This window comes from Myxocyprinus asiaticus, chromosome 20, assembly GCF_019703515.2.
Source record: "Myxocyprinus asiaticus isolate MX2 ecotype Aquarium Trade chromosome 20, UBuf_Myxa_2, whole genome shotgun sequence".
Classification (NCBI taxonomy): domain Eukaryota; kingdom Metazoa; phylum Chordata; class Actinopteri; order Cypriniformes; family Catostomidae; genus Myxocyprinus; species Myxocyprinus asiaticus.
The window spans coordinates 34,161,024-34,284,679 of NC_059363.1; the positions used below are offsets into that span (position 1 = coordinate 34,161,024).

General features: G+C 38.4%; 7 protein-coding genes, 1 long non-coding RNA gene and 1 pseudogene across 15 annotated transcripts; 6 read left to right on the forward strand and 3 right to left on the reverse strand.

Moving 5' to 3' along the window:
* The first annotated feature begins 2,379 nt into the window (after window positions 1-2,379).
* On the forward strand, window positions 2,380-23,916 carry LOC127411246 (calpain-3-like). 2 transcript variants are annotated; one of them, XM_051646664.1, is made up of 21 exons: window positions 2,380-2,814; window positions 3,265-3,334; window positions 3,754-3,872; window positions 3,970-4,103; window positions 4,599-4,767; window positions 8,112-8,195; window positions 8,285-8,379; window positions 8,494-8,571; window positions 9,828-9,988; window positions 10,119-10,288; window positions 10,746-10,757; window positions 10,995-11,203; window positions 13,093-13,129; window positions 14,800-14,913; window positions 15,049-15,106; window positions 15,187-15,251; window positions 15,801-15,869; window positions 15,952-16,030; window positions 16,149-16,265; window positions 20,138-20,196; window positions 22,587-23,916. In XM_051646664.1, exons 1-21 carry the CDS (start codon window positions 2,563-2,565, stop codon window positions 22,611-22,613), a joined length of 2,178 nt encoding a protein of 725 aa, XP_051502624.1. In that variant the 5' UTR covers window positions 2,380-2,562; the 3' UTR covers window positions 22,614-23,916. The 2 variants fall into 2 exon arrangements, with proteins under 2 accessions (XP_051502624.1, XP_051502625.1); XM_051646665.1 differs by having other exon boundaries at window positions 14,800-14,877.
* Window positions 23,917-24,576: 660 nt separating this feature from the next.
* On the reverse strand, window positions 24,577-59,999 carry LOC127411212 (zinc finger protein 106-like). 6 transcript variants are annotated; one of them, XM_051646608.1, is made up of 24 exons: window positions 53,023-53,126; window positions 52,733-52,840; window positions 52,518-52,631; window positions 50,603-50,703; window positions 50,353-50,414; window positions 48,621-48,815; window positions 45,900-47,732; window positions 45,358-45,760; window positions 44,375-44,444; window positions 44,134-44,288; window positions 43,972-44,032; window positions 36,991-37,260; window positions 36,185-36,899; window positions 34,523-34,566; window positions 33,441-33,583; window positions 33,143-33,277; window positions 32,661-32,777; window positions 32,299-32,490; window positions 32,110-32,172; window positions 30,023-30,142; window positions 29,825-29,896; window positions 29,601-29,672; window positions 29,364-29,504; window positions 24,577-26,549 (listed from the first exon to the last, which is right to left on the reverse strand). In XM_051646608.1, exons 4-24 carry the CDS (start codon window positions 50,654-50,656, stop codon window positions 26,493-26,495), a joined length of 4,974 nt encoding a protein of 1,657 aa, XP_051502568.1. In that variant the 5' UTR covers window positions 50,657-50,703; window positions 52,518-52,631; window positions 52,733-52,840; window positions 53,023-53,126; the 3' UTR covers window positions 24,577-26,492. The 6 variants fall into 6 exon arrangements, with proteins under 6 accessions (XP_051502568.1, XP_051502566.1, XP_051502569.1 ...); XM_051646606.1 differs by lacking the exon at window positions 53,023-53,126 and having other exon boundaries at window positions 52,733-52,878; XM_051646609.1 differs by lacking the exons at window positions 52,518-52,631; window positions 52,733-52,840; window positions 53,023-53,126 and adding an exon at window positions 59,433-59,999.
* Window positions 60,000-61,652: 1,653 nt separating this feature from the next.
* LOC127411108 (proton-activated chloride channel-like) lies at window positions 61,653-68,962 on the reverse strand (annotated as a pseudogene).
* A 5,232-nt stretch (window positions 68,963-74,194) lies between these two features.
* LOC127411247 (uncharacterized) lies at window positions 74,195-75,416 on the reverse strand. Its single transcript, XR_007892239.1, has 2 exons — window positions 75,241-75,416; window positions 74,195-74,409 (listed from the first exon to the last, which is right to left on the reverse strand). It is a non-coding gene; the product is annotated as an uncharacterized LOC127411247 (long non-coding RNA).
* A 522-nt stretch (window positions 75,417-75,938) lies between these two features.
* On the forward strand, window positions 75,939-79,186 carry LOC127411244 (neudesin-like). Its single transcript, XM_051646662.1, has 4 exons — window positions 75,939-76,223; window positions 76,354-76,414; window positions 78,351-78,454; window positions 78,726-79,186. Exons 1-4 carry the CDS (start codon window positions 76,083-76,085, stop codon window positions 78,900-78,902), a joined length of 483 nt encoding a protein of 160 aa, XP_051502622.1. The 5' UTR covers window positions 75,939-76,082; the 3' UTR covers window positions 78,903-79,186.
* Window positions 79,187-80,396: 1,210 nt separating this feature from the next.
* On the forward strand, window positions 80,397-86,238 carry LOC127411221 (T-cell activation Rho GTPase-activating protein-like). Its single transcript, XM_051646628.1, has 10 exons — window positions 80,397-81,805; window positions 82,171-82,249; window positions 82,395-82,448; window positions 82,838-82,907; window positions 83,096-83,259; window positions 83,392-83,553; window positions 83,676-83,785; window positions 83,901-84,069; window positions 84,306-84,414; window positions 84,733-86,238. The coding sequence occupies exons 2-10, from the start codon at window positions 82,223-82,225 to the stop codon at window positions 85,794-85,796; spliced, it is 1,929 nt and encodes a 642-aa protein (XP_051502588.1). The 5' UTR covers window positions 80,397-81,805; window positions 82,171-82,222; the 3' UTR covers window positions 85,797-86,238.
* A 2,494-nt stretch (window positions 86,239-88,732) lies between these two features.
* On the forward strand, window positions 88,733-114,557 carry LOC127411222 (ezrin-like). 2 transcript variants are annotated; one of them, XM_051646630.1, is made up of 13 exons: window positions 88,733-89,056; window positions 95,303-95,386; window positions 97,542-97,637; window positions 98,820-99,094; window positions 100,027-100,110; window positions 100,341-100,487; window positions 100,820-100,916; window positions 105,159-105,322; window positions 107,229-107,359; window positions 109,747-109,907; window positions 110,057-110,149; window positions 111,791-112,129; window positions 113,222-114,557. In XM_051646630.1, the coding sequence occupies exons 1-13, from the start codon at window positions 89,045-89,047 to the stop codon at window positions 113,384-113,386; spliced, it is 1,848 nt and encodes a 615-aa protein (XP_051502590.1). In that variant the 5' UTR covers window positions 88,733-89,044; the 3' UTR covers window positions 113,387-114,557. The 2 variants fall into 2 exon arrangements, with proteins under 2 accessions (XP_051502590.1, XP_051502591.1); XM_051646631.1 differs by lacking the exons at window positions 88,733-89,056; window positions 97,542-97,637; window positions 98,820-99,094 and having other exon boundaries at window positions 95,328-95,386.
* LOC127411228 (proteoglycan 4-like) lies at window positions 101,144-105,134 on the forward strand. The gene is made up of 2 exons (XM_051646643.1): window positions 101,144-103,291; window positions 103,331-105,134. The coding sequence occupies exons 1-2, from the start codon at window positions 102,569-102,571 to the stop codon at window positions 104,117-104,119; spliced, it is 1,512 nt and encodes a 503-aa protein (XP_051502603.1). The 5' UTR covers window positions 101,144-102,568; the 3' UTR covers window positions 104,120-105,134.
* Window positions 114,558-117,900: 3,343 nt separating the features above from the next.
* On the forward strand, window positions 117,901-121,351 carry kcnk3b (potassium channel, subfamily K, member 3b). The gene is made up of 2 exons (XM_051646646.1): window positions 117,901-118,318; window positions 119,978-121,351. Exons 1-2 carry the CDS (start codon window positions 118,036-118,038, stop codon window positions 120,844-120,846), a joined length of 1,152 nt encoding a protein of 383 aa, XP_051502606.1. The 5' UTR covers window positions 117,901-118,035; the 3' UTR covers window positions 120,847-121,351.
* Window positions 121,352-123,656: the final 2,305 nt, after the last annotated feature.

Sequence of the window (123,656 nt, forward strand, 5' to 3'; positions counted from 1 at the left end):
GCGTTGGAGTGCTGGTGGTGTGAGACCATCAGTGCTCATGGAATGTCTCTTCTCCAATCAGATTCGAGGACCGGAACTAACTGTTGTGTATATATATATATATATATTACTATGGGATGTTTTGGATATTTTTTTCATGGCTCAAAGCCAAATCTGTGAGAATTCCAACATTTAACAAACATTTTTTCAACATACACACACATGTACTGTATATAAAGACTATAAACTTATTAATTTGTATTACAGGGCAATGCTGATGGACTTCTCTATCTAGATGATGGCAGCTCTTTCAGTTATAGAGACAGAATGCAGTTCTGCCTGCACCGTTGTAGCATGCGGGCAGGCAAGCTTGTCAGCAGGTAACTTTTGAACAACATCACTTTTTCATTTTCCTTATATCCTCAGATATATTGTATGTAAATCTATAAAGAGCATGTTTTAGTGTTTGATCATTTGTTGTGATCTTATCGCAAAAAAGAAATATGTTTTTTAGTATGTAATAATACAAGGTAGAACAGGTTGTTTATCATTGTATGTATTTATAGAGTTCAATACACCATTCTTCTTGGCTCTTGTGTTTTCAGCGGTGCTTATGACAAAGGCTTGTTTGCAGTCATCATTCTTGGTCAGAATAGTCTGAAAAGAAAACCTAAGCTCAAATCAGGTGAGAAAAGGTAAAAAAAAAATACTTATGCAGTTCCCTTTGCAATGCTTTTTTTAGAGAATACCTGAAAGATTATGTCAGATATGAGCAACGTAGTCTCATAGAATGAACGTTACTGTAACTACATTTTTCCAAACTTACTTTTACGTGCAGAATTCTATGTTTTATCACAGTTTCCTGGTGAAATGAACACTAGAGGCGCTACAACAACTGTGCGTTTTATTCACTTCCACCCAAATCACATCTATATTGGCTGATTATGACTTTTTAATCACTTATTTTACACACTATTTCTCACATACTGCTATGTTATGATATCAAAACACTTTTTCTATAATGTAACATTTGAAAAGCGATACATTTTAATGCTTAAATTAAAGACTCACCTACATTTACACACTTATTTCAATGGGGTTAGCTTCCGTGGTAGCTCAGCTGATAAAGTGTTGGACTCTGGACTCGGATGATCGTGGTTCGAGTCCAGCGGAGCACTCAAGCTGACACGAGACGACAATGTCATAGAAGCCCCACAAAATGACGTGGTTGCTTCAGAAAATGTGCTTTTTATTTCACAGTTTGTTTTTGGACACTATTGGTTAGGTTTAGGTGTTGGTTTAGGGTAAGGATGTCTGTTTTGTTCACCTCACATTTGCTTTAAGAACATTATTGGTTAGAGTTAGGTTAAAGTTTTAGATTGGGAAGGTATGTTTTATTTAATATTATCTAATATTCACCTTAAAAACCTTGTCTGATTACAACACCATTTCACTCGCTTTTGGCGCCCCCACTGGACATTTCACTGGGAAACTGCAGCGAAATATTTAATAAGGCACGTGATTTCATTTTGCAAACTTTTTGCCACGGTCACGTAATGTTGATGAAACCAAGCTGGATATAAACCAGAGAGTTTAGTCACTGAATCTCCTGTTACTCTCTTAAAGGTGCAGGGAAGACTTCAGTCATGTTTAAGTTTGAGCCAAAACATCATGTACAGACTTTCACTGGCCTGGGCCTGGGAATACAGCAAGACTGGGAAATACTAATATAGCGGATTTATTTTATTTTTTAAATTGATTATTTTGTTGTTATTTTTAGATGTTTTGTTCATGCCGAGGTCACAGCTCCCACATTAAAAGCAGTTTTTAATGAATAATGGAATATAAGCTATTATCCTTTGCCACACTTAAATGAAAGTGTAAACTAATGCATTATGGCTTGAGATTTTGTTTTCAAACTAGAAAAGTTTAGATTTTTAAATAAAGAGTTCTTATTGAGAAATAATTGATGATTTTCTCATGACCTGTGTATGATAAAACAAATGAATATTCAACAGTATTCTCAATTTAGGGTCATTACTTTTGATTAAAATGATAAAATGACAGAATATAGTCAGTTTTGTTAAGTAAGTGTAAGCCTGCTATGGTTATGCTGAGAGTGCTTAATGCTGAACTCCATTGAGAACTGATTTAAAGGCTGTGAATGCCTTCTGCTGAGGCAGGCCATCTCACTGGCCTCTTTTTGCAGGGCCGCTCTCCTTTGTGTCACCCTACAATGACGGCACGAGAGCACAACTATCGCCAAATACTCATTGTTTATCAGCCAATGGGAGCAGTCCAAAGGCTGTGAAGGTTTGTGTATGTATGTGTATGTATGTATTTAGGTGTGTTTGTGTGTGTGTTTACGCATGTATTGGTAAAAAGGAGTGTGTTCACACATAGACTTTTTCCTCTTACCCTATTATCCACTCCATGACCACATGAAAGGCGTGCCATTTAGCTGGACAGCCAATCAGAGCTCAGCTGTTTGAATTTATGCCAGGGATTTTTGGCTTGCAAGACTTAAGTTGTGGTGACAAAAGCCAGTTTTTTCAATCCTTAAAAAAACACTAGCGAGACAAGATGCCCTATACGCCCTCTGGTTTCTTTTGCGACCGGTTAATCCGGGAGAGAGAGAGAAGGGATGGAGAAGGATCACTGAGCAAACCCATCCGCTTCAGCGGTCAGGACTACAACACCCTCAGGCAGGAGTATGTCCAGAAGAAGACCCTTTTTGAGGATGATACCTTCCCTGCCACTGTGGACTCCCTTGGCTACAAAGAGCTGGGCCACAAATCCAACAAAGTTAAGAACATCATCTGGAAGCGGCCCAAGGTAGGAGCGAGAGGGCCTATGGGGGTTCAACTGGGACTCAATTTATGGGCAGGATGTGGAAATGGAATGGATTTATTATGAGATTATGGATGAAACAGAACAACTAATGGAAGTTCCTTTAAAACCCTACAAATGAAGACCCTTAATTGGTCATTAAGTACATATACACATACTGATGTATTTAGAATCTATGTTAATGGCCAGACGATCATCAAGAATTGTATGAGATCTTCAGATATTAAAAAGATAAGACTGAGTGAAAATATACAGTATTGTGTAATGGATAGGAACTGACATGCCAAGAGAGGGATATTCACTCTATGTTTATCTATCTATCTATCTATCTATCTATTGCAATGGAGAAGCATCTGTCTGTACATTGATAGATATTTTTATTGCTCTTGTATCAACAATGAAACATTGAAGTCTTTGATGAAATGTGTCTTGCAGGAGATATGTGAAAACCCACAGTTCATTGTCGGAGGTGCTAGCAGGACAGATATCTGCCAGGGAGACCTGGGTAAGATTAACACTTTACAGTAAATTGCATACTTTGGTATTTACCTTTGCCTTTTGGGTCAAGACATTAGAGCGTGTTTAGTGACAGTGCAACTTTGTGGCAACCCTATATTGGCCCCTGGAATACAAGTCCAGCAGGGACCCCTCTACAGTATATTGTGTTTATTCTGTTGGAAGGGAGTCCAACTAACCATGCTTTCTTTTGTTGTGTCCAACACATGGGCGATAAAAGAGACCAAAGAAACAAAGGTTAAAATGCATAGAGTAGATTACCAACCTGGAATGTTCCCCTGGACAATCTAAAAACACTGAGGTCAGCAGTGTGGGCCCCTTTTTAGTACAAATGCCATGAATATATATTAATTTTCTGTATCTAAAGCACTCTCTGATGACATGTGCAATTTATTACTGTTCTTTTAGGTGACTGCTGGTTGCTTGCAGCTATTGCGTGCCTGACTCTAAATGAGAAGCTGCTATATCGTGTTGTTCCTCAAGAACAGAGCTTCTCTGATGGCTATGCTGGAATTTTCCATTTCCAAGTCGGTGTGATTCAGCAATGCAGCTTTTGATTTCATATGTTTATAAATCCTCAATCTTAATGACTTTCTCTAACCATTCCTCCATGTTCTGATTAAGTTCTGGCGTTATGGAGATTGGGTGGATGTTGTCGTTGATGACCGTATTCCCACATTTAACAACCAGCTGGTGTTCACCAAGTCTGCTGAGAGGAATGAATTCTGGAGCGCTCTCCTGGAAAAAGCTTATGCCAAGTATGTACAAATTCACCCAAAGACATTCATTTAAATGCTGATCTGTTATGGAATTGGTGAAGATTGTCAAAACAAAAACCAAACCAGTGTCAGCAGAATCATTTTTTTTTTCTTCTTTTTTTTCCTCAATCATCTGCAGAGATGCAGCAGTTCATATGTCTAACCCAAGACCTAGCACATCTTAAAATATTTCCCAATAACATTTTGTTGATTTAAAATATAATTACAAAAGGTCATGTATCTCAAATAATTGATATTTAGCACAAGAAAAAAAAAAAATCTTGGTTCTATTAGAGACAATGCTTTATTTCCAAGGTGACTGCACAATAACTAAAGTACAAAAAGTATTAATTAACATTATAAATAATGTTCCCATTTTTTTAATTTTTTTTTTTTTATCAAAGAGTAAGGTATACACATTCATTGCTGAGAGCCACAGAGAGTCTTTGATTTAGCCGATTATGTGTCTCAAAAAATTTGTGTATTATTGTCCAGGCTTCATGGTTCCTACGAGGCTCTTAAGGGTGGGAACACTGCTGAGGGAATGGAGGACTTTACTGGAGGGGTCACTGAATTCTATGAGATGAAGGAAGCTCCCAAAGAGCTGTATAAGATCATGATGAAAGCTCTGGAGAGAGGATCCCTCATGGGCTGCTCCATTGATGTGAGTCATGTAGAAAATGACATCACTGACTGCTTTCACACTTGTGTTTAACCCCATATAAATTTGATTCGCATGTATTATTTTAATTTTTTAAATAATAAATGTTATTATTATTATTATTATTATTATTATTATTATTTATTAACAATATTTATTGATTCCCTTCAACAAATTAAATAAACATAACAGAAAATATGGAATCAAATTATATAAAATTAGACTAAACCCTTCCCCCAGAACAGACACACAAACATGCACCCCAGTGGTCATAATTATTTAGAAACATAAAAAAACAAAAAAAAACATAAAAAGTATAATTTCAAAAAACAGTAAGAATGCACACACACACATTTAAAACTACAAATCCATCTCCACTGCCCCTCCCCAAGAACCCTCCTAAAAGGCTAAAAATCTACCCCACTTCCTATTAAACAAATCTAAGTTTCCCAGCCTTCTACATGTCACCTCCTCGAATGCCGCCACCCCACCCATCTCTGTGCACCACTCCTGAAATGAGGGCGCTCCAGCCAACTTCCATCCCTTTAGAATAATCCGTCTGCCGATCATAACTCCGGCTAGAACCCAACTTTTTATGTATCTATCCCCTATATTAATGACTGCCCCATCGCCTAAAATACGGAGTCTGGGGCAAAATGAAATGTGAGTGTCCAATACATCAAACATAAAACCCTGAACCCTCAACCAAAATTCTTGGAACTTAACACACCACCAAAAAGCATGGGTTGTATCCCCATCTTCTGATTGGCATCGCCAGCAGGTGGGTGTGTCTTTAAGATCCAGTAGAATCTATGTAAAACCTTAAATTGCATAAGGCACACCCTTGCATCTCTAGAGGTAGACTTGATGTTTTTTTAGAATCCTAGCCCACATTTCCTCCAATAATAAGTTTAAATCTTTCTCCCATAATCTCTTGAGAGAAGTTGAAGCTCCATCCCACAGACTCTGAATTAACAGGTTTTATACACTGATGCCTCATGACCTTTTCCAAAAGCAGTAATCATCCACTTCCAGAGTATTTGCCACTTTAGGGGGGTGTATGCTACTCCCAAAAATAGTACAGAACAGGTGGCACAGCTGTAAATACCTAAAGAATTGAGACCTGGGAATCCCAAAATGTTGAACCATATTTTCAAAGGATCTCAACACTCCACTCTCATATAGGTCACCGAGCGTATTAACCATCCTCACAATCCACTCTGACCAGCAGAAAGGGTACTTATTAATACATAATTTTGGGTTCAGCCATATGCTCGAGGCCACATTTAAATAAATGTCTGCATTAAACACTCTGGACACTTTTGTCTACACCGAGTGCAAATGCAAGATAGCAGGGTGTAACTTAACTTCTCTGGTTAGTTTGATAGAAAGGCTTTGCAATGGCGAAATAGGGGCAATCACTTCCTGTTCAATACAAAACCAGGGAGGGGCTCTCTCAGGTGGACGCGACCAATGAGCCAAATGTGTGAGACCGAATGCATAATAATAAAACAAAATCTTGAGTAGGCCTAGCCCACCTTTGTCAATCGGCCTATGTAACTTACTGAAATGTAATCTGGGACGTTTACCATTCCAAATGATGGACTTCACTATGCAGTGGTGGCTCAGCGGTTAAGGCTCTGGGTTACTGATCAGAAGGTCAGGGGTTCAAGCCCCAGCACCACCAAAAATGCCACTGTTGGGCCCTTGAGCAAGGCCCTTGACCCTAACTGCTCCAGGGGTGCCGTATCATGGCTGACCCTGCACTCTGACCCCAGCTTAGCTGGGATATGTGAAAAATTTCACTGTATATGTGCAAATGTGTGATAAATAAATATGATTATAAATTATTATTATGCTATCAAATTGCATTAAATATGAGAGGGGGACATCTATACGGAGAGACTGTAGCAGGTAGTTGAATTTTGGAATACAATTCATTTTAATAACATTAACCTTCCCAGTCATAGATAAATGTAATGAAGCCCATCTACCCACATTGCTCGAAAACCTTTTTATTAATGGTTCAAAATTAACTCTAACTAAATCACACAAATTTGCTGGGAATAAAATACCCAAATACTTAATGCCCTGTTTGGGCCACTGGAAGGCGCCCAGCTGAAAAGCTGTTACTGGGCAGTAGGCTGTCAGAGCCAAAGCTTCGGATTTAGACCAATTGACTCTGTATGCTGAGAACCTAGAAAAGGAATTAATAATTCTGTGGAGGCAAGGCATAGATCTAGTAGGGTCGGAGACAAATAATAAAATATCATCTGCGTAAAGCAAAAGCTTAAGCGCCATGCCTCCCACCACCACCCCTGGAAAATCATCCTCCTTTCTTATTGCGGCTGCTAATGGTTCCAGGGCAACCCTGCCGGGTGCCCCTATCCAGAGTAAAATAATCTGAAATTAATCCATTCATTTGAACCGCCACTACCGGGTGTCTATAAAGTAACTTAATCCATCCAATAAAAGTATTCCCGAACCCATACATTTTCAAAATCTCAAAAAGATAATCCCATTCTACCATATCAAATGCCTTTTCGCCGTCAAGTGAGATGGCAGCAACCGGAATCTGATTTTCATCACTGCCCATGTGACATTAATGAAAAGCCTTATGTTATCAGAAGAGTTACGGCCCTGAATAAGGTTATCTCAGAATCAAGAGAATTCCTTTACTCATTCGCCAGTTTTGGAAGTTCTAATGGTTTCACAAAGTTTCTAATATCCTCATCAGTAGACGAAGACGTGGAACTATAAAGATCAAGATAGAATTCTTTAAAAGCATTATTGATATCAATGGCTGGGGTAAATATTTCATCACCAGCAGATTTCACTGAGGGAATGGTAGAAAAAGACTCTCTCTCTTTTATATAACTAGCCAGAAGCTTCCCTGCTTTGTCCCCCGACTCAAAATATGACTGTCTTGCCCTGAATAGCCAAAACTCCACCTTCCATGACAAAATGGAATTATATCTGTATTTCAATCGGGTCAATTCCCTGAGGCCATTAGATGACATTCTGCAATTCAGCTTTGCCTCGGCTCTTTTAACATTCCCTTCCAATTCCATGAGTTCTTGTGCTTTTGGTGAATGATGCATACTGTATGATCCAACCCCTAAGAATCGCCTTAAGTACCTCCCAAGCCACACCCATAGAGGATACTGAGGACAAGTTGGTCTCCATATAGACACTGACTTCAGTCTATTTAACAAAAACCCTATACAAAAAACAAATAGGAAAATTCAGGAATTTGTCAGGGTACTGAAAAATTGGTAGCAATTGTGTTGTGTAGAAAGTCCACATCCTAGAAAGAGATTTTAAAAGCAATTTATTTGTTTTCTCAGTCCCTGGTTCCAGCCCGTTTTGAAACCCGTACTGCAACAGGTCTTGTGAAAGGACATGCCTACTCTGTGACAGCTGTAGAGGAGGTAAAGATGTTGTTTTGTTGCGTCTTTTATAGGTATTTCTTTATAGGTATAGGTTTTCCTGTTTTGAGCAACATTATTTGTGCCGACAGTGTAAACAGTCCCAGCAGAAGGAGTCTAAAGTACGTCTGGTGCGTCTGCGGAACCCCTGGGGTCAAGTGGAATGGAACGGATCTTGGAGTGATAAGTGAGTCTCTGCTTATGTCTGAATTTAGAAATAAAAAAATAAAAATTCTATAACATAACAGTAAGTTTGACTGAACTCATTCAAATTTCTTTTTTCTTTTTTTTTTTACCTCAGTTCAAAAGAATGGGAAACCATCTCTAAAGTTGAAAAAGAGAAACTCCAGCTACAGAATGCAGAAGATGGAGAATTCTGGTGAGTTATAGCAAATGTTCCTCCCATTGATGGATTCTGAGAGCAATAGACTTGAACAAGAGTTCCAATTGTTCCCCTATATTCAAACATACCGATAATTTTTTAAAATTGTTTATGCAGTGTTTAGTAGGGATGGGACGATATATTGAATTTCAACATATCACGAACCAAAAAATTATGAACCATATCGAGACTCGATATTTTGAAATTTGAAACATTGTTTACTGTCCATGTGATCATAAATGTAATGACATGTCAAACATCATAATCTCTCTATCGCTTGATTTTACCCCTACTACACTTTATTTCAACACTGTTTGCAGTTCACACAAGGTCCTTGAAGTGCTTAAAGTGCCTGAATTTAGCTCTTAGAAATTTAAATACTGGAATATCTGGAAAATCGCCTTGATTTGTTGAAAAGTGCTTGAGATTAAAACGGACCATTTCTTCTGTGTAATGTGTGTCCATCAAAGATGAGATCCCACACTCCACTCTCATTGAATACTGTGTCTTTTAATTTCCTTTCTGTTCTTTACATTCAGATAAAAAAATAAAAATAAATATTATTTTTGATCACAAATAGCATGGATGTGCTAAAAAACTAGACTTCTCTCTCGTTAATAAATGTGCCGCAAGTCTGTGAGATGCGCATTAAACTCTTAAAGTGACAGTACCATTATAGTGCTTGTCATATAAATGAACGTAAACTTAATGTTATTGCTTGTAAATTGTACACTTTATTTCAAACATTGACAGCTCATATCCTTATACAGTATATATATAATTTCAAGAAAGTATTTTAATTGATAGAAAGTAGAATTTTTATATTTTTAAAAAGTTAAAATTTGATTATAATAATCAAGACAAACAAATTATTAATATATATATATATATATATACACTTTCATATACTTTTTCAGGACAGGCTCTGTTCAGTTCTATTGCTTGTTCTGCACCTGATCAGCCTGGATGTAGTCCACTATTTTTGAAGGCTCATTTGTTTGTGATCGTTTCTTTTAGTGAAAGGTATATGAGAAACTCTATTATTTAAACTTTTAAGATTTATATTGTGTATTAAAGAACTTTATTTTGATGAGAAATTATAATGTGCATTTTGCGCAAAAAATTTTCAAAAAATAAACACAATTTTCTGACATACTTTGTCATTTAAGTGTAATCATATCGAATCGTAAACCTCATATCGTATATCAAACCGAATCATGAGATAACCATATCGTCCCATCCCTAATGTTTAGGATGTCATTTGAGGACTTCAAGAAAAATTACACCAAGATTGAGATTTGCAATCTGACCCCTGATGCTCTGGAAGATGATAAGTTACACAAGTGGACGGTGTCTGTTAATGAGGGACGCTGGGTAAGAGGCTGCTCTGCTGGAGGTTGCAGGAATTATCCAGGTGGGTACATTGTTAAAAAACAAAATTTAATTCCCACTAGTCATTAATTTCTTGTCATTTCTTTTTTTTACACTATGATGTACAAGCATTGAAAGCATATTTTCAACATCATGTGAATGGTCTACTATAGACACATTCTGGACAAACCCACAATACCGCCTGCGTCTCCTGGAGGAAGATGACGACCCAGAGGATGATGAAGTGGCCTGCACTTTTGTTGTTGCTCTGATGCAGAAAAACAGACGTAGAGAACGCAAGTTGGGTGCAAATCTCTTCACTATTGGATTTTCTATCTATGAGGTACTGAAATTTGCACATGCCACCATGTTTACTCTTTAAAGGAATAGTGCTACTACAAATTGATGCCATTGTTTACTCATCCTCATGTTATTCCAAACTTATATGACTTTTTTCATTTGAGATGAAAGCAGAACATCCTAGCTACTCCATATAACAAAATATATAGAGACCAGGGGCTATCAAGCTCTAAATAGCACAAAAAAAGCACAGTGAAAGTAGTCCATATGATTTGTATGCTAGATTCCAAGTTTACTGAGGCCATACTATAGCTTTGTGTGACAAAGAGATGGAAATGTAATTCGTTGTTTGTTGAATAAATGAATGAGGGGGAGTAAACTATGACAAGTGAACAATTTGAGGGAAATCACTCAAAAAAAAAAAAAAAACTATAAATTGTTTTCATTACCTGGTCGGTAATGGACCCAACACTCTTGTAACTCTCTCCATGTCTCTATAGGTGCCAAAGGAGGTATGAAACTGGAAAGAAGACAAATTTTTGGACCCTTACAGAGTTCTGTCTGCCCGGGGCTTATGTATATTGTCCTGTTCATGCAGTGCAGTCCCTATTGCCTTTGGTCATAGTTGTTTTATATATGTATATATATATATATATATATATATATATATATATATATATATATATACTGAATTCATACAGACTTATCAGATATCCTCTATTGTTGTTCTGTTTCTCTTTGGCTGTCAGATGCATGGAAACAAGCAGCACATGCAGAAGGAGTTCTTTATGTCTAACTCCTCTAAGGCTCGTTCCAGGGCCTATATTAACCTGCGAGAGGTGACCCAGCGTTTCCGTCTGAGTCCTGGCGAGTATGTCATCATTCCCTCCACCTACGAACCCCACCAGGAGGGCGAGTTCATCCTCCGAATCTTCTCTGAAAAGAGGAACACCTCTGAGTGAGTGGGGAAACAGGGGATGGGAGGGATGGTGTTATTTTTCTAAATATGCAGTGATGCCAGATGGTGTTACAGACTTAAAGGAATAGTTCAACCAAACATGAAAATTCTCTCATCATTTACTCACACTTACGTGTATGTGTATGACATTCTTTCATCTGCTGAACTCAAATGAAGATTTTTAGAAGAATTTCTCAGCTGTTTTGGTCCATACAATGCAAGTGAATGGGTGCAAAAATTTGTGAGCTCCAAATTTCACATAAGTCATAAGACTCCAGTGGTTACATCAATGTCTTCAGAAGCGACATGATAGGTGTGGGTGAGAAACAGATCAATATTTAAGTCCTTTTTTACTATAAATTCTCCTCCCTGCTCAGTCAATCTCCACTTTAACTTTCACATTCTTCTTCTTGTGTTTTTGGTGATTCACATTCTTCATGCATATAGCCCCCTACTGGGCAGGGAAAAAAATGTTTAGCTAAAAAGGACTTTTTCTCTTTTTCTCACCCACACCTATCATATCACCTCTGAAGATATGGATTAAAACACTGGAGTCATATGGATTGCTTTTATGATGCCTTTATGTGCTTTTTGGAGCATAACACCATTCACTTGCATTGTATGGACCTACAGAGCACAAATATTCTTCTAAAAAACATAATTTGTGTTCTGCAGAAGAAAGAAAGTCATACACATCTGGGATGGCATGAGGGTAAGTAAATGATGAGAGAATTTTCATTTTTGGGTGAACTATCCCTTTAAACATTCCTCACCACACATTCCTAATTTTAATAATGTTATGGTGTTTGCCTTATGTTATAGTTGTTTGTTAGAACTGTCACTTTAAATCATGCGTCATAGGTCAAAAACTTCTGCAACATCTGACTTGCAATCAGCTGTTACATTAGTTGATCCTCATGTCAACTTTCTATACATCCTATTTATTCTTGTACTGAAAAAAGATCTTTCAGAACAAGCTTGGGCAATTGTCAGTGGGTTATGAATGGCTCAAAAATGCCGCTTTAGATTCTTTATGGTGATATAGTAACATGGGCAAGGTTATATTACCACAGGAATAACAAGGTATTTCAGTAGTTACCTAATAGTTGTCTTTAGTGAAGGGGGTGAAACCTACAAAGGACATGTATTTTAATGACAATTTGATTTGTAGACCTGGAAGAAATCGGCCCCAGTTCGAGGCTGTAATGGAATCTTTTTTAGGACAAGCAACAGCACATATTGGGACCCTCCGGTAAACATTTCCTTTCAGTTCTGACCCAATCTGATGCAGAGTTAAACATCATCTACAAGGAAGACATGGACACACAAAGGACTGCTGATGATGCTGCCTGTTCAAGCTGGAGCTTAAAGCATGATCAACGATCGAAGAGTATTTCAATAAGGATGATGTCGTAGTATAGCTAATTTGGATGATTTCCAGTTTACTTTTCAGTTTCCATTTGGCCTAAATGTAAATTAATCACTGACCCTGTGGTAATCATTACAACCATTAATGAAACTTCACTTTTTCCGCACATTAGCGTGTATTGTACTAACAGTGTCATGATTTATTAATTAAACTGAGAATATTTTAACTTTTACCATATTTTAAGATAATCAAACTTTATGATCAATCAAAGTTACATTGTACATAAAGTAATTCACTAATTGTTTGGCATAGAAAACAGGCACATATTTCATCAGGTTATATGGCTGATATTGGTCATTTGGCCATTACTCAAAAGTGCCTGAAAAGAAAAGACAAATTAAAGATAAACTCAAATATGAAGAAAAAAACCTACTTGCAAAATGGGTGTGTGCAGAAAAGGCTCCCGCTCTTTTATTACCCATACTGTTTACAATGGTGACCAGTGTTGTTTTTTTCTCAGGGAGATAGAGAACAGGATTGAGGCTGATCATCCAGTGGTAAGTACTTGATCATAAAATTAATCTAAAATCAAGTCAAAGTCAAGTCAAATTTATTTGTATAGCACTTTTCACAACAGACGTTGTTTCAAAGCAGCTGTACAGGAAATAAAACTATAATATATGTTTAGAAATATTAATGGTTAAAATTAGTAAACTAAGTTAGTGTTGAGGGTCAATGGTTAAACAAAATTATTTTGTATGAACTTTAAGTTTTAGTGTTAAAATCCTTGAAGTCATCACAAATTAACTGGGGAAATACATGTAGATGAATTGTCCTTTGATTTTGGCCGATGAAGGCAGAAGTTGAATCTTTTGAAAGGGGGTTAGCACCGCTTTTAATCTTGGGTTTTGAAGCCCTGCTCCAGAGAGACTGATCACACTGTGAATTCATGAAATTGGTCTGTGCTTACCAAAATTTTAACCACTGCCCCCAGTGGTCAAAACTGGAAGTGTTTTTGAGGTGAAATGTCCATAGGGTGGCGCCAAAAGCAAGTTGTATTTTTAGTTGCAAATGATGTGGTGCAGTCAATAGGAGTGCATATTTTATTAACCCTACCCCCTAACCCAACCCTAAACCTAACCATCAGTGGAGTAAAAATTGTATTTTAGAGTGAAAATGCAACCACTGAATTGCGCTGATCATTGTTTATGTGAACGGGATGGTTTCCACAGGACCAGAACCTGTGGAGTTTGAAGATGAACATGGTCAACATGTTTGAACTGATGTAAAAGTCAGTAATTCAGGAGATGGGGGATGCCACTTGTCAGTAATTCAGGAGATGGGGGATGATGCTTGTCAAGAGTTCAGCAGAATGGGGTCGATTTTAGGGTACATGAACATTCGGAAGCAGTATGTCGATTTCCTCTGTGATCATATTGCTTCAGAGTAGGGTTGGTGCTAACCCTGAATTGTGGAGTCAAAGGTATACACTGTGAATTGTTAACTATGGGTAAAGTTTGAACAGTTTGATGGTAACATTTGGTAATTTTTAAATGAAAAAAAAAAAGTTAACCTTGGTTCAGAATTATTCTGGGATAACAGTTTCAAGTTTGAAAAGCCCACGTGTTTGATGTCTGAGGTCACACCAGACATGTGCTCTTATTCCAAATATTACAAGCAAATGTGAGAAATATCTGACCAATTTCAGGTATGCTCCAGCATCTACCTGACATAATCTTTTGAAATATTGTTAATAAAAAATAATGGAGCAACAATGGAGCAAAATAAAAGCATTTCTTTTAGCATATGCTGGTCCTCTCATTGGCAGTGTTTGCGAAGGCAATACACAAAAAAACATTTAGCAGTGCACTAAAAACTTTCAGAACAACGTAGTACACTCATAGGCAACTTGCCCTGGCAACTACCCAAAACACCTTATCATTATGACAAGTTTTGCATGGGCAAACACTAAATATATTATAAAGTTTAATCTTTTCAAGGTTTCAGTGTATTCCATTATTTCTCAATATTCTACTTGACCATTTTACTGTATTTTGAAGGAAAAAGCTGCCCAAAGTATGTATGAACTGTTGTGAATAAGGGCATAGAATTCACAGAGTACGTTCTTTTTTTAATTCAGAAGTTTTTAAATCCAGTAGCTTCTCATACAATAAAAACAATTAAAATAATTAATCATATGTAATTTGTAACTGCTGTGTTTGATCAGCCGGCTCCAGCTTCCACTGGCGAAGAGAGCGAGGAGGACCAGCAGTTCCTGTCCATTTTCCAGCAGATCGCGGGGGACGTGAGTACTGGGGAGCCAGTGAGCGCTGGGGGGAGTGTGAGTATGGTGGTGGGGTGGGACCGGAAAATTGACCATGCCAGTGGTAACAATGGTAACAGCAATATTATTACAGTTTGACTTATGCATCATAAACATAATAAACACCACACTTTTTATATATACATTTTACAGCAAATGGAGATCTCGGCCAGTGAGCTCAGAGATGTCTTGAACAAGGTGGTGTCTAAATGTAAGGATCTCTGCTTGATTATTTATTGGTTATGTGTTATTCTGTAAACTATGTTCAAGGAACTATTGGCTTATTCACAGACAAGGACATTCCCACTGAGGGCTTCAGTCGAGAGAACTGTAGAAGTATGATTGCCCTAATGGACGTATCCTTTGTATAAAGATTGCTTGCATTTCTAATCTTTTTTTAAGGTGATATCGACATATTTTTATATTAGCATGATGTCTGTACCCAATATGCATGATCATAAACCTAGCCCATGTGAAGGATTTATCCAAAAACATGTGGGCCATGCTCAGGAAACTGTGTGATTTGTGCCTGAAAAGTTTAGGGAAATCTGTTTTATTTATTTTACCATTTCATTTGAAACTGCTGAACTGTCAAGAAATCACACTTTCTTACACCAGGCCGAAGATACTAGGGCTGTAAACACCATAGACATTGGGTGTCTAAACCCCAACCCCCCCCCCCCCCCCCACCAATCCTAAATATGTGGTTACTGTCTTGCCATGTACCAACATGTATTTATTGTTACTTACCCTAAAGAGCTACATTAATTCAACCCATCACAGAATGATCCATTAGAATTTAGATTCCCCAAAGTTTTGAAATAACCAGGGAAGCAGTTTTAGAACTTTAATGTATAGACTGGTATATTTATCCAAACAAAGTTTTCTTAACCCTAATCAAACAGATGGATGGAACAGGCAGACTTAACCTTCAAGAGTTCAGACACTTGTGGAACAAAATCAAACAGTGGCAGGTTTGAAGTGTACTCATTCTTTCCTATATAAAAATAAAGCACCAAAGCCTGTTACACACATTTATTTAAATCTTCTCTGCAGGAAATCTTTAAGCGCTATGACTTTGATCATACTAGCACAATCAGTAGCTATGAGATGAGGAATGCCATCAACGATGCAGGTAAATTTAAATGGTCTGCAAGCATTTCTGAGTAGATCGTGTTCATCTGTACTGATGTTGAAGAATTACTGTAACTCTATTGGACTCACTGTACAGTCACGTCTTTTTTGCCGTTCAGGGTTCCGTCTGAATAACCAGCTGTATGACATCATCACCTTGCGCTATGCCAATGAAAATATGAACGTCGACTTCGACAGTTTCATCAGCTGTCTTGTGCGACTGGAGGGGATGTTCAGTAAGTTGTTGAACTACATGCAAGCAGACCTTTTTGCACTGGAAAAATAGTAGCTGATCTGGAACTACAGTAGTGACACTGCGCAAGCACAAGAACGAACTTATTTACGATTGTAGTATCTGCATTATGACGTCAAAGGAACAACATTGCCGCAGGGTGGCACTTGTTCCGAATTCAGCACATTGGGCCCAAATATGGGTGGCAAAATATTCTAAACTAACTTGCCAATTTCCGGAAAGATCATGTTGTTTGACGTGTATCTTATTTTTTCAATGGCAGATTCTTAAAGTTCTACCCCAATTCAAAATATGTGGTTACTTGCAAAGTACCACTAATTATTTATTGTTACTAACCCTACAGCTAACTGAGATAACTGAGTAACTTCTACAACCCCAATTCCAAAAAAGTTGGGACAGTATGAAAAATGCTAATAAAAACAAAAAGGAGTGATTTGTAAATTATATTCACCCTTTGCTATCTACACTACAACTTCACATTATATGATGTTTTACCTTGTGAATTTCATTGTTGTTTTGAAAGTGTACAGTAATTTCAAATCAGATGATTGCAACACACTCCAAAATAGTTGGGACAGTCGAGTGTTTTCCACTGTGAAACATCACCATTTCTTCTAATAACACTTATTAAGCATTTACGCACTGAAGACACAAGTTTAAGTTTAAAAAGTGGAATTTTCAGCTCCACAGTTGCATGGGGTTTTTGTTGCCGTATTGCGCACTGTCATAATGCACCACACATTCTCAATTGGAGATGGTCAGGACTGCAGACAGGCCAATCTAGCACCTGCACTCTCTGCTTATTAAGCAAGTGTGGTTTGAAGTTGTCCTGCTGAAAATTCTGGGATGTCCCTGGAAAAGATGGTGCTGGATGGCAGTATATGTTGCTCCAAATCTTGTACATATCTGTCTGCATTAATGATGCCCTCATAGATATGCGAGTTACCCATGCCATGGGCACTGACACACCCCTGGCCAATACAGACACTGGCTTTTGAACCTGACACTGATAACAGAATGGATGGTCCTTTTCCTCTTTGGCCCAGAGAACACAACGGCCATGTTTCTCAAAAAATATTTGAAATGTGGACTTGTCGGACCAAAAAACACAATTCCACTGTTCTACTTTCCAACTAAAATGAGACCAAGCCCAGAGAAGTCTGCAGCAGTTCTGGACAGTGTTGATGGAGGGCTTCTGCTTTGCATAGTAAAGTCTTATCCTGCAACTGTGGATGCAGCAGCAAGTGGTGTTGACTAACAAAGGTTTATTAAAGTTATCCCAAGCCCATGTTCATGATATCCATTACAGATGAATTATGTTTTTTAAGACGGTGACGTCTGAGGGATCAGTGCATTCAGGAGTGGTTTTCGTCTTGCCCTTTACACACCGAGATTTGACCAGATTCTTTTAATCTTTTAACTATATTGTGCACTGTAGAGGGTGAAATGCCTAAAAGCCATCCAATTTGGCTATGAGGAACATTGTTCCCAAAGTGATGGATTATTTGCTGAAGCATCTGTTGGCAAATTGACAAGTCTCAAATGATCCTTGCTCTTGAAGGACTAGGCTGTTTTTGGAGGCTCCTTATATACTATGACACGCTTGCCTCACCTGTTTAACATCTCCTGTTTTACATCACCTTGTTATTTCAACTCGTAAAATTTTTATTAGTCTTAAATTGCCTGTCTCAACTTTTTTGGAGCATGTTGCAATCATCTGATTTGAAATTACTGTACATTAAAAAAATAAAAAAGAACAACAATGAAATTCACAAGGTAAAACATCATATAATACGAAGTTGTAGTGCTTTCAATATAGCAAAGGGTGAATATAATTTACAAATCACTCCTTTTTGTTTTATTAGCATTTTTCTTACTGTCCCAACTTTTTTTGGAATTGGGGTTGTAGTAATATCAGTTAATTTTGTTCTCTCTTGTAATAAATCACACATTATAATTTAATATGATATATATATATATATATATATATATATATAGGTGCATCTCAATAAATTAGAATGTCGTGGAAAAGTTCAATTATTTCAGTAATTCAACTCAAATTGTGAAACTCGTGTATTAAATAAATTCAATGCACACAGACTGAAGTAGTTTAAGTCTTTGGTTCTTTTAATTGTGATGATTTTGGCTCACATTTAACAAAAACCCACCAATTCACTATCTCAACAAATTAGAATATGGTGACATGCCAATCAGCTAATCAACTCAAAACACCTGCAAAGGTTTCCTGAGCCTTCAAAATGGTCTCTCAGTTTGGTTCACGAGGCTACACAATCATGGGAAGACTGCTGATCTGACAGTTGTCCAGAAGACAATCATTGACACCCTTCACAAGGAGGGTAAGCCACAAACATTCGTTGCCAAAGAAGCTGGCTGTTCACAGAGTGCTGTATCCAAGCATGTTAACAGAAAGTTGAGTGGAAGGAAAAAGTGTGGAAGAAAAAGATGCACAACCAACCGAGAGAACCGCAGCCTTATGAGGATTGTCAAGCAAAATCGATTCAAGAATTTGGGTGAACTTCACAAGGAATGGACTGAGGCTGGGGTCAAGGCATCAAGAGCCACCACACACAGACATGTCAAGGAATTTGGCTACAGTTGTCGTATTCCTCTTGTTAAGCCACTCCTGAACCACAGACAACGTCAGAGGCGTCTTACATGGGCTAAGGAGAAGAAGAACTGGACTGTTGCCCAGTGGTCCAAAGTCCTCTTTTCAGATGAAAGCAAGTTTTGTATTTCATTTAGAAACCAAGGTCCTAGAGTCTGAAGGAAGGGTGGAGAAGCTCATAGCCCAAATTGCTTGAAGTCCAGTGTTAAGTTTCCACAGTCTGTGATGATTTGGGGTGCAATGTCATCTGCTGGTGTTGGTCCATTGTGTTTTTTGAAAACCAAAGTCACTGCACCCGTTTACCAAGAAATTTTGGAGCACTTCATGCTTCCTTCTGCTGACCAGCTTTTTAAAGATGCTGATTTCATTTTCCAGCAGGATTTGGCACCTGCCCACACTGCCAAAAGCACCAAAAGTTGGTTAAATGACCAAAAAAAAGTTGGTGTGCTTGACTGGCCAGCAAACTCACCAGACCTGAACCCCATAGAGAATCTATGGGGTATTGTCAAGAGGAAAATGAGACCAAAAAATGCAGATGAGCTGAAGGCCACTGTCAAAGAAACCTGGGCTTCCATACCACCTCAGCAGTGCCACAAACTGATCACCTCCATGCCACGCCGAATTGAGGCAGTAATTAAAGCAAAAGGAGCCCCTACCAAGTATTGAGTACATATACAGTAAATGAACATACTTTCCAGAAGGCCAACAATTCACTAAAAATGTTTTTTTTATTGGTCCTATGATGTATTCTAATTTGTTGAGATAGTGAATTGGTGGGTTTTTGTTAAATGTGAGCCAAAATCATCACAATTAAAAGAACCAAAGACTTAAACTACTTCAGTCTCTGTGCACTGAATTTATTTAATACACGAGTTTCACAATTTGAGTTGAATTACTGAAATAAATGAACTTCTGCCACGACATTCTAATTTATTGAGATGCACCTATATATATCCCATGACAATTCTTTTTCAAAACATTTTTTTTTTTTTTGCCAACCCAGTTACATTCAAAATATTTGGGGATTGAATGTTACGGGGTTGAAGAACAACTTCATGTACTGTATGTGTTCAAAACAATACATAGAGTACATTCTAAAAGGTTTAGTGGGTTCTGGTTGAAGTATTTACTATAGTAAATTTTACCAACAATTGATTTGTGGTTTCTACATTGTAATAATCATGCAACATAAGCATGCACTGTCTGAAGCTAACCTGTTCTCTTTGCAGGAGCATTCCAGGCCTTTGATCAAGTTGGAGATGGAACCATCAGACTTAATGTACTGGAGGTAAGTGGATGCCATTTCATGTACAGTGCATCCGGAAAGCATTCACAGCGCTTCACTTTTTCCACATTTTGTTATGTTACAGCCTTATTCCAAAATGGATTAAATTCATTATTTTCCTCAAAATTCTACAAACAATACCCCATGATGACAACATGAAAGAAGTTTGTTTGAAATCTTTGCAAATTTATTAAACATAAACGCAAAAAAAATCACATGTACATAAGTATTCACAGCCTTTGCCATGACACTCAAAATTGAGCTCAGGTGCATCCTGTTTCCACTGATCATCCTTGAGATGTTTCTACAACTTGATAGGAGTCCACCTGTGGTAAATTCAGTTGATTGGACATGATTTGGAAAGGCACACACCTGTCTATATAAGGTCCCACAGTTAACAGTGCATGTCAGAGCAGAAACCAAGCCATGAAGTCCAAGGAATGTCTGTAGACCTCCGAGACAGGAATGTGTTGAGGCACAGATCTGGGGAAGGGTACATAAAAATTTCTGCAGCACTGAAGGTCCCAATGAGCACAGTGGCCTTCATCATCCGTAAATGGAAGTAGTTTGGAAGCACCAGGACTCTTCCTAGAGCTGGCCGACTGGCCAAACTGAGCGATCGGGGGAGAAGGGCCTTAGTTAGGGAGGTGACGAAGAACCCGATGGTCACTCTGACAGAGCTCCAGCATTTCTTTGTGGAGAGAGGAGAACCTTCCAGAAGAACAACCATCTCTGCAGCACTCCACCACTCAGGCCTGTATGGTAGAGTGGCCAGACGGAAGCCACTCCTCAGTAAAAGGCACATGACAGCCCGCCTGGAGTTTGCCATAAGGCACCTGAAGGACTCTCAGACCATGAGAAACAAAGATTGAACTCTTTGGCCTGAATGACAAGTGTCACGTCTGGAGGAAACCAGGCACCGCTTATCACCTGGCCAATACCATCCCTACAGTGAAGCATGGTGGTGGCAGCATCATGCTGTGGGGATGTTTTTCAGCGGCAGGAACTGGGAGACTAGTCAGGATAGAGGGAAAGATGAATGCAGCAATTTACAGAAACATCCTTGATGAAAACCTGCTCCAGAGCGCTCTGGACCTCAGACTGGGGCGAAGGTTCATCTTCCAACAGGACAATGACCCTAAGCACACAGCCAAGATAACAAAGGAGTGGCTCTGGGACAACTCTGTGAATGTCCTTGAGTGGCCCAGCCAGAGCCCAGACTTGAACCCGACTGAACATCTCTGGAGAGATCTGAAAATGGCTGTGCACCGACGCTCCCCATCCAACCTGATGGAGCTTGAGAGGTCCTGCAAAGAAGAATGGGAGAAACTGCCCAAAAATAGGTGTGCCAAGCTTGTAGCATCATACTCAAAAAGACTTGAGGCTGTAATTGGTGCCAAAGGTGCTTCAACAAAGTATTGAGCAAAGGCTGTGAATACATGTACATGTTAATTTTTTTTTTTTTTTTTTTTTTTTATAAATTGCAAAGATTTCAAACAAACTTTTTTCACGTTGTCATTATGGGGTATTGTTTGTAGAATTTTGAGGAAAATAATGAATTTAATCCATTTTGGAATAAGGCTGTAATGTAACAAAATGTGTAAAAAGTGAAGCGCTGTGAATACTTTCCGGATGCACTGTACACTGAGTTCTAGGATGTGCTATTTTTAACTTGGCAATATACAGTATTTGTGCCTTGTAGTGTCATATACTAATCCTTAGCTTCCAATATCACACATTTTAATGAGGTAAATCTTGATCACCAAACATGATACTTCTGTTGGTTAAATAGATAGCTTTGCTATGGAGAAATATTGAAGACAACCTAAAGTAACAACTACTGCCCCAAGGCTGATTGAGAGGTGTCCATGGTTGGCAAACGCAATTGCTAAATGGATTGCGATTCAATTTGAATTTTGGCAGGGTTGGAATGTGATGCTAGTGAAACAAAATCACAAATGGAGACATTGCCATTCATTTTTCCAATATGACAGTGTTGTCACTTGTAAAACACTGGAAATTTAATTGCAAATAAATTTTGCGCTTGAATTTTGGGAGACATTGTGCATTCACAATAAGAAAATGCTAACACGAATACACGATTTGCTATATATTTATCATAAGTACTATTAATTTCTTTAGGTGTAAAACTTTTTTGAGTGGAAAAAATACATAGTGCACTTTTAATTAAGTCTTCATACTCTTTGTAATCTAGGTAATGACAGTGTCTTCATTTCATGTGCTTGTGAACTTATTACTTTCCTGGCCACCATGTAGTCACTGCACCTCTCTCGTATTGTTCACTTTCTGATACATCTTTATCACAAGGTAGTTGGATTACAAAGTTGTATTCAGAATGTTAAACAGCTAATTCAATTTCTCCAAATGAATAGTGGCTCCAGCTAACCATGTATGCATAGACCAGCTTCGGATCCAGGAGAAACTGACCTCTGCAAGGACCAGAACTACCAGCTCTTACCTCAACACTCAATGTGCCAGACTACTGTTATCTCTTTCTCTGTACCTCAGCCCACATTCACCACTAGCTCTACACAACACAACTATCTCAAACCTTAAACATGATTACTCCATTTAAAATTTGTTGGGGGTTGCAAGATGGGTGAAACCAACGCGGTTGATTGCAAGACCAACATCACTTTTTAAAGTCAGGTTGTGGAGGAAAAATATTCAGGGGTGTTGTACACAAGGGAACATGATTTTCAGCATGCTTTCCAGTATCCTGTCTTAATTTGTTCCTCATATTCTACCATTCCTTTTAAAATGGACATTCAATCCCAAAGTTTTTGTGAACCTAATACTCCTGTATATTAGGAATATATGTCTTGGGTAGCACTGATCCATTCATTTACCTTTATCTACTATCCAGTTCTCAGTTTTGCCTAAGATTAGGTTGGTAATCCTGACGGTCCACCTAGCATTGGCTTAGTTTAGCATTTCCTCTTCATCTTTCCTTCTTGCTCGGTGGCATCTGTTCAGGCATAAAACACATGGAATCTCTTTTTGCAGAAAAAAATACAGTGCGTCAGAGACAACTTTTCTGAATCACTTTCCTTGAAAAATATTTTCTTTGCATCTTTTCTCAGACAAGATCTATTTGCATCCCAACTTCCCATTTTGATTTAGTAATAACCAAATCCATAAAAACCCAAGAACACAAGTGGACCCTGTAGATGGTTCTGTCACATTAGCAAATTGTTTTCAAGCTGTTCAGCTGTCTCAGTATAAACTCCTCATTCTTGTTTCAAATCCTGGATGTTTCTATAGACATGTTACAATTTTGTTTTGAAGTTAACATGATAGGAAATGCGAAACAAGAAGAGCCAAGTGAGGAAGGAGAATCATCATTTACCACTGGAGGAGAATGATCAGGAAATCAGCACAGAACTAATGACTGCCAGATGGATTACAGTGTTCAGGGTCTTCATATACTGTGGGGCTTAGACATGGGTTGAACTTGGCCCTTTGTTGTGCTTGCCCCATTTAATCTTTTGTTTAAATGAGTGTACTGACTTCCGTTTAACCAAATAAATAATTATGTAGTTATTGGTTGAAGTGCTTTCCATTAAAAAAAAAAAAAGTTTGAGGTTTTTTGTTTTGTTTTTGGCAAAGGGTCAGTGAAAAGAGGTGCTTAAGCCTCAGAAAATGCTGTCTGTCTACTTTAGGATGTCAAATGAAATATGAGCAATTTCCTATTAATTTAATATGGGGTTTGCAATTTTTGCAATATTGTTACCTAAATCTGAGTCTTAATACATTTTAATATTATGTTGTTTTCTATATATATATATATATATATATATATATATATATATATATATATATATATATATAAAGAGAATAACAAAGGAAATTACAGAATGGATAACAAAGTTGCCGATTTACCCTAAATTAAGCTGTCCTTCAAGTAGAGGCTTGCTAGCTTGGGACTATTTATTGGTTTGTACTATAGTTATTGATAAAAAAAAAAAAAAAAAATGTTTGACAATTATTCTTGCAATAATTTTTGTAAGGTTGAGATTGAAATTGTGTTAGAATTTGTCTCCATTTTATTAAACTGTGTAGACAGGGTCCAATTGATTTTAATTGGTGGGAGGACATTTGATATGTTTTAAAATAGAATTTTTTTTGCAATGTTAAAATAAGATTATCTAACACAACTAATAGTTGAAAAGTTCTCTCTAAAGAAGATAGAATTTGTGCCTTGATGCAAAGTAATGGGACTCTAATAGTACCCTAACTGTGGAAAGTGCCAAATGCTTTACTGAAATATAACCTCTGTTATGGGAGTCTGACCTCTCAAAGTTTAAAAGCAGAAAATGTTTTAAACAGATGTCCTCATTGGATAAAAGATGCTGAAAAATATTAGACAATTTTTGCCTTTTATTGCATTTTTTTTTTTTTCAAAAAGCATTTGCGTACAAAAAGTCGATAACAATTTAACAGCATTTGAAATGAACAAATGTGAGAAACTTGGGAATACCAGGTAAGAGATTGACTGCATTCTTTCCTCAGCAACACACAATTATAGCTAAAGAGCTGAGTTGCATTTTCAAAGGTTATGAATGGGTGGAATAACAAGCTATGTATCTATCACAATTTGACCAAAAAACAAACCTCAAGTGACCACTTATAGTTTAAAATAAAACACATAAAGGGAGAAAAAATGTTCTACCTTCAATGTCCAGAGATATTGTTACTTTCTATAAAACCTACTATTAGAAAGCTGTGAAATCACATCTTTATGAAATTAAGATGTAACCAAATGTTAGCAGTTTATATTATACTAACGTAGGCATTTTTGTATTTGTGTGCTGGTAATAGATTGAGGATTATGGCATGGTAGGTAAAACGCTCCCAACGGCATAAAAACACCTCCCATGTTGACCTCCCATGCAACTTCCATACTCAAACAGCAAAATAAAAGTCTTCTCCTGCAGAGTGGAGTGCACTTGGCTATGTGCCACCCTGCCCACCTGTACTTTCATAAAACTACACACCCCAATGGCACAAAAGCCCATACAGAATACTCTCAACTGTGAAAACAAACAAACCCAATCCTTCACAACAGGAAAACAATAAGTAAAAAAAAAAAAAAAAAAAATCTTGTACTAACCCATAAAACACATTAATCTATGTTCTCAAAGGCTTACACACACCAACTGTCACTGTGTCAACAGCACAGCAAACACATTTCAACCACAGTCTTAATTATGGCACGCCTGAATCCTTCAACTTTGCTTCACCTTTGGTGAGCAACCACATAGAGTCCAAAAAAAAAAAAAAAAATAGCCTAATAAAATAGTGAGGAAACCATGAAACCACTCAAACAATTACATATAAATGAACACTAACAGAAAGAAAAAGAAAAAACAAATAAAACCACCAGACACAACTTGACTAAAGCAGCTTTTGTATTTGGAAACCAGACTGAAATGTTGGGTGTAGCTATAATACCATGAAACTGTTAGGGGAAAAAACTGATGCAACATGAGGAAGAGATGGCCTTTATTAAAAAAAGACTGCAATGTCCAAAAATACAATCTAGTTGCTCAACGAGACACAAATATCATGCTTTCTTAAAACACTCTAGATCAGAAGCATCTTTAAAGCCATACAGACACAATTCTGAGCTATATGCGTTGCGCTGAGGGAGCTGCAGCAACTCTTCTGCTATAATGGTACCCAAATGTTTCTCACAGTTTGTTTCTTTCAGTCATCTTTATTTGGTCAGTAAATCTCAGAGCTGACAATACAGTGTATGATCAGACGAAAGACAAAATATAGGAGGACTCTAATAGCGCAGAAATTCATCCCTTGCAGGACAGTATCAGAGCAATGGCATGTCAGTATAAAAGAATCGAGCACACTCTACACTTCTGATAGAGTGAAGTGAAAAAGAGGAGACAAAGGTAAATTACTTCCTCTAATAATCAGAATACCAATAACTCCACTTAGCGAGAAGGACATTTTCATATATATATATATATATATATATATATATATATATATATATATATATATATATATATATATATATATAAATCTCCGATGCAACAATTATCTACAAACCTCTCTAGATTGTTTTTTTAAGGACACTGTTTTGCTTTACATAAAACTAATTTCTCAGTAGGATTAAACCATTACTGCCATCTTTTCTTTCATCTAAGTGGGAGTTATTGGTAGCTGATGGCTCATATAAAAACATGCCCATGAACAGGGCTCCTCTGGTGAGGGCTTAATGAGACATTCCCAATATGGGAAAAGAGTCCCTTGGCCCCTTATGTCTCCATGTTACTGTCTTCCTCGACGTGTTTCTGCATGTGAGAATGAACCACCTACAAAAGACAAGATTCATGTCAATGCTTAAAATACAAATCAGAGAGAAAATAAATATATATATATATATATATATATATTACACACCACTATTTGGCAAAAAACAAAAAGACATTTCATAAAATTACATAAAATCACAAAATTTAAAAAGATTTAGAACAATGTAAACAGTCGCTTTCACACAGACAGTCTTTGAGATTAATAACTTTTTGTTGAGAAATGCTGGCAAATCAAAGTAGGATGCTCAAACATTTTTCTGCTATCAAAGGAGCAGATGCAATTCTGTTTATTGGGCAATTATGACTTATTTGTTCACCTACGTAATGCGGAAGTCAAAAATCAATTGTCTTGTGTTGGTTTTCGAGCAACTGCATAAATGTAAACATTAACTTGAAACTTAATTTTGCATTGTGTTTGCACTGGACTGTGCATTCAGCTCCAAATAAATGGTGTCCTGCCATTTTCAAGCTAGTAGTAGTCTACTTAACTTCCAGAGCAACAGTTTAAGGAGTAGTCTTTATTTATTATACAGTATGTCATTCCACGCATGTATGTATGTCTTTCTTCTGTGAAACATAAAAGGAGAAATTTTAATGAATATCCCAATCTTTTCAATACAATTGCAGTGCAAAAAACAATCGGTCGATTATAGGTTGATTAATCGATTATCAGCCTTTTCCACCAACTTAGTTTTCGTATCTGCAAAATCCACTCTTGGTCGACCTCTAATGGACAGTTATTCCCCTTTAAACTTACAAATAGATGTAACATTTACACAGCTATGAGTCATATACACAATTACAGCTCTGTGGAAATTATCTCCATGCCACCGTTAGAGTAAAAGTTTCGTATAAACGCATAGACATTCATGGGGCAAAGTACTCGTGTCACAATAAACATGTCTAAAATGAGAGCATTGATGAGATTTGTGTGTCATTTGCTGCAAGACAGACTACAGATGTGCTGCTCACTGTAAAACAAAAAATGTAAGCTCTGTCAGCAGGTGTTTCATGAGGCAGCTGCTAAAGAGACCGATGAAACATTATTAATAATTCTGATGCCATTTCAGATGGACTCTGTAGTAGCAGCAATGTATTTTTGTTTTTCACTTTCCTGAGAATGTTTACTTATTCCAGCTAACTATTTGCCTTTAGCTATTAAACAACACCTAAACCTTTAAACCGTAGTTTAAAAATGGAAGATTACATTCATGTAATGACTCAACATTTATTTCTGTTCTCCGTTTGAAATCAGATGTTGTCAATTTATTTTGCCTATTATTATTTTTGTTGTTGTAATTATTATATAAAAGCATGGTATGTTATTATTGTAATATAACATATTTGCACCGTTTCTCTGTAAAATAAAGATATAATAAAAAAATCAGTTCTGCATCTCGGTTAACGGATATGTAAACATACAAATAATCAGTATCATATCAGTAAAAATATAAAAAAATAAATAAAAAAATAATATCAGACGATCTCTAATTACGCAGTGTGCGTAGGGCACCAACTCCCTAGGGGTGCACAATCACACCCAAGGGGGCACCAGAAACTCCACCAGCTGCCCTTACATGTTATATGTTATTCAGTGACCTGGTAGCAGTCGCAGAACACAGTCGATAGCCTCGCGCTCGCACTTTCTCAAAGGCGCCTTCGCACCGTACACCAATACAAGTTAAGCAAAATCAAAAGCATCTGTGGCAAAATATTGATTATCGCAAAAATTTATTTTGACTTGCCCCTCCTTGTTTTCTTAAACAAAACAAAAAAACATGGGGGCCAATTTTTTAACATTAAAATACTAACTTTTTCAAAAGTATAGCCACAAGACATAGACAGTATGCGTGTAAACATGATTTAAGTGTGATAAAATCACATACTAACCTTTTCTGTTTAAAGTTATAGCCAATTTTACAACTTTGTTGCCATGACGATGTAATGTCAACAAACCCTAAAACGACTGTAAAAATTACAATTTAAACAACTTTACAGCTCAAATAATACATGAGTTTTAACAGAATATTTTTTTATAAAATTACAAGCTTCAAATTTTCGCCTTTGGTCCTCCAAAAACTGGCCACATTCACTTCCATTTTAAGTGATTCACTGTAACTTAAAGGTGCTATATGTAAGATTGACAACAAGCACTTGAAATGGGTACTGCATTCCAAATTCAAAATATTGGAGAGTTGTCTGCCCCGCCCCAGACTCGAAGCTCATGTGGGTTGCCAGAATGTTGACATGCAAATTAGTCAACTCAGCATCTGTTTTAAAGGATTTCTGGGCTTTAAGCGGTCTCCATCTTCCAAAGGCATCTCCAATATTTATCCTTGTTTTACTATGCCTCTGGTCATGGTGGTTTTTAGACGGATGGCGAGGCTTTTTAGGTCGGAAAATGTTATCTCTGATCCAGTTTGTATGCTGGCTTCCATGGCTGCAGCATGCAGTGTTGTTTGTCTGCAAACGTGTGGGCGGGATCACACAGGCCAAAACATAATCACAAATTCCGGCCCGAAATGGAAACTTCAAAGTAGAATATACTGGCTGTAGCATTGTTATCAAAGAAGCCAGTATTTCAACTTAGCATGTTTCCTAATTCTCTAATGACATATTATGGTCATTTTATGATTTAGTACAGTAAACATATTACATATAGCACCCTTATATTTTTGCTTTTTTTAAAGAAAAGGAGGGACGAGACAAAACAAATAAATGCTGTTGATTGAGCTTAACTTGTATTGAACCTGGAATATTCCTTTAAAATCTGCATTAGGAGTGTGAAAAAACATTGAACGTTTGTTGTTGTACCTGTTTGGAGCCATTGCGGGTGGTGAAGAAGGAGTCGCAGTTTCTCCAGCGGCATTTAAACGTCTGCTGTTTGGTGTGGTCGTCCAGCAGGTGCTGCTGCAAGTGCTCCATCACGCCAAAGATTAATGTACAGCCGTACCACTGAAAGAGTCAGGCAACAGATTTATTATTACAAACTACATTATTTATTACCAACTTATTACTAACCAAGAAGGTATGTTTAAGCCTGTGTCTAACCCAGCAGCGGTAGTTATGGATCAGGTTCAATCTGACAGCTCGCACACTGCCATTATAGCAGCCTGTGTAGATCTGCAACAGACAAACCAGCACTGCCTTATTTTGATGATCAATTGAATACATAGCAAATAATCAATACTTGTAAAGCAATTTAAAGAGATTTATGGAATCTGTTATTGGATCTCAATAAGATCTCAAGGGAGATGTTTCATAGATATACTCACCATGCTCTTGTGGATGACCATACACATCACCATATCTGAATGTCCTCCATACACCTGGAGTCTGTCATGAGACTGGAAACACCAGTAATTTGGTTAATGTCATAAAAATAGTTAATAACAAGCAAAACAATGCATTGTATCATCGCAACACTGTCAAGCTAGTGCTGAAATAGTTTTCGACAAATATATAATTTGTACCTGGAGCTCGTACACACGGACCAGTTTGTCCAGGCATGCAGTGACCATCACCTTTCCCAATATGGCCACCACAGTGACGGCATGACTGTGACCCTTATAGATCCTCACCAGTTCTCCTGTCTGTTCAGCCAGATATATAGAATTGAGTTAGATACAAACAAGGCACTTACACATTATATATTAAAATATGAAACTTCAACCTTCATTAAACATGAAAATGCAACTAGACAGTGAAAACACTAGGTGGCCCAGAGAAAGTTAATGCTGATATTCATATTTAAATGATCAGTTAACACATAAAGCCCTAAAATACTAAAACTAAAAAACTAAGGGCCCTATTTTAAGAGCTCTAAGGTTAAGCACACTGCTATGACATAAGTCAAAAGCGCAAAGTCAATGGGCATGGCCATGAAGTTTTGGCATGTTCGTGCAAGCATACACAAAGTCTAGGTGCAAGTGGCGCAACTCGCAAATACACTGGATCAAGTGCAATTTAATTCTGACGTTTTCTCCGCTTATTCCACTGTCTGCATCCTATTATATAATTAATTCCCTCAAGCACCAGCGTTATAAACAACGACAGCACATACATAAGAAATTGGTAGAGTAAATGGACTGTATGCAAAGAATTAGAAGAACTGAAAATTATGTTCTTTTATGCATTTAGCCTACTGCATCCTTGATTGTCAGGCATATTTCTATGATAGTGACACGTTCCTTTTATACGCATAAATAATTTGATTCTTGTCAGAATTTGGATGTACACTCTGTTAAATGACAGAGAATGTATGTATTATTATTTCTCCCCAGTTTGGAATGCCCAATTCCCAGTGTGCTCTTAAGTTCTCGTGGTGGTGTAGTGACTCGCCTCAATCCGGGTGGTGGAGGATAAATCTCAATTACCTCCGCATCTGAGACCGTCAATCCGTGCATCTTATCACGTGGCTTGTTGAGCACGTTACCGCGGAGACTTAGCACGTGTAGAGGCTTCATGCTATTCTCCGCAGCACACATGCGCAACTCACCACGCACCCCACTGAGAGCGAGAACCACATTATGGCGACCACGAGGAGGTTAACCCAACGTGACTCTACCCACCCTAGCAACCGGGCCAATTGGTTGCTTAGGAAGCCTGACTGGAGTCACTCAGCACGTCCTGGATTCGAACTTGCAACTCCAGGTGTGGTAGTCAGCGTCTTTACTTGCTGAGCAACCCAGGCCCCCGAGAATGTAAGTATTATTAATTATTTTCATCTACTAACATACAAATCATGGCTTGTATTAATGGTGAATGTATCGGCACGCACTGCACTGGTCTATTTTGAAAAATTAAATTCATTTATTAAAACACGAAAAAATTAAACCAAAAAATATTTCTAAATTGAAACTAAACTTCAAACTAAAAAACATATTAAAAATAATAAGGTCAAAAAAAATCATACCAATTAAAAAACATTTTACTCTCTCCAACTTCCACCGGCCCATTTTGCAATGACTTAATCACTCTACGACACCAGGTGGAAAAATTCTATTGCAAATTAGATCACAAATACAATTGTAAATTTAAACATAATAATAATAATTGAAAAATAAACCATGACCTATAGACAGTTTAACACAAATCTCATAAATCTTTGTTTCCTATAAGACAGCTACAACTCTGATCTTCAGGGACATATTTTCATGTTCCACTATACTGTTATAGTTTGGACATTAACTTTATTACAGCCTGCTGGTGGAATCTCCAAACTGCAAATGCAGGAACTGAGTTTAAACTTTGCGCTGAGATAAGACCTGGTTTTCAAACATCTTCCCACAATTACCTATTTCTCAGGAAAACACTCACACCCACGGCCACTTGCGCTTTGCACTGACACGAAAATTGCGATTAGAATTAGCATGCTCACGGAAATTGGATAAGACGTTGGGTACGGTCGTTGTGCGTAGCGCTGCGCTTTGCGCGCTCATGAAAATAGAGCCCTAAATATACAGAAAAACGACAACTAATCAAAATAGAAAACACTAAAATAAAAGTAAAAAATAAATCAAAAATAAAAACTACAATAACCCTGGAATGAGAAACTTACATGTATATTATGTGCATGTACAGACTGGTCACTTGAGCCACTGAACACCAAATCATTCACCACCTGCGGTGAAACAACAGATAAAATGTAAGCTTAGAGGTAGATGTTACATGCTTCATGCAAAGGAAATTCTTTACAATGGTTTGGAAACATGTAAATGTGGTGCTGCTTCTTTGACCATAATCAGACCTTCATACAGAGCACAGTTTTAGTGTGGCCCTCTAGAGTACGCAACAGTAGGCCATTTTTAGCATCTCTAACGCTGATCGTGGTGTCGTAGGAGCCGACCAACAGCACACGCCGAGCCCCTTCCTGAGCTGTCGCCAGGCAACTCACGGCCCGTGGGCCATGGCACTCAAAAACATCCAACAGCTTATTGTTCTGCAGGAGACAAGAAAAGTGTAAATTACACCAAGATCTCAGTTCTCAGCTGATCAATAATCCACCTCCACAGATAACAGATCAGACTAATAGCAAGCTTGTCCAAATTTATCCCACTTTATGAGGCTCGTTTGCCACCTGAATCGTGCTGATCATTAAACACTTCATACCCTGAGACTGAAGGTGATGACAGAGCCGTTGGCCAGACCGGCATAGAGAATTTTCCAACGGTTATGAAGACAGAGCACTCGGTCTGGGAGAGACAGCTGTTCCAGACACTCTGTTGTCTGAAGATGACAATTAGAAATAGTTGTACATTTTGTGACATTACAGCAAGACATCTGAAAACAATTATATTGTAACGACTGAGTAAAGTCTTAAATTGCGGTCTGTTCCTCACACAATGCCATCTAATGGTTTCAGCAGACTTATTCATTATATGATTTATATTCTGCATGCAGAATATAATGCACGGCTTTGTATGGATACTTTGATAGCACTTTTTTGGAGCTTCACAGTGTAAATGACAGTCCACTTTTATTGTATGGAAATGAGCAGAGTTGACATCTAATTTTATGTTCCACAAAAAAATCATTTTTGGGTGAACTACCCCTTTAATACATCACAAGTAATATAGATTGGGCACAAGTACCTTGAGGCTGTAACAGCGGATGGTCTGGTCACTTGATCCTGAGTACAGACACTGTTGCAGTTCTGCTCCAGACGACACCAACAGGCAGTTTATTTTGTTGCTGTGACCCTCAAACACAGCCACACACTTACGACTCTACACAAAGAATAATGAAAGATCAATGAGACCTCTGCCAGATACCTACTTTGGAGTTACATTAAAAGATCACTTTGTTTTTATATCCTGTGGTGTATTTTAAAAAGCATGGCATCTGCTAACATAACCCCCACTTAATAGAACAGATGCATAAGAGTCTTACAGTCAGGCTAAAAGCACGTATTGTGCGGTCCCCGGAGCAGGTGTACAGCAGTCCATTATGGATCTGTATTCCATTCACTGCCTCCTTATGGCCTTCAAACTCGCCTTCTGTAGGCAACACCTCCTCTCCTCGATCTGACATATCTGATAACACACCAACATGTGGATATCGGTTATTTGAGTGAAACATTAACACTATGAAAGGTATAAGTGTGTAGATGTGTATTTTCTACACATTAATTACATTTAACAAATATTAGTTTTACTTTGCTGTGAAGTACACAGTACAAAAAATACATGTTTTAAAATACTTTTTTACTGATCTTTCAATAAGTTGAGTGATTGACTAAAACTGCTTGGAAATGGTTCTACACACTTCCTCGACTACATGGAATTCAAGCAATTATAAATTCAGACTTATTTCTGCACAAGGAACTTCTTTTTTTATTTAAAAAATAAATAAAACAATATTTTTAGTGTTATGCTTTAAAAAAAAAAAAAATGAGATCACCTTTTACTATCGGTGAGGTTGAAATGATATCTTTTTTTTTAGTAGAAACACGCACAAAGCCTTTTTACACTGCATTTCACATCTGAGAAGGTTTGATCGTTTGGACATGCAATGATGCCTAAAAATGCTGTCTAGGAAAGCAGCTATATAGGTTTTAAGTTCCCAAGAAAAGCAGCAGCAGCATGCTCATTTTCTATATTAGCCTAATTGGCACATTCTTTAGGGCTCTTATTCCAGCAGCCACTCTCAGGAGCACAGGTTAGAAACTAGCAGGCACTAAGAATACCTTACCTTTAAAAAGTAATTTGGGGACTTTGGGGATTTTTGTATGCTGATCATGTCAGTATTCTAATTTAATCATTCAGCTAAGACTGTCATTGAGCAGGGAAAGAACTAGACTCATTTCAATGCATGTACTGCTATCACACTATTCACAACGGTCAAAATGGCGATATATTTAGTGCGAGAATGGCATTTGACTAATATATTAGGTTTAAAAAAAATTTTGTTTTAGTTAGTTAGCAACAAAATTAGTTTTTAGGCCTTATTTGTTTTTTGAGCAAGTCACATACCTGAAGGCACCTTGGACTCCATCACTGCGGTGGACTTTATTTCACTGGAAAAATAAAAACATGAGGGATTTCAATACTGAGAAACACCAATCACAGTAGACAATGAAATAAAGTCAGGTGCGAAAGGTCACATTCCCACATATAAATATGTCTTGTGGAGACCAGCTGTGTGTTTTGTCTGTGAGCTCTTGCCCATCAGAAACTGTTGAGTCTTCTACGGTCTCCACAAAGCCTAACACAAGAATGCTTGTTTAACAATCTCTTTGAACTTTCAGGATTTGTTTTCTTTTTACCAAATAAACCAATACACATTAAATATTTGAACGCTGAGGGATCTTATTCATGAGAAATCTTGAAAACTAAAAAAAAACTCTTTCAGGTAACCACACCTGATGACAAAAAAGACATCTGTTAAAAGTTTACATTGCTATGAGAAATTAGGATTGTTTTTAGCACCTTCATGCATCAAAATTCTCCTTCACACTATTCACACCCATCTTGGTCCAAAATCTGAGTTTGGTTCAACCTCATCCCCTCAGTTCTCTTTACACACTGTAGTATTTTACATCATCAACGACTTGCATCTCCTTGTAACCCCGGGAGTACTAGCGGCAGCTGATTACCATTGTGACCAGGTCGCAACTCATGAGAAGTCACCAGATTCACTTTGGATGCATTTATAACCAAAACTTAATATACACAGAATGGCACTTGCTGTCTTGCAAACTGTCTGCCATATTTCATGGCATGAGATGCAATAAAAAAAAAAAAAGCTGCTTGATGAATGAGAAATTATTTTAATTTTAGGCCTAAAAGCAATCATCAATAGCGGATAATGTCCACAACTTAATGCAGATTGCTTTCAAACCAATTGCAAATCCACATGAACTGTACCCCAGACCACACGTCAAACAAATACCCTTAAGCCCCATTCACACCGCCAGTGGCATCATGTGACAAAGCGACACGATTCCATTCATTTTCAATGAGAGCAGTACGACTTCAGGCAACACGAGCTACGTGACCACTGGCGACATAGACAAAGAAAAAGTTGAGAAAAATTAAACTTTATGCAAATGACAAGCGACATTCGCGAGTGACTACCAATGCAAGTGAAGACAGAGGAGCTCACATCATCCATCTCCAGGCAGTGAGTGAGATACTGGAGTCGAGTGCAGGCAAGTGCAGGCCAAATGGAGAAGTTAAAAGTTTCTGTGAGCAATTTCACTGTTCTATATCATTATCTGTAAACGCATACATGGATATGGGCTAATAAAATGATGCGTGGAACACTGTGTCGGCAAGAGTGAGTTTGATTCATATATTGATATATCGTTCATCGTGTTTAATGATATGATGCATTGAGCACTGCTGCAGGTTATATAAAAACACTTTCTCCTGCAAAATAATTTTTTTTAGAAGCAATAGAACCGATTCCTTGTCAAATTAAATGACATCTTAGTTTTGCAGGCAGTATAAACTGTAATCAGAATTTCTAAAGCTACTGAGGCCAGATGTGCAGTCCACCAATAACATTAATGCAAGAGCAGTCGGAACGCCCATCAGGGACACAGATCGCAGAGTCTAGGCGACACCAAGTGACAATGTCATTTGCGGTGTGAACGGGGCTTTAAATGTGACAGCACAAACCATGATGCTTACCTTTCACAGGCCTTGACTGAACTGCAGGTGTTGATTTCACTGGTTGAAGTGACCTCATTGCAGGCAAGATTTTGGGGGTCTGTGATTGCATGATCTTTGGCCGCAGTGGCTGACTTCTTTAACTTCTCTTCAGGCCTCAACTCATCTGGTTCTGAAGAATCTAAATTGACAAAATCAGTGGGCAAGGGCGGGGGAAGCTCCACCATCTCCAGTTCAGAGGAATCTGAGTCGGGAGCTTCATTTGTTGGTGATGGCGCTAACTTTGTTTCCTGTGGTCCATTCTTTGAAGCTTCAGTGATCAACAAATCCTCTTTTTCTTCCTTCTCTTCTGGCGTTGAGGGTGAGGTGTTGGTGCCACTGGATCTCTGATGAGATCGGTACTTGCGGGAAGGTCGAGAGACGGGCTGCTCTCCATCAAGCTCAGAATCACTGATTTCAGGTTGTTCGTTCCCCTTTACCTTCTTAAGGTACTTTCTCTTTTTAAACTTCCGAACACGCTTAACTGAATTAGTCTCTGGGTTATTAGAGAGAGACTGCGGCTTGGGAGAGAGGGTTACAGACATGAGTGGGGAAGAAAGGTTCGCTAACCCTTCTTGAGAGCTTTGTCGGCTTTCTTTGAGGCAAGAAGGCTGCAGTACATGATCAGATTGAGCTGCACTCAAAGACATGCCTGTGCTGTCTTGGGAAGGGTCCATCCCGTACTTGAAGGTAGTATCTGTATTAAATTACATAAGGATGAACATACAATCATCCAATACTGCAAGCAATGACTACCTTTGTGCTGTAATGTAATGATTGTAACTTACCTGTCTGACAAGCTGCAAACCCTGTTTGCACAAATGTGGTGTTATGAGGTCCTGGGATGGAGCACTTGACAAGGTCATGCTCAGAGGTGAGGTTATTAGGAGAGGTGGGCTCTTGTTTGATGTTAACAACCAGTGGGGAGGTTGGGAAAGAAGAGTTTGAGTGGGCAGCTGTGGTTGGCTGAAGGGGGTGTGAGGTAAACTGAGAAACTTGTGCTAATGGAGTCACAACCTCCTCATTGCTCCTCTCTCTCTCTGGCGACTCAAATTCACCTAAAAAAAAAAAAAAAATATTGATATTGTGGTAGCGATATTGATTTCAATATTATTATCACTACCAACAACAAAAAAGCTGGGATTATGTTCTGATATCACGTACAGGGGTGGATAAAATAACAGAAATAATATTGTTTGTATGAAGGAAATCTGCTTGAACTTCCCATGGTTCAATAATGATTAAATCTGATGCATCGGTGCTTGCACCATAGTATACACTTGATCTTATTAAACGGCATGATAAATTTCTTGACCATTACATGACAATGTAAAGCAATTAGGGCTGCCCCCGACCAAAGATTTTTCTAGTCGACTAGTAGGTGTTAGTTTAAGCCATTAGACGAATAGTTGTCGCATGTTTATGATTTTAAATTTAATTACTTATATATATATATATATATATATATATTTTGGGGGGCATCAGAAAATGGTTTGCGTTCCAGGCCTGAGAATAAGTAACATTGTAACATTTGGAGTGCAGTTTGAATTTAGAAATGTATTTGATTTAAGTTTTTCGTTTTTTAAATAAATTAATAAAATTTTCAATGCAAAATCACTAAAGCAAGAATATTTACCGATCCCTCAGCCTGGGGGTTGCTGATGTAATTGGATACTGCAAAACATATACATATATATATATATATATATATATATATATAAAAACTCAGCAAAAAAAGAAATGTCCCTTTTTCAGAACACTGTATTTTAAAGATAATTTAATCTTTAAAGATAAAACTAATTTAAAGATCTTTATTGTAAAGGGTTTAAACAATGTTTTCCATGCTTGTTCAATGAACCATAAACAATTAATGAACATGCACCTGTGGAACGGTCGTTAAGACACTAACAGCTTACAGATGGTAGACAATTAAGGTCAGTTATGGTCACTTAGGACACTAAAGACACCTTTCTACTGACTCTGAAAAAAACCAAAAGAAAGATGCCCAACTGATGCAACAACTGAACGAGTTACACCAGGAATGCACAATCCCTCCATCAGTGCTCAGACTGTCCACAATAGGCTGAGAGAGGCTGGACTGAGGGCTTGTAGGCCTGTTGCAAGGCAGATCCTTACCAGACATCACCGGCAACAACGTCACCTATGGGCACAAACCCACCTTCGCTGGACCAGACAGGACTGGCAAAAAGTGCTCTTCACTGACGAGTCGTGGTTTTGTCTCACCAGGGGTGCTGGTCAGACTCGCGTATATCGTCGAAGGAATGAGTGTTACACTGAGGCCTGTACTCTGGAGCGGGATCGACTTGGAGGTGGAGGGTCTGTCATGGTCTGGGGCAGTGTCACAGCACCATCGGACTGAGCTTGTTGTCATTGTAGGCAATCTCAATGCTGTGTGTTACAGGGAAGACATCCTCCTCCCTCATGTGGTACCCTTCCTGCAGGCTCATCCTGACATGACCCTCCAGCATGACAATGCCACCAGCCATACTGCTCGTTTTGTGCATGATTTCCTGCAAGACAGGAATGTCAGTGTTCTGCCATGGCCTGCAAAGAGCCCGGATCTCAATCCCACTGAGCACGTCTAGGACCTGTTGGATTGGAGGGTGAGGGCTAGGGCCCTTCCCCCCAGAAATATCAGAGAACTTGCAAGTGCCTTGGTGGAAGAGTGGGGTAACATCTCACAGCAAGAACTGTTAAATCTGGTGCAGTCCTTGAGGAGGAGATGCACCGCAGTACTTAATGCAGTTGACTGACTGTTACTTTTGATTTTGACCCCCCCTTTGTTCAGGGACACATTATTCCATTTCTGTTAGTCACATGTCTGTGAAACTTGTTCAGTTTATGTCTTAGTTGTTGAATCTTTTTATGTTCATACAAATATTTACACATGTTAAGTTTGCTGAAAATAAAAGCAGTTGAAAGTGAGAGGATGTTTCTTTTTATGTTGAGATATATATATATATATATATATATATATATATATATATATATATCACACACACACACACACACACACACACACACACACACACACACACACACACACACACACACACACTACCGTTCAAAAGTTTAGGGTCACTTACTCATTCTTTATTTTTTTCACATTTTAGAATAATAGTAAAGTCATAACAACTATGGAATAACAGAAATGGAAATATAGGAATATGTTGTGACTAAAAAAATGTTATATTTTAGCATCTTCAAAGTAGCCACACTTTGCCTAGATTTTGCATAAATTTACTCCTGGCATTTTCTCAACCAACTTCTTGAGCTATCACCCTGGGATGCTTTTAAAACAGTATTGAAGGAGTTCCCATCTATATGCTGGGCACTTAGAGGCTGCTTTTCTTAATTATTCGGTCCAAGTCATCCATTTAAAAAACGTATATAACTATATGATATATATATATATATATATCGTGAAGGAGGGAACAAAACAAATTTATTCACACACATGTATTTTCCTGGACAACAAAATACCCGAACGCTAGAGAATGCACAGATTATGACTCAAGATGGTACCGAGTATGGCTGCTGCATTGCGCGCTCCGACACAACACAGCAGTTTTTTGTTTGTTTTGCTCACAATTCTATGTTTTTTTTGTCTTGGATGTTGTCTGCCTTATTGTCTACGACAGACAAACACTTTTGGACATTGGTTCTGCAATAGCACACCGAAAACCAAACTCTAAATTCCTTAATGCCGACCCGCTGTTTACAAACACACCGGCGGAGCCCTTTGTCTGGGCAGCCCGGCCACGGAAAAGCAGAAGGAAAAGGGGAAAGAGCGCCGGCGTTTTCATCAGAAAGACGTCGCGCAAATCGACCCCCGCTACCCAGTATTCTACTGGCAAATGTTCAGTCTCTGGACAACAAGCTCTGCGAGCTACGAGCGTGGATCTCTTTCCAACGAGAGATGAGGGACTGCTGCATTATCTGCCTTACAGAAACTTGGATGTCTGCTGAGATTCCAGATTCAGCCATCGAACCCAGGGGGTTCTCCGTGCACCAAGCGGACAGAGCGAAAGACCTCTCAGGTAAAAGCAGAGGTGGTGGTTTATGTTTTATGGTCAACAAATCCTGGTGTGATCAGGAATGTACATTCTATCAAGTCTTTCTGCACTCCTGATCTGGAATTTCTCATCCCATTCTGGCTACCGAGGGAAATCACAGCGGTCATTATCACAGCTGTGTACATCCCCCCACAAGCCGACACAGACCAGGCACTCAAGGAACTGTATGGGATTATAAACAAGCAGAAAACCGTGCACCCTGAGGCTGCGTTCATTGTGACCGGGGACTTTAACAAAGCCAATTTTAAATCAATTGGACCAAAATACCACCAACACATCAGTTTCAACACACGAGGGGACCGGGTTTTGGACCATTGCTACTCTCCCTTCCGGGATGGCTACAAATCCCTCCCCTGCCCACCATTTGGCAAATCAGACCACTCTTTCGTTCAGCCCGCTTACAGGCAGAAACTGAAACAGGAAGCACCAACCCTCAGAACGATCCAGTGCTGGTCGGACCAACCAGATTCTATGCTACAAGAATGTTTTGATCACGCGGACTGGGAGATGTTCCGGTCTGCCTCTGATGAGGACATCGAGGTGTACGCTGATAGTGTAATGTGTTTCTTCAGAAAGTGCGTAGAGGATGTTGTTCCGACCAAAACAATATGGATCTACCCCAACCAGAAGCCATGGATAAATAGCGATGTTCGCGCTGCACTTGATGTGCGGACCTCCGCTTTTAATTCTGGGAATGCGGAGGAGCATAAACAAGCCAGTTATGCACTCTGCAAAACTATCAGAGCAGCCAAACGCCAGTACAGGGACAAGATTGAAGGACAGTTTAACACCACCAACTCTAGAAGCATGTGGCAGGGAATTAATATCATCACGGACTTTAAAGGGAATAAAAACTCCATCATGAATACCGCTGCCTCTCACCCGGATGAGCGAAATACTTTTTATGCTCGTTTCGAGGGAAATAACACAGCCCTTGCGGAGAGAGCTCTCGCGGCCAAAGTTACAGAGGTTAGTTCACTCTCCGTCTCTGTAGCGGATGTAACCCGATCCTTCCGACGGGTGAATATCCGTAAAGCCGCAGATCCAGACGCCATTCCGGGCCGCATCATCAGAGCGTGCAAGAACCAGCTGGCTGGTGTTTTAACTGACATTTTCAACCTTTCCCTCTCCTTGCCTGTGGTCCCCACATGCTTTAAAACGTCCACCATTGTGCCTGTACCAAAGCAATCCAAAATCACTTGCTTAAATGACTGGCATCCTGTTGCTCTGAACCCCATCATCAGCAAATGCTTTGAGAGACTAATCAGAGATTACATCTGCTCTGTGCTGCCTCTCTCACTTCACCCATTGCAGTTTGCTTACCACAACAACCGCTCCACTAATGATGCTATTGCATCTACAATACACACTGCTCTCTCCCACCTGGAAAAAAGGAACACTTATGTGGGAATGCTGTTTGTAGACTACAGCTCAGCATTCAACACCTTAGTGCCCTCCAACTTTATGTGAAACTCCGGGCTCTGGGCTTAAACAGCTCGCTGTGCAGCTGGATCCTGGACTTCCTGTCAAGCAGACGCCAGGTGGTTAGAATGGGCAGCAACGTCTCCTCATCACTGACCCTCAACATTGGAGCCCCGCAGGGATGTGTTCTCAGCCCACTCCTGTATTCCCTGTACACACATGACTGTGTGGCAACACATAGCTTCAATGCCATCATTAAGTTTGCTGATGATATGACGGTGGTAGGTCTGATCACTGACAATGATGAAACGGCCTACAGAGAAGAGGTGCTCACTCTGACACGCTGGTGTCAGGAGCACAACTTCTCCCTCAACGTCAGCAAGACAAAGGAGCTTGTGGTGGACTTCAGGAGAAAAGACAGAGAACACATCCCATCACCATCAATGGAGCACCGGTGGAGAGAGTCAGCAGCTTCAAGTTCCTCGGTGTCCACATCACTGAGGAACTCACATGGTCCGCCCACACTGAGGCCGCTGTGAAGAAGGCTCATCAGCGCCTCTTCTTCCTGAGACGGCTGAGGAAGTTTGGAATGAACCGCCACATCCTCACATGGTTCTACACCAGCATTGTAGAGAGCATCCTGACTGGCTGCATCACTGCCTGGTATGGCAATAGCACCGCCCACAACCGCAAAGTCCTGCAAAGGGTGGTGCGAACTGCCAGACACATCATCGGAGGTGAGCTTCCCTCCCTCCAGGACATATATACCAGGCGGTGTGTGAAAAAAGCTCAGAGGATCATCAGAGACTCCAGCCACCCAAGCCATGGGCTGCTCTCACTGCTACCATCAGGCAGGCGGTATCACAGCATCAAGACCCGCACCAGCTGACTTCATGACAGCTTCCCCAAGCAATCAGACTTCTGAACTCTTGATCTCTCACAATCAATATACATCAGCACTGCACTTTATTACTCTTATTATCTCACACTGGACTGTCTTAAATTATATTCTCTCTTAACAACACGCTGGCAACTGACTATCAACTGACAGCCTGAATGTCAATACAGTACAATACAACCTACTGTATATTTTATATATACTATTTTTATTGTATAATGTGTATTCTATATTGTGTGTATTCTATATTGTGTGTATTGTACACTATACAATATTCTATATTGTGTGTATTGTATACTGTATATTATTATTTGTATATTGTGTTGTGTGTAATTATGTGTATATTAGATATGCAAATTGTGATGTGCAAATCTGTTTATTGTAAATTTGTATATGTCTCATCTATGTCTCATCACTGTCATGACTGCTATGTTGCTCGGAACTGCACCCAAGACTTTCACCCACTATTGCACTTGTGTATGTGGTTGTGTGACAATAAAAGTGAAGTGAAGTAGGTTAGTTTCCAAAGAGATGTTGCCCTGTTGTAAAGTCATCTTTCAAAAAGTTGAACAACACACATTTTAATTGCACTTAATTTTTTTCTAGTTTCATTTGAATTTTTATTTAAAATACATTTTTAATTTATAAAAATGTATAACGTTTGGTCGACTATTAGGGGGCAGCCCTAAAAGCAATAACTTGACTTAATGACTCCCACAAGATTCATATTATTTCACATTAATTATAACCTTAACAATTGCAAAGACACTGCAATGAAAGCATCCATTGGCTTTCACTAAACATGAGCTTGTCTGGATGCAGGAAATAAGATCAATGACTCATTGCTTAGAACACGTTTCAGACTTCGTATTTAAGGTTTGTGTATTGTCCTTGGATACCCCAGGCTTCTGAAAGCCAACCCTGCCTTAAATTCAAACTTTGTAAAAGTCAGAATGAACAGTTTGTTGAAACTGGGTCACAGAAATGCTCAAGTTTACTATGTGGTGCCCGCTTTACCCTGTTGGTGACGTTTGACTTAAGGATTACTGTTTCTATTTGCAGATGCCATTTTGTAAGGGATACACCTGCATTTTGGGAGCTAATTATTTGGCTTCTTTGGATCACTGTCAGTTGCTTAATTTACCTTTGAAAACTCCAGGATGAAAATGCTGATACATATTGCAAATTGGCAATCAGCCTAATGCTACTCACCTTTGAAGCCCCATTTATGAAAATTCAACCCTTCAAATGTTTTTTTCCTATTATTTTGCCCATCCCAAAATAACCATTTATAAATAAAATGTATGAGGTTAATGAACGTGCGATAACATGTCCTTTTCTAATTTCTGTACCTTGCATTCCTTGTAGAATTTCAATTCGCCTGGTTCTCAAGAAGTTCATCTCTGTGGTTACCTGTGAAATAGGTGAGTGGGTGTAAAATTAAAGCAGCAAGTGGTAGCACAGTGAAATTTTTCAATTTTTCTCTGCGTTGACACTACTTAATAAGATCTCACCTGTTGTTTCACCGTAAGCAGGCGCTGCACTTCCAAATAGGCAGCTTGCAGGGCAGCACGTGCCTGAATAAGACTGCTATCCACTGCCTGAAGAGAACTGTCAAGCTCCTCCTCACGTAGAGATACAGCCAGCAACTGATCCACTTGACAGCGTTCTGCAAAATATAATTAGTAGACACATTGAAATACCCAACATAAAGAATACGGTGTAGTTTTGTTTCATAAAAAGTAGTTTCCTTACCTTTCTTAGCCTTGATCTTTTGCCTCTTACTTTTCCTGTCTTCATTAGGAATCTCTGGAGACAAAACATCCTAGTGGAAAGAGTTAATAGTAAGATCTATCTTGTAAGATATAATGTATGTATAAGTTATTCACCCATTACCATCCACTATATTTGAGCTCAAGTACATATATGACTCATTTATTCAGGGATCATTTAGAATCATTGTTTGATTTGAAAAGTAGTAGCCTCTCATTAGCTCTATTCCAAAACCTAGTGACTCACCTAGCTAGACAGTATTTTAAGTCATCATAGGCACACTGCCACTGCAAAGGCTGTTCAAAAGAATCAGCGAGGGACTGTTGCTTTTTGGATGACTGTATTATCTGCTCTGCTATCCTGCTTTCAGACAGTGATATCGCTGGGTGATGGCACCGCAGATGTGCAGTCATGTTGGAAGTGTTTCCATTTGAGTAGGCAACACATGTAAAACAATGCTTGCACACAGTCATTTTTTTGTTTATCGTTTTTTTCTTCCTCGGCATTATACTCAACGGCAAAACCGAAATGTCCCCACACCACAGATTTGAAAGACGTTGGTGCTTCCTCGTACTGCAGACTCACTTCACCGCTCGCCGTGTTAAAGTGTGAAATCTGACACCAGCATTGCGAGCATGGTTAAGCTCCCCCTAACTTTATAGTGATTGGATATTTACTCGTGGGGAGGCATTTCCTCATCTCAGCGCGTAGGCTCATGGGCACACACAAACAGAGCCAATTCGGAGAGAAATAAAACGCACAGAAATTATTTAAATGCAAAACCGGACAAAATGCAATTCACAAGCGCCTATTGAACCGTGGATGTCGTACCGAACAGTTCAATATTATATTGAGAATTGTGGCATTCCTACTGCCTATGTAGAATGTTTTAAATCAGCCACTTATGAGGTTCCATTTTGGTTAGGATGCTGCATTAGAACCAACATGGAAGGTATGAAGCTTACCCCAGGTGCTCTGCGTTTCTTCCCAACTCCTTGTGTGTCATTTAGCTCAGTGTCTGATGTACAACCACAGTCTCCTTCAACATCCACTGGACCCTGAGGTGGCCATTTTGAACCCTGTATCTCAAGATCACCTTTTGGCTGCAGATCTTCTCTCCTTAGTTGCTGGGAGGGGCTGCTAGGAGAAGAGTCCCTCACTGGATCTACAGTTTTGAGGAGAGAGCTTGTGCCAGCAGAGTGACCTTTTACCACACTGCTTTCAGACAAGCTACGCTTGCGGGAAGGGACAGGCACTTGACTGAAGTCCAACAGAGAGTCCCAGTGAAAGCCCTCACAAAGAGGGTCATCATTTTCATTCATTTGGTTAGGACCCTCAGGTTCACAGGGCACCATTTCTATACCAAATCTGAAAGGATTCAGGACAAATATTGGATTAGTGTTTCAATAATGTAGTGTGCAGTACTAGATAAACCAAGACAGAATGTTGTTTTCATGGTTTCATTTTATGAGAGTAAATAGAAAATAAAGAAAAACTCATGCAGTACCTTGGTAAGCCCTTGCCTTGCTCTTGCTTCTTGCGACTGACTTCCTGATAGACCTGGTCCCAGTTTACAATCCGCCGGGAGCAAGAGGAGCTAATGAGCTGCCGCAAAGTGGGCTTGAGTCCACAGTCCTTCTCTGATTCACTCTTACGTGAGCCACTCACATTCCTAATACGCCTGGCAATATTCAAGTTGGGTTCATGGGCTGCTGCTTTGCCTTTGGTACCCATATGGCGGTTCAGATCCCTTTTGAGACATGCAGGCAAGGCAAGCTTGCTTAAAGGGGGCACTGAACAGCCTGCTGTTGGTTGGGATAGACTACTATGGGATTCCTCATCAAGTGGGCACATATCTTCATCTAGCATGACCATGGCTTGATCTTGGACTGGTATGGGAAGGTTTTCTTCCCTTTTGCCAAATTCCTCATCTTCGTGGTCCATAGTGGAGGTGCTAACTTGCAAGGACTGCAGAGATAGCCTAGTGTTATTTCGCAAACTGCCAATCTGTAAAGATGTCTTAGCACTGGTGAATTGTTGCTTGTCATTGCTAATATCTTCATCAAAAGCCTGCCCCTCTTGTACCTTGTGCTTGTTCAGTTTCTTCTTACGTTCATGTAATTTTGTATTCTTGTTCAGCTCTAAATTCTCTGCTTGCTGGGGTTCCTTAGTCTGAGGCCCAGTCTTTGTTTCTTTAGGGTAGTCCTCTGGGCCAGAAGTGTGAACTGAGCTTTTTCTATTAAGCAAGGTCTCCTTGGCTTTTCGCAACATCTCTGACAGAAGATGCTCTTGCTCTTCATTATAGATGGCATGTTGTGGGAATTCTAAGCTTGAATGGGAATGCAGAGAGCCTTTAGAACTGACAGAGTCTTGAGTTGCCACTTGTCTGGAATTAGGCTTTGAACTATGCATCCAAGAGGCCCCATTTTCAGGATGCTTGCCAGGCTTCTCTGATCGTTTAATTTTGGAAGTCAATGAGAAGGTGAAACTATCAGTGCTACTACTGCCACAATTATTGAAGGACTGTTTCTGGTTCTGCCTGCAATCACTGTCTTCATGGTAGGGCTCTGCGAGTTTATGCTGCCAATTTCTCTGGTCTGCCTTGAATTTTTTTTCCATGTCCTGGCTGCTCTTGTTAAAACTCTTTGCTTTACAATTTTCTTGAGATTCCACATCTGACTTATCTGAGGTTGGCTGAGGCATTGTTTGAGATGAAGAATCACCAAGTTTAGCTGGTGGATATGGTGCCCATCTGTGAGCATTTTCTGACATCTGATCATTACCTTTGTTGTAATCATGCTTGCTACCAGATTCTTCTACACTCTGTTGGCCCTTTGTCTGACTTTCAATGCTGTTGGGTGTCCCCGGCTGCTCTCTTGCAGGAGATTTAAAGTGCCCAGGTGACATATATTGTCCTTGCCTGAAATTATATTGACTGTTTTTCCAGGAAAACTGATTTCTCAGTTGTGGTGGGCAGACCCCATAGTCACCTTGTCTACCACCCCAGAAGTTTCCTTCATTGTGCATACTCCCTCCCTGTCGATCCATGGATCCCCATCTGTGCAAGTCAGGAGGTCCTCCAGCATGCCATGTGGCACCCCGAATCTGTCGGTTAGGGTCAGACCAGTTGCTATTGTCAGGGGAGGAAAATCTTAAATTCTGCCATTTGGAGCCTTTGCCCCTTTTGGGCAGCTGAGGGAAATTAGGGTAGGGTTGGTCCCAAGAGCCATACTGCTGGCACATCAAAGGCCTTGGCCCCTGCCACTGAGCCTGATGCTCCTGCCACCTCCTAATGTTCTCCTGCTCCTCTTTAGCCTGCTTTGCAGCAGCCTCTTCTTTTCTGGTAGAGTTGAACATACAATGATTTAACTGACAATATCGGCTGACAAATTCATAAATAAGAGGATTTCAGAGTTTAATTTGTTATGGTCAGAAATATAAGACAATGAAAACTTCTAAGAGAGCTGCCTTATCCTGTTGTTTGGAGTTAGGAATATAAGGGGGTCATATGGTGGGATAATGTTTGGCACATGACAGAAATACAGTTGTTGCGGACCCGTTGCTTGAGAAAATTCCACAGCTTTCCCCACTAAACTAAATTGCATTTTAATGTGCAAAGTGTGCTCGTATTCATCTTTGGAAAATGAAACGCAAATATCAGGTTGGTTCCATGGAACAATTCTCTTTAGCAACATCAATCTTATTAATATGAATGGGTAAATAAGGAACAGCAAAGAGTTTGTGTTATTATTGAATGTGTAACACGTTAATTGTAACGCTTGGTGCATAAAGATAGTTGGTGTGAAAAGACTATTTAAAGGCGTTCCATTTATGCTGTTTAAGGGTTGATTAGCTGCAAGGGCATGGCGTGGTATCCAAGTAAGAGTATGAGAGTGCAAGTGTGCAGTCATGGCTGTTTTAGGGCTCCTGACACCTGACTCCAAAGTCAGACCAGTTCGATGAAAAGTTTAATATAGAACTGTAGGTGTTGTGGTTACAAACAGAGGATTAAATCAGAGGAATCACACTTCAATGACAAAGCTTTTGATAATTTACACCATACTGTCATTCCATTATTTTTTTCTTCAGAATTAATCTGTAAATGGGGGAAAACTGTGCCCCCATTAAAAAACGGTTCGCAATGCATGCAATCAAGCCTCACCAAGTGTTGTACGCCAATATATAATCTGGACGCTAAAAACATAATGAAAACAGAATAAGTACTTACTTGATAATTTCCTTGCGTTCTTCAATGAGCTGCACAAAATCTTTGTCAAAGTACTCCTCATCTCTGTCTTCATTTAAAGGCTGGTGCTTAGGATCCTCAATGCGCTGTTTGTGTATCGAGCTGGAAATGTGACTGGCGTAGTCGGTCAGGCTCACCACTGTCACGCCGCAGACTCGGCACTCATGTCCACAGTCACTGGGGATGGAGGGGCACAAAGGCTGCTCAATCCTGCCCTCAGGCATATTTACTGCTTTTGAGTCTAATCGTTACGGTCCTTTTAAGAGATCAGGAGGCAAACTGACTTTTGAAATATTGGAGATGAAAACACATCCAACTAAAATTAAAGTTACTAATTAAATTAAATAAAAATTAAAAAGAGTGCAATCTTCCTGATCTTGCAGTATGTCTTCAGAGGCTTCACATCAGGTTTAGAGCGAGCAGGCAAGAGCAGGAGGTACTGGGAGACTGAGGTTTTAAGTCTCTGAGGGGTGACCACCCTCTCAGCAGTAGCTGAGCCTTAGCACGCTGTCATGATGGAGTCTGCTGTGCTCTGAGACAAGGGCTGGGTGCGCTTTTGGATTTGGTGTGTAGAAATGCATTCCCCCACCCCCGATCTCCACCTTCCTCTGCTCTTTAGGGCTGCAGCAGGGGCGGGACTCTTTAGTGATAGCTGTAATGCAAGCTGCTTACAGTTGCCGGCTCAAGGATTCCTCCCTGCCTTAGCTGCTCTATTTAGTGCCAAACTTGTGAGCTGATAGATAGTTGCTGTTGGCAGTTGGTCTATCCCGTGAAAATGGTGTCAAGGCAGCTTGCCATTTTCCAGTCAGCAGTCTTTGAATTTATTATTTAAAATCCAAAAGCTTTTGTGTGAGGCTTCAGAATGAGGACTATGATTCTGACATTAACATTAACATACCTATGTTCTACTGTTCACTTTGACCAATTATAACCAATGAATAATTATTGCTCTCAACTATACATCATATTTCTATTACAAACATCCTTATCAATATGGAATGCAACTAGTTAAAATGTGGCACAACTGTGAAAGACACTGTTTTTGTCAGGCACTTCAGAACTGAATACCCTCCTCATATAATCTTTTTCTCACTTTTCACATTCCAGAGATCTACATAATTGTCACATGAGAGAGGCAGTTGTTATCTGTCAGCCTTGCCAATGTCCCTATATTTACTCCCTAGCTATGGCAGCTGTCTAAGCTTATCCACCTACTGACCAGAGGATACACGTGCCAGACAATACACATGCTTTTCATCATTAATCATAATCATATTTTACAAAACCTAAAATCACATGCCAAAACTGGGTCATGAACTTGGGAGTAGTTCACTTGATGTGTGTCATAGATCAGTCTATAAAACAAAAAATACTTATGCATTTATTATGCTTAATTATTTCTTGATTTCAAACTGCATTTGAATGCAAGTGACTGGAGAGCTTTGAAGAGACGTGAACGTTGTTTAAAGACAGGGTGGAGAAACTCTTGCAAATAAACAGTTGTATTTCAGTAATTTATGTGGAACGTGTGAGCTAAAGAAACAAGCAGACACTAGCTTACAAATTTCCATCTGGCTGACTGTCAGACATTAAAAGCCCCTGAAAGCCTGCATACTGGTAAATCCAATGATGCATAAACTTGAGAGTATAAGTACTGTCCTGATAGCGTAGAACATTAATTGGCTTCTGCGAGATGCATAACACAGGTTCTTACCGGCCTTTCAGATTCTCCAGCTCCCGATGGTGCAGCATACTTCTCATGTGCTCTTCCATCTCCTACAAAAACAAAGAGACCATTAAGAACAAATATATCTTATTTCAGACATACTTGGTGTTGTTGCACAAAGGCTACTTGTAACCATAGATCTCATAAAAGAACAGAAACCATTAAAATTCAGGCCAAGTGGTCATATTCTACAGGGACTGGGAGAGGGTGTACTGTAGGTCTATATACCCAGGCTTACCTTTTTGGAGCTGTACACAGTTTCACAAAGAATGCATTTCTGTTCTTTGCCCATCCTGAATGACGTTATTGTGTCTCAGAGCACCACAAATATACAGAGTTCTGCACATGGAGACAGAAAATATAAATGATCTCAGATTTTTGCAACTATTGTACAACAAGATTGTACCAAGATGTACATCAGACAAAATTTAGCCAGTGACATTTAAAATTCAGCCATGCACATAGCTCACAGATGATGGTCCTTGCTTGTTTATTTCATACTGCAATAGCTCATATGTACTGGTTCTTCTTACAAGCTCCACCTGCAGCCCATCAGACAGGAAAGTGGGTCAGTGTTTCTGGCCCCATATGAGGTTGCCAGTGGACACAAAACAAGGACAGAGCTCAGGTCAAGAGGCTAAATGCAGTATACAGCCCTTATGCCAACTGCAAATCCATAGCACGGTTGTGCCTTGACATGTTCAATACTCAAACATGTTTTGGAAAACGTTATATGTTACACCTATAATGTTTAAATAAAAATAGGCCTTTGACATATCGCATGGGGATCTGAGCTAGCAATTTAATTAGTGGTGCCTGCTAAGGCAAACGTAACTATTAGCCTATTATTGCTATTTGAACAAACCCCTAATCAAGTTTTAAATTTGGCGAGTAACTTGTCCTGCATTGTTTGTGCTACAGACAAGGGATGCACAAATCCAATACCTGGATCGGTCTCGGCTCCGATACTACCTTTTTTAGACGGATCGGGTATAGATCCAAGTCTGATCCAAATCTGATACTGGGTGTAAGTCATGTTTGTTACTGTCTAGTAGGGCTGGGCGATATGGCAAAAATGTTAAATCTTGATTTTTATTAAACTTATGGACATTTCACAATTCAAAATTAGATTTTTTTAACTTTTAAATGTACTCCAACATGATTCAAATTGCATGTTCTTTATTAGAATCCAAGGCAACCTGGTTAGAGAAATCCAAGTTATTTTCATTATAGGAAACAAAGGTGTGTAAGAAAATGCACAAACGCACCAAATGCGCCACGGGGGAAGTTGTCAACATAGTGTAAATGTAAATAAATTAAAATCTAATACATCCATATGTTTACAAATAATAGAATAACATAAGAAAACTGCATAATACTTCTTAGAGTAGGTATTCTATTCCCTAGAGCAGCTTTGGGACTCTCTGATCACTGTCTGGTTCATCTTCTTCCAACCTACAGGCAGAAATTAAAATCAACCAAGCCAGTAGTAATGACTGTAAAGAGATGGACCAATGAAGCAGAGCGGGAACTACAAGTCTGCTTCGATTGAACGGATTGGAGTGTTTTTGAGGCTGCAGCTACAGACCTGTACGAGCTCACAGATACTGTTACATCATATATCAGTTTCTGTGAGGATATGTGCATTCCTACTAGGACTTATTTAAAGATCAACAATGACAAACCATGGTTTACAGCAGAGCTCAGGCAGCTTCAACAGGCCAAAGAGGATGCTTACAGGGGTGGGGATAAAGTCTTGTACAACCAGGCCAGGAACACACTGAACAGGGAAATCAGAGGGGCTAAAAGAAGATACTCTGAGAAGCTGAAAAACAAGTTTTCAGCTAACAACCCTGTATCAGTGTGGAGTGGCATGAAACAACTCACAAATTACAGGACTCCTACCCCCAACCCTGTAGGGAACCAACAACTGTCTGATGACCTGAATGTGTTCTACTGCAGATCTGAAAGGCCCAATCTCACACCCCACACCCACTCTGACCTTCACTTCACACAATCACCAACACCTCCTGCAACCCCCCTCATCCCCCCTCCTGCTTCTCAACCTGCACATAAGATCTGTGAAGATGATGTGAGCCGCGTCTATCGGAAACAAAAGACGAGGAAGGCTTCAGGCCCATATGGCATCTCACCAGCATGTCTTCGATCCTGTGCTAACCAGCTGGCCCCCATCTTCACACAGATCTTCAACAGATCACTGGAGCAGTGTGAAGTCCCATGCTGCTTCAAACGCTCAATCATTATTCCTGTCCCAAAGAAAACAAAAAGCACAGGACTTAATGACTACAAACCTGTCGCCCTGACGTCTGTGGTCATGAAATCATTTGAGAGACTGGTGTTGGCTCACCTGAAGAACATCACTGGACCCTTTCTAGATCCCCTTCAATTTGCTTATTGAGCAAACAGGTCTGTGGATGATGCAGTTGACATAGGATTGCATCATATCCTGCAACATCTGGAAAGACCAGGGACATATGCAAAGATCCTTTTTGTGGACTTCAGTTCAGCTTTCAACACCATAATCCCAGCTATACTCCAGAATAAATTACACCAACTCTCTGTTCCCTTGTCTATCTGTCAGTGGATTACCAGCTTTCTGACGGACAGGCAGCAGCTTGTGAGACAGGGGAAACTCACTTCTAGCACCTGTACAATCAGCACTGGTGCCTCCCATGGATGTGTGCTCTCCCCACTACTCTTCTCCCTTTACACCAATGACTGCATCGCCAAGGACCCCTCTGTCAAGCTCCTGAAGTTTGCAGACAACACCACTGTCATCGGCCTCGTCCAAGATGACGAAGAGTCTGCATACAGAAGGGAGGTTAAACAGCTGGCTGTCTGGTGCAGTCAAGACAACCTTGAGCTGAACACGCTCAAAACGGTGGAGATCACTGTGGACTTTAGGAGGAACACCCCAACACTGACCCCCCTCACCATTCTAAACAGCACTGTGGCAGCAGTGCAGTCATTCAGGTTCCTGGGCACTACCATCTCACAGGACCTGAAGTGGGAGACCCACATTGACTCCACTGTGAAAAAGGCCCAGCAGAGTTTGTACTTCCTTTGCCAGCTGAGGAAATTCAACCTGCCACAGGCGCTGCTGATACAGTTTTACTCAGCAGTCATTGAGTCTGTCCTCTGCACTTCAATAACTGTCTGGTTTGGTTCAGCTATGAAATCAGACATCAGAAGACTACAAAGGACAGTTTGGACTGCTGAGAGGATTATTGGTTGCCCCCTGCCCTCCCTTCAAGAACTATACACTTCCAGAGTGAGGAAAAAGGCTGGAAAAATTACTCTGGACCCCACTCACCCTGCCCACTACCTTTTTGAACTGTTGCCTTCTGGCCAACGCTTCAGAGCTCTGAGCACCAGAACCGACAGGCACAGGAACCGTTTTTTCCCTCAGGCTATCTATCTCATGAACAGTTAAATTGCCCCATCGAGCAATAACTATGTGCAATACACAGTTTAGTCTTTCTTATATTTATCCAACACATCCAACCTCTTCTACCATTTCATTCCTCTGGAAAAAAAAAACAAAAAAAACATTTGCACTGTACATAACAGATTGTATTAGATTTGCACTACCCATGTGTATGTATGTATGTGTGTGTCTGTATGTATGTGTATAATTAGTTTTATTTTTTATTATTATCTACGTCTTGCTGCTGTTTTTGTATTGTTGAACACTGGAAGCTCCTGTCACCAAGACAAATTCCTTGTATGTGTAAGCATAATTGGCAATAAAGCCGATTCATTTCATTCAAATTCATTTTATCTAAACCAAGTCTATCAAGAAATTATCAAGTTAATCTAGAAAGTACTCTTTATCAAACAATTTGTGTATATTCATAAACCCGAGCAGATAGAGGTTATGCAGTGCAGCAATATGAAATAATTTCTCATTACAATTCAACTCGCAAAGTTTGTCAAAATGATCTGTTGCCAAATGTTGGCTATAGATGCAGTACACTTGAAACACGTAACAGCACAAAGTGATAATTAGTGACCTGTGAATCATCATGGCATTTAGGCAGCATAAAAGTAATCGATACGACTCCAGTCGATCAATTAATGTCTTCTGAACCGAATCGATACGTTCGTGCAAAAAATAGATAGATAATTAAAACTTTATTAAAATGCTTCCTGCCAGCAGTTGATGCATCATGTTACTGTCACATGATGTAAGTGCAATGGCGCGTTCACGCGAGAAGTCGGTAGCACGCTTTGTAACAGAGGAACGAACATCACGTGAGAGTTAGGTCATTTCAAACAGCAATCCAGTGATGGCCGGAAGTTAAAAACATTTTAATTACCTTTAATTAAACCTATCGGTTTGCTACAGAAGACATTAATTGATTGACTGGAGTCATGTGGATTACCTGTATGCAGCCTAAATATGCCTTTTGGACCATCAAACAGCCAGCAGCCTGATGGCACCCGTTTACTTGCATTGTATGGACAAACAAAGCTGAAATGGGATTATAATATTCTTCATTTTGGTTATGCTGAAGAACAAAAGTCATACACATCTGGGAAGGCTTAAAGGTAAGTAAATCGTGAGAGAATTTTGATTTGGGTGAACTAACCCTTTAAGCCTGTGTATACAAGCATGATGGACGAAGTTGAGCTATAGTCACACTGTGTACAATCGTACTGGGAATATTACCGCTGTCTTTTATCTCTGTGTCATTAACCTGTCACGTTCATTTGGAGCGCGCCACACACGTGCAGCTGATCAGATCGGGAACAGCATTAAGACGAGCACTGTGAATCCTTTTTCTCTTCCTTCTTCAACCTTTGGTGGATTTACAACGTATCTAAGCTAATTATAGTGTTTGCAATGTTTTTATGCAAAATCTTGATTTCTCGTTTAAAAAAATTAAAAAAAAATCACATCAAAATGTAAATTAGAATTAATCAGAAAAAAAATCTGGAAAACAGCCCAGCCCTACTGTCTAGCTCCAAAAATGACATAAAAGCACAATTAAAGTAGTTCAAAGCCACTTGAAGACATGCAATATCTCTCTGAATCAAAAGGCTGTGTTTAGTAAGTAAATATATAGTATGCATGCACAGCTCGTTAGTGAATTGCGCAGCTCTATTGACACACATACATAGCAAGCACATGCTGTTGGTGTCCTTGCGGCCCTCAGAGCTGTGCGCAATATGTGAGAGCCACACAAAAACAAAATCTCAGATGTAGAATCTCAGTAGTTTGGTTCGCTTAACCCTCTGGGGTCTGAGGGTGTTTTGGGCCCTGGAGAAGTTTTGACATGCCTTGACATTTGTGCTTTTTTCAGTTGCCTAAAAACATATTAATGGCTAAAGTCTGATAACACTGTATTCAGCACAAACTGGGCTACAATAATATGTGAACAACATGTATGTACATGTTTGTATTCCTGAGAAAATAACATTTATGCGTGGTTTTTGAAAAAACAAACATTTTAAGTCACTGAAATAAGGCCATATAACACATAATAAACATTTGTTCACAAGACTTTTTAGAGTTTTTGCTACAAAAATGATGTGAAAACCATCCTGATCACTCATTCATACAAAACAATATAGTCATTTAACTTTTGTAAGACACTTTTAGTGTTAGAAAGGCCATATGCGAGGAGGCGTGGATGATCATGAATATTGATGTGATTCACACCTGAGGAGACAAAGACCCCTCCCCTGAGAGAGAATGAATGTGAGGAGACTTAATGATTGAATGTATTGTTTGTAGTTTAAGTTAAAAGAAGTAATCTGATTATACATTTTATTTACATAAAGACTTAAAAACTTTAGACCTACACTACTGTTTAAAAGTTTTAGGTCTGTAAGATTTTTTAATGTTTTTAAAAGAAGTCTCTTCTGCTCACCAAGGCTGCATTTATTTGATCCAAAATTCAGCAAAAACAGTGATATTGTGAAATATTTTTACAATTTAAAATAACTGTTTTCTATTTGAATATATTGTAAAATGCAATTTATTCCTGTGATCAAAGCTGAATTTTCAGCATCATTACTGCAGTCTTCAGTGTCACATGATCCTTTTTTATATGCTGATTTTCTAATATGGGCATATTTACAGCACATTTTACACATTTACACCCGAACAGATATTTGCAAGCACACGCTTCGTTGATGATGAGGCTGCATAAACACTAGTTAAAATATAATCTAAACATTCATATTATTTTATATCATATTACATATCATATTTATATCATACAGCATACAATTTAAATACCTGCTTCAGCCGAAACAACATTTAAATGTAACTAAAACTTGCCTATTAGGACATATTTCAAATTTCAATACTCTGAATACTGGCAAGTCTGGAAATAGTCCAACTAGTAAAATATGTTTATATAAAATAGCATGTCAACTAATATGTAAGTAAAACTAAATGACTTACTCATCCGAAATTGTATCCTCAGCTGGATCAAGTCGCTTTTCAAAATGCAAAGTTCCTCGTCGGATTCCCGCTCTTCTGAGGAAAATGTGAACTCTTCGTCACTATCCAGGAGCTTCCTCACCTGTGTAGTGTGCCATCTTCCAAACACGCAGAAAAGTGAATGAACTTGATGCTTTTTAAGGCATTGTTGGGGGCATTTACCATTTGCATTGATCGCCTCAGCACATTACCGTATGAATAGCGTGCTCTGCTGGTGGGTGTGATCACATTAGGGATAATTAGCTGAGCCAGGAGAAACTTTACATCGCTTTGTTTCATACAGATACATTGCAGGAGAATATTTGTTTTAAATTTGAATTGTTTTATTTAAAAGTAGACATTTTAAGCTTTCTTTAGGCATATGTTTCATGTTTGTCTGATAAGTATTAGTGGAGTTTGTTTATTTTCTTTATTTTACAAAAGCACAAGGTTTTGTTGTTATTGTGAGTGTACACAAATAAAAGTAGTCCCTTTATAGTCTCTAATGATGTCTTACACTTATCTGTATGCCCAAAAATGACAGAGTATTTTAAATTGTTTCCGCTGTTATGAGGAAAAAATCCAGCAGGACGCGCCGGCACGTCCGTCGACCCCAGAGGGTTAATAAGAACGGCACCAGAGGAGCATTTCACCAGATTTTGAATAAGAAGCTAATTAAACTACTGTGGACTAGCCCACATACAGACACTTACAGGACTTCCTGAAGTGTTCCGACTGTCAAAATAAAAGCCAGAGGGTTTAAAATTAAAGGTGCATGACTGAAATATTTTACTACTGCATTATAAAATTCTAAAAGTCAATAATTTATTATTATTATTAACATTATTTGTTTTCAAATTACAAAAATATTTATGTTGACTGGGTTCCAAAAAAATAACTGTGTGAATGAAAAGAGGACTGGTATCTTACAACTAAAGCGAAAAAATTGTGAGTTAAAAATAATAAAAAAATAAAATAAAAATAAAACAGGCTTCTTTTCTACTGATGACTGCAATTATTGTTAATTTTGCTGCTACATTATCCAGGACCAGTAGACTAGTTAGCAATAAAGTTTTTTCTGAATTTACTTTACATTTATATTGAAATAAAGGTTTGTGTTTCTTCATATATAAAAGAATACCCCCAATTAGTATAACAGAGTGAGGATTATATATTATAAAATGATTATGAAATAAACAACAACAACAACATAGGATCGGTATTGCCGATACTGAGATTTCAGGTATCGGAATCTGTCCAGAAAAGAAAAAGAGGTATCAGTGGATCCATACTATACGACAATTGATACCTCAGATCATGCGGTTTGCTATTACTTTTCTAAGCCCTCTAACTTAAAATTTTCACCTGGTGGAACCGAAAAAAGGACCTGAACCACATGTAGAGAGAAATACTCTTTATCAAAGACTTGGGGGTGGGGCCAGTAAGCAACCACCCAAACCCACTCAGTGCACCTTAGCAACTGCATAGTAATGGCCAGGCTTTAGCAAACAACGCTCACATTTTCTTTGGAAAATGTACAAATCTACTTTTTCGTGGAAGTGCAACTGCAGAGTTTGACATATAAAATAAATATTATACATTGTGAATTTTTCATCTTTGTGCATTAGGCAAAAAATAAAAATAATTAATAATAATAGCAGCAAATTTACAACTGCAAAAATGTTTGGAGTTCAGGATCTCTGAAAAATCATAGCACCTACGTAAATAAATCAACGAAACAGCCATAAAAGCGGTGTAATAGTGTTAAATTACATGATTTACTGCAAAATCTAAACTAGGATCGAAAACATTATTCATGCTATAAAGGTCAATACATGAGTTTTCAGTTGTTATGCCTGCTGCAATAATAGCTGGTAATGTGCGACAGTCATTCATTTATCAGACAAACACTATGGAATGGGGTGGAATCACACAGCTCTTCAAAAATTGTAGGGCATGGCTGTGAACTGACACACTTTGAAAAGGAATACTTTTAACTGGGCCAAAAATTCTGAGAGATTAGGATTGGTTGCAGTGGAAAGAGTAACGTTACACCACATGAATGTGGCACAATGTCAGTGCAATGAGAGGCATGATCTAAGAGATTCTTCTTCTTTTTTTTATCAATGCTACTGATAATTGCAATACTTTGAATAGCTCTCAACAACAGGTCAGTGTGCATGTCCCCTCTCTTGAAATGCTGTCCGTTGCCTTTTAATAAAACTTCTGTTACTGTAATATAATGGGGTTGACCACGAAACACACTGAAGTTTAATAATAAGCTTCGAGAGGTACTAAAATGTATCATTAGACAAACACGTTAAAGTGGTCTAATGATTAGTGTGAACAATTCTCTAGCTCTTTCCTGAAAATAACTGTACAACATCTTTTGGTAGGCGTTCGTTAGCTCGCTTGCTAATGCAACTCTGAAGATAATGCTGCTAACCTTACTGGACAAAACACTTTTGCAAACTCATAACGAGTTCAACCGTTTGCAAATGTTTAGCATCCAGGCTAACAAACCGCCTGTGCCATCCACTAACTGCATGTAATAAAATGTGTATATATGCGGGAAAACAATGTGGATAAAGATAAACCCGACTTTAAAGTATACCTCTTAATTCAAGCGGAGAAAACATCTCTTTAGATTTCCATGTAAACACACCATTTCTATTTATATTCCAGACTCCTTAGCAACGTCGTGTGCCCTGAAAGTGTGAAGACAGAAATAAACATCCGTTCGTTTAGTTTAAAAATGGCGGGCAACATATTGACATAAAAGTCCCCATAACGGGCTTTGTTAAAACGTAAACAAACGAACGAGTAACTGTTTATAAAATTAACAACAACAACAAAAATTAAGAATAATTTTAAGTAATTTTTAATAAAGGTATAAAGCTTACACAAAACAAAATCAAATAAAGCAATGCTCAAGTAAAGCAAATATTTTTTTCTTCTCATAACTGTGGTATACACCAATTAGCCACAACATTAAAACCACCTGCCTATTATTGTGTAGGTCCCCCTCGTTCCGATAAAACAGCACCAACCCGCATCTCAGAATATCATTCTGAGATACTATTCTTCTCACCACAATTGTACAGAGTGGTTATCTGAGTTACCATAGACTCTGTCAGTTTGAACCATTCTGGCCATTCTCTGTTGACCTCTCTCATTTCCATCTGCAGAACTGCCCATCACTTTTTTGTTTTGTTTTTGGCACCATTCTGCGTAAATCCTAGAGACTTTTGTGCATGAAAATCCCAGGAGATCAGCAGTTACAGAAATACTCAAACCAGATCATCTGGCACCAACAATCATCCCTGCGATTATCTAATCAGCCAATCATGTGACAGCAGTGCAGTGCATAAAAACATGCAGATACGGGTCAGGAGCTTCAGTTAATGTTCACAATGGGGGAAAAAAATGTGATCTCAGTGATTTGGACAGTGGCATGTTTGTTGGTGCCAGATGGGCTGGTTTGAGTATTTCTGTAACTGCTGATCTCCTTTTTTACATTCTCATATGTGTGTGTGTGTGTGTGTGTGTGTGTGTGTGTGTGGGGGGGGGGGGGGGGGGGGGGGTGGTGGTAGAGTCCAGTCGCAACTTGGGAAAATTGCATTTCTATGACAGATTTGTGTTGTAGCAGTTTAATAATTGCTATTATTCAAATTTTGTACAATTTATTTTGATGATTGAGTGGACATGAAATCTTAAAAATGTGTCATTATAAAACAAAATGTTTACATACTAATTGGGATTTCAAGCATCATTTGCTTTTGTATCTTTTTACTTTACAGTCTCAGATGATTAATTATTTGTACATTAAAAATTCTGAATCCTCTGCACAATATAAGTGCCTGCATGTCAAATTCAAGTTATAAAAATACCAGTGATTTGAATTAGATCTGTTGGGAGACATCCACAAAATGTGCATAAATCAAGTGCCTACATATTACACAATAACAAACTGAAACCACTATAACTTTGCAATGTGTTATGATGAGCAGAATTTGCAATTTAAAATGTATAAAAAGCCTCCAGTCGCAACATAGAAAATCTCTCTGAAGATAAGATGTGTTGCTTTTCGTAAAGTTAAAACATATTTAATATGATACACATAAAAATGATCTTTTAATATAGTGATGGATGGTAAATACACAATACATACTGTAATATAACAGCACGCGTCTCCACCTGAACTCTTGCATTTTTTCTCTGTTCTCTGTCCAAATAAATGAAGTACATTAACTTTGAGTCTGCATTCGTTATTCATATACACAACTGTTTTAATAGCCTCTAAATTAATGTTGGGCAAATGAGGACATAAATTATGTTAGAATACTGCATGTCCGCCCATAGAATAATCATTAAAAGCAAAAATGACCAACTGGTTAACAACAAACAACTATTGTTCCTCGATGTTGCCACAACGACATCATGACGGAATGGCACCGTTCCAAAGTTACGTTGTGGCAATCAATCCAGGAATTTTACTTTTCTGGTTGTCACAACGTAATCAGTTAAGTTGCCACGATGAAAGATTGGTCATCAAATTACGTAGCAGTTATGTAATGGCCACGTAATTTGGTTAGCTGGGATGCTGAGTTTATCTGAACAACCATGTCAACATTGATCTTGTTTCTCATAAACACGAGGCTCTTTATACAAGGCAGTATCATTTAAGGCAAAAAGTCTAATGAGGAAACATATATTGCTGTTTAAATGTGTCCACTTACATCTTTGACCTACTGTATGAATGGATCTCGCCATTGGAACACAACAAATAAAAGTTAATTGGCTTACTCCTGTGGAGGCCTCTTGTCGATGTACTTTACAACACTGGACTGAAATGCAAGAATATCAGTTCTCAGTTCCTCACATCAGTCGGACCTCTAACCACCATTGCATGCTTCTGACACATACAGAATAAATAGATTATTAATAGTATCACTTGGTAAAAAATAGCTTGCGGGAAAGGTCTAAAACTTGCATCTGGTTTGAATATGACCCATAGTAAATGACCTCCTCAATTATACAGTTTCCTTTCTCTAATTTGCCTGATGCAACAGGAGGTGGAATGTAGTCATGACAGTCAGGACTGCTGAGAGGATTATTGGTGCCCCCCTGCCCACCCTTTAAGATTTGTACATCTCCAGAGTGAGGACACGTGCAGGTAGAATCACTCTGGACCCCACAAACCCTGCCCACTTCCTTTTTGAACAGTTGCCATCTGGCCTGCACTACAGAGCACTCAGCGCCAGGACAACCAGGCACAATAACAGTTTTTACTCTCAGGCCATTTAACCCATGAACAATTAAACTGCCTTCAGGACTTCCATAGTGCAATAATGTATAAATAAGTCATGTACATATGTAAATTAATATTTAATTCAATAACTGTACATACCCCTACCTTATATATGACCACTTGCACATGTACATAAGCCATTCTATGTTATATGTCCTATTTTTTTGTATGTCTATTTATACTCTTACCTTGTTTTATATTCTGTGTCTCACTGTAATGTTTTGTGTGCACTTGCTTGTTTCTCCTATCACCAAAAAATAAAATTGTTCCTTGTGTATGTGCGCACACTTGGCATTAAAGCTCATTCTGATTCTGATATTGATGCATGCAACTTAATAACTGCACCTTCCCTGGATACAGCACAATATTATATGATATCCATGCACATGCCAATACACTCCAATAGTAAATCAGTTAAAGGGATAATTCACCCAACAACTGACACACCGTCAGTTTGTTTCGAACCTGTAGAATTTCTTTTCATTCAGTGGATCACAAAAACTATTAGACGTCTCGTTCAGCATTCACTTTCTGGACCGAAACTTACTTTACATGCATACGCAAGTACGTGAACGCAGATGTATCTTACAGCGCATCACAAATGTGTCAGATGGCAATTCATAACACAACCCGACTACATGTTGCATTCTCAACACTGCCGAAAGGGGCGCTACAGCGAGATTAGTGTGAACTGTCTGCTTCTACAGTGAATTTTCTTTTTCAACTCAACTACTGTCATGGCGGAGCAACCGTTTGAAGAGAATATTATTGAGCAAGTATGCTAAAGTCAATATATTTATAGCAACTTTCCTGAATAACAACACATCCAGCACAGACGTTTGATTGCTCCCTTCAATACTGAGGTTTTTGGTAACGCAAGAACGCACATTACCCTTACAAAAATTGAGAGTTTACTGCAAAGTTGGCGCAAATTCGCCACAGATCATTTTTACATGCAAATGAACTTTGCTGCAAACTTGCGACAAATTGTTCATTGTTGCCAAAGGTTTGCTGGAGGTTCACCACTACCGGTGAAGAGCTGCAAACTTCTGGCAAACATTTGCGACGAATCACAAGCTCATTTGCATGTGCCCAAGCTCTCGCATCTGCATTCAAGTACTTACGTAGAGTATGTTTTAGCGTTCATTTTATGTTAAGAAAAAAAATATGCAATGAATGTAAATGGTGGTTGAGGCTGTCATTCTGTTTAACATCTTTTGTGTTTCACTGAAGTCAAATGGGTTTCAAACATTATGAGGGTGAAAAAATGATGACAGTTTTCACTTTTAGGTGAACTATCCCTTTAAATCTGAGAGATACTGTAAAAAAAAAAAAAAAAAGAAAGAAAGAAAAAAAAAAAGCTTTTTTTTTCAGTGTACTGGAAGCTCACCTGGTGGAGCAAACTCCTCAACCTCTTTGTATGAAACAGACATCACTGGATGGTTGAGCTTCTCCATAAAGTCAGAAATGATTTGATAGGCCAAGAATGCAGCCGCCGCAGTGAGCAGCAAGTAAATACGGACAAAGATGGCCGTGAAAACATTCTTAAGGCAAGCCTTGTTGAAAGCAATGGACATGAGATTGTTGTCCACGATGTCTTCATCTGTAATACAGTGAATGCTTGTTTCAAAACAATATCTACAGTGAAAAAATAAAAATACAATAAAAGGCATACAGATATAAACACAAAATTAAAGTCCAGACCTGGTAAAGAATCACTACTGGCTCCATCATGTTCCACTTCGGAAACTTCATTATTCCGGTTAGATTCATTTGGTCCAATACTGTCCTCACCATTAAACTACAATGTAATAAGCAACTTATTTTGATTACTGACGTCTACAGCAGCCAGACATAACATAAGTAGTGTGCACACACTTAAAGGAATATTCTGGGTTCAGTACAGGTTAAGCTCAATTGAAAGCATTTGTGGTATAATATTGATTACCACAGAAATGTATGAGAAGGGGTTCAATCTTTAGCTGACTGGTGGATCATGTGACCTGCCACCAACCACTGGCAGATGGGGAGACGACAGTGGCAGCTCACAAGACCTGCCGTTCTAACAGGAGGCAGCAACCTAGTAGCAGGTCACGTGACCATCCACATAGGAAAATGGCTGGAACCATTGACAACTGTCAGATTTACGAGGATTTTTAATCTCTTGAATCAATTTACAAAGCTCCAAATTTTGCTCCCTTCCTTCTACTATCACTCCAAGAAATTATAATAATTTATTCTCATGGATCTAATCTTGGATATAGTCATGGATCTAACGCTTTTTTATGGAACTTGCCTTTAAAGCGGTCGAATTACAATGATCAACGTCCCACTGCTATTGCGTTTAAAGCTCTGAATTTTGCATTCCTCCTTCCACTCTCTACAAGGAATTACATAAATGTATTCTTATGGATCTATTCTTTTTACGGCGTTTATTTGTCTTAAGAGCTGTCTAATGACCATTATCTCAACTGGTCAGAAACATCCGCTCGCACTGGTTGGTAAGTTTAGCCAGCCGCTATTGTGTTTAATAACCCCGACTTTTGCAATATTCCTTCGATTATCAACCCCAAGGAATAACATTAATTACTTCTTATGGATCTATTCTTATGCATTAAAGCCATCCTGTCTGTATTTATGTGACATTAAAGCTGTCTAATGACCATGATCCCAAATGGAAGAAAATGTCCACTCGCACTGGTTAGTCAGTTCAGCTTGCTGCTATTGCATTTAATAATCCAGATTTTTGCAATATTCCTTACATTTTCACTCCCAAAGAATAATATAATTTTGTTCATATGGATCTATTCTTATGCACCAAAGCCGTCCTTTCTGTATTTTTGTGACATTAAAGCTGTCAAATGACCGTGATCCCAACTGGCAGAAAATTTCGCTCATAATGGTTAGTCAGTTCAACCCACCACGATTTTTGCAATATTCCTTACATTATCCCTCCTTCAAAATAATATCAATTTGAATATAGAATATTCAAAAGAATATAGATTTATTCTTATGCATTAAAGGCATTTTTCTGTATTTACATACACTTAGGTTGAAGTCATTATAACTAATTTTTTTAACCACTCCACAGATTTCATAATAGCAAACTATAGTTTTGGCAAGTCATTTTGGACATCTGTTTTGTGCATGACATGAGTAATTTTTCCAACAACTGTTTACAGACAGATTGTTTCACTTTTAGTTGACTATATCATGATTCTAGTGGGACAGAAGTTTACATACACTAAGTTAACTGTGCCTTTATGCAGCTTGGAAAATTCCAGCAAATGATGTCAAGCCTTTAGACAATTAGACAATTAGCTTCTGATAGGAGGTGTACTTAATTGGAGGTGTACCTGTGGATGTATTTTAAGACCTACCTTCAAACTCAGTGCCTCTTCGCTTGACATCATGGAAAAATAAAAAAACAATCAGCCAAGACCTCAGAAATATATTGTGTACCTCCACAAGTCTGGTTCATCCTTGGGAGCAATTACCAAATGCCTGAAGGTACCATATCCATCTGTTCAAACAATAGAACACAAGTATAAACACCATGGAACCACACAGCCATCATACCGCTCAGGAAGGAGATGCATTCTGTGTCCTTGAGATGAACGTAGTTTGGTGTGAAAAGTGCAAATCAATCCCAGAACAACAGCAAAGGACCTTGTGAAGATGCTGGAGGAAACAGGTTGACAGGTATCTATATCCACAGTAAAACGAGTCCTATATCGACGTAACCTGAAAGGCTGCTCAGCAAGGAAGAAGCCACTGCTCCAAAACCACCATAAAAAAGCCAGACTACAGTTTGCAAGTGCACATGGGGACAAAGATCTTTGGAGAAATGTCCTCTGGTCTGATGAAACAAATATTTAACAATGGCCGTAATGACCATTGTTATGTTTGGAGGAAAAAGGGTGAGGCTTGCAAGCCGAAGAACACCATCCCAACCATGAAGCATGGGGGTGGCAGCATCATGTTGTGGAGGTGCTTTGCTGCAGGAGGGACTGATGCACTTCACAAAAACATGGCATCATGAGGAAGGAAAATTATGTGGATATATTGAAGCAACATCTCAAGACATCAGCCAGGAAGTTAAAGCTCGGTCGCAAATGGGTCTTCCAAATGGACAATGACCCCAAGCACACTTCCAAAGTTGTGGCAAAATGTTTTAAGGACAACAAAGTCAAGGTATTGGAGTGGCCATCACAGAGGCCTGACCTCAATCCAATAGAAAATTTGTGGGCAGAACTGAAAAAGCGTGTGCAAACAAAGAGGGCCTACAGACCTGACTCAGTTACACCAGTTCTGTCTGAAGGAATGGGCAAAAATTCCAGCAACATATTGTGAGAAGTTTGTAGAAGTCTACCCAAAAAGTTTGACCGAAGTTAAATAATTTAAAGGCAATGTTACCAAATACTTACAAAGTGTATGTAAACTTCTTACCCACTGGGAATGTAATGAAAGAAATAAAAGCTGAAATAAATAATTCTCTCTTCTATTATCCTGACATTTCACATTCTTAAAATAAAGTAGTGATCCTAACTGACCTAAGACAGGGAATGTTTTCTATGATTAAATGTCAGGAATTGTGAAAAACTTAGATTAAATGGTGTATGTAAACTTCTGACTTCAACTGTGTATATATATATATATATATATATATATATATATATATATATATATATATATATATATATACATACACACACACATTTGTGCTCAAAATTTTGCATACCCTGGCAGAAATTGTGAAATTTTGGCATTGATTTTGAAAATATGACTGATCTGAAACTGTCTTTTATTTAAGGATAGTGATCATATGAAGCCATTTATTATCACATAGTTGTTTGGCTCCTTTTTAAATCATAATGTTAACAGAAATCACCCAAATGGCCCTGATCAAAAGTTTACATAGCCTTGAATGTTTGGCCTTGTTACAGACACACAAGGTGACACACACAGGTTTAAATGGCAATTAAAGTTTAATTTCCCACAACTGTGGCTTTTTAAATTGCAATTAGTATCTGTGTATAAATAGTCAATGAGTTTGTTAGCTCTCACGTGGATGCACTGAGCAGGCTTGATACTGAGCCATAGGGAGCAGAAAAGAACTGTCAAAAGACCTGCGTAACAAGGTAATGGAACTTTATAAGATGGAAAAGGATATAAAAAGATATCCAAAACCTTGAAAATACCAGTCAGTACTGTTCAATCACTTATTAAGAAGTGGATAATTCTGGGATCTCTTGATACCAAGCCAAGGTCAGGTAGACCAAGAAAGATTTCAGCCACAACTGCCAGAAGAATTGTTCGGGATACAAAGAAAAACCCACAGGTAACCTCAGGAGAAATACAGGCTGCTCTGGAAAAAGACGGTGTGGTTGTTTCAAGGAGCACAATACGACGATACTTGAACAAAAATGAGCTGCATGGTCGAGTTGCCAGAAAGAAGCCTTTACTGTGCCAATGCCACAAAAAAGCCCAGTTACAATATGCCCGACAACACCTTGACATGCCTCACAGCTTCTGGCACACTGTAATTTGGAGTGACGAGACCAAAATAGAGCTTTATGGTCACAACCATAAGCTCTATGTTTGGAGAGGGGTCAACAAGGCCTATAGTGAAAAGAATACCATCCCCACTGTGAAGCATGGTGGTGGCTCACTGATGTTTTGGGGCATGTGAGCTCTAAAGGCATGGGAATCTTGTGAAAATTGATGGCAAGATGAATGCAGCATGTTATCAGAAAATACTGGCAGACAATTTGCATTCTTCTGCATGAAAGCTGCGCATGGGACACTCTTGGACATTCCAGCATGACAATGACCCTAAGCACAAGGCCAAGTTGACCCTCCAGTGGTTACAGCAGAAAAAGGTGAAGGTTCTGGAGAGGTCATCACAGTCTCCTGACCTTAATATCACCGAGCCACTCTGGGGAGATCTCAAACGTGCGGTTCATGCAAGATGACCAAAGACTTTGCATGACCTGGAGGCATTTTGCCAAGATGAATGGGCAGCTATACCACCTGCAAGAATTTGGGGCCTCATAGACAACTATTACAAAAGACTGCACACTGTCATTGATGCTAAAGGGGGCAATACACAGTTATTTTTTTAAATATATTTTTGATTTATTTTAAAGAGAAAGGAAAATATTTACATTCTATTAAGGGTTAAATTTGTTCCACAAATTCAATTTAAAAAGGCAGTCCCACATTTCCATGTCACTACTGAAATATTTAAAATTTTAGTAGTCTATTGTCTGAGCCTGATTTCAGCCTGCATTTTTGTACGGGAACAGGCAGTGAGACTATAATGGCCATACACATAGACACATTTTTCAATCACTTAGAATTAAATGTGCTCCAAAGTCAGAAAAATCAGTGTGTAAATTACGAACACATATTCTCTGCAATTAAATACACATTTTGGGGTTTTAATCTGAAATATGATGTTGTCTGAAGGGTACAGTTGTTCAAAGTTTATGATTATTTCTCAATAATCACAAGCTAAAATTAGCTAAAATTAAAATTTGCTAAAACAAACAAATCAACACATAAACAGTCTGAAATATATGATAATTAATAGTAACATGATTATTTTAGTAGTGATAAAATGTAATGTTAAACCACTCATTTTAATGAATCAAGGCTGTAAACAGTTATACAAACACACACACAAAAAATTTTTTTTTTATTAAATCCCAAAAAAGTTTATTTAATTGCAGAGAGTGATCGGTAGTGACAGTTCTTAAAGTTACACACTGATTTTCAGACTTTGGAGTATTTACTTTATCATGGGATCTAATTACTCACCACATGGCCATGATGGATAGGTGCAGTCTCTTTTCCTGGTTTTATTTTTCTTTTACTTTTATTAGTTAACAAAGAGCCCAGAAAGTCAGACAGCTAAGACAGTTATTGTTGAGCTTTTTATTTTTTTTTTATTTTTTTAAACTGAAAGTTATTATTTTAAACTATTCCTCATCTGTATGGAAAACAAGCTGTACAACCAAGCATCACAAAACATTTGTGTTTGTAATATTTTCAACATAAAATATTGTATGAGTTCATATAAGTCCAACAAATTGAGGGAATATGTTATATGTTATTATTATTATTAATTAATATTATTGTCACTACCAAAACATTGCAGTCACTAGCGAAACACATAGTGTTTTCTCAGCAACAACAAAAAACAAACAAACAAACAAAAAAAAAAACAAAGTGAAATTGAGTTATTAACTAACATTTTATGATAATGAATGATTTCATAAATCATTTACTCTCAAATCAGTATGAACAAATCTATGTATTTGACAGAGAAAATTTGCATTTTGATTTTGATTAACATAATATACTGTATGTATAATGACAAAGTTATGGGGGGAAAAACAGGAAAATTTGAAAATGTTTCCAACTCTGAGTTTGAACCAATTTGGAAAATTGGTCCATGTAGAACCTTTCAGAGGTTCCAAATATGATGCAAAGTATAGAACTCCTTTGGGTTCTATATAGAATCGTTTCTTCTAAGAGTGTATATTATACAATATATTCTCGCATCACTAAGAACATTATTTATATATATATTAAAAAAAAGTATGGTAAGTGGTTCTTGTGGCTATTACAAGTACTATTCCAACAATCCTGAGGTTGCAAAGGCCATCTCTGCCTGGAATCTATGGAACCCCCCCATCTTTCTGAGAATCAGGATGGTTATCTTCAAACGAGAGAGAAAAAAAAACTATAAAAAAATACCATCACTTATTATACACCAATCAGCCACAACATTAAAACCACCTGCCTAATATTGTGTAGGTCTCCCTCGTGCCGCCAAAACAGCGCCAACCCGCATCTCAGAATAGCATTCTGAGATGATATTCATCTCAGCACAATTGTACAGAGCGGTTATCTGAGTTACCGTGGACTTTGTCAGTTCGAACCAGTCTGGCCATTCTCTGTTGTCCTCTCTCATCAACAAGGCATTTCTGTCCACAGAATTGCCACTCACTGGATGTTTTTTTTGTTTTTTTGCACTATTTGTAGTAGTAACCATGATTGTGTTGTAACTATGTTTTAACTAAATCCAATGGTTAAACTATAGTTACTGTAGTGAAACCATGGTTAATTTGTGTAAGGGTAAACAAAATGTCAGGAAGCCAAGACGATGAGTTGAACTCAGATGCAGTTTTATTAACAAACTCAGGAAAAAGCAGAGCAAACACAAAGAAGCAACCAAAGGGCAAATCAGGATATATAATAATCTAGCAAACTGAAGAATTACAGGAATATTACTTTTGAAGACTAAGACGAATAGAGGGATGAGTTAGCTAGGGTGAGTCCAAACAAGACTAGATGGTGACTGAAGTGAGTGGTGAGGCTTTATACAGGACTGGCTGATGGTTTGATTAGGGACAGGTGAGAGTGATTAGTAATCAGGTGAGTGAGAGGCGGTTGGAGGAGCAGAGGCTGACGAAGATGTGACACAAAACAGAAGTTTAATAATTTTCTGTAAAGGCTCACAAATGTCAAAAATAAATAAATAAATAAAAAAGACTTGAATTATGACTAAAAATAATATTTTAAATTACCCATTGTATCCCAAGAGATCGCAAAAAATAAATATTTTAACAGAAGTATCGTATTGGTATCGGTATCGACGATATTGGACTTTAAATGACTGGATTGAATCGAAAAGAAAATAAGTGGTATCACCCATCCCTACTATAAAATGAAAATGCAAAGACAGAAACTAATAATAAAAGTGATATTGTTCATATATTTTACATTTGCCTTTTTGAGCATTTTAATTTATTCATTATTTATTTTTTATAATTTTAACAGTGGTATTTGTAACAAGACCATAGTAAACACATGGAAGCATGGATCTTCATCACTACCATGGTTTGATGTAACATGATTTCTACAAAACAAACTGTGGCATTTTTGTAATTATAAACAGTAGACCTAATCTAAACACATGTAAAACAATAAATACAAAAAATACATATAAGTTATAACAAAAATGTATTATATTCCCTCACTCCCCTAATGTTGCCTATGACAAATTTAATAAAGCTGAAGTAGTGATATGATAATATTTTTTATCAATCTATTTCTGCCTAAAGTATAGTAAATTCAAGGGTGGTCATGTACAATTCTGTGATGAATTCCAATGGTTTCCGCTTCTCACTGGTTCTCATAAAACTGCAAGTTTAAGAGCTCGAGCTGTACCACCCTGTTGAGAACCCCTGACATAAACAATATGCGTGTTAATTTTAGTGTGATAAAATCACTTACTATCGTTTTCTGTGTAAAGTTATAGCCAATTTTACAACTTCGCTGCGATGACGTGTAATGTCAACAAACACTAAAATGACTGTAAAAATGACAATTTAAACAACTTTACAGCTCAGCTGTAAAATTATCAGCTTCACATTTCTGCCTTTAAACCCACTGAAAATTGGCCACATTCGCTTCCATTTTAAGTGCCTCACTGTAACCTCGAGTTGTTTTTTTTAAAGTAAAGGAGGGACGAGTCAAAATGATTTTTTGTGGTAATCAATATTTTGCCACAAATGCCGTTGATTGAGCTTAACTTGTATTGAAGCCGGCATATTCCACTAACAAACGTTCCACTATCATCCCCATCCCAAAGAAACCACAAATCTTCAGTTCGGCTTTCATTACCATCATCCCAGCTATACTCCAGAATAAATTACACCAACTCTCTGTTCCCATGTCTATCTGTCAGTGGATTACCAGCTTTCTGACGGGCAGGCAGCAGCTTGTGAGAATCAGCACTGGTGTCCCCCAGGGATGTGTGCTCTCCCCACTACTCTTCTCCCTCTACACCAATGACTGCATTGCCAAGGACCCCTCTGTCAAGCTCCTGAAGTTTGTAGATGACACCACTGTCACTGGCCTCATCCGAGATGACGATGAGTTTGCATACAGAAGGGAGGTTAAACAGCTGGCTGTCTGGTGCATTCAAGACAACCTTGAGCTGAACACGCTCAAAATGGTGGAGATGATTGTGGACTTTAGGAGGAACACCCCAACACTGACCCCCCTCAACATTCTAAACAGCACTGTGGCAGCAGTGGAGTCATTCAGGTTCCTGGGCACTACCATCTCACAGGACTGAAGTGGGAGACACACATTGACTCCATTGTGAAAAAAGCCCAGCAGAGGTTGTACTTCCTTTGCCAGCTGAGGAAGTTCAACCTGCCACAGGCGCTGCTGATACAGTTCTACTCAGCAGTCATTGAGTCTGTCCTCTGCACTTCAATAACTGTATGGTTTGGTTCAGCTACGAAATCAGACATCAGAAGACTACAAAGGACAGTTCGGACTGCTGAGAGGATTATTGGTTGCCCCCTGCCCCCCCCCCTTCAAAAACTATACACTTCCAGAGTGAGGAAAAAGGCTGGAAAAATCACTCTGGACCCCACTCACCCTGCCCAATACCTTTTTGAACTGTTGCCTTCTGGCCGACGCTTCAGAGCTTTGAGCACCAGAACCGACAGGCACAGGAACCGTTTTTTCCCTCAGGCTATCCATCTCATGAACAGTTAAATTGCCCCATTGAGCAATAACTATGTGCAATACACAGTTTAGTCTTTCTTATATTTATCCAGTGGCGATTTTAGGGGGTGGCCTGTGGTGGCCTGGGCCACCCCTGAAATCTCATTGGCCACCCTGTGGCCACCCCAGAACTGATTGGTAGTTCATCATGTTCATCAACACAAGAACGAAGAACCAATAGAAACACCTGTCAATCAAAGATGACATCTCAGGTCATTTGTTGATTTAGAGCCACACTGACCTAGGGTCAGTTTTATATTTCTGACCATTATAGTAGTGGTGGGACTGAAGCTGTTTGAGCTGATCTTTGATCAGTGGGGGGAGGGGCAGGCCGCAGGTGGCCAGGCAGGTGCCGCAGGTCGTGGGCAGCAGGCGCCAGGTCTGGAGTATAATGGTCGGTCAGAAGCACGAAGCTGACACGAGCTAGCGTCTACTTCCAACTTCCAATGAGTTGACGACATCGATTTGTGGTAAAAAAGAAAGCTGTTATTTGAGAGGTATGTTCATCTAATCTAACGTTTAATTTATCTCGAATTTCCATGTGAATGTGAAAACATTTTTTCATTGTTAACAGTAGCTAGGTTAAAGAGTAAGCTAGACCCTACACCACATTCAACATGTTATCTTTATATTGACATGAAATATGAAATGCCATGTTTTCTGATTTAATGTGTAAAGGTGAGTAAAGCGTTTTACAGATGTATATGTTCAATAGCTAAAGTTATATATATATATGGCTAACCTGTGTGTGAAATGGAAGGGTTTGTGCTGTGACTGTACTTTAAATCTTTACATGAGTTATTTATGAGCTCTTTATGTGTATTATTGGTCAGTCAGACCAATAAAATCTTCAAAGTTTTTATACCTTATTTGACATTTTAAATATGCAGAGGCAGGGCAAATTGCACTTAAATGCCGCAAATGATTTAACTAACTATTTTATTTGGTAATATTCAAAGTAATTGAATCTATCAGAACATGTGGAAAATAAACCTGAGTAGACACTGTAAATAGAGTTTTGTTTTTTACTGTATTCAGAGCTCAGTCTGCAATTTTGGGGTTTCCAGACAGACACCTATAAGCCCTTGTAGCCAATTTCACACACTGATTTGTACCCAATTTAACAATATTTCTGCTGGACAGTGCAGTTATAGCTAATAAATGAATGAATAATTGATTGAATGATTGATTGAATTGCGCCTCAATCAGTTATCACCTGTACTTGTATCTTTTTATGATTATTCACTATACTTGATGTTATACGCAGATTAATTCTCTACAATGAGAATAGCTCTTAAAAATGTGTAACTGATTTTTCCTAAACAATTACTGATTTAAAAATGGATGTTATGTTAAAATAACCAGAGATTCCCAGAAACTGTAATAGGTTGAAATAGAACAGGAATAGAAAACTGTCAAATGTCAAAACAACAGTCTGATATTGAATACAAACAATTCAGTGAATGCTAACATGAGTTTAAGAATTCATTTATTCTACATGTGTACGATGCTGAAGCAAAGCAATGCAATATTTACACATTTTGATCATGTGCCATTTATAAAGGTTCTCCCGGTATCGCCACCCCACACTAGGTCTGTGCCCCATCTTGGCCACCCCAGTAAAAATGTCCTGGATATGCCACTGTATTTATCCAACACATCCAACCTCTTCTGCCATTTCATTCCTCTGGAAAAAAAAAATAAAAAAAATAAATAAATAAATTTGCACTGTACATAACAGATTTGTATTTACACTGTACATAACAGATTGTATTAGATTCGCACTACCCATGTGTATGTGTGTATGTATGTGTGTGTCTGTACGTATGTGTATAATTATTTTTATTTATTTATTATTATCTACGTCTTGCTGCTGTTTTTGTATTCTTTTTGTATTGTTGTACACTGGAAGCTCCTGTCAAATTCCTTGTATGTGTAAGCATACTTGGCAATAAACCTTCCTTTAAAATGTGGCAGACAGTAGCAGACATCTGAGGTTCCTCAGACTGCCACACGAGAACCTCTTTCAAGAAGAGCATACAAGATGTAACAATCACCATACAATCCTACAAGAACTATAGACTGACAATGATTCCCTCAGTAACTCCGTCCAATTGAAATGTATTGAGCCACATATAAATAATTATGTTCCTTGAGCACTAGACTATTTGAAGCACCAAATAGTGTGTCCAGAGGCTCTTCAAAGGGTTCCACCAGTGTGACTATATCTGAGGAACCCCAAAATTATCCCTCCTCACCATATCTTTTTTTATTTATTAATTTTTTATTTTTTTGTGTAGCAAAATATATGTTGTCCGCCGCGGCAATAGGCCGAACAGCGTTCCGCTGCTATCACATGACTGCAGTTGTACATCTCTGCACACAGTTCTGTGTTACTACGAACACAGCCGCTGAATCTAAACTGCGAAAATACTGATAGCGCGCGCAGCCAAAGAAACTATGAATGAGCTCGTGCTCGACCTGGATCAAACCGCATTTCACACATGAGTTTCATTACCTCCTGATAGGATCGAGATGTATCTCTGCTTAGCATTTTGCTTCACCTCGGACAATTTTGGGCATTTAAAGTGTGCCATCAACTTGCAGCAGCAGAATCCAGACTCAACACGGATAGACTCGAGAAGCTCTCGTGAGGCACAGACAATGCCCAAAAACATGCCAAGCGTGACATCACAACTGTTACATTTAGGATGGGCTTGATACTTTCTCTTGGATTTTTTTTTCTTTTCTTTTTTTTTTAAGAGTTTACGCAATATGTAATACGTTAATGTGTTGATGCAATTTTGTAACACACTTTGCTTTCCATGACTGTTTACTCCTGTGATTAATGTTGCCAGACATTTCATAACACAGTAGTGAGAAGACTATTGTATAGCGGTAAATCAGCAATTCGTCGTAAAATAGCAAAACAAACCTCGTTGTTTTCTAATAATTGCCGGTTTAAGGATGTGTGAAGCTTTTAAATGATCAGACGTTTTTTTTCGGGGTTGGACGTCACTTCCTGACCATCTCACGTGAACTATAAAACAGAAACTCTAAAGGCAAATGGAAGTTTAGAAACTTCCCAAAGCAGAAGTGAATTGTAAATTGCAAAACATTAATGGCCACGGCCCCAAAACAACGCTACATTTATGTAATGTGAAACCAAGTCCGAAAGCACCAGCTATAGGATCCTGTTCCAAAACAATTCGAGCATTTCCCATTCTCATTGTTAAAGCTGATCTGAGATCAGCGTATGAAATACCGAATGGAAACACACAGATCCTCCCACGACAACAAGGAACCTGAAGTGGAATACTAACCCTACACCTTGTTCCTGCAACTAATAAATAGTCCACAATGTTTTACGCACAAAGTATTTTACTCTTCGTGTTACTTAGTAGTTGTTCTGCAAATGAAAGTACGTTAAACACAAAACCTGCCTCGATACCGGTGCGTTTGTTCACCGATGAGGAATTGAAAAGATACGATGGGAGCGAGGTATGTGTTAAAAGAAACATTACTGTACTTGTCCTTTGTGAAACCTCTGAGAAAGTTCACTCAGTGCCGGTTATAATTAATTGCAATATGCATTTACTGAACCGTTTAAACGTGCCCGCTCCTCTTACAGGAAGGACAACCAGTTTACATGGCCATTAAAGGAGTTGTGTTTGACGTCACAACTGGAAAAGGTTAGATGAACTTCAGCATGAATGAGTGAATATCACAAAACCTTTCATGAACATGCATTAGACTCCAAAAAATTTAAAACATAAATAACTATTTATATTTTGTTTAAAGAAAATTCGGCCTATTTTAAGATCACTGATATTTTATTAAATATTAAAATCATATTCTCATTATTGTAATGCCAAAATATAATAGACCTACATTATTTCAGTCTTTAGTATTTAAATATCTTTATGCTATAAATCAATGTATTACAGAATTGTACTATTCAGTACTGGTTAGTAATGGATTACATGTAATCTGGACTATGTAATCAATTTACAAAAATCAAGTACTTGTAAATAGATTAAATTACATTTTAAAATAGTAATTGTTAGATTATCAGATACATGATTGCATTAATCTGGCTAAGGTAGTAAATTGTTCATAATTTATTGACCCATCTAATACTTCTACTTTTTAAATATTTAAACATTGTCATTCTAAATCAGCCTAGCTGATGTTCGGTTGAGTGTTTTTGAATAATTGGGGGTTGATTGCCGAACCGAATGCATTAGTGCGGTAAAGTCAGTTTTAGTTTTGTGAATTCCTTTTGTATTTTGCTTCAAAAGTGTACATGAATGTGCTTTTGTGACAACTTTTGACACTTAATTTTTAATTTTTTTTGTCTGTGTTTTTGTGTGTGACGTTGGTTAAAAATTGTAACTGGTCTTTCTGTTTCCATACATGGATGGCATTTGTAACACCAAAATTGGCAGCATAAGAACATTTTAATTGCCTTTTTATTTCACTCAGAAACATAAAACCATGTAAACTAATAGTGAGTTAACACAAACAAAAAAGCATATAAATTCTCATATTTTGTTCCATTAAGAATGTTTTCTTTTGTGCTTTTAAGCAACATTGTCAAAATGGCACAAACTTACCCTACTCAAATGAATGTGATATCAAATAAAAAAGAATTAGGTCAGAATTAATCTAAAACAATTACATTAGATTACTTTAAAATGTAATCCAAGAGATTGGATTAGTTAGTACAGTTTGTCGTGTAATTTGTAATGAGTAGTAGATTACAATTCAGAACTATTCTATCTGTTACTGTATTACAGTAATGAGAATCAAGTTTGAATCATCACTAAGATTAATGTTGACAATTAAAAAAATCCAAATTATGCATTGTGGAAATGAGATTTTGTCACAAAAAGAATTTCACAATGAAGAAATCTTTTTTTTTCTCCCCTTTTCTCCCCAATTTGGAATGCCCAATTCCCAATGCACTCTAAGTCCTCGTGGTGGCGTAGTGACTTGCCTCAATCCAGGTGGTGGTGGATGAATCTCAGTTGCCTCCGCGTCTGCATCTTATCACGTGGCTTGTTAAGCGTGTTACCGCAGATATAGCACGTGTGGAGGCCTACGCTATTCTCCGCGGCATCCACGCACAACTCACCATGCGCCCCACCGAGAGCGAGAACCACACATTATAGCGACCACGAGGAGGTTACCCCATGTGACTCAATCCTCCCTAGCAGCCGGGCCAATTTGGTTGCTTAGGAGACCTGGCTGGAGTCACTCGGCATGCCCTGGATTCGAACTCGTGACTCCAGGGGTGGTAGTCAGTGTCTTTATTCGCTGAACTACCCGGACCCCCATACAATGAAGAAATCTCAAAAACAGGCATCATTTTTCTTTTCAAAATATAATTTCTCATTTCTTTCTTTTGATTTTGAGATGAAATATGAGGTTCACCTAATCATGCAAACGCTTCTATCTTTGAAAGGTTTTAACTGTTCACAGACATCTCTTAGAGGAAGTACCCTTTCAGAGGCAAATAAGTAACAGATATCGTTAGCCTGGTTCCCTATTTTGATATTTTGGTATGTAAGCAGTGCATTGAAAAACCATGCCTATTCTGACGTTGATTTATAATTTTATTTCCAGAGTTTTATGGCAAGGGTGCACCCTATAATGCCCTTGTGGGCAAGGACTCAACCAGAGCTGTGGCCAAAATGTCCCTTGACCTGGCAGATCTCACACATGATACTGTAAGTTGGAGATTTTAAAAAGAAAACAGAAATTTTGCAACAACAGTTCAGGGTGTCATGGTAGTTTTGAAATAGGTAAAAACAAAAGAAATCCTATCTAGGTTTTTCCTGCATGAAACTGCATGTTAAAGAAACATTCACTTTCTGTTTCCTCAAACTGAACTGTTGTCTGATGGAATAGGCCACTGGATTCCACCAGACTTTTAGTGCTTGCTTGCTGTTGCCTTATGGTGTTCTAAACTTTTGCCTGTCTCTTTTTCCTATTTGTCAGACCGGCCTTACAGAGAAACAACTAATGTCCCTAGAGAAGATATTCACAGGCACATACAAAACAAAGTACCCCATTGTGGGATACACCAGCAGACGCATTCTCAATAAAGACGGCAGCCGTAATAAAGACTTCAAACCTGAAGACCAATCTAATTTTAGCATTAAAGATGAATTTTGATTTTAAGACAGATTTTAAACTAAGTACAACAGAAATGTTCTTTTTGATAAAACAACCCAACAATGTAGTGCAATTCTCAATCCCTATCATAGTTGTTTGTGACCCCTCACTGTAATCTAGGTGGGCAGGTGTTGATTTATTGGTGTCGTCTGGTGGTCTTGCTGCCCAGAGTCAAGAAACACTATGATGCAAACAATCAAACATGGGTTTTTCCCTGGTGGGCTGGCTTGAAGGTCATTCAAATGAGGCCACCTACAGGTGTGATATGTATGTATATATATATATATATATATATATATATATATATATATATATATATATATATATATATAAAAGGAAATAAATAAATAAATGAAATAATTAGTTGTGTTTGTTAATTATTGTTTTAAGAAATTACGTTTAAGTTGCAAAAAGTCTATTATTGTAAACATGCATTAAATCACTTGGTTCCTTTCACTGTGCACAAGGGGAAATTTGGTGATTCACATCAGTTTCATTTAGAAATTGAAATTGCTTTGTGGTCAGGGGTTTCATGTTATATATTAAGAAGTTAAGTATTGATGTTTGTCATTCCTCGATTCAATAACATGTTTTACTCAAACACTGTCTCAGTCATAATTATAGTGTTTGTGTCTGTTTTCTAAGATATGACCATGATGACCAGAAATGTTTCACTCCACTCTGAGAGAGATATGTTTGTCACTGCGACTTTGCTTGTTGTATTGTCATATTAGTGTTATAATATGTGGATATTTTTGGTCTGAATGGAATGTACTGTAATTACGTTAGACTGTTCTATGAACTTGAATTGGACCATGGTAATGATTTGACAACAAGCATAAAGAAATAAATGATATGATATTGAGTAGACTCACTTTAACTTTTTTAACCCACCTATTGTCTATAGGGTCATTTTTGACCCGGCACACATAATACATTATAAATACTGCATAGTTTTTGGTACGGTAACCAAATGTTGTGAATTTATCAAGAACATCAAAATAAATAAAAATAAAATAATGATGATAATAATAATAATAATAATAATATATATATATATATATATATATATATATATATATATATATATATATATATATATATATGAATTTTTTAAGAGAAATAACTATTTATAGAAAATTGTTCTTTCCATTGTCTTAACGGGTCAATTTTGACCCATATGGGATGAACCAGTTGTGACCTTCACCTTCTGACTTTCTGGATGTTATGCTGCTTTAAATAGTTTTTTGTGTGTAAATGAATCAAATTGAACCTAAAAATATTTCGCATTTTCTCAAATTTAGCTCCTAGCTCCATTCTGTTCTCTAGCTCCCCAATGGGGCTATAGGCCCTCCAATGGTACAAGACCATTAGATGATATTTTCTCTGAAAGTATTAGACAGCAGAAATAACTGTTACAGCACCTTCCTAAACCCCTGTAACAAGAAATTGATTTGTTGCAATGGATGTGCAAAGTGGGCCCATTTTGACTGCTAGAAAATGCAATAGAGATTCATTTGTGAAATAAAATTGTAACTCTAAAATGTACACTGTTAATCTTCATAAATAGTTAATATGAAATGCCCAAAGTGATTGAAATAAAATATAAATTGAGACATCCTTTGCCAATGTTTGCCAAGTTTTTAAACTATTTTATTTTATCAGTTCTTTAAAAATGAACTTCATTACTTCATTAATATTCATAATGTTGCATTTTCCCATGTCATTATAGACTTTGGGACCACAACAAAACATTTTCAGTAAGGGGTTCTTTAGTGGCCTTGTACAGTAATCAAAAATGTATGCATTTTGATTGGTTTTCAATACGTGTCAAAAATGACCCGAAGGACAAAAGGAAGGTGCCGTTTCTGAAGACAATAGGAGGGTTAACATTGCTCTAAACGTTTAACTTTTTCAAAACCATTAAAAAGGCTCCTGATAAGAATAAGTGACCTAATTTCCATGGAGACTGTAAGCAGTAGGTGGGTATGCTGAAAGGTATTCGGTCAAGTGTCGTTCCTTAATTTTCATGTTGAATTTTACCATAATGCAGCTCACATAAAAACAGGGGGCTGGGTGGTTTTGTGAGAGTCAGTGAGTCAGTTAGCAAACACTCAGATTTGGAGTCTCATAATGATGGTTTTTGATTCTTTAAAAAATTCCCTGGGTACCATTAGCATTTACAACAAAATAATGAATCACTGAATCATCAAAGTGCCTTTACAGTAAATACTCCCCAAGTTTAATTCTTGTCCAAACAATTCTCGTCTATCCAATCCAATCCAATCTCATCTCATTTATCATATGTATTACAAAGTCTCTATTTAAGAAACTGAAAGTGAATTCAAAGTAACTACCGACAAAATACAATTCTTTTGATATCGAGCACGAAGGTTTGATATATTGAAATATAAATATCAAGTAATTCTGAGTGATGGCGGGTTGGCTAAATATACTAACTTGGTTGATTATTACTTTATCTTCATGTTTATTATACAGTAATGCAGAATGCTTTGGTAAACTGTTTGGATGACATGATCTGCATGTTCTTTAAAGTGCTGGTCATGTACTGCAAAATTTACTTTCTCGCGGTGCCACCTATGTGTTACCTGTTAAGTCCACGTCCACATGAGTCACACTATGTCACACTTTCCACCCTCTGCCACAACATGCAGTTGGCTTTTCATACGAAGTGTTGATGGTTGGAGCCTGTGATGCTGCTGTCTCCATTGCACATCAGAATTTCCCCTTTGCCCGCCCACTTTCATTTTGTGTGGTGTAGTGGGCTGTTTCACTTCAGTCTGTCTAAATCGTTTGGTAGTGTCTGTTCTGCTCATGAATCAATGTAGCTTTCTCCAGTACTCCTACAGTGAACAATACTGGGTGATTAAATGTTTTACATGGTGAGTAATGCAATATATTTGATTTAATAGTGCTGTGCCATCGCCTGTATTTATTTTCAATGTTTTGAAGCTGTTAACTTATTGATAATGTATTATAACACATACAGTATATGCGTCTAATACCTCATTGTACTCAATGGCAAGTTTATTAATTTTATTGTATTTTCATTTAAGAAACCGGTAATATTTATTGAACTTCAGCTTTTTAAAAAGTTTTGATTATTTACAGTTCAGATCATGAACTCTGAAAGTTGATTCACAAATGCTTGAATGTACTCTATGTTAGGTTTTGTATTGAGTTGCTAAACAAACATAAAAATGAAACTGTAAGCTCCATATTCACAAGTTCCATTTGCATTGGACAGATCATTTGACCAAGAAGAGTGTATCTATTGGTCATCACAACAAAATAAATCTATGAAGGTGCTGAGTGGCCACGGCGTGGTAAGTTATCACCTTCATCCATCAGTTTCACACACCTATTGTCCCTTAATGTCATCATGGAAAATGATTAGTACGTATTTTAATTGGCTTACTTCCCTAAATCTCATTGACATGTTCAATACATGTATTGTTCTTTCTGTTTCAGTCTAAATCGTTGATCCAAAGCAACATGGACCTAATCAGCATGCCATCCTCAGCTGTAAGTATACAGTATTGATCCCAAGATCTTATGCATACAGCTCTTCTTAACACTTTTTGATTGATAGATTAGTGAAATGTTAGATGCCTTTGAAGGTTAAGCACTGTGAACACAGCCTAAAGTGTAATGACACAAAGCCTCTTAAATGTCAACATATGGTTTACATATAATATTGACATAGCTTGATCTGTTAAACTCTTGTTGCACCAACCCAACATCCCCCAGTTACCACAAGTCTAGTTCTGACTGTTGGATTTTGATAGTTAATATTCAGTTCATTTTCACATTATTGCTTGTGCTTTTGAAATGAGTTGAGTGAACTGGTTTTAAAACAGGGATTGATTTTACTGTCTATTTCAATTTAGCAATCTTTTTGCTTGTTTTATTAGGTTCACACAAAATCGGGACTCTCCCTAAGTCAGCAGACTAATGCCAGTCTGACCAACTCCTCCCACACTGGTAAAATAAAAATTACACTTCTTCTTTTTTTAAATGGCATTGTCCTCAATGTGTTTTCTTGGAATTTTGCTGTAGAAGAGAAAAACAAAATCTCCAAGACCACAGAGTACATGCAGTTTACTTTAAAAACTATGTCATCTAGAAGTTGAATATGGAGATTTTTACTGTTTCTTTCTAATCTTTAACAGAAAACATAAACATCAACCAAAAGCGTTGGAGGAGCATTTTTCGACATGTACAGAAAAAGAACATGGATTCCAAACAAGCTAATGTACATCCCCAAAGACCACTGTTTGGACAAGCCTTGTCTGATATCTGTGAAAAAGATGGATGCCCTCCCAAACCAATTATGGTATGTTTCCACTACTTTCTTTGTCAGGATTTAGGCTACAATAGTAAATACTCAGGGCCAACAGTAATATTGTTTTGGCATTTTGAACATTTCAGTGGCTCATTATTGGATTTGTCTCAATTTCCTTTTCAGGATATCCTTACATTGCTGCTGAAAAAGGGTCTATATACTGAAGGGGTGTTCAGGAGAGCAGGCAATGCCAGGACTCTAAGAGAGATCAAGACACAACTCAACGATGGGATCGAAGTTGATCTGAAAGAGAAGCCAGTCTTTCTGCTTGCCGATCTGGTAAAGGTATGGACTGACTTTGTGCTATGTGCTGATTGTTTTGAGGCATTCACAGAAATGCAGTTGAACACTTATTAACTATATGCATATCTTTAATATCCATTGTATCAATGTATTTTGAATTACAGGACTTTCTAAGACATCTGCCTGGCAGTTTGCTAATGGTGGACCAGTACAAGGCCTGGATTACTGCAATGAAAAAGCAAGATATGACTGAGAAGTATGCAGAAATTAAAATGTAAGTCATCATCTAATGAAAAGACACAATTGGTTTGAATTTCATTTTATGTCACAATATGTTATACGTAAAAAGCTGTAATTGTAACCTGTTTTTTTCTTTGTTTCATATTCAGAGTGGTCAACAAGCTTCCTGAGGCAAATATTCAGCTCTTGAAGCATTTAATTGTTCTCCTCTACCACATAAGTGAGAATGCAGATACGAACAAGATGGATTCCAGGAATCTAGCGGTGTGCGTTTCACCCAACTTGCTGGAAGCAGACAATGTGGAAAAGATAAAAGAGGTAAGTGGATCATGCTTTTGTACAGTGAAATCTTGACCTTACAGACTGAGTAAAACTGAAACTCAGAAGAGTAGCCATAAATCAAAATGGCCTCTTTTTCAGAATTATTCCTTTGCATGGCTTATTTTCATGGGATCTCTTTTTAAATATTTTCTGGAAACAGACCTCTGTATCTCTTCCCTATGTTGAAATTGCTTTTGTTCAATTCTCATGTTGCTGTGGGTTTGTAATTCCAGGTGACCAATCTGACACAATTCCTTATTGACAACTGTTGTCTGATATTCGGTGAGGATGCCCTGACACTCTTTGGAGACTCTGATGAAGATGAACTCAGCGATAACCAAGGTAGCTTTTTTTAAACTTTGTTTGAACTTTGCATAAGTGTTGCACCGTTATGCAACCAAAAGTTGAGAAAATTTTAGCTTTTGTGGCAACACCTGTTGACTGTTGACCAATGAGAATTTCAGCGAGGCAGGTTTAGTTGTCCCTTCAGACATCAAATTTGCTGTATTCCCATTTCCAACCATTCACTAGTGTGTAGGCAACCTTTACTTACTTTGAGTCACCTCATAGGGTAGCACGGAGATAGCAAAGCAAATGTTGGCAAATTCTTGATGTTATCAGATAGACTTACTGAGTATTTATCCTTGATTTCTCCTTTAGATTCTTTTTCTTCACACCATCATGACTCTGCGTACGACAGTAATGACCCTGATGCAGATGGCTACAAGGGCAGTTTTTCTGACATGGACTCTATCAAATCTGTCATTGAAGAGAAAAACCAAGAAGACCCCAGTGCCGTGGAACCATGGACTACAAAACTTTTAATACGTAGACGTTCAGAGCCGGCATTTGTCTTCAGCCAGAGTGTTCGGCAGCACTTTGCCCTTACCAGGAGCCAGACAGAAATGGACTTTCATGACAAACTATTAACAAAGCAGATCTCCGATGACTGTATTCTGTTAAGGGCAGGTAACAGCTTGGGGACAAGCTGTGGTTTGGTACCTAAATGTGGGGACCGTCTAGCCTCCAAAGACTGCTCCTATTGTTCTTCAAGTTCACTTGAGAGCTGTTTCTCCAGTGCCTCTGAGAGCTCTATCCACAACAGTCCTTCTATCGCCCCTTCATCCAATCAGAGAAGGGCCCTTCAACGCAAACATTCCTTCTTCACCCGCCAATCAGAGACCCCAAAAAGACGCTCGCAATCATTGAAGACTGCGCACATCAGAAGCAGGACAGTTTTTGGGCGAAGTGGCTCGACCAAGCGGGCGATCAAGAGAACCTTGCGTCATAGCCAGACTTTACCGGAGGTACTGAATCCCAGTCCAGAATCATTCTCCCCTTTATGTGAGCCAAGACGTTTTTCTACCGAAGAGGTTTTCCAGCAGGTGGACAGCAGAATTCCAAGTGATCCTCCGAGTTATCAGCAGGCTGTTCAGAACAATACCCATCCCGTTCTCTCAAACCGTGGCTCATTGACTGTTCAGAATGCCAGGTGCCTATCAAAACAAACACGTAGCCGCTCCACATCCCCAAGTGAAGAGACATTGTTTTCTGGGAATGAAACTTTTGATATCCAAAACAGAGACAATAAGGAGTCAGGTTGTGATAGTATGTTGAGTGGAGCCTCATCAGAGTTGAGACAGAGGTCCACATCTGAAACTATGTATGAAGATTCATTACCAGTGTGGTGTAATCAGGAACATGTCAGAGAGACATATGTGTGAATTATTGGTTACTCTTGTATTCTCTGTTTATGTGGAGACATTATGTGTGTTTATGACAAAAATGTTTTGTTGTACAGTCAAGTATTTAGTGCAGTTTGCAGTTTTGAAAGAGAGCTTATTTTGCATATGACCTCATAATGAGAGCTTCATGTACAATTAAGAATCAATGAACAAACCAATAGATTAATTGTGCTGAATTGTTTTTCTGAAAAAAAGCTGAAAGAGTTTTTGGGTTTTTGTTCACCACCCCAACAAAAAAAGATGTAACTGAAAGGCACTTTGAGGATATGTCACTACATAGGATCTTGAATTTTTGTGCAATGTTTGCAGAACTGATGTAACAGTTTAAAATGTGAATGTCTTTAAATAAAATAAAGACATAAAACAAAGACTGGCCTGTTGCCACTTTATGCAACTTTGAAAAAAATGTTGTCTGAAATCAAATAAAAATAATAAAATCACCTTTGCCTATAAAAAAGTGGCCCCAAAAAGTGTTAGCCACATTTGAAAATGTATGAAGTCATTGCATTAGAAAACAAAATATGAAACCAAATGGCATCTACAAACATTTGATGCTAGACCTTTTCTCAGAACAACTTCATTTTTATTGTAATTGACATGAAATACTTTTTGTCATGTCCTGCAGTGTGAAATGCTATAATCCAGATGAAAATATTTGAAACAAAATGTTTGCTGATTCTTTTAAAATTGTACGCATTTTATATATAAATATATATATATATATATATATTTTTTTTTTTATCAGCTTGTATGACCTTGTATTATTTGAGAGACTGGGACATTTGAAACTTTTAAAAATAAATTTGTCACACCGCAGGACACTTTAAAATGAACTAGTGTTGGTTAAAATGTGTTTAATATCATGAACAATTCAAAATATTAAACCAGTCACCAGACCTAGGATACACCTTCCCTTATACATTCATGTCAGTTCAACCTAAAATCATGATGTTGATAAAAAAACAACCCATGGACACATTATGCGTCAACTACTCACTTTTAACCATGTGGTCTCAAGGTGAGTTTTGTGAATGTATGAAGTCATTTACTTTCACATTCACACAGGTGTCCTAGTAGAGTAACCACGGCAGGTATAGTTCATTCATCATATGGACATATTCCACAGACATGTCCAGATACTTTTATGATAATTTTGAAGTATGTGTATTGTTTTATAATATAAAACCACCTCACAAACTTAATTCTGTGAAATGCTTGTGCTGTCCTTTAAAATAAATGCCACTTGGTTTGTTATTTTTTTATTTTACCTTAAAGGAATAGTTCACCCAAAAATAAAAATTATCTTATCATTTACTCACCGTCATGTTATCCCAGATGTGTTTGAGTTTCTTTCTTCTGCAGAACACAAATGAAGATTTTTAGAATAATATTTCAGCTCTGTCGATACATACAATGCAAGTGAATGGTGATCAAAAATTTGAAGCTCCAAACAGAACATAAAGGTGGCAAAAAATCCATGTTTAATCCATGTCTTCTGAAGCGATCTAATCGATTTTTGGTGAGAATAGATCTAAGTATAACAAATTTTTCACTATGCATCTTGCCATTGCAGTCTCTAGGCCCCATCAAGATTTCAAGCTCAATTACACTAAAGCAGCGTACACACATGCAGCGACTTCCAGTGACAAAGCGACTTCCACTCATTCATTGTCAATGAGAGCTGGCGAATTCCGACTAGATGTGGGCGTGGCGAGCAACACGATAAAGTTGAGAAAAGTTTAACTTCATGCAAATGAAGAGCGACTTTTGGGAGCGACAATCAATAGAAGGGAAGACTGTGTCATTGGAGCTCATGTCACCTGTCTCCTATGAGATACTGGAGTCTAGTGTAGATGAAGCAGCATTGTGATGGTTTTGTGAGCTATTTCACTGTTCTATGCGATTCATCTGTAACCATATACATGGACATAATAAAAAATGAAGTGTGGGAAAGAAACTGTTGGCAGTCTGAGTGAGTTTGATTCGTACATTGATAAATCGTTCATCTTTTATTAATGATACGATGCAATGAGCACTGCTGCAGTTCATATAAAACAGACTCTCCCCTGCAGAATATGCATGTTAGGGACAAGAAAACTGATTCATTGTCAAATTAGAAATAAATCTTAGTTTCATCGACATTACATCTCATCTGTGATCATATTTTCAAAAGACATTGCCATACGTGCAGTCTACCAATAACGTTAGAGCGACAGCAGTAGAAACGGCCACTGGGGACTTCACAGTATAGAGACTAGTGACATCAAGCGCTAAAGTTGCTAAAGTGTGTACGGGGCTTTAGTGCTTGAAGCATGCGCAGAGCGTTAGATGGCGTTAGGAAGTGTAATCAAGCTTGAAATCATGATCGCCAAGGAGACTGCTGATGTCAATATTTTCAAAAAAGGAGTTATATTTTGGTCTGTTCTCACCCCAAAACAATTGGATTGCTTCAGAAGACATGGATTAAACCATTGGAGACATTTGGATTACTTTTATGCTGCCTTTATGTGCGTTTTGGAGTTTCAAAGTTTTGGTTACCATTCACTTGCATTGTATGGACCTACACAGAAAATGTGTGTTCTTAATTTGTGTTCTGCAGAAGAAAGAAAGTCATAAACATTTGGGATGGCATGAGGGTGAGTAAATGATGAGAGAACTTTTAATTGTGGGGTGAACAAACTATTCCTTTTACAGTCCAGATTGCCTATACTGAGAGTGTTTATTGCTGCACCTGTACTAAGGTACAAAATGAAGAGAACTGACCAGATATTTACCTTGCGGTAAGTTAGGTATCGACCATGCGTTCTCCTCCCAGCGCGTAAGGACTGGCATGATGTAATGTGTTAGTGGTCTGTTAATAGAGCAGGATTTCTATTTTGACACCCCATCTGAACATCTAGCGACGCAACGCGACACAACTAGAAGTCCATTGTAATCAAGCTGCGCAAGCGTAGTTTTGTAGCGCGCTTGCAGTGAAAACCGGGAGTGAGACCGATCAAAGGTCGAGTAAGCAGAGAGCACTCTTTAACTCAACTTGTCTAACGTATCGTATTAGATCTCGTTGGGGCGAGGCTCTGACACCATCTTTAGAAAATGAGTCAGAAATGAGCCTCACAGCCTGCGTTCACTGCGTAACTCTCACATCGGACGCATAAGAGCGCACACGATCCAGCGTGTTCCCCTGGTTAACTTTTCTCGCTTGATCCGAGTCCAACACAAGACTGACAATGCCTAAGCCTGTGAGTATCTCTTTTCTTTCTATTAAACATTAAGCTATTTATTAGCCTACTGTACATACATTATATAGAACAAATGAGATAATGTCATACATGGAAACAAAGCCTACTGTAAATGTATAGCTAATAGGCCTACAGTATATACACAGTGCTTGAGTTTTAGACATGAGGTATCTTAATTCATTATTGAATTGAGTCATTGAAGTATTGTTGTTTTGAACAAGTAGCCCAATAATAATCGAATATATTAATGCATAGGTTTAGGTAGTATAATGCCATTATGATTCTATTTCTCAGATTGTATTACGATTTGATAAATACATTGCACCCTATTAATATGTCTTATTTAGTGGTTTTGCTTGCACTGTGTTTCATTACAATGTATTGAAATAGGCCTTTGCATATAAATGCCTGTAAAGAAGACTCACATTCCATTACATACAATTTACATTTAGCAATATAAATTTCAATATCACAATCAATATTTTGGGTAATCTTTTCTGAATGATAAGATCCATGATTTTTAAAGAAAAGAAAGCCTGTCTTGTGCTGTAAAGATTGGTCTTTAGCAATTAAAGCAAGATAAAGCAGCACTTTATTGTTATATTGCCTCAGCATTTTCCCCGCAGTTTTGACAGCAAAGAATGACTTATCTTATTAATGCTTACAATTAGTGGTTTTCTTCTAAATTACAGTGGCACCTTTATACCCCTTCTTTCAAAGAAGGTGGTAGTGAATACCTCAAACTTTAAGAAAACAATAACTATTCAAGTGATGGTTAACTTGCCTCAAGAAGACAAGTCTTTACACATTAACTAGACTTAGACAATGGCGATGAGTTCATGCTGTGTTCGAGGGCACAGAATGCTTTAAAGTAAAATATTAGCTAGATGCAGATTGTGCTGCACATTGAACATACTTTGTTGAATTGACTTTGGCATTTGAATGCCAGGATGTGATGTCATTAACATTCGAGAGAGGTTCCTTGTAATTCAACTTCATTGATCGTGATTTTTCTTTATGCAACCCTTAATATTTGGGATCACTTAAAAGATCTTTTAGTAATTAAAAAAAAAAAAAAAAACTGGGATCTTACAATACAATGATTTAAAAAAAGTATTTGGACACTTATGCTACACCTGATGAGTTTCACTGCATTTCAAAGAATCAAATCAAATGATATTTATTTGTTTGTAAGTGTTTAAATGATATATATATATATATATATATATATATATATATATATATATATATATATATATATATATATATATATATACAAAAATACAAAACAAGATCTGGTGGTGGACACTTTCTGGTTGTCAAACTTTGTGGGACGTGTCCATGGTTCATGTAAGGAACACCTTGGTACCAGTTGGTCAGAGTGATTGCAAATGAATAAGAAAAGTTAATGGATAATTAAAAGTTAATTCTGAGAAAAAGTCTAGCAGCTTCATTTGTTTGCAGATGCAACTTGATATTTTACTATTTTGTTATATTGCAATTAAATTCATACATTTTTAAGTGACCAAAACATTATTATTATTATTATTTTTGCCAAGAAAAGACTTAAAACTTAGAACCCTGGAAACCTGTGTTGAGTGCAAATGCATATCTGTGATTTGAGGGGAATGGAGTGTATACAGTAATGGCATCTTGTTAGGAACTTTATGCCCCCCATGGCAACTTTTAAAGGAATATTCTGGGTTCAGTATAAGTTAAACTCATATTGATTACCACAAAAATTTATTTCGAATCGTCCCTTCTTTTCTTTAAAAAAAAGAACAAATCAAGGTTACAGTGAAGCACTTACAATGGAAGTGAAAGTGGACAATTTTTGGGGGGTTTAAAGGCAGAAATGTGAAGCTAATAATTTTATAAAAACACTTATATTAATTATTCTGTTATTTTAGTGTTGTAGGGTTTGTTGACATTACATTGTCATGGCAACAAAGTTGTAAAATTGGCTATAACTTTACACAGAAAAGGTTAGTAAGTTATTTTGTCACACTAAAACAATGTTAAGACACATATTGTTTATGTCTTGTGGCTATACTTTTGAAACAGTAGGTATTTTAACGTTCAAAAATTGGCCCCCATTCACTTCCATTGTAAGTGCCTCACTGGAACCCATATTTTAGCTTTTTTTAAATAAAAGAAGGGGCAAGTCAAAATAAATTTTTGTGGTAATCAGTATTATGCCACAAATGCTGTTGATTGAGCTTAACTTGTATTGAACCCTGAATATTTCTTAAATCACTGTATGAATCTGTATAAATGTCAGAGGAGGCTGATCGCATAAAGCCTCCTCTCATTAGTGAATTGGCCATTCAAAATGGATATTTAAATGGCGCAAAGTCATCTGCTTCCATCCAAAATTCGTTCGAAAGATTAAAGCCTCCTCTCATTAGTAAATTGGCCAATCAAAATGGATATGTAAATGGCGCAAAGTCATCTGCTTCCATCCAAAATTCGTCCGAAAGAGTCAAGACTGATTTCTGAGTTTTTAGTTCTGAGTTCCGCATTCATAACCAATCATTATCAGTGGGAACCTGTCAAGCCAATCAGCTTTCAGTATCATGTCATGCGTCATCAAGTTTGCGTGTTGTTAACGTGACAGGTGAATAGAAATCTTTAAAACTGACCAAATATGAATGAAATACAACAAGTTATTGGAAGATCTAAAATAACATGAAAGACTGAATGACAGGATCATGTATAAATTCGACTTAATGAAGCAGTGGAGAAATGTAGTTCCTCTACACATACTGCCTGAGTAGATGTTGTAAATGGAATGGGGCCCTCCATTCATTTATAAATGTTTGCATTGATCATAATCAGTAGATGGCACTGCATGGTTTGTTCTGTTCGTTTACTGTATAGACTAGTGTTGGGATGGTGATCAGAAAGATTAAAACAAATTGGTAGTTATCAAGACTATCTTAAGACATCAGGGGCTGGAGATCATCTATGTTCGGGAGCATAATTACCAGCAAAAACACATTATAAAACATGATATTAAACCCACTGCAATGTTTTATTGGTTGGATCTTTCAATACTGATTTACATATTTTCCACCTTGGAAAATTCCCTCATGGACTGCCACTGGGTCACACTGAGTTCTGATGTATTTTGAGCCATTCTACTGGCTAGATGAAATATGTAGCTCTGGTAAATAGCTCATGGTTGCTAATGGAGATGGTGACTGCTGGATTAAACAGTGGCCCTCACGTGTGCTGTTCCATTGTGAGGACATATCCAACTGGAAGGACAAGCTTTAAAGATTAAGTCTCCATACTGGCATTGAGATTATTAATTTTATTTTCTGTGGATTACAACACATTGTATACAGTATGTGCCAAAAGTAAACCACTCAATAGATGCAGGAACACCATCATATCTCAGATTGTTGGCCTCTTATAGACAAGATCCTCAAACTCATAAGATATTTAATTCCTGAAAGCATAAGTGCTTCCTTTAAGTAGGCCACATGGGTTCAGATACCATACTAGTGAGACCTGTGACTTAAACTCTCTTGTGCTTTATCTAATGTTTCGTTGATGTACACTGATAGTCTTGCATACTCAGAATCCCCAACCTTGGACACTTTGTGCCTACTCTTTTTTGTTTTAATGTATTATGTGACAAGAAGGGCTGATCAGCGGGAAAGCGAGATAAAGGGGAGCCGGAGGGGCCAGTTAGAGAGAGAGAGAGAGAGAGACGCACGCGGCTGCGTTGCATGGACCACCGGCTGATGGAGTGGCCAGAAGGGCAGCATCTCCCCTCCAGAGATGAGGGGGAGTAGGTCAATCGGGCGGGGGAGGAGTGTGATGAGGAGGAGGGCGTGGCCGGGCCGTGAGGGTACATGCCTGGCGCTGAATCGGCTGATCAGCAGGAGAGCGAGATAAAGGGGATCAAGGGCAGGTTTATGATTTCTGCAACTGACCAACCCAGGGGCCCATTTAGATAATTTACTTAAAAAATTACATTTAATTGATTTTAAATCATAATTTTTAATTCATCCTAACAGAGCAGATGCACGCAAAAACGCATTCAGTGTGAACGGCCCCTAACTCATGGGCGAAACAAGTTCGGAAGTCCTGTATATTTTTTCATAAATAACAAACCTGAACCAAAGTCCTACTTGAAAAACTGCCCGGACCCGGTGGACCTCTAACTTGAACCGCTCTAAGAGCGTTGACAACAGCGTATTCATGCATGTACCCAGAACATCATGTCACCCCTCAAGCGGTTTTTGCAGAGCTTTCCTACCAGGGCAGGGGCCCCTCCGACGCCCGGGGCCCCACGCAATTGCATGGTGGTTAAAACCGGTACTGAAGGGGAGCCGGAAACACCAGTTCAAGGAGAGAGAGAGATGCAAGCGGCCGCGCTGCATGTGTGTCTGTGTGTCCTTATGTTTTATGTTGTTTTAAGTTTGAGTTTTGACATTACACTTACGTTGACTGTTCAGCCGGTTCCCGCCTCCTCCTTGCCTGTCCTTATACTGTTACATGTTATTTGCAACATCAGATCTCTAACTAAAATTTCCACTTAGAATATAAGTGCACCAATTTAAATTTATGAATTGATTTATGATAGATTTATGAAAGACCCTATGAAACAGCTTGACGAGCGCAGTTTTCTGTACTTTGTTGACTCATTTACAAGGAAGTTTGGGCAGGATGTATCTAAGGGCTTGTTCCTTTTTTAAACAGCCAGTAAGCTTTAGTTACATTACAGCCATGATTTGCTACTTGATTTTCGGTTGTTGGAGAGGGACATTTTCCTTCTAGAGAGCATATGATTTAACAAACATAGGTGTAGTTCAGCACGAGTCATTAATATTTTTGGTCCCTTTTCCCAGAAGTGAAAGGCTTTAAATTCTGCATATATCTGCTAAAGGTTAATTTTGTCAGCACAAACTTTTGTCTACACTTGCATATGGCCTCAGAGCTAATGGACATGGACTAAAAGCAACAAAAGTACAAGACTGAATTAATGGTGTATTAAAATAAGGATAGGTTTTGTTTAACTTTACTAGCACTAAGTGTTTGTAACAGAGGTAATGCATTGATTTTTAGTCTTTTTTTAATTCACATCCAAGCAGTGCATTTTGTTGCAACCGTGACAAATATCTAGTGTTGGGTCTAAACTGCAGATCATTTACTTGCTGAGGTGGCTTAAGACTATGATATGCCAGTGAGGGTTTAACAGTTATTGCATTGTGAGTATTGTAGTAGTTGCCACTTTTCTCATGATTTGAGGCACTGATGTTTCTGTGCCTAAATATCAATAAATTCTGGTTATGAGATTTTTTTCAATTCCATGCTTTGCCAACAGGCACCAAAAGGAAAGAAGCATTAGATAGAATTAATGTGCACATGTCTTGGTTACTCAAAAACATTTCTAACATTTGTTGCACATGTTGAAAAGGTTTATCTTTACAGCTCTAGAGTAAGCTCACATGAAGGTTGTGTAACTTTGACAATGCTTGTAAGGCTCTGCCAAGGTTCACTGGCTTGTTACGAAAGGTTGTGCAAAGTGTGCTGGACTGAGACGTGATCTTGAACAAGAGATTCGATTTGATTTTTTATTTCATATGTGTACAGAAAACCCCTAATTGTTTTACTACTTGCACACTACTTGCTGGGTATTTGTTTAAACAGTAGTTTTATTTGCAAGAGTACAGTACATGTTAAGTTCCAAAAGCATTGGAATGTTCATGTTCAATATTGAAATTTTTACTTTGTTAAATCTAAGGCTAAACCACATAGATCGGAAATTATATTAGAGTTTCACATATTAATACTGTCATACCTTGAAATATCTTTTGAATTTGTGCAAACCATCTATAGATGTCATCATCTGGAGAACATCACATAATACATACTGTATCTATCAGCAAGGCATTATTGACGTTGATTTTATGATTAGATGTAAAATGGATGCCATTACATGTCATCATAATACGTAGTTATAATCTTGCATACAGTAAGTCTGGCAGGTAATATCACATCTCTGTGACATCTCTAATTGACAGGGGTATGATGCAATTCAGGTGTTTGCCATCTGAAATATTAAAAAATATATATTTTAAGCACATTTTGTTTTACTCGGCCAACTAATGTCAACTAATAAGATTTCAGTACAAGTACCAAGTCATTTGTGGTGTAATATTCAAATACTTCGATCAGTGACAATGAAATACGCTTTTTTCTTTCTTTTCAATTTGTATTTGTTCTCTGCAGATCAATGTCCGCATCACCACAATGGATGCCGAACTGGAATTTGCAATACAGACGGTTACAACAGGCAAACAGCTCTTTGAGCAGGTAAGTTTCAGCTGCCGTACACTCAGTCAGTCCTGTACAATAAAGGAAACTGATTTTTGTAGTTTAATAGACCTTAGTCAGGGTAGACACCATATTTAAAATGTCACAAATGGAAATGAGTGAGGGATAGACGTACAGTCTGTTGTATAAGTTATATATATATATATATATATATATATATATATATATATATATATATATATATATATATATATATATATATATATATATATATATATATATATATATATATATATATATATATATATATATATATATATATATATGCAAATATGTACTGTATGTATATGGTGAACAAATATACAGTATGGTGTCTACCCTTACTAAGGTTCATAACCCAATCCCATTTTGAAAGTAAAAGAACGTTTTAACTCTCTGATGCATGGGTTCCACTACATACAGGTATTTGAAAGTCATTTTTAGCCATTCAAGGTGTGATGCTGTATCCAAACCTCCATGGATGACGTTTAACCCTTTTAATCGTTAAATGCATGGGTTTTTTGCTAAACATTACTACATACTCGGGTCTTTATTACTTCCACACTGAAATTTCATGAGACATAACTGGCTGGTATACACATGTATGTATTTTCTCAGGCACTTTTTGAGTCTAAATAGATGCACAACTTTATAATTTCAGCAGTACACCCAAATGGCAATAGCCATATTATACTGTTCATGTTTTACACTGGCTATAGTTTACTTCCATGTTGTTTCTTCATCAAATAGCAATGTCAATTGTAAATCAAGTCAATCACTGAAACACTAGCACCACCTTGAGTAAGAAATAGCATGTATAATATGTATGTGTACATGCATATGGAAAACTGATAATTCACTATTGTCACACATCAACATGATATAGTAGTCATTTGTATGAATATAATGTCATTTTTCTTGTAATAAATAAAAAATAAATATCATGTGATAGTAAAGGTATATATTATGAAATATTCACATGTAGTAATCATATAAATATGATTTATGGAAGCGAGAGAAAAAGGCGAAACTATTACATATATCGGGTCTTTTATGACCCTATACACGTTTAGTAAGTAAGCAGTTATAAAAAACATATTTATTTAGCAATTTAGCATTTATTTTATTTTTTTACACTATTCAGAAGAGAAAGGTTGAGGAATACTAAAGAGGTGTGGGCACAACTCCAGAAAATGAATGGATGAAAAAAATGGAGGTACAGGGGTTTGAATGATGTCCCGGGTCACTAAAGACCCGAAGTATGCATTAAAGGGTTAAACAGTTCTATATGACTGTTCTTTTTACTTGTCACTGTGATTTTTATTTATGAATAAATTAGGAATGATTATGTTCTTGTTATAAGAAACATTTAAATATTTTTTTTCCCTTTGTGATTTAAATATTCATGCATCATATTATTAAATTAGAAGAACTCACCATTAAAATCTCCTTTACCAAGACATTTAAATGCATTTGCATATACTTATGCATGCAATATGCACACTGATACTACTATGCACTACTTGTACTACTACTTCTGCTGTATATGCACTACTATAAGATGTAATATCACTAATTTGTTTCTATGACAATGACTTAAACTGTTCAGACTTGAAACTAATTGCAAAAGCATTCACTGTCACCTTAGTCACACCCAAAATCATTCTTTGGGGTAGTCACTAGGTGTAAATCATTTTTCAGATACTGTTCACATTAGTAATGCAGGACAACCTTGTTTTATGGTAATGTTTATGGTAAGACATGACATATGGAATATAACAGCAAGGTGGTGGACACCGTCTCTGCCTATTTGTTCACACCTAACTGATAAGGCATTAAAGTTGGGTGAATAATAGTTTTCCTCCCTGTTGATGGCATGAACTCTCAGCCAGGAGTTCCTATTTTAATCTTTCTCATATCTCACAAAAGGAAAAACCCTCCCATTGTTTGACCTATAACAATAACATCATGCTGCACTCTTGATATTTGTCTACTCAGTGCTGTGGTGATTTGGTGTAAATTGTTAAATATAGGTCATAAGAAAGGGTAATCAAAATGTTTTACTCACACATGTATTACTTTGTTATGTACTTGTAATTACAATAAGTTGAAAAATGTCAACAATCATAATTTTTTCCCGTCTTGCTGTGTTCAGGTGGTTAAGACAGTGGGCTTGCGTGAAATATGGTACTTTGGTCTGCAGTACATGGACAACAAAGGCTTTCTTACATGGCTGAAATTGGATAAAAAGGTATATGCTATTATTATATTATAAATATATAAATATATAATAATATATATAAATATTTGCGGGGCGCACCCGCAAACCGCACCCGAGCCCACTTGAAAAGGTGGTCTGGGGTACTTGGTTCGCTGCTAATATGAATGCAATCGTACCAAATCGTGGAAGTGAACCGCTATTGATGATGTATAATTATCATCATTGCAGGCTCCCGATCGCAGTTATTATGGTTTAATGCATTTTGTCATATCTGCTTGTGTCCAAATAAATCCACTTCAGAGAGCAGCTCATATTATTCACATCTCTTGCAATGCATCTACGGGCTCACGGCAGACAAACGCTTATATTCTTCACATCATTGCACATTCAGTGCATCCGTGGCAGACAAACATAACTGTCGTTTTGTGCATGTATAGTTTTGGTGGTAAATCCAAAGAGATGAATACTTCAATACACAGCGAAGCTGATGTCTTCTTGAGTTGTTGCCTAGTTACAGTAGTAAACAGCTGCCACTTGTAATACAGACTCACCTACATTTATGCACTTATTTCCACTTGATTAGCTTCCGGGGTAGCTCACCTCATAGAGTGTTGGACTTTGGATTTGACACTAGTCAAGCACGCAAGCTGAGACGTGAAACCAAAGTGTCATAGAAGTGACATTTGATGACGTGGTTGCTTCAAAAAATGTGCTTCTCAATTCTCATTTTGTTTTTGGACACTTTCGTTTAGGTTTAGGCATTGGTTAAGGGTTAGGATGTCTATTTTGTTCACCCCTCATTTGCTTTTAGGACATTTGCTTAGGTTTTAGGTTAAAGTTTAAGGTTAGGGAGGTACATTTTACTCATTAAAACCTCCATCTAAAACTCACGTTTAAAACCTCGTCTGATTACGACACCGTTTCACTCACTTTGGCACTTTTCATGATCCACCCTATTCCCAAGGGATAAAATCCTACCCTATACCTTTTTCTCGTTGAATATTATGTTTTACTTAATATGTCACATTACAGAAGAAATGTGGCTTGCAAACACCATTTCATGTTGACTTTAAGATTATTGATTATATTAAAGCTTGTTTGCTCTCATTTTATATATTTGTCTTATTTTATTGTATATCCATAATGTGTCTAATCACAGCATCTCAGTCAGACAACTACCCAACCATCATTTTTCATTCGGATTTCTAATAGGTATCCTCTCAAGAGGTAAAGCAAGAGAACCCTCTGCAGTTTAAGTTCAGGGCCAAGCACTACCCTGAAGACGTGGCTGAGGAACTGATTCAGGACATCACGAAAAAGCTGTTCTTCATGCAAGTGAAGGAAGCCATCTTGAGCGATGAGATCTACTGCCCTCCAGAGACGGCAGTGTTACTGGCCTCCTATTCTGTACAAGCCAAATTTGGAGACCACTCCAGCGAAATCCACAAAGATGGGTACTTAGCATCTGAGCGGCTGCTGCCCCAGAGGTATGCTATCTTGGCTAGACTGATCTCACAGTGAAATCAGAAACAGTTGATTGACTATTCTTTAGCTAAAAATCAGTCTCTGTGCTTACTGAAATTCAAAACACTGCCCCCAGTGGCCAAAGCGGTAAGTGTTGTTAGGCGTATGGGCTAATTGGGTAAATTGTTTTCAGTCGTACAGGCTGTAGTACAGTGAAGAGGAATACCTGTTTTATAAACTGTACACTACTACCCAAACCCAAAACACCAACCTAACCAAAATATAGTGTTAGAGGGAAAAATGCAACCTCCAAATCGCACTTGTCACTGATTATGCAAATGCGATTACTCCTTGGTTTCAACGTGGTCTCTAAACCTGGGTCTCCCACGCTGCTGATGCAACTTGGTTCTGGTCGCACCACAGGAAAAGGTAAACACACTGGAGTCGTTGCTAACATGTCTGAGAGGAGATGGTGCTTGTCAGTGAGTCCGTATAATGTGGCTGATCAAAAAAGTTCAACCCATTGAAATTGAAAACTTAAGTTTAATTGCTACCTTTAATTCTTAAGTAAAATAAAAGCAGTGCCAAAGTTACAACCTACAGTGATAAGTTTATTGCACTTTTATTGACCACTTTTGCATTACAGATGAGGAAAATTGAGTTGAAACTCTGAAAACTAGAAATTAAGTAAATTAGTAAAGTAGATAAATAAAAACAATAATTTTGTCATAGCATTACATTTACAGTGTATTTGCATAAGTTTTGAGGTTCAGGCCACACATTTGTTGAACTGCACTGAAAATCTTAAAAATGTCAATTTATTTTTATTTTATTTACATACTAGAGCACATTGCGTAATAGTGTTTATCCTGTGACCAAGACAGTTTTCATTTTGACGTGTGGTTCTGGCCATGGCTTGCCACATGTTGTGACAGTTTTATATTCTGTTATACAGAGTGCTCGACCAGCACAAACTCTCTAAAGAGCAATGGGAGGAGAGGATCCAGATATGGCATGAGGAACACAGAGGCATTCTTAAGTGAGTTTGACAAATATATACCACCAGTCAAAAGTTTGGACGCACCTATTTATTATCTATTATTACAATTTCCCACTCTTTAGAATAAGCATCAAAACTATTGAAAATCACAAATTGAAATGTGTAGTGACCAAAAAAATCTACATTTTCTCCAAACTTTGGACTGTTACTGTATATCCCTTTAGTGCTGTTCAAAATTGTAATCATCTTTTTGAATTCCTTGTCACTAGAGAAGATGCCATGCTTGAATATTTGAAGATCTCACAGGATTTGGAGATGTATGGCGTCAATTACTTCGACATCAAGAACAAGAAAGGAACAGACCTGTGGTTGGGAGTGGATGCTTTGGGACTTAATATCTATGAGAAAGATGACAGGTAAGCACTGTCAGATTTGTGAGGAAAACCAGTTCTAATTTAGAAATGCTGTCAGATCAGTCAGGGATATTGGGGTCAGAGTGGCAGCTGTCATGACTTTGTGGTCAATGATCTGCGGAGTCACTCTCCAAACCCACAAAAATCAGAGCTGTGAGGGTTCTGAGTCAATATGACCGCATGGTTGTTATTATTGGGAGGTCATTGCACCTAAGGCCTAATGTACCACAATGTTTGTGGTCTATCTGATATTAACTGACAATGCACAAAAAAGACATTAAACATTAAGGTTAACATTGTCAGTTCCTGAAATCATCTTGTGCTTCATTACGTAGATTGACGCCAAAGATTGGATTTCCATGGAGTGAAATAAGGAACATCTCATTCAATGACAAGAAGTTCATTATCAAGCCCATTGACAAAAAGGCCCCAGTAAGTCTTACATTTCACTCTTTGCATTAATTTTAGATTACAACAATGGATGTGTGTTATTTTCCAAAATTAAATGGGTATTTAATGCAAAACATGTCCGTTTTCTTTTTTTAATCACCATCAAGGTTTTAGGTTAAAATGCATAAGGGAATGGTGCTGTGACAGGTCACCATTTCTTTTAAACTTTTCACCATTTTGAACCACATTTCTGCCTTGACTAGTTCATTTTCAAACTTGTGTTTATCTTAAATCTAGTTAATTTTCTAGATCTTGTGGCATGAAAAAATTATCTTTAAAAGTACAAATATTCAATGTATTGCATGCGTAATAATTAACAAATTAGCAAATGCTGTTTCAAAGTTTCAGATGAAGTATATTATATCACACTGCACAACGTCAACTTCCCCAGAAGTAGGTCGACAACCCATATGCCATAGGTGTAGGAAACTGATTTTTAACCTCCTAAAATAATTATATCTGCAGAGTTTGAAGTATTATATGGCCCATAGTTGTGGCACTAATGTCTGATATTAGTCTAGGTCATACATCCAAACTGATCATGTTACTGTACCATTGGAAAACTACACCTCTCTCTCTCTCTCTCTCTCTCTCTCTCTCTCTCTCTCTCTCTCTCCCAGAAAAACGACTTATCTCATTTAGTTTCATTTACATATTATTGTTTGTTGTGCCCAAAGATAATTTTAAAGAGTCTTGTGACCAGTCTACAGGAAGGACCTCATATTTTTATTCCACATGATATTGCTTTTCAACCTTGCCTCAAGCTGCCTGACTCATATTGCTTCCAATTATTACTTTAAATATTCCAATTAATGTGCAAATATTCCCTAAAAAGGCGGAATTGGTCTTTCATACCAGCTTTCTTTCATATGTTGAATACAATTTAAAAGAATATTCCAGGTTCAATACAAGTTAAGCTCAGTGGACAGCATCTGTGGCATAGTGTTGATTACCAAAAAAAAGAATAAAAAAATTCAGATTTAATAATAAAAGCACAAATCATGGTCATAGTGAAGCACTTACAATAGAAATGAATGAGGCAAATTTTTGATAGTTTAAATGCAGAAATAAGAAGCTTATAATAAAAAAATTCACTTATATTAATTCTTCTTTTACAACTTGTGTGAAGTTGTTTGAATCGTCATTTTTACAGCTGTTTTAGGGTTTACAGAGTTACGTCCTCATGCCAGTGAAGTTAGGTTAGTTAGTTTTTATTAGGTAGTACTTTTCACAGAAAAGACAAGCAATTTTATCACACTAAAATCATGTTAACATGCATATTGTTTACATCTTTGTCACATATTCCCTGTTTATGTGTTGACTTTTGTTGAAATTCTTGTTTAGTTCCTGTTTCCTGTTAGTTTGTAGTCCTTTTGTAGTTTCATTTTATGATTGGTTTTCCCCTGATTGTTTCCACAGGTGTTCCTCGTTCCCTTGTTTGCCCCCATGTATTTAAGCCCTTGTTTTCCCCTGGTTTCTTTGTCAGTCTTTACATGTGTTGTCATGTTCTGTGCCTGGTTTCCCATGTTTTCGTTTCATTCTGAGTTACTTTGTTCATCTTTTGTTTTTCATTAAAGCTGCATTTAGATCCTCATTCCTTGTCTGCCTCGTTATAGAAAGACTGACCATCCGAAATGGATCTAGCAGCGTGCTTTGTCCAGTTGAGCCGAGCAAACTTATCAATTAGAGAATACTCTCTTCTGTTTAGCACCGTTGCCAGATACACAGGATTTACCGATTCCCACTTGAAGTCCTTGTATCAGATCGGTCTCCTAGCTCACAAGTGGAGGGAATTGCCAGAGACCGGTGATTACACGTGGGAGGAATATGTGGAGTTAATTTCAGAGACATTCGCTTCAGAGGAACCTCCTCTCAACCCCGTTTCCGAGTCTTCCACACCTCAGCCTGTTCCATGTCATGCCACAGCTACACCTGAGTCTGCTCCACGCCATGTCACCACCAAGTTTAAGTCTACTCCACGCTATACCACAACCCAGCCTCCCACAGCCCTTGTTTCAAAGTTAAATTATCCACCACTTATGTCAGTGCATAGGGTTATGAAGACCCTACCTCACAGCTTGTCAGTACTCGCGCCTGCCACGGCCAACCAGCCCACACCTGCCACGGCCAATGAGCCAACGGCCACGCCTGCCACGGCCAACGAGATAGAAGCCTCGTCCGTCCCAGTGCTGGCGTTGCCAACTTCGGCTATCCAGAGGAGGAGGAAGAGAAGAAAAGTTTCTGTACCCAAGTCTCTTCCCGTGTACACGACCACGGAGGTCGTTCCTGAGTCTCCTCCCATGCCCACGACCACGGAGGTCGTTCCCAAGTCTCCTCCCATGCCCACGACCACGGAGGTCGTTCCCAAGTCTCCTCCCATGCCCACGACCACAGAGGTCGTTCCCGAGTCTCCTCCCATGCCCACGACCACGGAGGTCGTTCCTGAGTCTCCTCCCATGCCCACGACCACGGAGGTCGTTCCCGAGTCTTCTCCCATGCCCACGACCACGGAGGTCGTTCCCGAGTCTCCTCCCATGCCCACGACCACGGAGATCGTTCCCGAGTCTCCTCCCATGCCCACGACCACGGAGGTTGTTCCCGAGTCTCCTCCCATGCCCACGACCACGGAGGTCGTTCCTGAGTCTCCTCCCATGCCCACGACCACGGAGGTCGTTCCCGAGTCTTCTCCCATGCCCACGACCACGGAGGTCGTTCCCGAGTCTCCTCCCATGCCCACGACCATGGAGATCGTTCCCGAGTCTCCTCCCATGCCCACGACCACGGAGGTTGTTCCCGAGTCTCCTCCCATGCCCACGACCACGGAGGTCGTTCCCGAGTCTCTTCCCATGAACATGACCACGGAGGTCGTTCCTGAGTCTCTTCCCATGTTCGCGACCATGGAGGTCATTTCCCATTCATCCAAGACTCTTTGTCTCGAGCCTGCCATGGCTCCGCCTTCCACTGCTTCGCTCCCAGAGCCTGCTCCTTCCACGGCTCCGCCCTCAGAGCCTACTCCGCACCTAGAGCCTGCTCCTACTATGGCTCCGCCCCCAGAGCCTGCTCTGCCTTCCACAGCTCCACCCCCAGAGTCTTCCACGGCTCCGCCTGCTCCCCCAGAGACTATTCCTCCAGCGGCTCCGCCTGCTCCCCCAGAGACTCCTCCTTACAGCGGCTCAGCCACCTGACCCAGTCCCTGTCCTGCAGCTGCCTCCCAGGCCTCCTGACCCTGTCTTGGCCCTGCAGCCGCCTCCCAGGACTCCTGACCCAGTCCCCACCTTGAGGTCATCTCCTTGGTCTCCTGGCCATCCGCCTGATCTGCTCTGGTCTCCTTGGTCTCCTGGTCATCCGCCTGCTCTGGTCTCCTCGGTCTCCTGGCTGCCCGCCTGATCTGCTCTGGTCTACTTGGTCCTCCAGTCCTGCAGCGTCACTCTGGCTCTCCATCCCTCCAGCTCCGCCTTGGTTTCAAACCTCCCTGACTTTGCCTTGTTCCTCTGCTCCCCTTGCCCCTTGTACCCCCCTGAACTACCTGTTTTCCCCCACACTCCATGGACAATTTGTTTTTATTTTTTGGAGTGTCTGGAATCTGCTCCTTAAAAGGGGGGCTCTGTCACATATTCCCTGTTTTTGTGTTGACTTTTGTTGAAATTCGTTTAGTTCCCATTTCCTGTTAGTTTGTAGTCCTTTTGTAGTTTCATTTTATGATCTGTTTTCCCCTGATTGTTTCCACAGGTGTTCCTCGTTCCCTTGTTTGCCCCCATGTATTTAAGCCCTTGTTTTCCCCTTGAATCTTTGTCAGTCTTTACATGTGTTGTCATGTTCTGTGCCTGGTTTCCCATGTTTTTGTTTCGTTTTATTTTGTTTAGTTACTTTGTTCGTCTTTTGTTTTTCATTAAAGCTGCATTTAGATCCTCATCTGCCTCATTACAATCTTGCAGCTATGCTTTTGAAACAGTGAGTATTTTAACGTTTAAGTAAGGGCCCCATTTGCATCCATTCTAAGTGCCTCACTGTAACCTTGATTTTTGCTCTTTTTTAAAGAAAAGGAGGGACAAGTCAAAATTTGTGATAGTCAGCATTATGCCATAAATGCTGTTAATTGAGCCTAACTTGTATTGAATCTGGAATATTCCTTTAAGCAGAATGCTTGGAAAACATTTACCCCATTATTTATGCTTACAACATTATTAAATGTGTCACATACTTTACTCGCTCTTGGTCTTCCAGGACTTTGTGTTCTATGCATCGCGCTTGCGCATTAACAAGCGCATCCTGCTGTTGTGCATGGGAAACCATGAACTTTACATGCAGCGCAGGAAACCTGACACTATTGAGGTGCAGCAGATGAAGGCACAGGCCAGAGAGGAGAAACACCAGAGACAGATGGAGAGGTGAGGAAGCGCCATTCATTGCTCAGAGTGCATCATTACATAGGAAAGACAAGCTGCCCTGTTTGGCACCGCAAGAAACTGAGCAGGTCAGGACAGATCATCACCACTTTAAATTTTATAATCAAATAAAAAATTTTAATTATCAGAATCAGAACGAGCTTTATTGCCAAGTATGCTTACACATACAAGGAATTTGTCTTGGTGACAGGAGCTTCCAGTGTACAACCATACAAAAACAGCAGCAAGACATAGATGATAATAATAAAAAATAATTATACACATACGTACAGACACATACATACATGCATACACACACACACATACATACAATACAATTATATCTGTTGATCCATATATGTACACAAGTGTGTTTGTGTGTACTTGGATCTTAAAGATCTTAGATATTAGCCCTGCTGAGAAAAAAAAAAAAAAAAATCTCCAGCTTAAACCAGCCTTAGATGGTTTGTTGGTCTTATCTGGTTAAAGATGGTCTCCTAGCCTGGCCAATTTGGTGCTCAACTGATTTAGTTGGGATTCAAGCTGGTCTCCCTACCTGATCAGCTAAAAAAGGCCCTAAACCCCTTTAAAACCAGCCAACAGACCAGGCTGAGAGACCAGCTATTCAGCTTGGGTGGGGGCGGGGGTCGTTGGGTTTTTTTGGCAGAAAAATTAAGAAGAGAAAAACATTTACTGATTAACGTGTCCTCATACTTACAGATAAATGCCTTTGCCCAGGGCCCCCCTCCATTTGTCTGAAATAATTTGGAAAAGTGTATGCTGGTTTGTCTAGCTGACATTGGATGATTACAAATTGTATTCTACAAATATCTAAAGCATTCAAACTTTTTCTGGTTAAGCTTTCTTGTGTGCAACAATGGGCCTTGTTGTTTTGCTCATGGTGCATCATCAGAGGGCCCTAGCGATCAGCTCGCCGTATTTGCCGAGGGTCCCAGGGGCCCTAGTGGTAATCTTGCACTGCATGTACCAAAGGCCCTGGTGTTTAGCTTCTTTGGCAGTCTTGGGCTGGGTGGCCTAAGGCTTTGGAAGTCCCTGGTAGTCTGAATACTGGTCCTATTGGCCCAGGCCATAATCCAGCCTTTCATTTGCCATCAGTGTAAATAACTAAAAAGGCTAAAGTGTTTTTAAGGTAAAGACACATTTGATTTGATTTGATTTTTTTCCCTAAACACTAAATAGCAACAAAAACTACCACAGCATTTTCCTGTTTGTCACTATGCACTGCAATGATAAATACTTATTTGTCATTTTCAGTTTTGTTCAAGGTGATTAAAGTTTTTTAATTAATAAGAAAGGATCGTATTTTGGGTGAAAAGCTCCCATTCTGCAGGGGCTAAAGGCCCCCCTTAAAACACATTGTTATTCTTAAGTGGGGCAAATAGATTTGTTCTGAAGAATGATCAAAGTGGGCTCACATTGACTGATCCAATCACAAGGGAGATTTATTTGTTAACTGGGTACTAGACTGAAATTACCAGGAAATGGCACATCCCATTCTGAACTGGTTGTTTTGAATATGTATTATCTTAATTTGTTGCTCAAACAAAACAACAACAACAACAACAACAACAAAAAAAGCATGTTGATGTCTTAAGGATTTTGAAAGTTGACAAATTTTTACCTATAACAATTGCTGCTGTATCTACACTAAATCACTATAACCACCCACACTTGGATTAAAAGGACCCCCCCCCCCCCCCCCCCGCTTTATGAATTGATATCAAAATAACCTCTTGTTATTAATTCTTTTTACACAAATTATGTTGCTCCAATATTATTTCCCCCCCGATCTTGATACACTTTGCGACAAGAAAAAGCATTTTCCTTAATCCATTTTTAAATGTGTCACATTCTGTATGAGGATGCTAGCTATTTGTTTTCTTCCCAGGGCCCAGCTAGAAAATGAGAAGAAGAAAAGAGAGGCAATAGAGAAAGAAAAAGAGAAGGTGGAGAGAGAGAAGCAAGAGATGATGATGAAGCTGTACCAGTTTGAGGAGCAAACCAAAAAGGTTGAGAGAGGTAAGAAAATTTAATGAGCAAATTATATCTGAGATGAAGTAATTCAACATGATAAAGTATAACAGTATTTAAGCAAGGAATATTGTACAGTTTTCTAGTTGTTACAGCAAAATAAATCCTTTCAGTGTCATCAGGACTCTGCTGTGAATCAGAGGAGTCTTATCACCCTGATGGGGTTTAGTTTGCTATAATAACAGGTTGACTGTACCTTATACAGCTTTTTACATAGCTACTTACCAAATAAATACATAAATAAACATTTTAGTTATATAATGATTGTTATTAAAATTATTTTCTTATGAAAGATGACAGATCATGTATGATAGACTAGCAAATAAGAAAATGGATTGGCTGGGACAACCTTCAATATAGTTTCTATTGTTGTACAGTATATTAGGTTATCTATAGGATTATTTTATATTGTTTTTATATGTTATCATTATACAAAATATTTTACTGCAGAAACACTGACTCAACAGTTAGAATCAAGTGTTCCAGAGAGCCATGTAATAAGCTTGATTATTAGTCACCGATATATATGTACAGGTGCATCTCAATAAATTAGAATGTCGTGGAAAAGTTCATTTATTTCAGTAATTCAACTCAAATTGTGAAACTCGTGTATTAAATAAATTCAATGCACACAGACTGAAGTAGTTTAAGTCTTTGGTTCTTTTAATTGTGATGATTTTGGCTCACATTTAACAAAAACCCACCAATTCACTATCTCAACAAATTAGAATACATCATAAGACCAATAAAAAAAACATTTTTAGTGAATTGTTGGCCTTCTGGAAAGTATGTTCATTTACTGTATATGTACTCAATACTTGGTAGGGGCTCCTTTTGCTTTAATTACTGCCTCATTTCAGCGTGGCATGGAGGTGATCAGTTTGTGGCACTGCTGAACTGGTATGGAAGCCCAGGTTTCTTTGACAGTGGCCTTCAGCTCATGTGCATTTTTTGGTCTCTTGTTTCTCATTTTCCTCTTGACAATACCCCATAGATTCTCTATGGGGTTCAGGTCTGGTGAGTTTGCTGGCCAGTCAAGCACACCAACACCATGGTCATTTAACCAACTTTTGGTGCTTTTGGCAGTGTGGGCAGGTGCCAAATCCTGCTGGAAAATGAAATCAGCATCTTTAAGAAGCTGGTCAGCAGAAGGAAGCATGAAGTGCTCCAAAATTTCTTGGTAAACGGGTGCAGTGACTTTGGTTTTCAAAAAACACAATGGACCAACACCAGCAGATGACATTGCACCCCAAATCATCACAGACTGTGGAAACTTAACACTGGACTTCAAGCAACTTGGGCTATGAACTTCTCCACCCTTCCTCCAGACTCTAGAACCTTGGTTTCCAAATGAAATACAAAACATGCTCTCATCTGAAAAGAGGACTTTGGACCACTGGGCAACAGTCCAGTTCTTCTTCTCCTTAGCCCAGGTAAGACGCCTCTGACGTTGTCTGTGGTTCAGGAGTGGCTTAACAAGAGGAACACGACAACTGTAGCCAAATTCCTTGACACGTCTGTGTGTGGTGGCTCTTGATGCCTTGACCTCAGCCTCAGTCCATTCCTTGTGAAGTTCACCCAAATTCTTGAATCGATTTTGCTTGACAATCATATGGCTGCGGTTCTCTTGGTTGGTTGTGCATCTTTTTCTTCCACACTTTTTCCTTCCACTCAACTTCCTGTTAACATTCTTGGATACAAAACTCTGTGAACAGCCAGCTTCTTTGGCAATGAATGTTTGTGGCTTACCCTCCTTGTGAAGGGTGTCAATGATTGTCTTCTGGACAACTGTTAGATCAGCAGTCTTCCCCATGATTGTGTAGCCTAGTGAACCAAACTGAGAGACCATTTTGAAGGCTCAGGAAACCTTTGCAGGTGTTTTGAGTTGATTAGCTGATTGGCATGTCACCATATTCTAATATTTTGAGATAGTGAATTGGTGGGTTTTTGTTAAATGTGAGCCAAAATCATCACAATTAAAAGAACCAAAGACTTAAACTACTTCAGTCTGTGTGCATTGAATTTATTTAATACACGAGTTTCACAATTTGAGTTGAATTACTGAAATAAATGAACTTTTCCACGACATTCTAATTTATTGAGATGCACCTGTATGTATATATATATATATATATATATGTATATATATGTATATATATATAAATATTTCACACACACATATGTACATAGATACTATAGATAGATAAATAAATAGATAGGACAAATGATTAAGCAAGCTAAATTTAACTGGATTTAATGTACGTATGCAAAATGTCTGCCAGTTCAACCCTACTCAGACTTGGCACATGCAACAAATGATGTGTTATAGCTGAATGATTGCTGCTCCCTTCTGGTTGGATTTGTGTATTGCTCAGATCTGCAAGAACAGTTTGAAAGGGCCCGAAAATTGGAGGAGGAGAGGAGAAGGGTAGAGGAGGAGGCAGTACGACTGGAGGCTGAACGAAAGGCAGCACTGATGGCTAAAGAAGAGTTGACCAGGAGAGCTGAAGATCAGATGAAAACTCAGGAGCAGCTGGTGAGCACCTTAAACAGTGGAGATCAGTAACAAACTTTCTGTTTTCTGCCAATTTGTGTAAAAGAACATCTGGGGAAAATATTTTGAATCTAAAGTGAACTGGAGTAGAGGCTGCTGATGATGATACCATGCTGATGTTGTTTTTAAAGGCAGCAGAGCTGGTCGAGTACACAGCGAAGATTGTCCTGCTAGAGGAAGCCAAGAGAGTGAAGGAAGAGGAAGCCAATGAATGGCAGAACAGGGTGAGTTGCAAGCTGATATATTTAGGCTCATAAATAATAATATTAACTTAAAAAGGGGCCATTGATATATATTTTTTTATATTTCAAAGAGATGATGCAACAAATATAGAACAAGTTACACATATGTATTTCCTAAGGCATGTTTTGAGTCTAAATAGATGCACAAGTTTCATATTGAGTGTCAGTAGTACACTCAAATGACAATAGCTATATTATACTGTTCATGTGTTGTACTTGCTATAGTTTATTTCCACAATTCTTCATCAAATAGCAATGTCAAATATAAATCAAGTCAATCAATTCAGTGAGCTCTATTGGCATGACTGTAGTACATACAATATTGCCAAAGCTGTTGATTTTTGTAACAGTGAATCAAACAGTCAATCACTGAAACATCAGCGCCACCTTGAGTAAGAAATAGCATGTATAATATGCATGTGTACACACATATGGAATCCTGATAATTCACACTTGTCACACAGAAAATCAATGTGATAGTAGGTAGTTGTATGAATATAGTACTTATTTGTATTGTAATACACAAAGAAATAAATATCATGTGATAGCAAACTTATATATTATGAAATAATCATAAAAATATTATTTATGGAAGCACAAAAAAGTAACACTATTACATATCTCGGGTTTTTAATGGCCCTATACATTTTTGGTAATTAAGCAGTTTTATATATATATATATATATATATAAAATTGTTTCCAAGTTAAATTATCCACCACTTATGTCGGTGCATAGGGTCACGAAGACCCTTCCTCACAGCTTGTCAGTACTCGCGCCTGCCACGGCCAACGAGATACTACGAGTGTGTGTGTTTTTTATTTTTTTTGTGGCAATTTTGTTGCACTATTCATAAGAGAATAGTTGAGGAATACTGAAGAGGTGTTGGCATAACTCCAAAAAAAAAAAAATAGATGAGGAATAGGGGGTGGAATGAGGTCCCGGGTCACTAATGTCCGAGGTACTGTATGCATTCAAGGGTTAAAGGATTAGTTCACCTCAAAATGAAAATTCTGCCATTCACCCTCATAGTGTCCCAAATCACTTTCTTTCTTACATGAAACACTAAAGGAGATGTTCGGCAGAATGTTAACCTTTGTTACCATTTACTATCACTGCATTTTTCCTTTATACAATGAAAGTGGTGGTAACTGGGGCCCACCTGGGCCCACCTTTTTGTAGCCTACATATATTTTGTAGCTTTAATGAAACTATGGACTAAAACAATATTGACAGTTTGACACCTTTTCACATTACACAGCACTAGATGAAGTTTATAAGAGTTATCTTTCTCAAAAGCCTGCTGTGGCAGTATCATGGCGTAGTGATGTAGGGAGGAATACCCCCACTTGGACGGCTATTTTTCCACAGAGAAAATAGGATGCATTTAACAAAAATGATATTATCTTCTGAAAGCTACAGCATCTTTGCTTGGGAGTGGCAACAGAGGCAGGTGGTTGCACACGCTTTTGTATTGAACCCAGAACGTTCCTTTAATAATCCATCTTGGGAGTAGGTTTTCTCATACAATTTTTCTTAAAGGTTATCCATTTAAAGTGTAATCCCATAAATAGTGACAATATGGTTACATTCTTGTCTTAATAATTGAATCTGCTCCTCTCAGGCTAAAGAGGTGCAGGATGACCTGGTAAAGACCCGTGAGGAGTTGCAGAATGTAATGGCGTCCCCTGTGGTTGCCTCCATGGCTGCGCCTTTGGCTGCGCCTTTGGCTGCGCCTATGGCTGCGCCTTTGGCTGCGCCTATGGCTGCGCCTATGGCTGCGCCTATGGCCGCTCCGATGGAGGAACCTTTGGAGAGATTTGAGAATGAGCATGATGATCATGAAGAGAACAACAGCACCTACAGCGCTGAGCTCCAGGTGGAGGGCATAGAGGACCACCGTAATGAGGAAGAGCGCATTACAGAGGCAGAGAAGAACGAGCGTGTTCAGAAACAACTCATGGTAACTTATGCATGCATGTATAGTATATATGTATATAACAGCTAAAATTATGTATGGATTAGTAATAGAGGTAGACTGATATATCCATTTTACTGATTAATCGGTGCCGATAGTTACCTTGTGGAACAATCGGTTATTGGCCGATAGTTTTTTTCATTCCTCTGTAGCTGGTGCTGGAGGATTCTACAGTAAGAACAGCTTGTTTCTACAGTGGCCTCTAGAGGCGAAATAAAAACTATTACTGTATGTGGGGATTTGCTGTATTTTAAATATTTCATCATAGACCATATTTATCCATATTTTTGTCCTCACTTCAGTGCACATCTGGGATTTTATTATTTTAGACTTTTGAAGCCTTTATGTCTGTACCCATCACAGTATGGAAAGACTAATAATAATAATAATAAAACTATTCTTCCGCCACCTTAGTTATCGGAATCTGCAAAATCCACTATCGGTCGACATCTAATTAGTAAAGTAGGTGTTTTGAGTTATCCTGCTGACTCGTATCTGTTGGCTATGTTCAGTACAACACACTAGCATACTGCTCTTACTGTTTCTGCATTATATAGTATGTAAACTATGCAAAGTATACAGATTTTCTGTATGCACAGAGTACCAGATAATCTACTACATTTGGCAAAATGTGATAAATGGACCAAAAATAATTACTGTCTCTCTTTTTTGACTCATTGTTTGTCCAGACTGTGCAAAGGTTAAAATTTAATAGTCACTGCATGCACTAAAAAAAGTGGTAACAACTGTTGCCACAAGGATCTACGTCTACTTTATTTAACCCATAATTTATTCAGTTGGCGTAACCTAATTTGTCAGATTAAATAAATGTTTTTGACTTGAAATTTTGGGTTGCCTGACAATTTTGTATTTTTTTTTTTTTTTCAGTATGGAGGTAGAAAATTATGATTTGTTCACTTAACAGTTTCGCTCATTAGCAAAGGTCTGAAACACAACTAGTGTGGATTATACAGTGTTTCAGTTTCAAATCTTTGATTACACCTCCCACTTTCCTCTACTGTTATTTTCACTAGTCTAGTGAGTGACTATATTTATTTATTTATTTATTTTTTGCAGGCCCTGAGCTCTGAGCTGGCCGAGGCCCGAGATGACACTAAGAAGACTCAGAATGACATTCTGCACAATGAAAATGTACGAGCCGGGAGGGACAAGTACAAGACGCTTCGTCAGATCCGAATGGGCAACACTAAGCAAAGAATTGATGAGTTTGAAGCCTTGTAATGCTGATAAACCCTTTGATAAACCTCTACAAACAGCAGCACTCTGCTCATCTCCCCCATTACTGTTCAATGGTGAATTTGTCTAATTATCCCACATGGTCTCACTTATTTACATAACTCCAGTAAAATGTGTACACACAACACAAGTAACTTGTATTCATTTGACCAAAAAATGTGTGCATTGTGACCACTGTCAAACATATGTTTACATTGTCAAAATGTGCCTTCGACGCTCAAGATCCTATTTATGCTAATTGTGCCAAAGCTTTTGGCTTGAGAAATCATTTATCTGTTGCCATCTTTTATTGAAGTTTTTTGAAAGATCATTTATATTACTCAGAAGGCTGTATTTAGTGCCATGAACACCATACCGTCCTCTAAAAACGGAAGGTTTATAGGTGAAAAGGACAAATCCATGAATCAGCTGGTGCAAATATGCTATGATAAATAATTATGAAGAACTTGAATGTGATTGACTTGTTTGTTATGGCCACTACTTAATGTTTTTTGTTTTTTTGTTTTTTAAAGAAAGCTACAGAGCAAATTAGATTTGTATCTTTCCGTGTAAAATACAAAAAATATATGAAATTGTTTAATGATTTGAATTTCATCTGCTGTCTATGTCTATCAGTTACTATGACAAATGAATGGTCAAACATGGTTAAAGGGATAGGTTGCCCAAATATGGAAATAACCAAACCCATCTAACATGTTTTTTCAACTTTATAACACAAAATGAGATGTTAGGCAGAATGTTCTTTCTTTCACACAAGGAAAGGAATGGGGAACGAGGCTAACTTTCTTCCTAACTAAGTCATACGAGTTTGGAATAATATGAGGGTGAGTAAACGCTAACAGAATTTTCATTTTTGGGCAAAATAAATGTACTTACTACTGCCAAAGAATTAAATGTTTTACATCAACCTGTTTGACAAATGTATTGGCAGAGGTCTGTGCCACATGCCGTAATGTTTCATGTCTTATGTTGATCAAACAACTGTTCAGTTTTGCAAAGAAAAAAGAATTACTGCAATCTGGGACTTGTTTTACAAACACAACACCACTCTCAGTCTTGACAGTGAAATCATTTGAAATAACGGAAAGGTTTGCCTTGTCTATTTACCCAGATGTCCTTCATGTATATTGTGACCATTAAAGAACCTAAAGTGCCATTGGCGATGATGCACAGAAAGGCTGTTAAAAGGTTATGAAAAGTGTGCGCCAGCACGAGCCCACAAAGGGCCATTGATATTTATTCAAGGACTAGAGCGTTAATTATGTTGCTAGACAACAACTTATGAAGCCTGGAAACCATTTGTTGAAATATGCAAAGGGTCAATAGTGTGAGGGGTCAGGATTACTATGTACCATTGGAAAACATTTCAGTGATCATTAGCTACACTGAGTTACTTCACCATAAACCTCCCATAAAAGTCTTCCATAGATGATTCTGACTTTCATTGAAATCAGGACTAACAGATGGGATTTTTTTAAATGATTAATAATGAGATACTTATGATGAGACACTGGTTTATGATTAATTTTCTTCATACCAAACTGTACATTGTAAAAAAAAAAAAAAAGAAAAAAAAGTGGTTACCTGCAATTGTTACCTTGAATTCATTTTCACCAGAAAATGAAAATGCTCTCATGATTTACTCACCCTCATGCCATCCCAAATATGTATGACTGTCTTTTTTCTGTGGAACACAAATGAAGATTTTTAGAAGAATATCTCAGCTCTATGTGGCCATACAATGCAAGTGAATAGTGACCAAAACTTTGAAGCCCAAAAAAGCACATAAAGGCAGCATAAAAGTAATCCATACAACTTTTTAAATCCATGCCTTCTTAAGCAATCCAGTAGGTTTTGGGTGAGAATAGATCAAAATAACTCCTTTTCACTATAAATTGTGACATCAGCCGTCTCCTTTGCGATCATGATTTCAACCTTGTTTACACTTCCTAGTACCAGCTAGCGCTCTGTGCATGGGTCAAGCACTAGGAAGTGTAATCGAGCTTGAAATTATGATCGTACCTAGACACTGCATTGGCAAGATGTACAGTAAAAAAGGAGTTATATTTTGGTCTGTTCTCACCCAAAATTGAATAGATCACTTCAGAAGACATGGATTAAACCACTGGAGTCGCCTTTATGTGCTTTTTGGAGCCTCAAAGTTTTGGTTCCACTTGCATTGTATGTATCTACAGAGCTGAGCTGTATCTACAGATTTTTGTTTATATTCTGCAGAATAAAGAACTCGTACACATCTGGGATGAGGGTGAATAAATTATGAGAGAATTTTCTTTTTTGGGTGAACTATCCCTTTAAGAGCTATTTCCACTTAGTCTAAAAATGAGTTTTGTTGGTGTAACCTAATGTATTCAGGTTGAATGAATGATGTGAAATAATATTTTTTAATCTTGAATCAAACCAGTTAATTTAGATGTGACCACATGAAGAACATTTCTTAGGTTAACATTTTTTCAGTGTAGTTTTATGTCGCTGACTCTTCGATTCTTTGATTTTACTCAAAGTACTCTCTGTGCATGTGTTGTGACCACACATTACGTTTGCATTAATAATTAATCTTACCTTCATAGCAAAGTCATTATTCACATGGGTGATTTATTGCAGCAAAGCAATTTCTTGTTTCCAGAAATAGGCACGTTTTGTCCACATGTGAATGATTCACTGTAAAAATAAATAAATAAATAAATAAATAAATAAAGTACTTTTATAGAGAAAATACAGTATAATTTAACATTCATTCCACATTTTTCAAAATGTGAAATTCCCCTAAAATACATTTATTCACACCAAAGTTACACTTTCCTCATTACTTAAGAGATAATATACACTATATTGCCAAAAGTATTCGCTCATCTGCCTTTAGACGCATATGAACTTAAGTGACATCCCATTCTTAATCCATAGGGTTTAATATGACGTCGGCCCACACTTTGCAGCTATAACAGCTTCAACTCTTCTGGGAAGGCTTTCCACAAGGTTTAGGAGTGTGTTTATGGGAATTTTTGACCATTCTTCCAGAAGCGCATTTGTGAGGTCAGACACTGATGTTGCACGAGAAGGCCTGGCTCGCAGTCTTCGCTCTAATTCATCCCAAAGGTGCTCTATCGGGTTGAGGTCAGGACTCTGTGCAGGCCAGTCAAGTTCTTCCACACCAAACTCGCTCATCCATGTCTTTATGGACCTTGCTTTGTGCACTGGTGCGCAGTCATGTTGGAACAGCAAGGGGCCATCCCCAAACTGTTCCCACAAAGTTGGGAGCATGGAATTGTCCAAAATCTCTTGGTATGCTGAAGCATTCAGAGTTCCTTTCACTGGAACTAAGGGGCCAAGCCCAGCTCCTGAAAAACAACCCCACACCATAATCCCCCCTCCACCAAACTTCACAGTTGGCACAATGCAGTCAGACAAGTACCGTTCTCCTGGCAACCGCCAAACCCAGACTCATCCATCAGATTGCCAGATGGAGAAGCGTGATTCGTCACTCCAGAGAACGCGTCTCCACTGCTCTAGAGTCCAGTGGCGGCGTGCTTTACACCACTGCATCCGATGCTTTGCATTGCACTTGGTGATGTATGGCTTGGATGCAGCTGCTCGGCCATGGAAACCCATTCCATGAAGCTCTCTACGCACTGTTCTTGAGCTAATCTGAAGGCCACATGAACTTTGGAGGTCTGTAGCGATTGACTCTGCAGAAAGTTGGCGACCTCTGCGCACTATGCGCCTCAGCATCCGCTGACCCCGCTCTGTCATTTGACGTGGCCTACCACTTCGTGGCTGAGTTGCTGTCATTCCCAATCGCTTCCACTTTGTTATAATACCACTGACAGTTGACTGTGGAATATTTAGTAGCGAGGAAATTTCACGACTGGACTTGTTGCACAGGTGGCATCCTATCACAGTACCATGCTGGAATTCACTGAGCTCCTGAGAGCGGCCCATTCTTTCACAAATGTTTGTAGAAGCAGTCTGCATGCCTAGGTGCTTCATTTTATACACCTGTGGCCATGGAAGTGATTGGAACACCTGAATTCAATTATTTGGATGGGTGAGCGAATACTTTTGGCAATATAATGTATGTTACTGAAAAAAACAAACAAACAAAAACAACAAAAACAAAAAAAAACAAACAAAAACAAAAAACAAAAAAAAAAAAAACAGGCATTCTCCTTTAAATTAAGATAAATGTCATTAATTTTACACCTAAACATTTTCATTTTAACCTGAGACACTTAAGTACACCTAAGTACCTTTAGGCAAATTAAGTAGAAAATGTATTTATTACCCGGTAATTACAAAGTAACATGGTCACTATTGTAAAGTGTGGCCAGATATAAAAAGTTTGCCCCCTCTTTCTTATTCCCAGTTGACCAGCGAAATGCAATGAACATATGACCATATATGGAGCGTGTATATTTCCCTGGGGGTGGTGCTGAAAGAACAGCTCCCACTAAACACAGCTTCTTTGAATAGCGGTACCTTGTGTCATGTTTTCCAGTAGACCCTCTTCAGCTGGATCCTTGTGCCAAGAGGCGCACGGGAGCTATGAATCACGAGAGTTCCCATACATGGACCGGAGCTTTAAAAACTGACGGATATTTTGAGGCGGCTATGAGAAGATGAAGAGGCAAAACGTGCGGACACTCGCCTTAATTATCTGCACTTTGTCCTATTTACTCATTGGAGCGGGAGTCTTCGACGCTCTGGAGTCAAAGCAGGAGAAAAGCCAGAAGGGAAAACTCGATTATCGAAAATTTCAACTCATGCAAAAATATAATCTAACGAGATCTGACTTTGATCAAATTGAAAAGGTCGTGTTGCTTCTGAAACCTCACAAAGCCGGAGTCCAGTGGAAGTTCTCCGGATCTTTTTACTTCGCCATCACTGTGATAACGACCATAGGTAATTTTCACTCAAGTCATGAAACTTTAATTTTTTCGGTATACAGTGCGTGTATGTGTGTGTGTGTGTGTGTGTGTGTGTGTGTGTGTGTATATAGCCTATATGTGTCAATCATTTTAAACGAAATTAAATGAAAGCACAAAAAAATTCTCAGTATACATATAGGTGCGAATATGGGTCTAAATGTTTGCATTTTCTAATATAGAAATGGACTGTGATCCCCCCCAAGAATGACAAAAATGATACAGAAATGACAAAAGGTCAGAGGTTGAAGAAACTCTTAATACAGTCATCGCTAATCAAATGCTTAATACTGTGTTACGGTTACGGTCATTGCTTTCGGTGGATTCATTTATTCTATATGATAATTAGTTATTTTTAGATGAGCTGTGTCGAAAATGTCACGATCTGTCAGTTTACTCTCTGTATTTTCACTATTGCTCAAGACATGACGACATGAAGAATATCTCAACTCTGTAGGTCCATACAATGCAAGTCAACAGGGTCAAAAACTTTGAAGCTCAAAAAGCACATAACGGCAGCATAAAAGTAATCCATAAGACTCCAGTGGTTAAATCCATGTCCTCAGAAGCGATATGATAGGTGTGGGTGAGAAACAGATTAATATTTACATTCTTTTTTACAATAAATATTCACTTTCACATTCTATTTTTGTTTTTGGTGATTTGCATTCTTCGTGCATATCGCCACCTACTGGATAGAAAGGACAATTTACAGGAAAAAAGATTTACCCACTGAAGTCATGTGGATTATTTTTATGCTGCCTTTATGCACATTTTGGAGCTTCAAATTTTAAACCCTGTTGACTTGCTGACCCACAGAGCTGAAAAATTCTTCTATAATCTTCTGCAGAAGAAAGAAAGTCATACACATCTGGGAAGGCATGAGGGTCAATAAATGAAGAGAGAATTGTCTTTTTTGGGTGAACTATCCTTTTAATTTTAGAATGACAATGATTATTTTTTTCACATACAGCACTGGGGTCTCTGGGACCCCAAACATAAAGAAAAACAATTTCAACAGAACATGATGCTTAAATTCTCTATTTCATAGAGAATTATTATTGCCTGTTACCATAAAGACTAGAATGGAGATTCTGTAATGCCATAACAACATGACTAGACTACTAGTAAACTATAACACTTTGTTGTCCTAATTTGATTTTGAAAAATGAATCAATGGTTATTTTTGGTATCCCAGTACGAAGAGCTGAGAGCTTCAACAAATGTCAAAAATCTCCAGGCTAAGGCTGTATTAATCTACACTCACTGGGGAGTTTATACCATCATCACCATCAGCATAAAAAAATTGGGATGGCTAAGTGCAATGGACGTCTGTAATAATATTTACAAAATGTAAGTACATTCAGTCCAAATAAACCTGGGTGGTGTACAACTAATGAACAGTCTGTTTACTTTATTAATTTTCCTTTCTGACTTGTTAAAGGTCAGAGGTTTTAACTGACATAAACCCCCAAAAAGCACTACCATTATTCTGCATACAGGTACAGAATGGTACTTTAAGGTTTCGAGGCAGTATTTAATTCTATGTTACAAGCATACAGTATGTCTACAGTAAAAAAAATAAATAAAATAAAATAAAAATAACTACCTATGCTGTTCTGCTTTTCTTCTCAAGGTTATGGCCATGCCGCTCCCAGTACGGATGCTGGGAAAGCATTCTGCATGGGTTATGCACTTCTGGGCATCCCCCTCACCCTGGTGATGTTCCAAAGCCTGGGCGAACGTATCAACACCTTCGTCCGCTTCCTGTTGCACAAAGCCAAGAAATGCATTGGCCTGCGGCGTCCGGAAGTCTCCATGGCCAACATGGTGATCATCGGCTTCTTCTCCTGCATCAGCACCTTGTGTGTGGGAGCAGCTGCCTTCTCCCACTACGAGGGATGGAGCTTTTTCCATGCTTTCTACTACTGCTTCATCACCCTCACCACCATTGGTTTTGGGGACTACGTGGCCCTGCAGAAGGACAATGCTCTCCAGAATGACCCTCATTACGTGGCCTTTAGTTTTGTCTATATTCTGATGGGCCTCACGGTAATTGGTGCTTTTCTCAACCTAGTGGTGCTACGGTTCATGACCATGAACATGGAAGATGAGAGAAGGGATGCAGAGCAGAGGGCTCTCCTCTCCAAAGATAAGCAAAAAGCTCCTCCTCCACGGCGCACAGACCCTCCAACCCCTGTTGCCATGGGTCGAGACAAAAGGCGAGGACTGAAGAGCGTCTATGCTGAGGTGCTTCACTTCCAAACAGTGTGTTCCTGCCTGTGGTACCGAAGCCGGGAGAAAATGGTGATCCTTCCGCAGGATCTGTCCTTCACTGATGCGCTAATGGAGCAAGGGGATATATCGTCCCACCACTTCTTTGAACCTGGCCGCACAGGCTGTGTGTGCAATCCTCAACGCTGCTCAGCCATCAGCACTGTGTCTGCTGACCTGAGAAACATCTCGCCATTCAAGCTGTTCTCCAAGAGACGCAGTTCTGTCTGAATAACCTCAGGTTCTTGTTAGGAGCCACTCATACAGCCACTGTAAATGTATATTGTTTTACAGAACTTATGCTTGTAAATACATAAAGATGCTTGGATGGATCACCGGAGATTTAGGTGGAATGCTGGAAGAATGCTAAAAGTTTTACCTACATCTATACTCTATCATTCAACTTGTTGTTTGATAACTCCTAATGAGAATTTGAATGGACTTCTACTGCTAATAACTCGGGAACACCTTGATGAGGTGCAATGCACAGTATTTAAGCAATTCTTTACTAAAAAGGAATGTCTGAAAAAAAAAAAATCAAATCTAAATTATTATTTTTCTTTGTTTAGATGACATCCTCAAGGTATTATAGCTGTAAATGTGTTGTCATTAATTTCTGTCATTTTTGTTTTTGTATTGATTGCTTTCAAATGACTTATTTGACAACGGCATGTTGACCAAACTACATCTGACTCTTTTTATTAAATACACTAAGATTAAAGACCACATGAAATCGCTTGACGAATGCACTTTGCTTTCCTGTGTTGACGTATTTCCTACTGAAACTGGAAGTTGAGAAGAGTCATATCGAAGTTCTCATCCCATGAAATCGTTTGACAATTCTTTTGTTTGTGTTGATGTATTTTCTATTGAAACAGGAAGTTGAGGCAGAACAAACTGAAGAGCTTGTCTCATAAAATTGTTTGACGAACACAGTTTCTTTTCTTGTGTTGAAATTAGGGCTGTCTTGTGATTAATCTCATAATTTTTCATAGTTAATCGCGATTAATCTCAGATTTTAAAAGTAGTAAAATTTGACTCTATATATACTTATTTTCTGTCATAATGCATTTAATTATTTGGAAAGAACAACACAGTAGAACAAAACAATACAGTATGTAACAAAAATGCTTTATTAACATTTTCCAAACTCCACTGTATAAAGACAGAAATTTACTAAAATTCCAATTCGAGTAACATTTATGGTGCAGTATGTAAGATTCAGAAACCTTTGTTATTAATGACACCTGTGGCCGTTAAGTGAACTGCAGCCAGCTACCTGTTGCTCCTGCTTGTGCACACACTCCATAGGTCGTGATGAGTGAGCATCGACCAAGACAATGACGTAACATACAAAGAGGCTGAACGTGATCCACTGGCATCATGCTGACAGATGAGGTAGTATAATTAAAATTACAGTTATGATTGTTTTACTACAAACTTTGAGACCAAACTAAAACTACTTACCAGCTAACATAGTATACTGATACACACATACAGCTACATACTACCGAACTATACCAGACAGTTTACTGTTGCACTGCAGTTATGTTGCACTATTGTATGTTTTGTATGTCATATGTTGTACTACGATCAAGTAACCAGCATATTTGCTTAAATTTATCCTGTATACCTGACTTTTAGTATAAAGAGAAGATTGTTGAAATTATTTGAAATTTACAGAGCAAGGTAGCTTGCAAATCGTCAGCGTTAGCAGGCAAGATCTAGTTAGCTAAACTAGATCAATCCTTATGGCACTATATTTCACATGCTTTGCAGTTATGTAAGCTTACCTGTCCAATAAGAAGAAGTACGCCAATTCAGGGTCAGTTTTGATCCCCAAAACTGGTTTTGATCCCCAAAACCAAACGAAGGTCCCTCTAGGAATCAAATGCCCTGCCGATGTTCACTCTAGTTTTCGCTCGACCACGATCACGTTCCCACTTAGCCAGACGGGATTCAGTAGATAAATGTTTTTTTGGCTTACTCTGAGTTTGTGTAGGAGTCGTTGTTGTGCTGGGAGCCGGCCGTTTGCTGGATTCCATCTCTAAGATAACGTTACCTAGTGTTGCAGTTGCATCTGAGTACGACATAATTTCACTCTCTTATAGCACCCCTCGCTGGACCTATCACTGGGAAACTGCAGCCAAACATGTAATAAGGCACGCAATTTCGTTTGGCTAAAATGTTGCCATGGTCACGTAATGTTCATGAGATCAGGCTGGGGATAAAACAAAGTGCTTATCCTTTTTTAAAATAGCCAGTAGCCTTTTGTTTACTTCACAACTGTGAACCATGATTTGCTACCAGCTATTTCTAGTGACAACTAGGTTGTATCAGGAGGAGGGGATGTTCTCATTCTGGGAAGAATTTTACTGGATAAATATTTGGATTCGCCTGTGAGTGAAAGTTGCGGCAAGAATATTTTTGGTATTTGCATTTTACTAAACCACAATTTTGTCAACTTTTGGGGGTACACCATCATATAGATGCCCTCATAGCTAAAATCAATTGTGATTTCACAGGGCGTTTAAATGTTTAATAATAAAATATATTGTTGCCAGACTGTACCCACTCCATTCATGTAATGAGTCCCCTGTAATATGCTGTACTAGACTTCATGACCAGCTAAATGAAACACCTATGAGATATTTGTTGATGCAGATGGCATACCGACATGACTCCTGCTCTTTGTCCAGCTCAACGTGTTAATGGAATAACTAATCTAACCTTTTGAAGCCTCTTACACAGTATATTAACCTGATGGAAGTCATGTGGAGTGATAAAATGGTATTCAGACTGACTGCATTTTACATTGTTTTTCATAACAAGGACAAAGAAAGCAAAGTTGTCTCCACACAATGATAGTTGCACAAAACAATGACAGCACTGCCCACACCTGGGCATGGGAAACCTTTTAGACTCTTGAACCTGTAGTACATAATTACCCTTGATGTTTAGTACTTAAATGTCAGCTTTGAAGATGAAGTATCAGTATGACCTTGGTCTGAACTACAGCTCAGGGAAAAATAGCAGTTATC

Bases quoted from the DNA above. Each gene is read 5' to 3' on its own strand.
- LOC127411212 (XM_051646609.1), bottom strand. From the start codon at position 50,656: ATGGGCAAAGAACAGAAATGCATTCTTTGTGAAACTGTGTACAGCTCC. The intron at 36,900-36,990 runs GTAAGTTACAAT...AATTTAATACAG, and splicing joins GTTTGCAGCTTGTCAGACAG to ATACTACCTTCAAGTACGGG. The intron at 32,491-32,660 runs GTATGAAGTGTT...TGTCTCCTGCAG, and splicing joins TCATCACCTTCAGTCTCAGG to AACAATAAGCTGTTGGATGT.
- LOC127411244 (XM_051646662.1), top strand. From the start codon at position 76,083: ATGTTTTACGCACAAAGTATTTTACTCTTCGTGTTACTTAGTAGTTGT. The intron at 76,224-76,353 runs GTATGTGTTAAA...CTCCTCTTACAG, and splicing joins AAAGATACGATGGGAGCGAG to GAAGGACAACCAGTTTACAT. The intron at 78,455-78,725 runs GTAAGTTGGAGA...CCTATTTGTCAG, and splicing joins CAGATCTCACACATGATACT to ACCGGCCTTACAGAGAAACA.
- kcnk3b (XM_051646646.1), top strand. From the start codon at position 118,036: ATGAAGAGGCAAAACGTGCGGACACTCGCCTTAATTATCTGCACTTTG. The intron at 118,319-119,977 runs GTAATTTTCACT...TTTCTTCTCAAG, and splicing joins CACTGTGATAACGACCATAG to GTTATGGCCATGCCGCTCCC.
- LOC127411228 (XM_051646643.1), top strand. From the start codon at position 102,569: ATGGATCTAGCAGCGTGCTTTGTCCAGTTGAGCCGAGCAAACTTATCA. The intron at 103,292-103,330 runs GTCGTTCCCAAG...ACGACCACAGAG, and splicing joins CCATGCCCACGACCACGGAG to GTCGTTCCCGAGTCTCCTCC.
- LOC127411222 (XM_051646630.1), top strand. The intron at 100,488-100,819 runs GTAAGCACTGTC...TTCATTACGTAG, and splicing joins ATCTATGAGAAAGATGACAG to ATTGACGCCAAAGATTGGAT. The intron at 112,130-113,221 runs GTAACTTATGCA...TATTTTTTGCAG, and splicing joins GTGTTCAGAAACAACTCATG to GCCCTGAGCTCTGAGCTGGC.
- LOC127411221 (XM_051646628.1), top strand. From the start codon at position 82,223: ATGAAGGTGCTGAGTGGCCACGGCGTG. The intron at 82,449-82,837 runs GTAAGTATACAG...TTGTTTTATTAG, and splicing joins TCAGCATGCCATCCTCAGCT to GTTCACACAAAATCGGGACT. The intron at 83,260-83,391 runs GTATGTTTCCAC...TTTCCTTTTCAG, and splicing joins GCCCTCCCAAACCAATTATG to GATATCCTTACATTGCTGCT.
- LOC127411246 (XM_051646664.1), top strand. From the start codon at position 2,563: ATGCCCTATACGCCCTCTGGTTTCTTTTGCGACCGGTTAATCCGGGAG. The intron at 3,335-3,753 runs GTAAGATTAACA...CTGTTCTTTTAG, and splicing joins TATCTGCCAGGGAGACCTGG to GTGACTGCTGGTTGCTTGCA. The intron at 8,196-8,284 runs GTAAAGATGTTG...TTGTGCCGACAG, and splicing joins CTGTGACAGCTGTAGAGGAG to TGTAAACAGTCCCAGCAGAA.